At 42.6% G+C, this 144,179-nt stretch overlaps 7 protein-coding genes across 8 annotated transcripts in view; 3 read left to right on the forward strand and 4 right to left on the reverse strand.

Moving 5' to 3' along the window:
- Positions 1-763: 763 nt before the first annotated feature.
- Positions 764-12,310, forward strand: mrpl20 (mitochondrial ribosomal protein L20). Its single transcript, XM_084316045.1, has 4 exons — positions 764-956; positions 7,596-7,706; positions 10,020-10,097; positions 11,168-12,310. The coding sequence occupies exons 1-4, from the start codon at positions 870-872 to the stop codon at positions 11,336-11,338; spliced, it is 447 nt and encodes a 148-aa protein (XP_084172171.1). The 5' UTR covers positions 764-869; the 3' UTR covers positions 11,339-12,310.
- Positions 12,311-15,893: 3,583 nt separating this feature from the next.
- On the forward strand, positions 15,894-38,204 carry atad3 (ATPase family AAA domain containing 3). The gene is made up of 16 exons (XM_084316361.1): positions 15,894-16,200; positions 17,869-17,945; positions 20,249-20,350; positions 24,022-24,081; positions 24,178-24,247; positions 25,214-25,379; positions 26,098-26,167; positions 28,325-28,480; positions 29,769-29,825; positions 29,984-30,109; positions 30,247-30,371; positions 31,389-31,440; positions 31,880-31,950; positions 33,748-33,915; positions 36,635-36,743; positions 36,950-38,204. Exons 1-16 carry the CDS (start codon positions 16,002-16,004, stop codon positions 37,319-37,321), a joined length of 1,980 nt encoding a protein of 659 aa, XP_084172487.1. The 5' UTR covers positions 15,894-16,001; the 3' UTR covers positions 37,322-38,204.
- A 3,214-nt stretch (positions 38,205-41,418) lies between these two features.
- ssu72 (SSU72 homolog, RNA polymerase II CTD phosphatase) lies at positions 41,419-48,408 on the reverse strand. Its single transcript, XM_084316398.1, has 5 exons — positions 48,124-48,408; positions 46,434-46,577; positions 44,377-44,516; positions 43,963-44,081; positions 41,419-42,751 (listed from the first exon to the last, which is right to left on the reverse strand). Exons 1-5 carry the CDS (start codon positions 48,201-48,203, stop codon positions 42,650-42,652), a joined length of 585 nt encoding a protein of 194 aa, XP_084172524.1. The 5' UTR covers positions 48,204-48,408; the 3' UTR covers positions 41,419-42,649.
- Positions 48,409-62,469: 14,061 nt separating this feature from the next.
- Positions 62,470-63,321, reverse strand: fndc10 (fibronectin type III domain containing 10; the record flags this gene model as incomplete). The annotated part of the gene is made up of 1 exon (XM_084315826.1): positions 62,470-63,321. One exon carries the CDS (start codon positions 63,319-63,321, stop codon positions 62,470-62,472), a length of 852 nt encoding a protein of 283 aa, XP_084171952.1.
- A 4,848-nt stretch (positions 63,322-68,169) lies between these two features.
- slc2a10 (solute carrier family 2 member 10) lies at positions 68,170-88,588 on the reverse strand. 2 transcript variants are annotated; one of them, XM_084316657.1, is made up of 6 exons: positions 88,510-88,588; positions 82,675-82,754; positions 79,691-81,022; positions 76,509-76,631; positions 72,702-72,837; positions 68,170-69,719 (listed from the first exon to the last, which is right to left on the reverse strand). In XM_084316657.1, the coding sequence occupies exons 2-6, from the start codon at positions 82,679-82,681 to the stop codon at positions 69,617-69,619; spliced, it is 1,701 nt and encodes a 566-aa protein (XP_084172783.1). In that variant the 5' UTR covers positions 82,682-82,754; positions 88,510-88,588; the 3' UTR covers positions 68,170-69,616. The 2 variants fall into 2 exon arrangements, 1 of the variants encoding a protein (XP_084172783.1); XR_014619802.1 differs by lacking the exon at positions 68,170-69,719 and having other exon boundaries at positions 72,715-72,837; positions 79,663-81,022.
- An 869-nt stretch (positions 88,589-89,457) lies between these two features.
- Positions 89,458-92,009, forward strand: tp53rk (TP53 regulating kinase). Its single transcript, XM_084316651.1, has 2 exons — positions 89,458-89,729; positions 90,441-92,009. Exons 1-2 carry the CDS (start codon positions 89,498-89,500, stop codon positions 90,947-90,949), a joined length of 741 nt encoding a protein of 246 aa, XP_084172777.1. The 5' UTR covers positions 89,458-89,497; the 3' UTR covers positions 90,950-92,009.
- Positions 92,010-98,118: 6,109 nt separating this feature from the next.
- Positions 98,119-144,179, reverse strand: part of serinc3 (serine incorporator 3) — a 60,401-nt gene continuing 14,340 nt past the window's right edge. Inside the window, exons 2-10 of the mRNA XM_084316112.1 lie at positions 130,982-131,143; positions 126,453-126,646; positions 106,692-106,771; positions 106,163-106,300; positions 104,785-104,954; positions 103,811-103,901; positions 102,536-102,737; positions 101,277-101,507; positions 98,119-100,162 (exon numbers count right to left, since the gene is read on the reverse strand). Of these exons, the coding sequence (XP_084172238.1) occupies positions 100,024-100,162; positions 101,277-101,507; positions 102,536-102,737; positions 103,811-103,901; positions 104,785-104,954; positions 106,163-106,300; positions 106,692-106,771; positions 126,453-126,646; positions 130,982-131,143 (1,407 nt within the window). The 3' untranslated portion in view covers positions 98,119-100,023. The remainder of the gene's footprint in view (positions 100,163-101,276; positions 101,508-102,535; positions 102,738-103,810; positions 103,902-104,784; positions 104,955-106,162; positions 106,301-106,691; positions 106,772-126,452; positions 126,647-130,981; positions 131,144-144,179) is intronic.

Here is a 144,179-nt window from a genome sequence, read left to right on the forward strand (position 1 = left end):
ACCCAAAGCTGTAAAGGAATGTAAATCACTACCCACCTTCAAAAACACCCTCAAAGAACACCTACGGGAGACTGCAATTCAAAACTGGCCCCTACAAATGTCCTAACCCAGTTGTACAATAAAGACCAAGCATGGCTATTCCAATGTACAGCCCCACCCAACCCCACCCCACCTACCCAACCTCCTCCAATGTACAGTTTCCATGTCAAATGTATGTCAGTATTCCAATGTACAGTGTCCCCCCCCCTACCCAACCCCCCCCCCCCCCCCCCCCCCCACCCCCCCACCTCCAATGTACAGCCCCACCCCACCTACCCAACCTCCCCCAATGCACAGTTTCTATGTCAAATGTATATACTCTTCTTCTGAATTTTTTTAGTATCACAAACAGTACTGTATTTGAAAATCTGGTATGTCATAAATGTATAGATGTAGCAGTACTGTCTATCTGTATGTCATGTGTGTCATATGATGAATTGAAAATGGGGGACCCTGATGGAAACAAGACGAAAGTCTTTCTCAGGTCTGCATCCTCTTAACAATTGTATGTATTGAGCTGTACTGTACTGTACCCATTCTGCAATCTGTTAATAAACTTTTCAATCAATCAATCAATGGCCGTTCACAGAAAGCCCACTTTCCCCTTCACGTTGAAAAAAATAACACCGTTGTGCAGTACTCAAGTCTACCAGCGAGGGGCAGTGCTACGGTCCAACAGTACGACTAGCTGCCGAAAACCAAACGAAGAAACGTCAAAACTAGCTCGACGCTGGTGATGGACACATGTTAGTTACAGGTGCTGTTGGATTAAGGTCACGTAAACCGCAGTGGTTTTATAAAAGCCTACAGTAAACTGGCCGAAGATTAAAATGGTTTTCCTTACGTTGGCATGTTGGATCCGAAATCGCGGACCTGATAGATATTGGAAGGTTCAAGAAGTCCTTAAACATGCACGGGTAAGGCCCATACAATTTATGTGTTATATTATATCTATTGTCTATGACAGTTATGACAGCTAGGTTTCGTTAACGTAAATGTAACTAGCTAAATTTGTGAAGGGTTAGAAATCACCATTACATTTCAAAGTCTCAGTTAAATTGTAGGATACTGTTGTTAATGTTTGTGTGATAACGTTGGCTAACTTTTAATAATTAACGTTCAATGGATTGCTGTTTAGAGCAACTATCCTAGCTGGTGATGACCCACTGAACATAAAGGGATAGCTGTGTTTTTTTGGAACCCTAGTACACATATTTATTACTAGATTAACATCTAGATGTTTTTTCGGCACAGTCCATGCTGTTCCTCATACTAGCTCTGACTAGTTAGCTACAAACCAATGCAAAGTCAATGGGGTCGAGAGTTCGAGACCCCCACCTACCCAACCTCCTCCAATGTACAGTTTCTTCCCACTCAAATGTATACTTTCTTTTTAGACAATTTTTTGTACTCATAAACAGTACTGTATATTTGTAGATCTGGTATGTCATAAATGTCTGGATGTAACAGTGCTGTCTATCTGTATGTCATGTATGTCTCATATGTTATGATGAATTGAAAATGATGTAAACAAGACTAAAGTCTTTCTCTGGTCTGCATCCCCTTAACAATTGTGTGTATTTAGCTGTACTGTATTGTACCCATTCTGCAATCTGTTAATAAAGTTTTCAATCAATCTACGAATTCCAATCTGGCTTCAGAACATCCCACTCCACTGACACATGCCTTCTCTATTTGAACGACCACATCAAACAAGAGGTGGACGTGGGCAAATACTGCGGCATGGTCATGCTGGACCTACAAAAGGCCTTCGACACTGTCAATCACACCATTCTGATTGACAAGCTAAAAGCAATTGGTTTTGATAGTCTATCAGTGAGCTGGATACAATCCTACCTGGAGGGGAGAGAACAGATGGTGGAGGTAAACGGTACCCTATCCCCCCCCCCCCCCTCACAGTGAGCTGTGGTGTTCCACAAGGAAGCATACTAGGACCGCTACTATTCCTAATTTATGCAAATGACATGTCATCAGCTTGTGACTGCAACTTGTTCCTGTTTGCGGACGACTCAGCCCTGCTGGTCTCTGACAAGAACAAGTTACAGGTTGAAAAAGCCCTCAGCTCAGAACTAGGCAAAATCTGCATATGGCTCGCCGACAACAAACTATCATTGTCATGGGCAAAACGGGAGTCCATTCTCTTCGGTTCAAATAACAAACTCAGCAAGACCGACGGCTTCTCGGTTACAGTGGGTGACAATATTGTCACAAGGAAAGATGAAATTACCTACCTGGGTTCCATCCTAGAGGCTAATCTTTCCTGTGACAAAATGGCATCCAATGTAATAAAAAAAAAGTCAACCAACAAACTCGATTTTTGTACCGGATCTCCTCTCTGGTAAACAAGAATACCCTGAAGACTCTAGCAGGAGCACTCATTCAAGGGTACTACGACTATGCTTGCACCTCATGGTACCAAAGCACCTCAAAGGCACTAAAAAACAAATTACAAACATCTCAAAACAAGCTAGGCAGACTACTGCTTGACCTGACTCCTAGAACCCACCTCACCCCTGCCCACTTTGACAACCTAGGATGGCTTAGACTAGACGACAGACAGAGTACAGCAACTTGCAATGGGCCTGGTCTACAAGATACACTACGCGACCAAGGTACCCATGTACATGTCAAAATACTTCCCAAAGGTCAGTGAATACCACGATCACAACACCAGAGGGAGCTCCACAAATCATGTTAAACCCAGATTCGGCTCAAACAAGGGACTAAACACGTTTCGCAATTATGCCACATCAATGTGGAACGCCCTACCCAAAGCTGTAAAGGAATGTGAATTACCCACTTTCAAAAACACTCTCAAAAAACTCCTACGGGAGACTGCAATTCGAAACTGGCCCCTACAAATGTCCTAACCCAGTTGCACAGTAAATTACCAAGTATGGCTTTGTCAGTATTCCAATGTACAGTGTGTCCCCCCCTACCCAACCCCCCCCCCCCCCCCCCCCCCCCCCACCTCCAATGTACAGCCCCCACCCACCCACCCAACCCCACCCCACCCACCCAACTTCCTCCAATGTACAGTTTCTACGTCAAATGTATATACACTCTTTTTCTGGCCACTTTTGTATCACAAACAGTACTGTATTTGCAAATCTGATATGTCATAAATGTATAGATGTAGTAGCAGTACTGTCTATCTGTATGTCATGTATGTCATATATGTTATGATGAATTGAAAATGGGGGACCCTGGTGGAAACAAGACGAAAGTCTTTCTCTGGTCTGCATCCCCTTAACAATTGTATGTATTGAGCTGTACTGTAGTCTGTACCCATTCTGCAATCTGTTAATAAACTTTTCAATCAATCAATCAATGTCTGTTCAAGCTGAAATGTACTACAGTCACTGTGTCCCACAAAGTCACTTTCAGTGAGCACGCACGAAACCCACCAGGGGCGGACTTGACGGCGCAAACACACCAGCCACGCACGAAGGCGGGCGGGCGCTTCACTTTCGCTTCCATGTTAACGGACATAGCTGTGCCCACCGGCCGTGCGGGCTGGAAGCGATCGTTTTCGCTTTGGTTGGATTCAGAGGTGTGCGCCATGTGCATTTTCACAGAAATACACTCAATATCTGCATTATTACCACACATATAGATGTTGTTCAACCAGCTAATGTGTCTGTATCTTTCCCAATACAAATAAACCATACTATACTTTTGCAGGAGTACAGTCACACTGATTTAATCATTCTAAAATTTAAAGTGTGCTGGTGTGCGTGGGCCGTGAGGCGGGTGGGCTTCACTTTCGCTCCCATGTACTCCTGAAAAAGTATAGTATGGTTTATTTGTATTGGGAAAGATACAGACACATTAGCTGGTTGAACAACATCTGACTATATTTTATGTGTGGTAATAATGCAGATATTGAGTGTATTTATGTACAAATGCGCGTGGCGCATGCCTCTGAATCCAACCAAAGCGATTAAATTAGCTTCCCGCCTGTCTCACGCCTTGCGCCCGCGCCTGGTGGTGGGTTTCGTGCGTCACACTGATTTCATCATTCTAAGATAAATTCTAACATTCGAATTAATTAGATCATAACTGGTTATACATGCAAAATGGACAATAGAACTCACTGGAACTGGAAATCTTTAAAAAATCTTCAAACGGGGACTGACTTCGCATATAGACTAGGCATTTACAGCTGTGTAAGTCATACTCTGTGTCAGCGATGCAGTGGTGGTAGGACGCGGTTAGACGCCGTTGTAGTAGATCACAGAGGCAGAAGTGCACGCGCGCGCACAAAAATGCGTTCACAATTGTCACTGGACTCATTGCGCCGTGCGGCAAGTACCCGGCCGGCACTTATCACCTAGACTTTGCATAATAATAGGATACCGATAGCATAACAACGAGAAGAGCCAAACCAAAATACAAGCCCTGTACCAATTGGTGGGGGGTTGCTTGATCTGTGGTCCCGACTGGAAGGATGAGACATTAAGTTGTGCTTCAGTCTGAAGGAAACTGTCCTTCTGTAAACTAACTCTAAGTTACATTGTTAATTTAGTTTGTATTTACTTTTCTAGTTTAAGTTAATTCAATTAAAGAAATTGTAACTACTATTACATTTAAAACATTGTTATGCATAATAATCATCTGTTCTGTGCGCAACTGTGGGAACATGTATGTGCACGTGGCGTTTGGGCAATTCCCATATTACGACTGCACCACTGCGAGTCGGTGTGGATGGCCACGTGCGCTGAGTGCTTGCGCCCGCGCCTGGTGGGTTTCAAGCGCAGTCAGCTTGTACAGACATGAGATCGACCCCATTGACTTTGCATTGGTTTGTGCTAACTAGCCAGAGCTTGTATGAGGAACAGCATGGATTCATTGTGATTAGATCATAAGTAGGAAATGGGGCTGCGTGTATGCCTTCTATCTCGTTTTAATAGTTGACCATTGATTGAAAACTTTATTAACAGATTGTAAAATGGGTACGATACAGTACTGCTCAATACACACAATTGTTAACACATTGGGTGCCACGCCCCTTCCGGGATACGGCTACTATGCGGTGCCAAGCATTAACCTAATAAGAGTCCGTCACCTTGTTTGTAGAGCTATAACTATATTTTATATTATAGCTATGGATACAGTAATATGGTCGTTTGACACTGAGTTTCTTCCGGTCAAGATGCAAAAAAGAAATAATTTTGTTCATCCATACATTCCCGTTTTATACCGTGGTGAATATAAGTATAGTTATAGCGTGGTCTAGGGTAATTCCCAAAAGGCTATGTAATACGCCTTTAGCGTGTATTCTACTAAAAGCGGTCTGGTTTCTTCCCTGGACTAGCTACTGTTCTCAAATCAAGTCTAGATTATTGGTATTATGTTTCATCATGAATGCATGAAAGGGGGGGGGGGGGGTCGTTTTTTGATTCTCTGATCGTCACCAACGTTACACACACATTACACACACACGCTCCGATCGCAATGAAGGAATTTTTGGATCAACGCAAGATTGATACTATATCCATTACATTGACTAGGATCTGCCACAAAAAGAATATTCCAATTATCTGATTGCCATTCCAAGTATTGATGTCGATCGTGTTGCCAACATAATCCACCAAAGAACATGAACCGGGAGCGCTTGATTCTCCTCGATGCATGCGTTATATAACCGCTTGTCCTGCCCGACAAGGAAGACTCCGCCCGGAGACTTTAGATCGACACGCCAAGCCACAGTTTCAAAGGAACTGCAATACCGGCCGCAAGGCAGCAGGCGGCGGTATTGGACTTTTGCGATTCCAGACCCATTCCCAATGATAACGCAGGGCTCCCTGGATGGATTATGAATGAAAATATCGAATAAAAGCAATAACGATCCAGAAACGTGTTAACACATGAATGGCACTCAACCGTTGGCCGTCAGAAACGTGTAAATCAGTGATTGGCAACCATGTGTTATGGGGATGCAGACCAGAGAAAGACTTTCGTCTTGTTTACATCAGGGTTCCCCATTTTCAATTCATACAGTACTGTTACATCCAGACATTTATGACATACAAGATATACAAATATACAGTACTGTTTAAGAGAGAGATTCTAAAAGAGAATATATACATTTGAGGGGGAAGAAACTACATTGGAGGGGGTTGGGTGGGGGGGGGGGGGGGGGGGGGTTTGGACATTTACCGGGGCCAGTTTCGAATTGCAGCCTCCCGTAGGTGCTCTTTGAGAGCGGTTTTGAAGGTGGGTAGGGATTCACATTATTTTACGGCTGTGGGGTAGGGCGTTCCACATTGTTGTGGCATAATTGCGAAACCTGTTTAGTCCCTTGTTTGAGCGAATCTGGGTTGATTATGATTTGTGGAACTCCCTCTGGTGTTGTGGTTAGAGCTGCCGCGGTATTGATGTTTTCCTTACCGCACAAATTTGCGAAATATTTCCTACCGCTGCGGTTATTACCGCACACACACAGTCACACACACACAAAAAAAGTTTGAATGCATTTTTTTTTGTAGTCTACTCTTTATAGCATATAGCCTGCCTCTAGTCTAAATGTCTATCTTTAGAGGATTACTTTGCAGCATGAATATTGTTTGGGATTCGGCAAGCACGCATTCGTTGAAAGTGAAACACGGATTCGAAGTGTGTCGCGACCCTTTCTTCTTATTATTATTATTATAACGTTACTACTTATGATTACAAAGGCATTCGTTTTGTGGCATTACGTTATATAGTTACACGTTCGTATTTACCGGACCATAGCAAGGCAAGCGTTACTCAATTCATATCTCGGTTCCTTTCTTTGCTCAGAGCGTGCAGAGTTGTACCCATTCTGCGGTCTGTTAATAAAGTTTTCAATCAGACAAGTGTATAGAACGAAGGGCTTTTATTATAACATTTCGTTGCAGTAAAATCATTATGCCTCGTTCTCGGTCTCCGGTGGGAGCTAACGTATATTAGCCGTGTTGTGACTGAGCTCTGATCAATGGCTGAGATTCAGGAAGTAAAAGCACTGCAAGACGATCCATCGTGTGACGCGTCTCTCTTCTGACCAATCAGTGGTCTGCAATGTTTCACATGACTTTTCTGGTACCCAATAGGGTCGCTTGGAACCTCGATAGAGGAGTAGGGTATATCTGCAGAGCCGCAAGCCCAACGAGAGAAGGGTGCTTTATTATTATAAAAAAAAAAAACAGCGGTGACGCGGTATTCAGCCTACTCTTGCGGTGGGCGTGATGTAACAGCGATACCGCGGTAATGCGGTAATCGCGGCAGCTCTAGTTGTGGTCGTGGAATTCACTGACCTTTTGGGAAGTATTTCGACATGTACATGGGTATCTTAGTGGTGTATAGTGGTGTAGTGTATCTTGTAGACCAGGCCCATTGCAAGTTGCTGTACTCTGTCGTCTACTCTAAGCCATCCTAGGCAGGGGTGAGGTGGGTTTTAGGAGTAAGGTCAAGCAGTAGTCTGACCAGTTTGTTTTGTGATGTTTGTAGTCTTGTTTTGAACCATGAGGTCATTGTGTGATGTAATTTGGTTTCTTTTTTTGTTCCACCAGCATTTCAGAGGCAGAAAGAACCGGTGCTACAGTCTGGCTATGCGTGCCGTGCGAAGGGCGTTCGTCTACGCCACCAAGGCAAGGAAGATAAAGAAACGTAACATGCGAACGGTAAGCAATTAAATGGTTCAACACTAAGTACACTTCACAAATTAATCATATCAGTAGAATTAACTGATCACAGAATAGATAGTTGTCCTGATAAAAGCCAGGATAAGAGAGATGAGCCAGTATCAAAAGTACACCTCTTATAATATAATATATATTATTATAATTAGGCTGGGACTTTATTGCATTCATTTCGATTAATTAACTACAGAAAGAATTAAAAGTTAAAGAAAATGTATGCGTTTAATCGCATGATGATTTTTCTTTATTGTGTAAGAATGTTACCTTTCAAAGGAGACCAGACTCATGCATGTGCTATAAGTATAAAGTATAATAAATCGCAAATTACTTTTTTTCTTAGTCTGGTTTGTTCATAAAAAAAATAATAATAAGAGAAATTGAGATCAATCAAGAGTTTTTATTTATTTTTTATATATATATATATATATACATACATACAATTGTCAACTGTTCTGGAATGTACTTTAAAGTACTGCGTTTAACTTTTACCTCGAAAGTGCTTGAGTTTACAAAAGGTCCTTTGCGCTATATATATTATTCCTAAAATTGCTGCACTTTGTTAAAAATTGCATTGATCTGTTGGTCTGTGTAGTAGCTAATACAGGATTTTGCTGCTTAAACGTATGTATAATGTATATTCATTGATTCACTCGAAATTAATTTGAATTGAAAATGTTTGCTTTTTGCATCAAATATTGATATGCGATTCAAATGTGATTAATTTAGATGAATTAACTATAAAGTCTCGAATTAATTCGATAAACATTTGTAATCGAGTCCCACCACTAATTATAATACTATTATAGTACTAGGGCTGAACAATTAATCGTAATTGTATTGAAATTGCAGTATGACCTACTAGTGCAATATCCAAATCGCAGGAGGTGCAATATTTGTTAAAGATCGATAGGCTATATAAAGAATGACATCATCATATTATTTATTGAAAAATAGGCTACTTTTGTTCATGCATTATATTCCAAATAAAATAAAAGTCCTGTCAATAGACTTGTCGGGCTAGCTTAGCCATACAAATATTGTTGATGGATGACTCGGACTGTTGCCTGTGTTGTTATGTCAAGTTAAATAATTGGAGAGACCATCTGAAGATATAGATCTGTCACAGTCTTTGATTTTGTATAAGTGAGTGAGAGAGGAATGAGACTTTTCATTTGCCTCTCCGGTGTCCAGTTCAGCACCGCTGTGTACTGAAACTCTGGAATTATTTTCACTGGACATTATGACCGGAGAGATTTAAATGTGTCAGATTTCAACAGATTTTCTCGGTTAGAAAAAAAACGGTAGAAACCCTGTCTCCAAAGCCACGGTAGGGGCTACCTACCGGCGGCAATGCCAGTAATGCTGAAGTGCCCCTGAGCAAGAGCTTCTAACCCCCACGTATGTAGAGTATTGTATAGTATAGTATATTGAGTATTGAGTATTGAGTATTGTGTATTGTATATTATATGGTAACTCAGAACATTGTACATATGTCTATACCGAACAACTGTGACCTCATTTTCTTCTTCTAAATTCATGCTATATTATGTTATTATGTTATTTGATACTATCTTGTCTAGCACAGTCTCTGGAGCGTAACAGTAAGAAGCATTTTGTATGAAAGTATTCTGTACTTCTGTATGACAACTATTAAAGAACTTGAACTTGAAAACTTGAAATATGTTAAATTAGATTCAAATTTATTTTCGCCATACAGCACAAGTACAGTACAACGAAAAGAAGTTTGGCATCCAACCAGAGTGCAAATGTAACAGTAATATTTGTCTTAATAAACCTGCATAATATAATCCTGTTGCACTTTACTCACTGTTACATTTGCACTCTGGTTGGATGCCAAACCTCTTTGTACTGTACTTGTGCTGTATGATGACAATAAACCAAGCATGGCTTTTCTGCCTAAAGGTTTCTGTTTGGCGGCATTACCGATTCAGACCTTAGTAACCACACCCATGTGGGTCCAATGCTCTTAAAGAAATCTGTGCAAAATGTATGTATGACCGACTACCCTGATGAAGACGGTTTGCATCCAACAGAATGGAGCTACATTGAATGGGCTGTATTTCCTCCTATTTGAATCTTGCTGCCAATAACGGCACCTCAAAAACACTTTGGTGTACGTTTACCTATCCTCTTATCGGCACTACAGATTCTACCCTTTTAAAGGGTCCGATAATTAATCTTCACTCCCATCAGAAATGTCAATCTCTAGAACACATTTAAACGTTCACACCCTTTGGCTCGTGAGCTATATTTGTTGTGCTTGTATTCCTTCAGCTGTGGATCTCGCGCGTGGCAGCAGCGTCCAGGGAGCATGGCATGAAGTACCCGGCCCTCATACACAACCTGATAAAGGTCAGTAAGTCCTCCTCCACCAGATGGCTCCCTTCTGGCTCACAGTGCTGAATATTTCAGCGTTGTGTCGCATAGTTTGGGCATGATTTACTCACCAACACTGGTTTGTAGGGTAGAGGCCATGCAACACCATATTGTCATGATACTAGAGTCACCATATTGTAATATTATCATGATACTAGAGTCACCATATTGTAATATTATCATGATACTAGAGGCACCATATTGTAATATCACAATACTATTCACCATATTGTAATATTATCACATTACTAGATTCACGATATTGTAATATTATCACGATACTAGAGTCACCATATTGTAATATAATGATTCTAGAGGCACCATATTGTAATATCACGATACTATTCACCATATTGTAATATTATAACGATACTAGTCACCATTGTAATATTATCACGATGCTAGAGTCACTATATTGTAATATTATCACAATACTAGATTCACCATATTGTAATAATGCGATATGTTTTCTTTTTTCAACTGCTAATTATGTTCTTTTTATGTTTTTTTTTTATTTTTATTATAAACCTTGTCAACATCTGCAAAAAAGATATATATACGTCATCTGTTTTATTTGATAAGAACGTTTTCAGTCTGTTCACCTCATTCCAATAAATTTTATTGCAGCAAAATGGGATGGTCAAACAAAACAATTTAAATACTTGGCGTCACTATATGGATATAATATCGGCACGCAATATATTGCGATATATTGCTGTATCGATTCCCCCCCCACCCCTACTGTTTGATTAGCTTTCCCCTCACTAAGGGTTTAATGATGCAAACCTTTTCAGATTCAATACCAATTTTGGATTTTGAGGCCATGATTCAATTATCTATTATTTATGCATTACAATGTATTGATGCTACAGAGCTCAAATTTACTACACAGCTTGGTTTGGCTCAGAAAAATATAATTTGTATGTGCGTCATCGACACACTTTAGAATTTTTATAAACTGTATTTAAAATTCTAACTGGCTGCATTTATTTAATTAATTACTTTTATATATCTTTTTTGATTTACTTTTCTCTCTCCCCATACAGAGTAGCGTTCAAGTCAATCGTCCTGTCCTCAGCGAACTTGCCATCACGGAACCACGTTCATTCCTGGCTCTTGCCAAGCTGGCACAGGCACGGCAGCAGGAAGGGTTCCGTGTGGCAATGGGCGACGGCAAGGAGCCCACGGGCGTCTTCTCACGAGTTGTTCTACAGTAACGGACCTGCTCTTAAGTTCTGCCACAACCCTCATCTACTGTAGTCTAATGGGGCTGGGAGGTAGACCCTGCCTAGTGTAAAGGGGAACTACGACCAATTTAAGAATTCAGACATGTTATTCCTCTGGTCTAAGACAGTGAATTCATACATGTTATTCCTCTGGTCTAAGACAGTGAATTCATACATGTTATTTCTCTGGTCTAAGACAGTGAATTCATACATGTTATTCCCCTGGTCTAAGACAGTGAATTCATACATGTTATTCCTCTGGTCTTAGACAGTGAATTCATACATGTTATTCCTCTGGTCTAAGACAGTCCAAAATATTAGCGAACATGAACTAGTGCTAAAACTCAAACTTGTGATGTCATCAGGTATAAAGTCCGGAGCTGCTTCATAGACGATGAATTGGGAAAGATGGTAAAGGTGACGCAGAGAGTCACCCAGGAGAATGTTCTGAGTATATGATGGTAAAGATGACACTGAGAGACACCCAGGAGAATGTTCTGAGTATATGATGGTAAAGATGACAATGAGAGCACCCAGGGGAATGTTCTGAGTATATGGGTACATCATGTTCCGTATCTGAGAACACTAGAAGTAAATTTGGGTATATAAACTCAAACAAAAGATCTGTCTCATACATTGTCTATGGAGCAGCTCCAGACTTTATACCTGATGATGTGACAAATACCTGACAACATGTGAGTCTTACTTCTCTGGTTTCTGGCTTTGGGAGAGAGTAGGTAATGTTAACAAATCTTGATTGAACTTTCCTAGGTCATGGAAATAAGAATAACATTGGAATTCTTAATTCAGATTTATGGTATACTGTCATTGAGTTCATCCATTTTTCCAATACTGTTGTCAAAAATACACATACATTTATTTATTTTATAACTGATTTGGATGAGAAAATAAAATGTTCAATAAAGAAGCAAATTCTTGCCAAGTGCAGTTAAACTGTCAAAATTAGGATATTGTGATATATTTTGTCCTTGCTGCCCTGCCCTACTCTCTACATGTCTTGGGTTATGGTGGTGTGCATGAAAATATTTGGTTCCAACTCATTTCTAAAGATCACCGGAGTTAATAGACGCTGGGCTTGCCTGTTCGAGCCCAGCGCTCCACATTTGCTTTCAGTTTAGCTGGTCGTCCGTACTAATACACATTGGCCGTATTAGGGGGTGGGAAACTGATGGGTGGGGATCGGGCGTTGTGGACAGCGACTCCTACAGGTCGGTTGGTGCGCCTGCGCAGTAGAATCAGGAAGTGTCGGGGGCAGCGTGAGCCTCCCACGCGTTACTCCTCGCCACTGAGAGATCGAGCTGCGCAGGTGAAAAGATGCGACTGCTGTTACCTCAAGTACCGGAGGGGACTTGTGCTATGTATGACTTAGTCCACATTGCAGCCGGCTTGTGGGAGGCAAGAAACAGCGTTCGTGACAGGGGAGGGTTGAATTGGATGATACGAAATTGGGATGGGAGAAAATATAGAAAAAATGGGAGAAAAAGTGGATAAAAAAAAAAAAGATCACCGGAGTTAAATATTTATATACCAGATATTTGTTGGGCTGCTGTCTATTTATATATATATATATATGAGTGAGTGAGAGTGTTTGAGTTTGAGTTTGACTCCATTAATGTCCATGAGCCCATTAACCCTTTCACTGCCACACGACAGAAGGTTAACCCTTTACTATCACACAACCGACGGGTTAACCGGCTGTCGTGTGGCAGTGAAAGGGTTAACCTGTGTGTTGTCGCGGTGAAAGGGTTAACTGTTTTGGTAGCGCGGCAGTGAAAGGGTTAAGGTTTGGTTTTGAGATCACATGATCTGGTGTGCTTAGCCCATTGTGGCTTTCTTCACCAAACCTTACCAATGTAGCACTTTGGTAACCTTTTTGGAATTGATTTAGAACCAACTGCTATGTTGTTAGGATTGTAGTTACACAGTCAAACGTTATTCCAGGTGTATGCTATTACCCACAGGAAGAGTAGAAGCTACTGTACACACTATAGCCATTGGGTGACCGTAGCTCCCATCCCCGCTTCACCCCGCTCAGAAACGGAACATGTGTCTCGTCGGTACCACAGAGATTCCTTGCTGCAGTCATACCAGAAACCATCATTGTCTCTTCCCAAATCATTTACACCCATAATCCTACCTCTGTGTGAATTGATGGAATTGTGTTGTGAGGGGTGACTGGTGGTAGGGAGCGAGAATTCATTACTTGACTCCTAATGCCTTTTGTCTTTATGTAAATAAAGGTTTTGTGTTTTACCTGTTCTGGTAAAAAAAATATTCATGAAATGTTTTAGTTAATTAAAACGTTTTGTTATATTTACATTCCTTTGTCTGTTGATGATTCATCAATATCTTGATATTTGGGCTATAGTATTATGACATTACACTATGCATTCAGTTTATTGAGCCGTACTGTATTGTACCCATTCTGCAATTTGTTAAATACAGTTTTCATTCATTCATCCATACCTCTGTCTGAAGAGATACAGAATATAAGTGCTTAATTTGGGGTCTGCTTGTCAGAAACTGCTCTGAGATACAGAACAGGCATTACATTGTATTTATTGATTGATTGAACAGACTCTCCAAAGCAAGAGGTGCATTCATCAAACTCAAAAAGATCTGGCACTCTTAACAGCATCTCAAGAAGAACAATGCTGAGATTGTACAAAACACTGGTTGTGCCAGTCCTACTGTATGGATGTGAAACATGGAAGATGAACAAGGGAGACAACAAGTCAGTCGACGTGTTCCATAACAGATGCCTCAGAAGAATCCTCAGAATCCAGTGGCAAGACCGCATCAGCACCGTAGTAGAGCTACTAGAAAGAGCCAACATGAAGCCGTTGAGCAAGGAAGTGAAGTGGCGAAGATGGAAGATGATAGGACACATACTGAGGCAAGACCACAACGACTGCAACATATCAATGACTTGGGCACCAGAAGGGAAAAGAAGAAAAGGAAGACCAAAGACTACCTGGAGACGCACAGTAGAGAAAGAAAGAAAAGAGGCAGGGTGGAGCTCATGGCCTGAAGCAAGAACAATGGCAGCTGACCGGGAGAAGTGGAAACGCTCTGTGAAGGCCTTATGTGCCACTAGGCACGAAGTGGATAGGTAACAACAGGTATTGATTGATTGAACATTTTACACACAATTGATAAGGGGATGCAGACCAGAGAAAGACTTTCGTCTTGTTTACGTCAGGGTCCCCCATTTTCAATTCATAACATATATGACATACAGGTAGACAGTACTGCTGCATCTATACATTTATGACATACCAGATCTACAAATACAGTACTGTTTGTGATACAAAAAAAAAAAAAAATATATACATTTGATGAAGAAACTACATTGTGGGGGGGAGGGGAACTGTACAATACAACTTGATTGATACAACTGTATCAATATGAATTACAAAACCATAATTCAGCATGACAACACCAGTATATATCACTACATAAAACTGATGTGTAATAGCCTTCAATCGTTGCTAGTTTTTCCTCCGCGGCCACCGTTTCCTTTTTCTGACAACCTAGGATGGCTTAGAGTAGACGACAGAGTACAGCAACTTGCAATGGGCCTGGTCTTCAAGATACACTATCCGACTAAGGTACCCATGTACATGTCAAAATACTTCCCAAAGGTCAGTGAATACCACGACCACAACACCAGAGGAAGCTCAACAAATCATGTTAAACCCAGATTCGGCTCAAACAAGGGACTAAACACGTTTCGTAATTATGCCACATCAATGTGGAACGCCCTACCCAAAGCTGTAAAGGAATGTGAATCCCTACCCAGTACCCACATTCAAAACCGCTCTTAAAGAGCACCTACGGGAGGCTGCAATTCAAAACTGGCCACCGTTGATTGATTGATTGATTGAAAACTTTATTAACAGATTGCAGAATGTGTACAATACAGTACAGCTCAATACACACAATTCTTAAGGGGATGCAGACCAGAGAAAGACTTTCGTCTTGTTTACATCAGGGTCCCCCATTTTCAATTCATCAGGACATATGACATACAGATAGACAGTACTGCTACATCTATACATTTATGACATACCAGATTTGCAAATACAGTACTGTTTGTGATACAAAAAGTCCAGAAAAGAGTATATACATTTGACGTAAAAACTGTACATTGGGGGAGGTTGGGTAGGTGGGGGCTGTACATTGGAGGTGGTTTGTGGGGGGGGGGGGGGGGGGTAGGAGGGGGGGGGTGGGGAACACTGTACAACTGTACAAGCAAAACTGTACTTGGTAATTTACTGTTCATTGGAGGGGGTTGGGTTAGGACATTTACATGGGCCGTACTGTATTGTACCCATTCTGCAATCTGTTAAATAAAGTTTTCATTCATTCATTCAATGACCTCTGTTGAGTGAGGACAGCGCGAGCCACTAGGCCAACCAATCAGAAGATCAGCCATTGTTACCAACCAATCGCAGGTGCTGTTGTTGGTGAGAACTACAACACGTCTCGCGCGCTTGCGCAGATGGGTTGAGCGTGAGCAGCGTGGAGGAAGTGGTGACCGGTGACAGTTAGCTGGGCAGGCAGCCGGCCTGCAGAGACACACTACCAGTCACTCTCTGAGCATCTCTTCACAAACTGTGCAGCAGCAATAATGTCTTGGCTGTTTGGCCTGAACAGGGTTCAACCCGCAGCGCCTCCCGACCTCCCGGTTCCTCCGCAGCCGCCTCCACCGGCCGGTGGCTCGTCAGGCAGCGGTGGAGATAGTAACAACCCCAAGGACAAATGGAGTAACTTTGATCCAACCGGGCTGGAGCGAGCCGCCCGGGCAGCCAAGGAGCTCGACGCGTCTCGTGAGTGTTCTTCCACTGTGAATTGAAAATGGGGGACCCTGATGTAAACGAGACGAAAGTCTTTCTCTGGTCTGCATCCCCTTAACAATTGTTTGTATTGAGCCGTTCTGTATTGTACCCATTCTGCAATCTGTTAAATAAAGTTTTCATTCATTCATTCATTCATTCATTCATTCATTCATTCATTCATTCATTCATTCTGTGGTGTAGTAAGAAGAAGAGATGCTGATCATATGACTCAGTCAGTGATGCTGATGCAATATGACGCCACACAACAAGTCTGTATCAAGAAAGAGGTGACCTAAACTAACACAGAGCAACATACCATTCCAGGTTGGTTAGGGAAGCCACCTAGTAATCGAAGGGCTTGTGGTTTGATCCCCCCGAGGTGGCCCTGCCTGAGCAAGGGCACCTAATACCCTGTGTGTTGTACCAACCTGCTCCAAGGACGGGCATCGAGAAGTAGCCGACATTTACTAAATACTGTGATGCAACACAACTTCCAGTCGCTTGCTATATAAGTCATGTATATAATTATTAGCGCTTCTTCCTTTTTTGAGTATATAATGTCATAGACCTCATTCAGGGATGTAACATTACCACTTTTCTGTGACAAGCTATAAATCCTTTGGCTGGCTATGAGAGTGATGCTATGTCTCCTACTAAAGATTCTCACTGGCCCCCGGTAAATGTCCAAACCCCCAAACCCAACCCCCCTCGAATGTATATATTATTTTTTTTACGATCTCTTTCTCTCAAACAGTACTGTATATCTGTATATCATGTATGTCATAACATAAATGTCATGATGAATTGAAAATGGGGGACCCTGATGTAAACAAGACGAAAGTCTTTCTCTGGTCTGCATCCCCTTAACAATTGTGTGTGTATTGAGCCGTTCTGTATTGTACCCATTCTGCAATCTGTTAATAAAGTTTTCAATCAATCACTCTTTGATGGAGGGAATGGCTCAAAGGTAATTGGTTTGCCATCCAGCTTGCATCACTCACCTTTCACACGTTCAATTAAATGCATAGTTCATCTATATATTCCATATGTTTATTCAGCTAGCTAATATATGACATAACGTATGACTGCTCGATTATGGCAAAAATCATACTCAGGGTTATTTTGATTGCTATTGAAATCCTGATTATTATACACAATTATTTGAGAACATCATATGAAAACGACTGAATTAGTTTTACCTTTCTTCTCGACCAAAGGCTTGACATCTTCTACAAGTTACCAAAGACATTTCAAACTAACTGGAGAAACGTGCCGTGGCTCCCTCCTCCCCCCCCCCCCCCCCCCCCCCCCCCCCCCCCCCCAGGAGACTAGAGGCTCTTTCATGAGTCTCTAATGGGGATCCTTTAATAAACATAAACATGAACTGAAACGACTGTTTGGGCTTGAGGCGAGGGGCGGAGCGCACCGCTGTGAAGGAAGGGTGCACTGCATTGACAACACGAGACTCGATTAGAGCAATGCGGCACAATAATAGTTATATCTCGATTATCTTGTTTTCATGATCGTGGGAAGCCAAAATTGTAATTGAAACTGGATTAATTGCAGGTATAGAGAGATATGCTTTATTTGTGTGGATATTTAATAGATTTATAATAAAGTTTGACTCTATTATTAACCTGTTCCTCTCTCTCTCTTCAGGCCATGCCAAAGAGGCCCTGGACCTGGCTCTCATGCAGGAGCAGAGCACCCACATGGAGCACCAGAGCAAGATCAAGGTACTGCTGCCCAAATCTGTCTGAGGAGAAGTCGCTTCACTCTGCCGCCATCACGATAACGGGGACTAACAAGACCAGACCCCTGTCTCTTAGAACGGGGAGTCAACCGTGTCTTAAGCATCTGTGAAACATGTCGTCGTTTTTCTTTCGTATTTGAAGTCACTAGTAAAATGACTGACGACACAGAATGGTCAATTTGGTCAAAAAGGACAACTTTATGAAAAATTGCTAAAACCTTTTCTAAGACTTATTGGAAGTATGGGAAGTGGCCTTTAATTTGTAGCCAGGTTAGCTGCACCTGACTTGAAAATGTTGGTAATCTGAGCTGTTTTCCAGTGATCAGGGTGTCTTTCTGTTGCTATAGACACGTTTATGAGTTTGGTTAGCGGTTCTGCATGACTGGATGAGTGCCTCTTCAATCATGCCGTGTCTGAACGAAAGACATGTTTAGCATGTGAAGTAGACACACCGGAAGAGCGGGGGCTCTAGAGTGATCTCTGTTTAGAGGAAGACCCCTGGCCCTAATGCTTAACACATTGTTGGGCTCTTGGTACGAAGAGTTCTGCATGAGAATCTCTGCATTACCATACCCATACTGACCATACCCATACTGACCATACTAGGGCTGACCTTCGAATTTCTTTTTGGAATTCGAAGCTTCGGGGGCCGAGATTCGATTTTAATTCGAGAAAAAAAAATTTAAAACTTTGTTGTGTTGTGGGACTTGTACAGCACTTTGTTCAACTTTGTCAGTGCTGTAAAGTTTAAACCTTTTTAAATCTTAGACAAACGAAACACTTTGCTTTCATGAAATATTGTAAGCCGTGACCGTCATTTGAGGCTTTATAAAAGCAGCACAATGAACACAAATCTGTCAGTGCCGAGTCCAACCTCATCTTAAATAACAAACAGCATTGCTTGTTGTAATTAACAAAGAGAGGCAGAATTGATTTTGCAAAAAAAAATCATATATATTTTTTATATATAATCGAATTTTATTTTCATATTCGAATCCCATGCCCATCGAACGAAGCTTCGAAGTATTTAAGACAGCCCTAGACCATACCCATACTGACCATAACCATACTGACCATAACCATACTGACCATAACCATACTGACTATACCCATACTGACCATACCCATACTGTACGACTCTGAACTCGGTTGCCTTTACTCAATTTATACCTACCTACTGCTTTCACTGTCTACAAAGCCCTACACTGTAATCATATTAATTATAATAATCTTAACTACCCACCTCATACTATAGTAAGTCTACCCATATACTCAGTATGATAGCATGTACAACAGTGCTGTATACCGTAAATCCTCAAATATAAGACGGGTCTTCTATTTACCTCAGCTGCAAAGAGCACCAGGCCTTTTTTAGAGAGAGGCTTATATAAGAGGCAGGCCTTAATTTCTAAAACTGACACTCATGGACATAATCCCTTCATTTTCAGACTTTTATTGCATTATTATTATTATTTTTATTTTTTAATACATACATTGTCTATCTACATTTATTTAGACTAGCATTGGTATTTAAATATTGAGTGCAGTTGAGTAATTGTGGGATTAACGTAATTCACACACTGAAATTGGAACTGTATACTAGGTTGTGGGGTCCGGGGAGGGTTTAGCGTGTGGTACCTTCTCGACTTCCTCAGTTGAATCGAGTTGTTTACATGCAGTAGCTTTAGTGTGCTGAATTTAAATCTGTATTACATAACTTCCTACAAGAAGAATGTCGCTGCTTTCTGTAGTCGGGTCCCAACTGCAAAACTACTGTATTACCCTGTATTTTACTGTCGTACACTTTTACTATTATGTAGACTATTCTGTTTTGTGTTTTTGTGTTTACATGTGATGTATTGTATATTGTATACATGCACTTTTATTGTGTTCTTGTGTGATGTACCGCACATTTTATTGCTGTCATGATATATTGCAAATGTTATTGCTGTCATCTTGGCCAGGTCTCTCTTGCAAAAGAGATCTTGTATCTCAATGGGACTTCCTGGTTAAATAAAGGTTAAAAAAATATATATATTACACTACAATTCTGTACATACATCTGATTAGCACTATTACTCAGTAGTACTAATTTATATATTTTATATCCAGTTTAATCACCTGTACACTGTATATTGCTGTTGCACTTTACTGTCACATTTTCACTCTGGTTGGATGCCTAACTTCTTTTCGTTGTGCTGTATGATGACAATACATTTGATTCTAATCTAATGACGACCCGAGGCTTTGATGGAAGTTGCTGATGTGTCGCCTTGCATCCAACAGGAATACGAGGCTGCAGTGGAACAGCTGAAGGGAGATCAGATCCGAATCCACGGGGAGGAGAGGAGGAAAACTGTGAACGAGGAGACCAGGCAGCATCAGGGGGTGAGAGGAGGATGCTCTGGTTATAACACTTATAGAGGGGGCGGTTTCGATTCCAGCTCCTCCCGGGCACCGTGTCGATGTGTCCTTGAGCAAGACACTTAACCCCTAACTGCTCCCGATGAGCAAGTCGGCACCTTGCATGGTCGGCATTGGTCGCCTCCGCCGTCGGTGTGTGAATGTGTGAGTGAATGGGTAAAAATGTGAGGAACCAATTGTAAAGCGCATTAGATAAAATCCTCAATAAGAAATCTATTACAATCTCTTTTTTTTGTATAGATTGTAATGACACACATCTATTGTAATAATTTTTTTTAATCCACCTTTTCTCCTGTTTTTCTGTGTTTTTCTCCCATCTCAATTTAGTCGTTATGCCAATTCCCCCCTCCCCTTCCTGGTTGTTGCTCACATGTGCCCCCCACTGGTCGGTCTAGGGAGCCCTGAAGTCTATCGGATGCTTCCTCTGAGACATAGGAGACAGCCAGCAGCATCTTTTCACCTGCCAGCGCGGACTCTCATTGGTGAGGTGTAACGTGTGGGAGGTCACAGTACCCTCATCATCTCCCTCCCTCGCTGTGCAGGCGCCCTGACCGACCTGTAGGAGTCGCTGTTTACAACGACCAGAATACCACCCCACCGGCTTTCCTCCCGCTGACTCTGCCAATTGAGCCAGTATGATGGCCGGCCAAGCCGGAGGCAACGCTGACAGCTGGATTCGATACCAGTGTCTCTCGCGTTGGTGACGAGCGCTTAGTCCGCTGCACCACCCAGCCGCCTCATCTATCGGACGTTGTGGACACTGGACAGAGACTCCTACAGGTCGGTTGGTGCGCCTGCACAGTAGAATCAGGAAGCGACGAGGGCGGCGTGTCCCTCCCACGCAGACCCTCGCCGCTGAGAGACCGCGCTGTGCAGGTGAAAAGATGCGACGGCTGCCTCCTCGAGTACCGGAGGGGACACGTGATGCAAGGCTTCGTCCACATTGTAGCCGGCCTGTGGGAGGCATCGCCTAACAGCGTTCGAGACAGGGGAGGGTAGAATTGGACAATACGAAATTGGGGACGGGAGAAAAATAGAAAGAAATGGGGAGAAAAAGTAGATAAAAAAAGGCTGTCAAAGTTAACGCGTTGACGCACAATTCTGTTAACGCCACTATTTTTTTTAAAGCAACGATTAATGTTTTGGGGGGGGGGGGGGGATATATATATTTTTTAAACCTTTTTATTTATAATTTATATAGTTACTAGACTTCACTCTGGTGTATTATTGATACTCATTGATACTATGTTTGTTTCTGACTCAAAGTGTGTGTGTGTGTGTGTGTGTGTGTGTGTGTGTGTGTGTGTGTGTGTGTGTGTGTGTGTGTGTGTGTGTGTGTGTGTGTGTGTGTGTGTGTGTGTGTGTGTGTGTGTGTGTGTGTGTGTGTGTGTGTGTGTGTGTGTGTGTGTGTGTGTGTGTGTGTGTGTGTGTGTGTGTGTGTGTGTGTGTGTGTGTGTGTGTGTGTGTGTGTGTGTGTATGAATGAATGAATGAATGAATGAATGAATGAATGAATGAATGAAAACTTTATTTAACAGATTGCAGAATGGGTACAATACAGTACGGCTCAATACATACAATTGTTAAGGGGATGCAGACCTGAGAAAGACGTTTGTCTTGTTTCCATCAGGGTCCCCCATTTTCAATTCATATAGACATATATGACATACATGACATACAGATAGTCAGTACTGCTACATCTATACATTTATGACATACCAGATTTGCAAATACAGTACTGTTTGTGATACAGAAGGAGTCAAGAAAAGGGAGTATATACATTTGACGTAGAAACTGTACATTGGAGGTTGGGTGGGGGGGGTTGGGTACATTGGGATATTGACAACCATACTGGGTAATTTACATTGGAGGTGGTTGGGGGGGGGGGGGGGGCGGGGGGCATACTGTATAAACAAGTAACACTGTACATTGAGGGGGGGGGGGAGGAGACACTGTACAAACAAACACAATTGTACATTGAACTATTGCCAAAACCATACTAGGTAAATGACTGTACATTGGAGGGGGTTGGAATGATTGGGTTAGGATATTTACAGGGGCCAGTGTTGAATTGCAGTCTCCCGTAGGTGTCCCTTGAGAGAGGTTTTGAAAGTGGGTAGTGATCCACATTCCTTTACAGCTTTGGGTAGGGCGTTCCACATTGATGTGGCATAATTGCGAAACGTGTTTAGTCCCTTATTTGAGCCGAATCTGGGTTTGACATGATTTGTGGAGCTCCCTCTGGTGTTGTGATCGTGGTATTCACTGACCTTTGGGAAGTATTTTGACATGTACATGGGTACCTTGGTCGTGTAGTGTATCTTGTAGACCAGGCCCATTGCAAGTTGTTGTACTCTGTCGTCTACTCTAAGCCATCCTAGGTTGTCGAAGTGGGCAGGGGTGAGGTGGGTTCTAGGAGTAAGGTCAAGCAGTAGTCTGACCAGTTTGTTTTGAGATGTTTGTAATTTTGTTTTTAGCGCCTTTGAGGTGCTTTGGTACCATGAGGTGCAAGCATAGTCGTAGTACCCCTGAATGAGTGCTCCTGCCAGAGTCTTCAGGGTGTTCTTGTTTACCAGAGAGGAGATCCGGTACAAGAATCGAGTTCGTTGGTTGACTTTTTTTATTACATTGGATGCCATTTTGTCACAGGAGAGATTAGCCTCTAGGATGGACCCCAGGTAGGTAATTTCATCTTTCCTTGTGACAATATTGTCACCCACTGTAACAGTGTGTGTGTGTGTGTGTGTGTGTGTGTGAGAGAGAGTGAGATAGAGGGGGCAAGAGAGCTGGGAGAGTTTGTGTGTGAGAGAGAGAGAGAGAGAGAGGGGGGGGGGTGAGTCCTGACTCCTCAGCCATTGTGTGGGTGAATGTAACAAGTTCCTAACGTTTTCTTTCCCCTATTATTTCATGCACACTTTATTCATTGTTTTCAATTATTATTTTCCTTTAAGTTATTTTGTGCATCACTCTGTTTTGAATTCGATGCAAATTTGCAATGCATGAGGGTCATCCTTTTGTGTTAAATGGCTGCATAAAGCAAGCATTTGTTGACTCATGTTGATAAGAGTATTAAAACTTGAAAAAGATCCGTAGATTTAGAAAAAAAAGAAAATGCGATTAATCGCGAGTTAACTATGGACAATCATGCAATTAATCAGATTAAATATTTTAATCGATTGACCACTAATATTTTTCTCTTAGATTTTAATGGCAAATCTATTGGTTTTAATATCAATAATTATGCTAATTCTATGCTCATTTTATGCCAATGTCTATTTTGTGTCTACATCACTGCTGTGAAGCACTTTGGGCTGCAATTCTTGTATGAAAGGTGCTATACAAATAAAGGTTATTATTATTAACATTTGTCAACTGTTGATATTAGCGAACACTGCAACAGGAAATCAACTGCAGTCCAAGTTGTTCCCTAGAAACTGACCTGTCTATGTTGAGACAGGAAACTGTCCTCCTGTCTACTCTACTACTACTCTGTCTATCTACTTTGATAAACTCATTGTAGTAGAGACCATAGTAGAGACCATGGGCAAAACACTTCCTAGATCCAGGCAGGTCTTAGGACTAATCACGTGGCTCTCCAGGTGTATGACCACTGTCTCTGTTCTGTCTCCTCCACAGAGAGCACAGTTTCAAGACAAGCTAGCCAGACAGAGGTATGAGGACCAACTGAGGCAACAGGTGAGCTTATCTGTGCTGTCATTAAAAAAACTCCCATTGACTTCTAGTTCTTTGTAGTACAAATCTTGAGGTTGTGGCTCTTGCTTTTCGCTCCAGCAAGTCCTGAATGAGGAGAACCTTCGCAAACAGGAGCAGTCCGTGCTGAAACAGGAGGCCATGAGGAAAGGTACGGTGTCCTGCTGCACTGTAGCTCAGATATTATGAGTTATATGGTGTTTATGTTTATTTAGGATCCCCGTTAGCTTTTGCACTTGACAAAAGCTATTCTTCCTGGGGTCCGGCACTTACAACAATATTCAATACATTACATCATTATCAATATCAACATCAATTACATCATTAACAATCTCATCCTCAGTTAGGATGATATTGTACAAGATATTTTAGTCAAAAGTATTAAAATCAAATAATTAAAATCAAATAAATAGTGCTTCCTGAGCAGCACTCACTGCCATCAACATAAACAGTCAATTGGTTTTCACCGCTATGCCATAAGGATTCAGTGCATGCTCGTTAGTAGATTTTTTTTTCTTATACACTTTCTTCTCCTCATTTTCTATTTTTCTCCCATCCCAATTTTGTATTGCCAATTCTCCCCTCTCCTGTCTTGAACGTTGCTAGACTATGCCCCCCACTGGTTGGTTGTAGTGAGGATAGAAGCCTTGCATCACGTGTCCCCTCCGGTACACGAGGAGGCAGCCTGTCGCATCTTTTCACCAGACAGCACAGACTCTCAGTGGCGAGGAGTAACGCGTGGGAGGCTCACGCTGCCCCCGATACTTCCTGTCTCTGCTATGCAGGCGTCACCCAACCGACCTGTAGGAGTCGCTGTCCACAACGTCCAATCCTCACCCATCGACTTCCCTCCCGCTGACTCTGCCAAATGAGCCAGTACGACGGCCGGCCCAAGTCGAAGGCAATGCTGAGACTGGGATTCGATACCGGAGTCTCTTGCATTGGTGACGAGCGCAATCTCCACTACGCCACCCAGCCGCCAGTATTTAATTTTTTTTTTTTTTTTTTTAATTTAAACCTAAATACACTTAACTAAAGTATAGTTTAATTTCTGTGCAAATGAAAGTAATGTGATTCTGAGCTTTAATCTGGTGTATTTTGTGTTTGACGTCTTTAGCCACGATAGAGCATGAGATGGATCTGAGGCATAAGAACGAGATGATGCGCGTGGAGGCGGAGGCCAAGGCGCGCGGCCGTGTGGAGCGGGAGAACGCAGACATCATCCGTGAGCAGATCCGCCTCAAGGCAGCAGAACACAGACAGACCGTCCTGGAGTCTATCAGGTGAGATCAGGGCTGTGGGGCCACATTCGGCCTTCCATAACATTCATGTTGGCCCTTTCACTTCACTCCGCCGCCATCTTGATAATGGGGACTAACGAGACCTGACCCCTAATTTTACTCGACATGTAATAATTTAAAGGGGAACTATCTTATAAATGGCCGTTTTCAGTGTTTAGCATTGTTTCATAGCTATGTGGACTTATATTAATATGATCTATGTCTCTAATTCTCATATTGGCGCATTCTTCCAATTCTCCTCTCACAATATTCACCCTCACTGAACTGAGTCATCTGAAAATGTGCTGATCTGTGATGTCAGAGAGACTCGGCTGCATAATAATGTGGCTGGGTAGGTTCAGGCCCTGCAGTGGTTTAGGTGCCCAGCCTCAAAACGGCTTAAGATCTTGAGGTAGAAAAATGCTGTTTTTGAGTACTTCATTAGAAATACAAAACAATGAATTAAAAAGAAATTGCAGAGGTGTTCCATAGACTCACAGGAATTGTGTAAAAGTGCCCAAATAGTGAAAGAAATAGTAAAATAGTTCCCCTTTAATTATTTTCTCTGAATGTGTTTGTTTTGAAGCAGTTTTTGAAGTAGTTCCGTTGTTGCTGCCATCTTTAGTGTTACAGAATTCTCCATTCAAAACTACCACAGTGCTCCAGTGTGTCTGGCCTACATTTAAGCACAAGTCAAGCTTGTGTGTGTTTGTGTTTTCAGAACTGCCGGCGCTGTGTTTGGAGAAGGATTCCGGGCCTTCGTGTCCGACTGGGACAAAATCACAGCTACGGTGAGCCTCTTTCTCAAAGTAAAAAAGAAAAGTATACATAAGTATATTTTCTGAAAGTACACTTTTTATATATTCAGAGAGTATAAAGTTGTGTACAACCACTTAAGTTGTACTAAGTGTGTTAAAAGTTGTACATACAGATGTATGTACTTAAATGTAGTTTGGTTACTTTTGCTTAAAAATAGGACACTTGTAATGTGTCTACATTCTTCATTTGAGTGCCTTAATCCATAGTTAACATTTGTATTGCACTAGTTCAAGTTCAAGTTCAAGTTCTTTAATAGTTGTCATACAGAAGTACAGAATACTTTCATACAAAATGCTTCTTACTGTTACGCTCCAGAGACTGTGCTAGACAAGATAGTATCAAATAACATAATAACATAATATAGCATGAATTTAGAAGAAGAAAAATGAGGTCACAGTGTTCGGTATAGACATATGTACAATGTTCTGAGTTACCATATAATATACAATACACAATACTATGCAGTGTACTAATGTACAGTACTATCTAGTGCAAAGCAGAAATGGGATGAGGTACAATTTTAGGTACAATTTACAGTAAGGTGTACGAGTTGTAGTGCAATCCTTCATCCATAAATATAAAGTGTGGGGAGTGGGTGCTACAGTGTGTTTGTTTAAAGTGGGTGTGTGCTATAAAGTGTGTGGAGTGGGTGCTACAGTGTGTTTGTTTAAAGTGAGTGTGTGCGTGTGGATGTGTGTGCTATGTGCGTTTGGTGGTTGTTGTTGTGTAGTGTTCATTCATTGTTTGTTTAGCAGCCTGATGGCCTGGGGATAGAAGCTTCTTCTGAGTCTTTCTGTGCTCGCCTTGAGACTCCGGTATCGCTTGCCTGACCGCAGCAGTTCAAAGAGGCAGTTGTTCGGGTGACTGGAGTCTTTAATGATTCTCTTAGCCTTGCCCTTGCAACGCTTGTAGTAAATGTTCTGGAGGGTGGGGAGCCCCCCTCCAATTGTGCGTTCGGCTGAACGTGTCACTCTTTGTAGTCTGCTTCGGTCTTGTGCAGTGCTATTCCCAAACCAGGAGGTGATGTTGCCGGTCAAGATGCTCTCTATTGTACATGAGTAGAAGTTCTTAAGGATCTTCTGGCTGACTTGGAACTTCCTTAGGCGCCTGAGGAAGTAGAGGCGTTGTCGTGCCTTCTTCACAACACTGTCAATGTGTGTGGTCCATGTCAAGTCCTCGGATATGTAGGCTCCAAGGTACTTAAAGCTGTTGACTCTCTCAACCGGTGCCCCGTCGATGCTGAGGGGGCTGTAGTCCTTGACCCCCGACCTCCTGAAGTCCACAATCATCTCCTTTGTTTTGCTGACGTTCAGGGAGAGGCTGTTTTCCTGGCACCATCCCGCCAGGACCTTGACCTCTTCCAGGTAGGCCCTCTCGTCGTTGGCAGAGATCAGGCCCACCACCACTGTGTCATCAGCAAATTTGATGATTGTATTGCTACTCCGCTGAGCCACACAGTCGTGTGTGTACAGGGAGTAGAGGAGGGGACTCAGAACACAGCCCTGGGGGGCCCCTATGTTGAGGGTGATGGATGAGGAGGTGCAGTTGCCTGCTCTCACCACCTGGGGTCTGCCAGTCAGGAAGTCCAAGACCCACTGGCAGAGGTCATAGCCCAAGCCCAGGTCCCTGAGCTTGGCTATGAGTATGGAGGGGACTATGGTATTGAATGCCGAGCTGTAGTCGATGAATAGCATTCTCACATAGTTCCCCTGCCTCTTGTCCAGGTGTGATGCTGCTGTGTGCAGCACATGGGATATGGCGTCCTCCGTGGACCTGTTGGGGCGGTATGCAAATTGCAGGGGGTCACTATCTCAGGACTTTAGCATGTCTATTTTATCATGCCTATTTTATGTCTATTTTATTACCTGTTTATTATGTCTATTTTATTATTTAGTATTATTGCACAATCAAAGCGGGCATGGCCACCCGCATTTCACTGTATGCCCTGGTATGTATGTGACAAATAAACCTCTTGAATCTTGAATCTTGAACCACAGATTAAATAAACACTGCTGGATTTCAGTACTTGTTATGTAGGGCTGGGGCGATATGTTTTCCAGGTATATCTGGAGTGTATAAATGATTTTAAATGCTGATCTGTTGGTGATTATCCTGGCTGTGACCAACAGGTGGCAGGACTGACCCTTCTAGCCGCAGGAGTGTACACGGCCAGAAACGCCACGGGGGTGGCGGGGCGCTACATCGAGGCCCGGCTCGGGAAGCCGTCCCTGGTCAGGGAGACCTCCCGCATCACCGTAGCAGAGGCCATCAAACACCCCATCAAGGTAGAGAGCTAGTCACATACTGCTGTTATCTCTACATCACTGTAGGAGAGGCCATCAAACACCCCATCAAGGTAGAGAGCTAGTCACATACTGCTGTTATCTCTACATCACTGTAGGAGAGGCCATCAAACACCCCATCAAGGTAGAGCTAGCCAGTCACATACTGCTGTTATCTCTACATCACTGTAGCAGAGGCCATCAAACACCCCATCAAGGTAGAGCTAGCCAGTCACATACTGCTGTTATCTCTACATCACTGTAGCAGAGGCCATCAAACACCCCATCAAGGTAGAGCTAGCCAGTCACATACTGCTGTTATCTCTACATCACTGTAGCAGAGGCCATCAAACACCCCATCAAGGTAGAGCTAGCCAGTCACATACTGCTGTTATCTCTACATCACTGTAGCAGAGGCCATCAAACACCCCATCAAGGTAGAGCTAGCCAGTCAGGCCCAGTCCACACGATCACGGGTATACAAGAGCGGAGACTTTAGTCTCACAAAAAGATTGCAGATTTTGTTAGCTTACGTGCTAACGTGATTGGGATTTGCCATTATAATAGTTAGCATTGCGGCTAGCGTACATTACCGTAGTAACGTTACACATGGGAGACTATCTTGCTGGACACAAACATTGTTGATATAGCAGTCTGGTTAATGTCGTTATATCGCTCGCTATTGGTTGTACTAGTAATGTTACCGCTAGTAGAATGAATGGATGAAAACTTTATTTAACAGATTGCAGAATGGGTACAATACGGCTCAATACAAACAATTGTTAAGGGGATGACCAGAAAAAGACGGCTCTGCCGTAAACACTGGAAATAATCTCGGTTACTATGTCCACACGCAACCACTGCAACCGGGATGCGCTCAAAACTCCACCCTGGACTCCGGTTATAAATGAGCGTGTTGCAGTGTTCCAAAAACCCGGATGCGTGTGGACGACTGTGCAACTGCGCACATTAAATCACGGTTACATAACACCCCACGTTCATGTGGCCAGGGCCTCAGATACTGCTGTTATCTCTACATCAGTGCACGTCTGTTTTTCAGTAGGGATGGTCATGGTTATTTGAATGACATTAGTATAATTGCACTATAGCTGAACTGCACTGATTCAGCTACTGATTTCAATGTGATTTTTCTCTTCTGCTATGGTCAATAGATTGAACACATTGGATTCTGTTTCCTTATTTATTTGACTAATAAATGGAAAACAGAATTTATTTTGATCAAATATATGTGATTTGATTAACTCCCACTCCTTCCTCCTCGTCCTCTTAGGTGACCAGGCGCCTGAGGAGCAAACCCGAGGACGCTCTGGAAGGAGTGATCCTCAGTGTGAGTACCAGGCCAGCCCTGTGGAGCAACTCTGTCCGTCTAGTGTGATGCATGCAAATGCAAACATTATGTTTCATATTACAACACGCAAACAAGTTTGTTTGTTTGTTTCTTTATGTATTTATTTATTTGTATTTACTTATCTATTCATTTTTCAGCCTACCCTGGAAGAGCGTGTGCGTGACATCGCCATAGCAACTAGAAATACAAGGCAGAACCGTGGCCTCTATAGAAACATTCTCATGTACGGACCTCCGGGCACTGGGAAAACTCTCTTTGCCAAGGTACAGGACCAATAACAGCAGTGTGTTATAACAAGTATACCAGTGAATATATACCTGTATGTGATTATTTATATATATATATATATGAAGTGAGGCTTTGCCTAATTGTGAGGTTACCTTCTCCTTGTGTCGAGTAGAAGCTGGCAATGCATTCTGGGATGGACTACGCCATCATGACGGGCGGCGACGTGGCGCCCATGGGCCGTGACGGTGTGACGGCGATGCACAAGGTTTTTGACTGGGCCAACACGAGTCGCCGCGGGTACGACACAGAAGACACGACGTTATTAAACCTTATGTCTTGTTAAACTTATCCAATGGAGTTTCTCACCACTAGTTGATGTAATTGGCGCTAGAGAGCACAGTAGGAGAAAAGAGGTCCCCGGACATTGTGTGTTACGTGTTCTTCTACAAGCACGAGTACGCCACGAGGATGGGGTGATGTAGAACAGAGAAGGAGTGTACTGGAGGCGTGTAAACATGCCCTGGTGCTTCAAAGCTATTGGTCTATACGATCTTCCTTGAAATCTAACAGGCTAACTGCCTGTCAATCAAAGGAGGTCGGACTCATTACAACTTTGCCCAAACCAAAAGTGAAACACAGTAAACACAGATGGAAGATGAATATTACGAGAGCAATGAAATTGTATTCAGTTTGTAGACTATAGAACAACAATAGAGATATAAACAAATATATAGAGATATAAATAAAATAGAGAATATAAACAAAAAACTTGGATACCTTTTTTAATATAGCTTCATATCACTACCTTTAACATAACTTCATATCACTACCTTTAACATAGCTTCATATCACTACCTTTAACATAACTTCATATCACTACCTTTAACGTAGCTTCATATTACTACCTTTAACATAACTTCATATCACTACCTTTAACATAGCTTCATATCACTACCTTTAACATAACTTCATATCACTACCTTTAAAATAGCTTCATATCCCTACATTTAACCCTTACACTACCAAATGGTTAACCCTTTCACTGTGACAATATAGAAGGTTAACCCTTTCACTGCCACACAACAAAGTGTTAACCCTTTCACAACCACACTACAGAAGGTTAACCCTTTCACTACCACACTACAGACGTTTAACCTTCTGTAGTGTGCTAGTGAAAGGGTTAACATAGCTTCATATCCCTACCTTTAACATAGCTTCATATCACTGTGTTTAGGAACAGGAGCAGTTACACCATGGGTTACAAGTTGATAAGGTCACCAGTACTGAAGTGCTTATGTCTCTGTATTGTCACAGACTGCTGCTGTTTGTTGATGAAGCTGATGCATTCCTTCGCAAGAGATCCACTGTAAGTCTTTGTCTGTTTCATTATCCATTAAAGGTAGAATCTGTAATGCCGTTAAACGGCGACCTCTGGGCAAAAGAGCCTCACATGATATTGCACTTTGTTTAAATGTGTTTGTTTTGTTCTGATGTGTGGGTTGGACTTTAGTGGGGATAGGTGAAGGGTTGCTAGGAGACATTCATAATATAATAAGTTACTAAACTTCAACCCACATGTCGGACCAAAACAAAAAATTTAAACAAAGTGCAGTACCAAGTGGGGCTCTGTTGCCTAGAGGTCACTGTTTGACGGCATTGCAGATTGTACCTTTAACATTGAGAAAGTATCTTCAATCTTCAATCTCCACATTCCTGTTCTCACTTTTCTCAAAAGCTGCAAGCAGAATCCCGCTGGACTTTGGAGACGTGCCTCGTTTGTATTCTTCTGATCTCTCTGTCCACAGGAGAAGATCAGTGAAGACCTCAGAGCCACGCTGAACGCATTCCTCTATCGCACTGGAGAACAGAGCAACAAGTAAATAATGTCTTAACATTCCTCTATCACACTGGAGAACAGAGCAACAAGTAAATGTCTTTTTTTTTTTTTTTTTTTTTTTTTTTTCCTCCATTTTCCTCCGATTTTCTCCCATCCCAATGTTAGTCGTATGCCAATTCCCAGTCCCTTCCTGATCGCTGCACACTTACCCCCCACAGTCAGATCATCTGGGAGAGTGGAGGCTACCACGTGCTTCCTCCGACACACGTCCAGCCAATCACCGCTTCTTTTCACCTGGCAGCGCGGATTCTCATTGAGAGGGCGTAGCGTGTGGGAGGACCACACTATCCCCCTCACGTCCAATCCGCGCTTAGCAGGCGCCCCGACCGAACTGTAGGAGTCGCTGTTTACAACGACCCGGACCCACCCCGCCAGCTTCTCCCACCCTCTGATACAGCCAATTGTATCAGTGCAGACGGCCAGCCAAGCTGGTGACAACCCCGGAGCTGTGAGCTGGATTCGAACAGGCAAATCCAGCTCAGCTCCGGGGCTGGTGACGAACGCAATCTCCGCTCGGCCACCTAACCGCCAAGTAAATAATGTCTTAACATTCTCTCATCCTTCAGGATATTGCAATGCTTGAAGTGAAACAATGTACCTTTTACATAAAAGCGACTAACTTTTCTCTTAATTAATGACCGTTCTGGAGCATGTACAGAGGTGAGATCGCTGAGCGAGACAAAAGTGTCATGCAGGTCCCCAATGGTCCTCAATTTCCTTTTTCATGTCAAGGAAAATATATTGTTCCATTTTTATCACACCTTGCTTGGACGCGCTGTGTATGAATGTCAGTTCTATATGCCGTAAACGTTCATTAATTTGAACTCGTTCCGAGAGACAGTCCGTTCTTAATCTAGCACCAATTCTAGCACAGTCAGATCAGTTCTAAGCCTCTGGTCTCTGTCATGCTGCTGGTCAGTAACCAGTGAAGGAATCTTATGTTTTTCAATGTGTATATAATGTAAATATCTGGTGGATGACAGCATCTACTCATAGCCATCTCAGAGGAGGAGGACAACAGAGAGAGAGAGTGTGTGTTAGCAGCAGACTAAGCAGAGGTCCTCGGCAGGTTGTTAACAAAAACACTGATATGCACTGGTGGGGGAGGTTTGGTCAGAGCTACGGGGAGGGTTTGACATCGATAGAAACGGATGTTTAGTGCGTTAAAGGTGACCAGCCGTTGCCATGGTAGCGTGTCACATAGTAACGAGAAGAGGGGGCGGGCCCGTTGCTAGGGGGAGAACGTTATGAGAGTTGAGGTCCTTCCGGGGTAAATTAGATTAAGACACGACGTGGAATCGAGCAGACGTGCTGATCAGAGACTTTGAAATCCCCCTCACCCTTGCCGGGTGCGGGAGGGGAAGTGCCACATCATCGCTAGCTTCGGCTAACAGGGAATGGTTGTTGGCTACGACGAGGCCTCAGAACCATTGGACTAATGAGAGAAGAGACGGTGGAGAATAATTAATTTAGTTTTTCTTCAAAGACTGTTCAAGGACATTACAGAATGGGTTACATCTCGTATGAAGCTATGTTTATGAAAATAAACATCAGGAAAGGGATCACGTTGCAGTGTCGTTTCTTCTGACTACGGATGTACTAACAGGGGTTGATACAGTGTGAGACAGCTAATGAGATATCCAAGTAAAATGACACAACGCGGAGGCCAGTCACGGAGCAGCAGGTGATGAGTGGATTGAATGATTAAAGGCTAGAAACACTGTTATCTTACACCAGGCAGATCAGTTCTAACCCTCTGGTCTCCGCTCCCTGCAGGTTCATGATGGTTCTAGCCAGTAACCAGCCGGAGCAGTTCGACTGGGCCATCAACGACCGCATCGATGAAATAATCAACTTTGCTCTGCCGGGTCCAGAGGAGAGAGAGAGGCTGGTGCGACTGTACTTCGACAGATACGTGCTTGAGCCGGCCACCGGGGGGAGGCAGTGAGTATTATTGCTCTAACACTAATACCGTTACTTGTGTTTTTAAAAGTGAACACCATCCATTTAAAGGGGACATGCATTGCTATTCCTAGCATTATTTGGGCAACTTTACACAATTCCTGTGAGTCTATGGAACACCTCTGTAAGGTTTTATTAAAAAAAAAATCATTGTTTTATATTTCTAATCAGGTACTCAAAAGCCAAATTTTTCTCAGTTTGGATTTCAGGCTATGTTGGCCTGGCTCTGCCCATAAGCACTTTGAGTGACAGTCATCCACACAGTCTGCGAGTGGCAGAGAGAGAGAGAGAGAGACACGGAGCACTGTGTAAACAAACCCGACACTTCATCAAACAGGGCTTGACAGAGAGCGAGCGAGAGAGAGAGGGAGAAACGGATACACCCTCGCGACAGAGCACACATACACACACGCGCGTCGCGCTGTCATCTCTCTGTCTGTCTCTCTCTCCCCCTCTCCCGTTTGAGGAAGTGATAGAGGGGGAGAGAGAGAGAGAGAGACAGACAGAGAGACGACAGCGTGACGCGCGTGTGTGTGTCGCGAGGGTGTATCTGTTTTTCCCTCTCTCTCTCGCTCACTCTCTGTCAAACCCTGTTTGATGAAGTGTCGGGTTACACGAGAGAGGGGAGAGAGAGAGAGAGAGAGAACTGTGTAAACAAAGCTGCGTGTGTGAGATAAGCAGGTCCCCTTCTATGCGCTACAACCACAGAGCCAATCGGATTACTATCCGCTCCATCCTCGCCTCGTTACGTCACGATGTGAGTCAAATCAGAATGACCTAATTAAATCGAGCAGGAAATGGTCTGAGCTGAATGAGAGCAATCCGCCAATATGGTATTTAGAGACACAGACACATTGATACTAACTACTATTACTATAATACAATGCTAGACACTGGAAAAAAGCCATTTATAATGCATGTCACCTTTAAAGAATTCATACATGTTACTCCTTTGGTTCAAGACAGTCCAAAAATATTAGTGAACATGAACAACTGTCTCCCAAATCCCAAAACTAGGGTGCTAAAACTCAAATGTGTGGTTACAGATGACACTGAGGCTGCGGTTACACTAGGGCCAGTTTTCGTTTCAATTTCAGTTTCGCTTTTCAGAACGCTACGTAATGGCAGGCAAGTTAGACATCGTTTTGTCTCCTGAGCACAGTGATGTATATACATGTAGTACGATGCCAAAGCAGTAGGTGGCGATGTAGTTCAAACATGAAGGCCATTTTCAACCAATCAGAAAAGTTGAACGTGCCAATACACTTTCTGCTAAAAAAATAACAATCCACCATCTTTAAATACCTCACATGAGCCATTTAGCCAATGTAGCATTTATTTTTCAGCAAAGAAAGTGCAATAAAAGTGCAATAAACAAAACGGATACATTCACTGTGTGTTCTGCCTCTCATTTGTTGATGAAACAAAACCAACATCAACACAATTTACCACCAAGAGCGGATAGTTTAGTTTCACAAAAAGATCTCCGATGTTGTTAGCTACATGCTAATGTGAATGGCATTCTCCATGTATATAGTTAGCATCGAGGCTATTAACGTAGTAACGTTAACGCTATTAGAAATGGATGAAAACTTTATTTAACAGATTGCAGAATGGGTAAAATACAATACGGCTCAATACACACAATTGTTAAGGGTATGCAGACTCTTGTAGTTTTGGACTGGGCTCCTTATAACAATAACTTGACAACACGTTGGTAGCCGCAGCTACTTGGGACAGCTCTGCTGTAAACACTGGATAACCGTGCGGGTCTCTACTGCGCATGGGCATTGGGCAGAACGGCTCCGTATCCGGCTCGCGCAAATTACATGGCACCATTGTTGGCGAGTTTCCAAAACGAAAACACCTTTTCAGCGTTCCCGCTAGGGAAATGCGTTTTCCTGCCAAAAACGGTGTTTCTTTTTAACTTTGACATGCAAACATAATCATTCAGCAACAAAACTTTGCTGTTTTACACCAGTGTAACCATGGCCCGAGAGACACCCAGGAGAATGTTCTGAGTATATGATGGTAAAGATGACAACCACCCAGGAGAATGTTCTGAGTATATGGGTACATTTTCTGTTTCAGAACACTACTCATTTGGGTGTGAAAACTAAAAAACAAACGTTCTGTGGGTCCACACAATTAATCTGCCATTTAATGTCTATGGAGCAGCTTCAGACTTAATACCTGATGACATCACATGTTTCTGTCTTACTCCTCTGGTTTCTTTCTGCTTTGGAGAGAGTGGCTCACGTTCACAAATAATCATTGATCCTGTGCCAAGCAAATAACATATCGGAATTCTTAATTTTTGTGGCGTTCCCCTTTAATAAGTTACGTTTAATAGGTTTCTCTCTGCAGGAGGATGAAGTTGGCCCAGTTTGACTGTGTGTCTGTTTCTCTCTGCAGGAGGATGAAGTTGGCTCAGTTTGACTGTGTGTCTGTTTCTCTCTGCAGGAGGATGAAGTTGGCTCAGTTTGACTGTGTGTCTGTTTCTCTCTGCAGGAGGATGAAGTTGGCCCAGTTTGACTGTGTGTCTGTTTCTCTCTGCAGGAGGATGAAGTTGGCTCAGTTTGACTGTGTGTCTGTTTCTCTCTGCAGGAGGATGAAGTTGGCTCAGTTTGACTGTGTGTCTGTTTCTCTCTGCAGGAGGATGAAGTTGGCTCAGTTTGACTGTGTCTGTTTCTCTCTGCAGGAGGATGAAGTTGGCTCAGTTTGACTATGGCCAGAAGTGCTCAGAGATTGCGAAGCGCGCAGAGGGCATGTCGGGTCGAGAGATCTCCAAACTGGGTGTGGCCTGGCAGGTTTGTGTTCTCTATACATCCTGATGTTATTGAGATGCTTTAAAATTCAAGATAAAAGATATAAATAATAATAATAAGCAGAAAGACCTAGCATAGTTGCATCTTTTCCTCCCAGTAAAGCTTAATAAAGTGCTAACCGTATTAAACGTGATTCTGTACAAGCGGCATAATAAAGTGCTGACCGTGTTAAACGTGATTCTGTACAGGCGGCGGCGTACTCCTCTGAACACGGGGTCCTCACAGAGGCCATGGTCGACGCTCGGGTGGACGACGCCATCAAGCAGCACCTTCAGAAGATGGACTGGCTGCACGGGGAGGTGGTCGAGCAGCCGCCACGCCGCGCCCCCGGGGAGGCGGACGGAGAGGCCAAACTGGGGTTCGTCCTGCCGCTCAGCGAGACGCCGAAGGCCCAGGAGGCGACGGCTCCCGTCCCGGAGGAGGAGGAGGAGAGCGCTCAGCGGGACGGCCAACGGTCACAAGAGGAGGCAGCGGCGCCTCCCACAGGCCCCGGGGAGGCCGAGGCCGAGAAGGAGAGTAAGACTCCGACTGCTCCCCCGAAGGACGGAACCCCGGTTTGAGGTTTTTAGGAGGTTTAAGGGGCTGAACGGGTTATTAAGACGATTAGCACTGACGGTATCCAGTGGAGTTCCACCCACTAGATGATGAAATTGGCGCTATAGAGCACAGTAGGAGGAAAGAGGTCCCCCTGAAATCGTGTTATCGCATGATCTTCCAGCACAAGCCATGAGCACAGCGATGGCGAACACATAAAAGAGTGCCCTGGAGGCCTGTAAACATGCCTTTGTGCTTCAAATTGATTGGTCTATACCAGTGGTTCTCAACACGGGGCCCGGGTACCCCCCCGGGCGTCCTTGTGGAGGCGTCAGGGGATCCCCCAAAATACGGAGAATACTTTTAATTTCTTTTAATTTCATTTACTAGAAGTTAGAGGCTACTGTAACTGAGTGACCTTTTGTGATTTGGTTTCACTCTCTCTGTTCTCTCCTCGACTACAGTATGAACAGGTGTGGCTGTTCTGGATGGAGGTCTTGTAAAACGGGGTCGGCGGCCTGATGTGTATCAGTTTACAGCCTCATGAGAAACACTGAGAAACACTGTCTAATCTATATGATCTTACTCCAAATCCAACAAGCTAATCAAAGTCAATCAAAGGAGGTCAGACTCATTACAACTTCGACCAAAACTGAAACTTAACACTGATGAGATATAAACATTGTGAGAGCAAAGAAAATGGGGACAATGTACGTACAGTAGCGGGTGTTATATGAGGACATTTATTCAGCTTGTACTGTGTAGACCATAGACTCTATGCCATAGACTGGCATAGAGCAACAACACAAAACTCTGTCTTGGTGGAAATGTGAATATAAACAAAAGCGAGCTGTTTACAAGAAGACTGTTGGGACACTTTAAAACTCCCTGTTCCTTTGCTCTCTGCACGGTGGGGGGGGGGGGGGGGGGCACGCTATCATTTCATGACATAACATTCTAATAGATTGTTATGTAAAGACTGTAAAAGACTCTGTAATTTAAACCTGAAGCCTTGTCTCTGTAATTACTATTTAAATGTTGTGTACTGTGAGAGAAAGATGCCGTGATATGAATGGACAATAAAACATCCCATGTTTCTTACAAAAGCAAAACGTTTACGGAGTATTTTCTTTTGTGATGCATCATGTTGGTTACATAATAATAATCGTCTGTCTCACAAGCATGGCATCCTGTACATCAGTGTTTCTTTTTCCATACAGCAGACATTAAACATCTGAATTGTTGAACCTTGTGTTTCCATATCTGGAGTATTTTCTTTTGTGATGCATCATGTTGGTTACAGTATAATAATAATAATAATAATAATATAATAATAATCGTCTGTCTCACAAGCATGGCATCCTGTACAGCAGTGTTTCTTTTTCCATACAGCAGACATTAAACATCTGAATTGATGAACCTTGTGTTTCCATATCTTTCCATACAGCAGACATTAAACATCTAAATTGATTAACCTTGTGTTTCCATATATTTCCATACAGCAGACATTAAACATCTGAATTGATGAACCTTGTGTTTCCATATCTTTCCATACAGCAGACATTAAACATCTAAATTGAAGAACCTTGTGTTTCCATATCTTTCCATACAGCAGACATTAAACATCTGAATTGATGAACCTTGTGTTTCCATATCTTTCCATACAGCAGACATTAAACATCTAAATTGAAGAATCTTGTGTTTCCATATCTTTCCATACAGTAGACATTAAACATCTGAATTGATGAACCTTGTGTTTCCATATCTTTCCATACAGCAGACATTAAACATCTGAATTGATGAACCTTGTGTTTCCATACAGCAGACATTAAACATCTAAATTGAAGAACCTTGTGTTTCCATATCTTTCCATACAGCAGACATTAAACATCTAAATTGAAGAACCTTGTGTTTCCATACAGCAGACATTAAACATCTGAATTGATGAACCTTGTGTTTCCATATCTTTCCATACAGCAGACATTAAACATCTGAATTGAAGAACCTTGTGTTTCCATATCTTTCCATACAGCAGACATTAAACATCTGAATTGATGAACCTTGTGTTTCCATACAGCAGACATTAAACATCTAAATTGATGAATCAACTTCATCTGGCTCTTCGTCTTTATCAACTTCATCTGACCCTTCGTCTTCATCAACTTCATCTGGCTCTTCGTCTTTATCAACTTCATCTGACCCTTCGTCTTTATCAACTTCATCTGGCCCTTCATCTTTATCAACTTCATCTGGCTCTTCGTCTTTATCAACTTCATCTGGCTCTTCGTCTTTATCAACTTCATCTGACCCTTCGTCTTTATCAACTTCATCTGGCCCTTCATCTTTCGTCTCACACTCTGACATAGAGCTGTCTACTAGATAAATATGAAACAAACATACAGTAAGTCCTGATGTGCACTACAGTGTACATTAATCAAAGAATAAATGTTTAACTCTGACAACTCTCTTAAAATGTTCCTTTGATGTTTACTTACTAAAAACAATAAAAATATAACATTTAAAAAAAAGTTATATGAATATCATGCGTATCTTTATTTCTTTCACACAATGTGGCTTTTGAGTTGGCAGCCATTTTGAAAAGACAAAAAAGCAAGTTTGCATGGTCACACCCCAACACATGATATGTCATTGGAAAGCTACGGTTGTCCTCTGTAAGGAACGTCGGGACTCAATAGAGTGACATGTATAGTATTAGAGGAATTAAGCTAAAACCAATGGGCACTAGTGTACAAAAATGTATTGCTGGGTCTCAGGAGGATATGGCAGAGGTATCGTACACTACGATCGACAGAACCTTGTGTTAGTGTGTTGTCGGCCACTGTTCAGAATCTTGTTGATGGTGTCGGCCAGACTGTTCAGAACCTTGTCGATGGTGTCGGCCAGACTGTTCAAAACCTTGTCGATGGTGTCGGCCAGACTGTTCAGAACCTTGTCGATGGTGTCGGCCAGACTGTTCAGAACCTTGTCGATGGTGTCGGCCAGACTGTTCAGAACCTTGTCGATGGTGTCGGCCAGACTGTTCAGAACCTTGTCGATGGTGTCGGCCAGACTGTTCAGAACCTTGTCGAGTGTCGGCCAGATTTTTCAGAACCATGTCAATATTGTCGGCCAGACTGTTCAGAACCTTGTTGATGAGTTTGTCTTTGAAAGCTACATTTGAATGACTGATGTGTATAATGGCTATTTAACAGACATACACAAAGAAGAACGCATGCAGTAGGGCTGGTATATTTATATCCCAGTGTCTGGATATTCTGGATTTACCCTTCAATGCGATAGCGCTTTCCATAAAATTTGCTGTGCACATTTGACCCCAAGACCTTTCCACTAGCGCAACAATCAGGCCAAACCTTCAATTTATCTAAAACCTTTCGTTGGAGTCTTTTCAGATTTGCGGTGCACATTAATGACCCAAGAAGCCTATTGGTTATAGTGATCCCATGACTTTTCCACCATCAGGCATTTTTTTACTTTGGGATCCACTTCCTAGACAATTTCATCAGGGAACGCACTTTGGAATATGCCTAGTTATATATACATATAGTTAGTATATTTTCAAAACAATTCCAATAACTTTCCTAAAACCTGCTACATGTGGAGGCTACTGTAAGGGGTCCTTGAGGGGGTTCCAAGTTACATTTCGCCATTTAATTGATTAGAGGTTTCACTTTCTCCACTGGGATCTCAGCTACAGAATTTGACAGAATCATAGTAACAAGATATTTCTATCAGATGGGGGTCCCTGAAACTAGATCTTATCAAATGCGTATCCGTGGCCTAATGATTAACGTTTTGTGGGTCCTTGACCAAAAGGTTGAGAACCTCTGGTCTGGACTGGAGCTCTTCCAATATCTAAGTTTAGCTGCACTGCTGTTCAAACTGAAGCTCACTGAAATGGACTTTGTGTGACACTGCAGTAGATTTCAATGAGCTTCAGTCAGCTTGTACAGACAGGAGCTTGACCCCATTGACTTTGCATTAGTTTGTGGCCAACTAGCCGGAGCTAGTATGAGGAACAACATGGATTGTGCTGAAAAAGGACTGAAATCAACACCATCATTGGTAAAGCACACATACAAAAGAAAAAGTCATGAAACATTCCTCAAGAGATGTTCGTTCCTTTACTAGATCATTATGTACATACAGAAATTCAGGCACTCTGGACTGAGCTTGCATTTTGTAAATAATTACAATGTTTCAATTCATTGACATTTACAAAAGAAAAAAAATACTATGCCCTGAAAAGGTAGGAAATCTTGAGTTTAAATATGAATGAACACAATGGAAATAAGGTGAGGGGCCATAAAAGAAAGAAAAAAAAGACCCATATGGCCTCAGTTTGATTATTAATCATTAACCTCCTCCCACCACATGACATCATTCTGACTCAACAGTCACACCAAAACACGCATTCACTTCAAATCACTTCTGATCCCAAATAAACACATTTAAATATCCCTGTTCGGGAATAGAATGTGACATAATCACATCTAAATAATTAACTTTATAATCGATTTCTTTTTTCCCGAAGAAAAACGCATTCAGCATCAATGTGCAATACTTAAAATAAAAAAACTCTTCCTTTCAGAGAGACTCTGTGAACCCTCTTCTTTCAGAGGGACTCAGTGAACCCTCAGAGACGAAGGACTAGATGAACCCTCTTCTTTCAGAGGGACTAGATGAACCCTCCGTGACGAGGGACTAGATGAACCCTCTGAGAGACGAGGGACTAGATGAACCCTCTGACGAGGGACTAGATGAGGGGTCATTTGTTTGCTCGAGGGGGAATTGTTCACCTTGAGTGGTTTCACTGTAGAGCGTGAGAGTGGGGGTCTGAGGTGGAAAGGCAGAGCGAGAGGAATGCTCCTCCTCATGCATTGTGCAGGTGCAGAAGTCAGGTTGTTGTGTGTGTGTTTGTGTATCAATGCGCCAGTGAAGAAGAGTTGCACTGCCTGAAGCCTAGTGAGCCAACATGAATGAATGAATGAGGGGGCAGATGGGGGGGGCGGGGCCTCTGGCCAACCAGTAGAGGTTTGGCTTCCCAGAATCCTGGGTTCAAATCCAGCACCTGTATTTAGTACTGATCTGAGACCAGATTGGCTCATAAGTCATAGTGCGGCGGTATATGTTCATGTGATCCTTTTAGAGGTGTGATAAACACGGCCTCCCACGTTCCAACATCTACCCTAACATATGTCTCTTAGGTGGGCCTAAGCCCTGGCCAAGTGAGATCAGTAGGCACACAAGGCTTCAGGCAACTCTGCTCCACCAGCATGTTGGCCTGTGATCTGGAGAGGATGCTTTTATTGCGCACATTATGGTCGGAGACTGCGTCAGTAGAAGCAGACGGTGTGGAGAAAGGGCCTGTTGCTCTTATCCTCAAACTCCTGGAGCAGCTCTTCAATGTCGTCCTCCATGTCGTCCGTGTGCTGGATCTGAGAAGAGGGGAAGAAGAAACCACGTCAAACACCGGTCAACCTTTCCTCCACAGCACCAGTCCCATCTAACACCATTCAACCAGTCATAGGGATGTAGGTTTATGCTGATACAGCCATTTTGCTTCCATGATTCCTCTCATTTGTTGCACTATTATTGGAGAAAATCTACCTCCTAGGACACAGACCTTGAGCTCACCTGTTGTGCTCATATGTTCAATTTAACAGTAACGGCTTACATTGATGCCTGTAAACCATGTATGAGCAAATCCATGTTCATGAATAGGTGATTTATATATATGCAATTCTATTCACACCAATTCTTTCTGCATGTCATCTTACACTTTTCAGAATTTAACCAATTCCACTTGTTCGACCATTAGCCCATTTAGACCTAAGACACCTGCTAATAATGCATTATATAGCCTGCATATACACTAGGGATGCACCGATCCGATATTGGTATCGGCCGCCGATATCAGTAAAATAGCTGGATCGGATATCGGTAAAAAGAATATACAGGATTTTTTTTATAAATAAGATAACCATTCAGTACATTTATATCCATGTGTTAATTCATTACATTTAGTTTCACCAAGTTAGGAAAGTAATGTTTTAAGTCAAGCCTGATGTTGCCTTGCACAAAAGAATGATCCCAGTCTCTTCCACACAGTGAGGCATACAGTTTATTAATTGAATGAAGTTTATTTTCTGTCTTTGTTTACAACAAATCAAAAACACACTTGTGATCCTTTACAATTCTTAAAAACTAAATATATTTTAATATATATATATAAAAAAAATATATTTTTTTACTTTTTTGGAGAAAAGAAATTAGACAATGGGTATCGGATCGGTATCGGCCGATACCCAAACCCAGGTATCGGTATCGGGACTGAAAAAGTCAGATCGGTGCATCCCTAATATACACACAAATGTGTTTCCCGGTTTCAATGGGTTAGAGCCGTCGTCCCCGAGTACAGAAATTCTTTGTCAACACAAATCTGTAAAGTTTTTAGTTTCCCACGTGCAGTAATGCAGAATGACCTCTTTAAAACTCATACTTACCAGACGTGTGCCGATAATTTCTCAGCATGGAAAACTAATCGAGCCTTTGTTGACTACGACCAACCCCGACCAGTTAATTAAATAAATAGACTATAAGGGGGTTACCATATTGTGCCACAGAGCTACATACACGAGACACTCACACACTGACACAGCTCACAGACCAGGAAGGCCCCCAGTGTGGCCTCCTCATGGTTATCCTGAATGTCTACGTTGATGACGTGAACCGGCTGGAAGGTCTCCTGCTCCCTGGAGCTCAGATCTGTAGGGCAGAGAGGAAAACACCAAGACTTCACCCGGTTATTATTACCACACATCTTCACCAGCATCTTAGGTTCCAAGGCTCACTGAGAATGACTCCTCAGTGCACACAAAGTGGATGTGAATGAGCTTCAGTCAAGCTTGCAAAAACAGGAGCTTGACCGCATTGTCTCGGCATTGATCCGTTGCCAACTATCCGGAGCTAGTACGAGGAACAGGACTGCCACCGATCAACACCATCATTGGTCCGAAAATCCTAAACTATCCATTTTAAAGAGTTTATAAAGAAGCCTCACCCTCCAGAACTTGGTCGTAAACCCTCTCCTCACACGTGACGACCAGGTCAAACTGATCCTTACAGCTCTGGAAGCGCTCCGGTCTCAATTTGATGCGCTTGTTGCGGTCCAGCATGTGCAGGATTCCATTCTGTGTGTATCTGGGGGAGCGGGCGGGTTAAGGAACACAGCAGGGGGGCAATAACAAAACTAAAACCTCCCAAAAACTATTCTACATGCTACCCTCTTCATCCCACCCATCGCTGTGTAGACAGATGCAGCACAGTAGAAAAGCAACAGGAACTCTGACGCAAGATGAGTAAAAATAATAATAATAAACGGAACACTGAATGTTGAGTCAGTTGCATGCATCTGTATTATAGCAACCAGTGCCATCTAGTGGACTTTCTAAAGACCCACCATTCATGCAAGTTAATTATAGGAGGGGGCATTTTTAGTACCACTTGTGATGGCTGACGTACTGCCGCTTTGCGGTTTAAAAAATACTAAAAACCCAAACACAGCAATCTCCTTTGTTTTCATAGTCTAGTCTGTAAAATTAAGCAGCTGGATTCTGTATGCCCCCATTATTTCATAGTATTCCATCACAGCCATCTTAGGAGGCACAGAACAGCCACGTCACCGTTTATGACAATGCACAATCTTAGAATACTAGGATTAGTGTGTTTCATGGAGGGCATTAAAGGGCCACACCAACATTGTGGGAAATGCGCTTAGTGTACTCCAGAGTCAGACAAGAAGATGGATACCAATTTCCTCTCTGTGCGTTCAGTAGAATGCCATACATCTGCAAGCTAGCCTAGCACAGCACAAATTAATGAAAGTGGATACGAACCAGCTAGTGTTGCTGCTGGCCAAAAACACCTCTCCTGGAGTTTTAGGCTAGTGGTTTGTATCCGCTTCCATTAATTAGTGCTAAGCTAGGCTAATTTGCAGCATTCTACTGAACGCAGAGGAAATTGGTATCCATATTCTTGTCCGACTCTGGAGAAGACTGTAAGCACATTTCCCATGTTAGCCTCTTCCTTTAGGTACCAGACATTAACCCCTTAGGTACCAGGCATCAACCCCTTAGGTACAAGGCATTAACCCCAGTTGACCTTCCAATTTGAGTGAATTACTACTCAAATGGTGCTATAAATCAAACCGTTCAGCTGTTACTTATACTGTTATACAAACTATTGCTGTAACAGACTTTAGCCTCATCATTTTCTTACCTTTTCATTTGAGACTTTGCACTTTAGTTTTGCTTTCATGTTCATAGAACCTAGCAAGTAAGCACAAGTCAACACATGTGAATATTTGTTACAATCTTTAGGTTTTCTCCATTCTAGGTGAAAAATTGCCGTTGACCAACATGGAGGTTGCATGTAGGCTACTCACACAAAGAAGAGGAACAGTTTTCCAAGCGGGGTACGTTTCCTTAAAAGTATTGTGGTATTTTCAGTACCGGCTGTTATACAAATAATCTACCGACGTGGTACAGCCACAGAAAAAGGTCACGGATCACCAGGGTAACACTTTTATAATTAAAAGGGCCACGTCGCTAATTTTCAACCTTTGTCGTTCTGTTGTGAGGAGGATATGTGATGTTCCGTCTCAACACCGTGGGCACCCCCCCCCCCCCCCCCCTGGACCCCATAAGCTGGTGGAAAGCAGACCTCCAGTGAACTACAGAGAGTATCTCCTCAATTATTTTCTACTGCAGGCGGCCTACCTTGAGGAAAGAGTTTAGGAACTACTGCAGTTCACTAGATGCCTGCTCTCGGCTGGAGTATTTTGTGTGTGTGTGCGTGTGTGGGGGGGGGGGCACCGAGTTTTATGTCCATCACATGTTTCCCCTCACAACAGAACGATAAGCACAAATAAATGCCCCTTTAAATTAAATAACACTATTTAAACCATGAAGCCTGTGCTACACTGCATTCCTTTCTGGTCATAACCATGAAGATGTGACCAAATACAAATAATGACAGAACAATACTACTTTTTTTCTTTTTATATGGAAAACCTGGCTACATGAGTCTGTATATACGTGCAACACGTGTGGGGGATACAGATCCTTGTCCTTGCGGACCAAGTCGTTGTACATCTGTTCATATGTGGTTTTGAAGTCATACACATTGGGCTTATCTGGAGCTGGACCGGGAAGCTTGACGTGGGACCCGGTCCCAAATGAACGCACATCAAATCCACGTTTGCTGTAGAGACAGGAGGAGACAAGAGAGTGACATTAATGAAAGTTAACATTCCATTCGTGATATGTTGTAGCGGAAATGATTTGCCTTTCATCCCATCACCGACATCTTGTCTGTCCTTTTGCCTGCAATATTATTATTATAACATATCCCCTTTACCCAGATGTGTTAAAAAGCAACATGCCAACATTATGAGAAATGCACTTAATCCTTCCCCAGAGTGCGACAAGAAGATGGATACGAATTTCCTCATTCGTGCGTAGAGTAGAAAGCCATTCTGCTGCAAGCTAGCACAAATTAATGGAAGCTGTTGGCCAAAAGCACCTCCCTGCGTTTTAAGCTAGGCTAGTGGTCCGTATCCATTTCCATTAATTTGTGCTAAGCTAGCAGATGATAGAATAAATAAGTATCTATCTTAGTCTGACTCTGGAGAAGACGGCAAGTGAATTTCCAAGTATGTGAAAGGAAAGCCAACACTGAAGCCCTACCAATTTACTAATCAGGTTTAGTCAATAGAGGTTGGCTAATGAATATGGTTGAAGTGTAGAAAGTGCCACAGCAAGTCAGTCAGGCGGGCGATGGTGAAATCCATCAACAGCCTTCACCTACACGAAAGATGGGTCTCAAGAACCAATTCCAGCTCAAAACCGATTCCAACTGGGTCAGGCTTGGAAGAATTGTTTCAAGTCTTAAGATACCTTGCAATTAACACTAGATTCACATGTAAGCTGAGCGTTTTGCAACCCCCCCCCCCCCCCCCAAAATAAATTTGCCAAAGGAACTGATAAAGATGAAAAAACAGAATCAATAAATATTGTAAATACAATTATATTACATTTAAATTAAACACAAGAATATTCTTTCTCCTGGGCAATTGTCTTGGTCAGTGAAACAAGTTGTTTTTCTCATTTCCACCTTGGAACAAAGCGACTAAATCAGGGCATGCCGATTTGTTCCCAGTCCTGCCTCCCTCCCCCAAAAAAAACTCCCAATACCGGCATTACATATTGGAAACCTGCTAGGGCTTTGTGATGAGTCTGTGCTAAAGCACCTATCCCTACACACGCATGAACATGAACGTTATTCTGTGTGGTTTGTCTGAAACTGTCACTCAGCTGAAAGCCCCGCCCTCCCTTCCGGAACACAGTTGGGGAGAAGGTGGCGCACGCGCTTTAGTTACACAAGCCTGTCAACAAACTACACTGATATTCTTTGAGGATGGCGTCATGTAGACGGTCTTTGTTTGGAGGAAAAATCCGTGTGTGACAGTTTGGATGAATATAATAAAAAAAAAACACAAGTTGCCGTCCAAAGAAAAGTGCGCCACGGCGCTGGCATGACATTTAAAGAGCTGCGGTTCAACTGTGGAGCCCATTGTTGAAGCAGTATGGAGGCCAGACAGATCAACTGTCACCAAGCTCTCTCTCTCTCGGTGTTATTTTTGAGGGGCTGAAGAACGACGGTAAAAAGGCTTCAACACATAATCGTTGACTTCGTGGAAAAAAGACATTTGTAGTCGTTTTCTCCTCTTCGACGTGGCTAGTTTTACCTGAGGATGTTGTGCGCTTCCATACTGCGGTTCTGGTTGCTCGAGCACACTACCGCTACGCGAAGCGGGTGGCTCGGCATCGCGACGTTCCTGAACGCAATAATCGAATAGAATAGTGTCGGGGGTTTAGAAAATAGGTTGTTCGTTTGATCTCCGAGACAATACGGGAAATACGAGAAAAGACCTCTAGGTCAAATTAAACAAAAACGCAAATAGTAACGAGAGAGCGACTGAACGGACAGCTTTCTTTTCGTTAAGAAGACTGTTAAAATGGCGGAATCCGAGGAGTGCAGCCGAAGAAGTACGGCTTTAAAAGTCCATGTCATATGGGGGCGTGGTTTGCGCGCGCGCACACCAAAGCATTTTCCTACGCAGAGAGTTGGACGACGTTGGAGTAGGGTCGAGCTGCAGACTCGGAGCCTCGAGGTCCAGGTCGAGCTGCAGACTCGGAGCCTCGAGGTCCAGATTGGTACTTCCGACCGCCACAGGACTTCCGACCGCCACAGGACTAATGCGGAAGTATCTCGAAGTACGTCTGACGTATCTCGAATTACGTCTGACGTTTCTCTTCATAAAATAATATAAAATCAGCAGCATGGGGAGGGGAGGTACAGGTAGTAGAAGACATAGAGGTACAGGTCACATAATTATAGTACAGTGGAGAAGTAAAAATGGAATAAAAAGGCAGTGTAAACAATATACAATATTATTAACTCTAATAATAACACGCCTCGCGGGCTCATTATAATACGAGTCACATAATTATAGTACAGTGGAGAAGTAAAAATGGAATAAAAAGGCAGTGTAAACAATATACAATATTATTAACTCTAATAATAACACGCCTCGCGGGCTCATTATAATACGAGAGCCGTGGGTCTGCATTGTATAGAGCGGATCCCCCGGCCGTATTCAAGCGCTGGAGCGCTTTGCGATGGATCAAACTGTATTAATATAGTAGTAATAATAGTAGTTGGCTAGTTGCGCGCTTCTGGCCACCTCCCGCAGTGCGCGCATACACACATACTGTCTGTAGCTATACAGTACGTGCAAAATTAATTGTCAAGAGCCTCATCTCATCTGGCTCTGCAAATAGATCTAGAGTCTGAATATCATATAATAGCCTGCTGATGATCTCTCTCTCGAGTCAAATCCATTCTGAGAACGGAATGCAGTGCCCGCGACGAGGGTCTTGATTGATTGATTGATTGATTGATTGATTGATTGATTGATTGATTGATTGATTGAAAATTGTATTAACAGATCATGCTGGACCTACAAAAGGCCTTTGACACTGTCAATCACTCCATTCTTGATTGAACATTTTATTAACAGATTGCAGAATGGGTACAGTACAGTACAGCTCAATACACACAATTGTTAAGGGATGCAGACCAGAGAAAGACTTTCGCCTTGGGGGGGGGTCGGGTAGGAGGGGTGGGGGACACTGTACAACTGTACAAGCAAAACTGTACATTGGAATATTGACAAAACCATACTTGGTCATTTACTGTACATTGGAGGGGGTTGGGTTACAACACAGGAGCAGAGTATAAACAACAGTACAGGAATGAGAAACAGTACTGTACTGTTGTTTATACTCTGCTCCTGTGTTGTAACCCAACCCCCTCCAATGTACAGTAAATGACCAAGTATGGTTGTCAATATTCCAATGTACAGTTTTGCTTGTACAGTTGTACAGTGTGTCCCCCCCCCCCCACCCCTCCTACCCGACCCCCCCCCCCCCCCCCCCCCCCCAACCACCTCCAATGTACAGTCCCCCCCCCCCCCACCTACCCAACCTCCTCCAATGTACAGTTTCTACGTCAAATGTATATACTCTCTTTTCTGGACTCTTTTTGTATCACAAACAATACTGTATTTGCAAATCTGGTATGTCATAAATGTATAGATGAATTGAAAATGGGGGACCCTGATGTAAACAAGACGAAAGTCTTTCTCTGGTCTGCATCCCCTTAACAATTGTGTGTATTGAGCTGTACTGTACTGTACCCATTCTGCAATCTGTTAATAAAATGTTCAATCAAGAATGGAGTGATTGACAGTGTCAAAGGCCTTTTGTAGGTCCAGCATGATCTGTTAATACAATTTTCAATCAATCAATCAATCAATCAATCAATCAATCAATCAAGACCCTCGTCGCGGGCACTGCATTCCGTTCTCAGAATGGATTTGACTCGAGAGAGAGATCATCAGCAGGCTATTATATGATATTCAGACTCTAGATCTATTTGCAGAGCCAGATGAGATGAGGCTCTTGACAATTAATTTTGCACGTACTGTATAGCTACAGACAGTATGTGTGTATGCGCGCACTGCGGGAGGTGGCCAGAAGCGCGCAACTAGCCAACTACTATTATTACTACTATATTAATACAGTTTGATCCATCGCAAAGCGCTCCAGCGCTTGAATACGGCCGGGGGATCCGCTCTATACAATGCAGACCCACGGCTCTCGTATTATAATGAGCCCGCGAGGCGTGTTATTATTAGAGTTAATAATATTGTATATTGTTTACACTGCCTTTTTATTCCATTTTTACTTCTCCACTGTACTATAATTATGTGACTCGTATTATAATGAGCCCGCGAGGCGTGTTATTATTAGAGTTAATAATATTGTATATTGTTTACACTGCCTTTTTATTCCATTTTTACTTCTCCACTGTACTATAATTATGTGACCTGTACCTCTATGTCTTCTACTACCTGTACCTCCCCTCCCCATGCTGCTGATTTTATATTATTTTATGAAGAGAAACGTCAGACGTAATTCGAGATACGTCAGACGTACTTCGAGATACTTCCGCATTAGTCCTGTGGCGGTCGGAAGTCCTGTGGCGGTCGGAAGTACCAATCTGGACCTCGAGGCTCCGAGTCTGCAGCTGGACCCTATTGGAGTGTTGCGGCGTCTCTACAGCGCGTCTCTACATTTCGTAGCTCCAGTTCTGAAGACCCCTCTCTGATTGGTTGAGCTCCATTTCTGCAGACCCCTCTGATTGGTTGAGCGCGCGCATGCGCATGAGCCGCGACAAGCTCCTCGAGCCAGGAATCGAAACTCCGTTAAGCTCCAGAGAGAGTGAAATGAATGAATGAATGAAAACTTTATTTAACAGATTGCAGAATGGGTACAATACAGTACGGCTCAATACATACAATTGTTAAGGGGATGCAGACCTGAGAAAGACGTTTGTCTTGTTTCCATCAGGGTCCCCCATTTTCAATTCATATAGACATATATGACATACATGACATACAGATAGTCAGTACTGCTACATCTATACATTTATGACATACCAGATTTGCAAATACAGTACTGTTTGTGATACAGAAGGAGTCAAGAAAAGGGAGTATATACATTTGACGTAGAAACTGTACATTGGAGGTTGGGTGGGGGGGGTTGGGTACATTGGGATATTGACAACCATACTGGGTAATTTACATTGGAGGTGGTTGGGGGGGGGGGGGGGGGGCGGGGGGCACACTGTATAAACAAGTAACACTGTACATTGAGGGGGGGGGGGAGGAGACACTGTACAAACAAACACAATTGTACATTGAACTATTGACAAAACCATACTAGGTAAATGACTGTACATTGGAGGGGGTTGGAATGATTGGGTTAGGATATTTACAGGGGCCAGTGTTGAATTGCAGTCTCCCGTAGGTGTCCCTTGAGAGAGGTTTTGAAAGTGGGTAGTGATCCACATTCCTTTACAGCTTTGGGTAGGGCGTTCCACATTGATGTGGCATAATTGCTAAACGTGTTTAGTCCCTTATTTGAGCCGAATCTGGGTTTGACATGATTTGTGGAGCTCCCTCTGGTGTTGTGATCGTGGTATTCACTGACCTTTGGGAAGTATTTTGACATGTACATGGGTACCTTGGTCGTGTAGTGTATCTTGTAGACCAGGCCCATTGCAAGTTGTTGTACTCTGTCGTCTACTCTAAGCCATCCTAGGTTGTCGAAGTGGGCAGGGGTGAGGTGGGTTCTAGGAGTAAGGTCAAGCAGTAGTCTGACCAGTTTGTTTTGAGATGTTTGTAATTTTGTTTTTAGCGCCTTTGAGGTGCTTTGGTACCATGAGGTGCAAGCATAGTCGTAGTACCCCTGAATGAGTGCTCCTGCCAGAGTCTTCAGGGTGTTCTTGTTTACCAGAGAGGAGATCCGGTACAAGAATCGAGTTCGTTGGTTGACTTTTTTTATTACATTGGATGCCATTTTGTCACAGGAGAGATTAGCCTCTAGGATGGACCCCAGGTAGGTAATTTCATCTTTCCTTGTGACAATATTGTCACCCACTGTAACTGAGAAGCCGTCGGTCTTGCTGAGTTTGTTATTTGAACCGAAGAGAATGGACTCTGTTTTGCCCATGTGTAATGATAGTTTGTTATCAGCGAGCCATATGCAGATTCTGCCTAGTTCCGAGCTGAGGGTTTTTTCAACCTGTAACTTGTTCTTGTCAGAGACCAGCAGGGCTGAGTCGTCCGCAAACAGGAACAAGTTGCAGTCACAAGCTGACGACATGTCATTTGCATAAATTAGGAACAGTAGCGGTCCTAGTATGCTTCCTTGTGGAACACCACAGCTCACTGTGAGGGGGGGGGATAGGGTACCGTTTACCTCCACCATCTGTTCCCTCCCCTCAAGGTAGGATTGCATCCAGCTCACTGATAGACTATCAAAACCAATTGCTTTTAGCTTGTCAATCAGAATGGAGTGATTGACCGTGTCAAAGGCCTTTTGTAGGTCCAGCATGACCATGCCGCAGTATTTGCCTGCGTCCACCTCTTGTTTGATGTGGTCATTCAAATAGAGAAGGCATGTGTCAGTGGAGTGGGATGTTCTGAAGCCAGATTGGAATTCGTAGATTAGATTTTTTTCCGCTAGGTACTTTTCGACCTGTTCGTAGACTATTTTTTCCATGACTTTCGAGATGGAGGTGAGAATAGAAACAGGGCGGTAGTTGCCTGGGTCTAATTTGCTGCCCTTTTTGTGCAGAGGGGTCACCCTCGCAATTTTGAAGTCCTTGGGGACGTGTCCCTGTTTTATGGAGAGGTTTATTATGTGTGTGATGATTGGTGTGATGGCGGCTGCTGAGTCTCTGAGGAATTTGGAGGGGATGTTGTCATGGCCAGTGGCCTTGTTAGGTTGGAGGGCGCTCAGTTTATTGAGTACCTCATCTGTTGTTACCATTTCCAGCTTGAAGTCGTCCTTGCGGACCCCTAGGTTTTTGTAGAAAGCTACTATGTGTTCTACCCCATAAAGCCCTGAGTGGGAGGGTAGTTTGTTTACCAGTGTTGTGGCTATGTTTGTGAAGAAAATGTTTAAGTAATTGGCTACATCCAGCTTGTCTGTGATGAGCGTGTTGTCAGTTTTTATGTTTATGTTTGAGAATCTGGTTTTAAGTTTTTTACTGCATCCTAGTTGATTATTGAGTAATTTCCAAAGTTCACGTGGTTTGTTTTTGTTTTCCTCAGTTTTGTCATTGATGAAATTCTTTTTTGCAGTTTTGATCATGGAGTTTACGTCGTTTCTTAGTCTGTTTCTTTCTAGTTTGAGTTCAGTCACGTGGGCTTGGAGTTCACTGCTCGTGCTTTTAGTAAGCTTTGACTGACTTTTACGAAACTCAGAGCATTTTTTGTCTCTGGTTTTCATAGCGGCCAGTATTTCGGAGTGCATCCACGGCTCAGCGCGATTTTTTACCCTGGTGGTTCTTAGGGGGGCCATGTCGTTTAGTATTGCTGAGAATTTGGTTTTGAAACCAAGCCATGTTTCGTCAACCAGTGTACCATTGAGTTCATCTGACCAGTCCAGACTCTCCAGTTCAAGGTTGAAGGCCTCGCTAGAGTAGGTTTTGAGGTCTCTAGATGTGACTGTTTTGTGGCAGCCAGCCTTTTGTTTTAGTTTTTTTCGGGTACAGAATATCATATAATGATCACTTAACCCACATGCTATAACCCCTTTATTTGAGATCTTGGACTTGTCGGAGGTCAGAATGAGGTCAATGGTAGTCTGAGTTGATTCACATACACGTGTGGGTTGGGTGATTAGCTGGCTGAGGCCATGCAGATCACAAAACCTACTGAAGGCCTTGAAGACGGGTGCATCTTTTCGTTGCATATCCGTGTTCCAGTCTCCACAGTTCTTGCCCGACGGATGGGAACCGAATCCCGGATCCGAGGTTTCTGATGACTACCCCCAAAACATGGAGGTCGCGAACGCAATTTATACGCATGGAAGTATTGATTACGCCATAACGAATCATTAAAAAAATACTATTGACAGGACCTAAATAACTTATGTACACCCCACCACCTCTCTCACAGTTCTTAACAGAAAGCAGCAGGCTCACCAGAACAGTGGTAAAGGGAAATGTCATCATCCCAGGTAGAAAAAGCGCATTTAGCAAATCAGCCTTCTGTAACACCATCCCATCACACATCTGCAGTACTAATACACTCAGGTCCTTCACACACACACACACACACACGCACGCACACACACACACACACACACACACACACACACACACACTCAAATCATGGCTGTTACAAAATCAGGTCTGTGACCATAACCATTAGCAAGTCACATCGCAGTCCAGCTGCCCAGCCCCAGTATGCTTGCCTACTAGCCTGACTGTCCTTATTGTGATTATGTGGTTATATGATTTATGATTATGTATATGTGTGATTATCATATGGTGTGCCTGCCATATGTGTGCCTGTCTATACAGTGTTTATACATGTATAGCTTTGATTTGTCCCTGTATTTGTCCCTGTTTATTTTTTATTCTATTTTATTAAAAAAAAATTATGCCTAGAGAGTGAATGTACATAATATGTTTTAAACTGTTTTTATATTAGCTATATTTTTTCCATTTTTTCTGTTTCTTTTCTGGCTTAAACATCTAGCCCAGGGACTACACCTGAAAACTAGCAACCCTGCTAATGTTGGCATATTTACAGTTTTTTTTTATTTGTATTAATTTATAAATGTATAAACTGTTGATTAATATGCACTGTCCCTCAAATAAACTGAGTAAACTAAACTAAAACTAAACTGTATGCGCCCCATAAGATTGTGCTTCATACATTAAAAAAGTCAAAGGAATAAAGACCAAACATTATACAAAATATACAATATACAAAACGAAAGTACAAAATGCAACAAAATGCAAAATGAGGTAGAGATAGAGACCTGTTAGAACTGTTTAAAGTTGTATGTGTGCCATTTCCAGAAACAAAGGTTCCCATAACCTCACTTGATAAGAGATCCCTTTGGCTTGTCTTATTAATAACACTGGTATGGGGGCCTTATCATCCTCTTTGTCAGCTAAAGGGCTCTAAAAATGAGTATTCCACAGCTGTTCTTTTAAGAAAGTCCCTTCCCAGGGAACATGCCCCCTGAGGAAGTTTTCCTCTGAGGCCTCTGTTCACCCCCCCCCCCCCTATCTATTCAGACGGAGGACCCCGAATTCTACCCCCTGTTTGGTGCGTCAGGGTGTGCGAATGGGTTTTAAGCAGAGCCCAATAGCTGAACACAGGAGAAGAGAGAATGGAGCGTTTCAGGATATTTAATAGTATTCCCCAAGCAGACAAGAGTTACATCCAGAAATGTACAACAGACAGGAATTGGGAATGTTCTTGGGGCGAGAGCAGGTGCACTCTGGTGCTACTGCGGACGGAAGACACAGGTCCGTGTCGAGAGAGTGAGCAGGAACTCCTTAGTATAGCTCCAGGGTTCCAGACAGGGGCTCGCTGCTAAATCAACTCTGCCTCTCTTTGTTAACTACAACAAGCAATGCTGTTTGTTATTTAAGATGAGGTCGGACTCGGCACTGACAGATTTGTGTTCATTATGCTGCTTTTATAAAGCCTCAAATGACGGCTTACAATATACAATTTTGGCTGGTAGCTCTCGGCTAGGTGGTAAATTAAAAAGTAGATCTTGGTTCAAAAAAGGTTGGGCACCCCTTAGATTTAGAGATATCCGCCGTAGAGATCACTCCAATACAACGGAGCTGAGTGGCACTCAGTTTGTGTTGCGCTCAAAGCACCAAAAATACCTTTGAAAAACTCAAAAGCAATGTCTCTTTCCAGAAATTAGCCGGTTACTCAGGATAATCCGCAGACCTTGTTGTGAGCAGTTTCATGTAGGAACTACTTTCTACCAAAGTATACCTCCATTCATTATTACGGGAGTGTACTTCGATGGATAGATTACATATTACACAGGGTAAAGGGGAAAACAGTTTTAAAGTTTGGGTGAACTGCCCCTTTAACGATAAAACACACAGTAGCAAATAGGAACTGTTCCATTTTCATTATCACTGTCTTTCTTTACTAGAGTATCTTAGCTTGACCCAACTTGAGGCATTCCTGTGGGATATGACATGATTTATTATGCATGTGCTTCAGTCCTACATGCAGTCTATTCATAGTGTCCTCATGACCTGTATAATATGGTGCAGTCCCACAGCTCTCTGGCCACGCTGGTCATCTTAACCACAATCACCTGCTACTTGATTACAATGCCTCTCAGTACTTTTGTCAAACAAAAAACATCTCATAATAGGTCCACAAGATCTACCCAGAGAGGGGACTGTACTGTGCCGTTTAATAATAATCTTCATTTATATAGCACCTTTCATACACAGAATGCAGCTCAAAGTGCTTAACAGAGACTTTTTGATTGATTGATTGAAAAGTTTATTAACAGATTGCAGAATGGGTACAGTACAGTACAGCTCAATACATACAATTGTTAAGAGGATGCAGACCTGAGAAAGACTTTCGTCTTGTTTCCATCAGGGTCCCCCATTTTCAATTCATCATATGACACACACGACATACAGATAGACAGCACTGCTACATCTATACATTTATGACATACCAGATTTGCAAATACAGTACTGTTTGTGATACTAAAAAAATCCAGAAAAAGAGTGTATATACATTTGACATAGAAACTGTGCATTGGAGGAGGTTGGGTAGGTGGGGTGGGGCTGTACATTGGAGGTGGGGGGGGGGGGGGGGGGGTTGGGTAGGGGGACACACACTGTACATTGGAATACTGACATACATTTGACATAGAAACTGTACATTGGAGGAGGTTGGGTAGGTGGGGTGGGGTTGGGTGGGGCTGTACATTGGAGGTGGGGGGGGGGGGGGGGGGTTGGGTAGGGGGGGGGGCACTGTACATTGGAATACTGACAAAGCCATGCTTGGTCTTTATTGTACAACTGGGTTAGGACATTTGTAGGGGCCAGTTTCGAATTGCAGTCTCGTCTGACACGTCTTCTTTAAACAAGTCAAGAAGAAACAACACAATAAGTCAAGAAAAAAAACAAGTATACCAGGTCCAAAAAATTCAAATAAATGAAAAATAAATGCAACACTCCCAGACATACCCCACGCGAAGGTAAGGAAAAACTCACTAAAACCTAGCAATAGGAAAAAATGCACCACAGGCAATGTGGAGGAGAGAAACCTTAGAAGGGCCATTCAAGGGGGGATCTCCCTTCTTAGTCAAGTCAAGTCAAGAGTTTTATTTGTCACGGCATACAAGTATACAATGAAATGCGGGGGGTCTTGCCCGCAACGATTGTGCATAATACAATAGTAATATATAATAAGAATCCAATAGAACGACATTGTGCAATAAAGCAAGTAAACAAAGTAGGGCATATCGGTATATACATGAGTTATTTACAGAGCATGGTAGGACATGCTAGGTCCTGTGGTAGTGCAATACACTGTTAGCTACGGATGAGGCACTGGGTCTTTATGTACACTGCTATACAATGCTATATTATACAATCTCAAGTTATACTATACTATTCTTAAAGTGACCTTTCCTTTTGTAAAGTGACCATAAGTGTGAGCGTGTGCAGCATGAGTGTGTGTGTGTGTGCTCATGTTAGAGTGGCTGCTAGTGTGTGAGTGTGTACAGTGTGTGTGTTGTGTGTGTGCTCATGTGTGCTTGTGTGTGTGTGGAGAGTTCAGTGTTCAAGGCTCTGATGGCCTGGGGGAAGAAGCTGAGCCGAAGTCTCTCTGTCCTAGTTGCTGGTGTTCGCAGGCGTTTGCCTGACTGCAGCAGCTTGAACAGGCTGTTGTTGGGGTGGTGAGGGTCTTTCATTATTCTGCAGGCTCTGGATTTGCACCTCTTGTTGTATAGGACCTGCAGGGGTGGTAGTGCAATACCCGTGGTACGCTCGGCTGAGCGCACCACTCTCTGTAGGGCCTTCTTGTCCTGTGCCGTGCTGTTTCCATACTTCTTAGATGTCGGTGATAGTAGTGTTGCATGTTGCATTAAAAAACAGGCGAACAGTTGGTAAGCATGCACCCATGCGTGTAGTGAAACACAGATGAGTGCATGCGATAGCAACTGAACATTTAAAAAAAATTAATATAGAGCTGATAGTGATAGCAACTGAACATTTTAAAAGAATAAAGATAGAACTGATAGCGGATCTATTTGAGGCATAGGGGCGCGTCCTCCCGGGACGTTCTACACTCCGGTCATTACTCCGAGACAGCCGAAGACAGGGAGACAGGAGGCGACGCAGAGAGGGTCGTATCCTCCCGGTCATCACGGGACGTCCAACACTCCGGTCATCCCTACGAGACAGCCGGAGATAGGGAGACAGGGGGACACGCAGAGAGGGTCGCATCCTGGGTGGGTGTCATCACGGGACGTCCAGCACTCCGGTCATCACTCCGGGACAGCCACTCACAGGGAGACAGGGAGGTCCAGCTCATTCAGTCAATCCTGTTTTGCAGTCAGAGCCGCTCAGTTTTGGAACATCCTACCAACTGAAATAAGATACTGTGCTACCTACCACACCTTTACAAAAAGACCTGGCTATTAACAAATCAAACATGTGACCACTTTTAATCAGTTCATTGTGTATTTTGTTATTGCTTTTACTATTATGTTGGATTGTGTTGTAAATATTGTTTTACTTTTAATGCTTCTGTTTTAGGTGTATGGTTTTATAACATATTGCCAAAAAGACTACAGTTGCGAATTAGCCAGCTGGCTAAAACTGGCACATTTACAGTAATGTTGATTAATGTGTACTATCCTTTTTAAATAAACTGAAACTGAAACAATCACCTGTTGTTAGTGACCAAGATGTCTGCGATAGAAGACTTTGGATTCCATTCAGGCAAATTCATTTAAATCTTTATTAGACATAACTGTATTTGACATGCAGTTTTATATTATCTTTGTTTATACGTTGAATAATAACGCTAATCATTTGACCTTTGTTTGTTTTGTTGTCAGTTTAACCATCTACCCAACTCATTCTGTCATTTTAGTTTAAAGGCGCGATCAGGAATCCAAATGTAAACAGACTCTCTAGCTGATTGACTGAGCTCCTGATGCAGGAACTAACACTAGATATGTATAAATATGAGTTTTCAATTGTATTTATTCATTGTATTTAGTGTCTGGGTTTGTGTACATTATGGAAAACACTGAAAAGAAGACCTATATTCGGATATACAATGGGAACGTTTCAAATAGTTTTATTAATCTACAGATTAGATTATCAAAGAGTGTATGTGAATATATCCCACACTGATAAATGGTAAAAAATAAAATAATGTAATACAACATTTTTTATAATTATAATAATAATTTAAAAAGAAAACCTGTAATCTAAATGTAAACCACATAAAATGAAAAATAAATAGGAATGGTGACATGTTTCCATTCTCTAGTAGATCGACTGGTTTTTATGATACATCATGTATGTCATGTATGTCATATATGTTATGATGAATTGAAAATGGGGGACCCTGATGTAAACAAGACGAAAGTCTTTCTCTGGTCTGCATCCCCTTAACAATTGTATGTATTGAGCTGTACTGTACTGTACCCATTCTGCAATCTGTTAATACAGTTTTCAATCAATCAATCAATCAATCAATCAATCAATACAAGGACTAATGACAGAGACAACAGGTAAACATGAATTTATGCTTCTTCAATATACAATCATACAAATCTCTTCAGCCTGTCTTTTCCTTATCGGAAATACTCCAGGAGTAAAACCGACGCCCTGGACAGCTCAGGTTAATCACCGATCTTAGTAACAATGGACGTCTGCCGAGAGTCAGGGGACAATCAGATCCCTAACCAACACACACACACACACACACCACACACACGGAGATGGAAGCGTTACATATCGTTAGCCTCATACGATAATTACATAAGTAATTTTTTTTGCCAAATTGAGATTTCTGCCTAACTGTACTCTCCTCACACTGCTGCATGGCCTATGTCTGCAGCCAATCAGAACGTGTGTTCTAGACATGTGATGTATTCTAGCCTGGGATGTGTCACAGCGTTCTGCTGGACCCAAATCCACTTCATAATTATTATGGCATGTATGCATTACCAGCATACAGACTGATGAGACTGATCACAGACATACGCTGAGTATAATAATAATAATAATGACAATAATAACAATAATAACAATAATAAAATGGATACAGTGGCCATTCTGAACCATACAGTAGGTACGTAATGAATTGTTTTGGTTCTCTAACTCAGTGCAGAGGTTTTCAAGACATGCTGTGTCCTTCAGAATCGGGCCAAAGTAAACCACAGCCACATGTTGTGGTTAAAAAGGAACACTCCACCAAAAGTAAATAAAAGCTGATTAGTTATCATCATAATCACATATCCCAAAACTATAAACCATCTTGTATACATTTATTCGGTTTGATGTTAAGATGTGTGATGTCATTATGATGTATATATTTCAGGAAGTAACAAGTACCCTCAGTTAGTGAAATAATAAAAATAAATAAATACATATATATATATGATATATATATCAAGGTATTTGCATACCAGTATGCGTTTCCAGGAGCTGTTAATATCTCACTAAGGCATAGTTTTGGGAATATGTGTGAGATTATGAGCACAATGAATCAGCTTTTAATCTGTAATGAATCTGTAACGCAGACTTCTCTTGGCAGAGCCTGAGGTGTGGCCAACAATAGCAACCCCTCCCTCCTATCCCCACTCAACTCACAGACCGCACATCAGACCAAAACAAATGTAAACAAAGTGCAATACCAATACTGGGCTCTTTTGCCTAGAGGTCGCTGTTTGACACCATTACAGATTCTACCTTTAAGTAGGGATGCCCTGGCTAAAATTGTGCTTGACTATCAAGTCATGTCTGGAGGTGTAGATTATGTGGTTATTATTATGAGTAGCGGAGATATGGTTCATCGATGAAATGTTATGTTACTGACAGATGTGTGTAGCTTGTTGTTATGAGTATTGAGCACAGCGTGTTGTGCGTGGCATGTGATGACCTCAGTGGTGATAGTGTGTGTGGTGGCAGTATGTGATGACCTCACTGGTGATAGTGTGTGTGCCTGGTGGTGGCAGTTAGTATGTGATGACCTCAGTGGTGAGAGTGTGTGTGGTGGCACTGGCAGTATGTGATGACCTCAGTGGTGAGAGTGGTGGCAGTATGTGATGACCTCAGCGGTGAGAGTGGTGGCAGTATGTGATGACCTCAGTGGTGAGAGTGTGTGTGGTGGCAGTATGTGATGACCTCAGTGGTGAGAGTGTGTGTGGTGGCAGTATGTGATGACCTCAGTGGTGAGAGTGGTGGCAGTATGTGATGACCTCAGTGGTGAGAGTGGTGGCAGTATGTGATGACCTCAGTGGTGAGAGTGTGTGTGGTGGCAGTATGTGATGACCTCAGTGGTGAGAGTGGTGGCAGTATGTGATGACCTCAGTGGTGAGAGTGTGTGTGGTGGCAGTATGTGATGACCTCAGCGGTGTGTGTGGTGGCAGTATGTGATGACCTCAGCGGTGAGAGTGTGTGGTGGCACTGGCAGTATGTGATGACCTCAGCGGTGTGTGTGGTGGCAGTATGTGATGACCTCAGCGGTGAGAGTGTGTGTGGTGGCAGTATGTGATGACCTCAGTGGTGAGAGTGTGTGTGGTGGCAGTATGTGATGACCTCAGCGGTGTGTGTGGTGGCAATATGTGATGACCTCAGCGGTGAGAGTGTGTGTGGTGGCAGTATGTGATGACCTCAGCGGTGTGTGTGGTGGCAGTATGTGATGACCTCAGCGGTGTGTGTGGTGGCAGTATGTGATGACCTCAGCGGTGAGAGTGGTGGCAGTATGTGATGACCTCAGCGGTGTGTGTGGTGGCAGTATGTGATGACCTCACTGGTGAGAGTGTGTGTGGTGGCAGTATGTGATGACCTCAGCGGTGTGTGTGGTGGCAGTATGTGATGACCTCAGCGGTGTGTGTGATGGCAGTATGTGATGACCTCAGCGGTGAGAGTGGTAGGAGTACGTGTGCTGCGTCGCGGGGCTCATGATGTTCTCGGTGATATACGCCACCAGCAGGCAGATGATGACCAGCATCACACAGATAGCTCCCCCCACCGTCGTCATGGCAACAACAATGTCCTGCATCCCGGACGCAGACACGGTGAACTCTACACAGTCCCCCGGGGCCGGGCCCGCTCTCTCATGGGCCGGTCCCGAGTGGACCGGCGAGGCCAGGGAGCGCAGGCAGACGCGGTACGGGACGTTTTCGTGCAGCTCGGTCAGCAGGAAGTCCCGGCAGCCGGAGCCAAGATGGACACCGGCGCACTCGAACTGCGTGTAGCTTCCGTTCCACCAGCAGCTCAGCTCAAAGCCGCCTCGTCTGTGATGTCTCCTACTGGAAACCCTTTCCGGAGGGGGAGTATGAAGCCAGTTCTTCTCCCCAAGGTTCCCTAGTACAGTCGTCTGTTCAGCTCCAGTCTGTCTCTCGGGGCCAGGCGTTAGCGCTTTGGTCGTTCCTTGAATCTTTTCCCCGGGACCCTGGTGGGACCACTGTAATAGCACGCTGCCATTGGTCAGCATGTTCGCGACCAGCGTCCCCCCCCGAGACACCGCGGTCCTGCAGTCTCCACGGTGACACCGAAACCCAAGCTTAGTGTGTCGAAAACACAGCTGCCCCCCGACGCCGCCCTCGAACACGCGGTAGGCACACAGCGGTGCCCCGTCGTCTTCCGTGGCGATCCAATGCGCTCCGCTTGCCCTCTCGGATGTCACGGTGGGAGCGTTGCCTCTGCTGGCGTTGAAGGGGAAACCGCTCATGCGACCTGCGCGCTCCTGGCGTTTTGGGGTCATCATCATAGGTCTACTTGTATTGCCACGATTGCCAAATGTTTCGTTGCCAAAATAGCTCAAACTGATGTTAGTCTGTTTGGGCCAGATTCGGGGCACAGCCATGTTATTATTTCTTCCACCCACCTCTGATGGGGCGCTGGTTGAGGAGCTGGTCTGGTGAACCGTGCAGAGCAGCGCCACAGAGAAGACCAGTAGTGCTGGTCTCCTTTTCATTCCCCTCCCTTCTTCAGTCGAATTATTTTCAGACATAGTGGCTCGGATCAGCAGAGACTCACGCTGGGCACGTTGGCTGCCATAACAACAGAGAGCAGCCCTACTACATCACGATGGAATCCGTCTCTAGTCGCTGCCGCGCACGAGAGCAAATCTGTGACAGGAAAAAACAACAATTAATCATCAAGCTAAATAACGGACAGTATGAGCTTCAAGTGATGACCTTGTGAGGTTACCTTTATGCAGCGATTACTAGCGGAATTCAATGTAAAACCTGACGTGGGTCACCTAACGTTCAGACACCTATAGGCTATTATGTTGTTGTTCAGATTAAAATCGATCACTTACTTTTGCTGTAACGGTATCGTGCCATCATCATCATCATCAAGCTGGGTCTCTCTTCCCTCCCTCCCGTCTGTCTGTGCACGGGGCTCTGGCGCGCGCGCATGCAAGAGAGTGTGTGCGCGCGCTAAATGTTATGGTGCGTTCGGTTGGTCATCAATCATCATCATCATCATCGTCGTCAAGTCTGAAATGTATCATACAAGATACAAGAGTTTTATTTGTCACGGCATACAAGTATACAATGAAATGCGGGGGGTCTTGCCCGCAACGATGTGCATAATTACAATAGTAATATATAATAAGAATCCAATAGAACGACATTGTGCAATAATACAAAGTAGGGCATATCGGTATCTGTATCATGAGACTAAATAAAATAAAATAAGGTGATGGCACGCGGGTCGCTAGTTAGGTCGTAAAGTCAGGACCAGGAAGGCAGCAGATTCAGACAGATTATTCAACCTTTCTTTCTTGATGCAGGTGCTTTGAGCAGATTTTTAGGAATCCCATCATGTCAACATCATATTTCTGATGATGCCTCGTGATACTTACTCTATGTTGTTCAAAATAAATCATGTTTGCACCACAAAAGGTGAAGGGTCAGTGTAACCTCACAACGTCACACAATGCAGTCAATTTACAACTATAGTAAACGTGTTACGTATATCGTGGAACCTACCCGCGTTTACAACTGGTGTTTACCACTTGGTCGGCCGTTCGAGTCTAACATCCGACTTTACGAGTTGACGAGGAACGCACACGTGGTCAACTACTCATTAAGAAGTCAATTAGATGCATTTACATTACATTTACATTTAGTTAGCTGGCGCTTTTATTGATTGATTGAATTTGATTGATTGAAAACTTTATTAACAGATTGCAGAATGGGTACAATACAGGAGCTCAATACACACAATTGTTAAGGGGATGCAGACCAGAGAAAGACTTGTGTCTTGTTTACATCAGGGTCCTCCATTTTCAATTCATCATTCGTTATCCAAAGCGACTTACAAGTTCTGTACGACAAGTCATCAGGAAGGGCACAACTCTATCAGCTGAGTAACAATGTTCATCAAAGTGTTGCGTGCTACAGTGTAGGTTAGTTTATTAGGACAAGTGCATGACAGTAAGGTTAGTTAGGGACCGGGTTAGACCTTTTTTTTTATTTTATTATTATTTCAGATAATGGTTGAAGAAGTGCGTCTTTAGTCGACGGCGAGCGTCATCAGAGCTCCCGCTCCAGTCTGCAGCTCTGTGGGTTGATGAGGGAGAATTTTGTCGAGCATGGACACATGTCGAGATACAGCTTCCAGCTTCCCACCCGCTTCTCTCGACCCACTCACCGATCGATCTTTTAGCGTCAAAATAGCTCCACCCATGCAAATACAGAGGCGGTAAAATGAAAGGCGGTAGATGATAAATTGCCACATCACACAAAATGCCCTTCCTTTTCTAACCCATTGAGTTGTACCAGGTTATACAGGGCCTCGTGTCGGAGTGCTAACGGACTACTATTATAGCAACGTGTGTTGCTGAGTGTTAACTGAGTGTTAACGAAATGATATATGATCAAAGAGACATAGGTCCAAATTATATATTATTTTAGCCTGTTGGAATGTCTAAAATTGAAGGGTGGGTGGCCTACAGCGACCTCAAGCGGTGGACCTTGTCTATTGTCACCACACCATACATACCCCAATAATCAAAACGAGCATTTTCACTAAAGTCACATTATTTATTGATATAGCTCTTAAAGGGGACATATTATGGAAAATGGGTTTTGCCTAGTCTTTGTATTGATTTGGCAGTCTGAACTGTTGTTTAGGCACTGGGGAACATTTATATATAGCCTGAACAAAACTAATTAACATTTACATTTACATTTAGTCATTTAGCTGACGCTTTTATCCAAAGCGACTTACAAGTTTGATTGATTTATTGATTGAATTAATTTGACAATCAAAATTACATACAATACCGGTACACAACATGTACAGCCATCACATATAATCTAAAATCGTCGAGGATTAAAACACAATAAAACCTTACGGTTTATTTCCATTGTGGTCCTCACAATGGACAATGGACAAGATGTCTAGTATGCACCATGCACAAATAAGACAAATACAATACAATAAAAAAAAAAATGCAATAACACAAATAAAACACAAAGTCTACAGCACACCCCCATATATCATCATCCTACGTGACTAAGCCATTTCTTCATATCTTTTTAAAAATGTCTTTCTGAGACAAACACTTTTATGGACACTGGCAGTTTGTTCCACTCATAGGCTGCAGAGTACCGAAAGGTATTTTCCCCCATTGAGCTACTAAAAATGCAGTTTGATATCAGTTAAACTGCCCCTCGTTGCATAGGAGTGGGTGTCCCTAAAGCACATAAAATAATTTGAGAGATATGAGGGGACCCTATTATACATTATTTTATGGGTAAGGCCCAACTTTATTTGAATAACCCGTTTTTCCACTGGGATCCAGTTAAGTTGTTTAAATATGGCTACATCCAGGTGAGTGCGGGTAGGAAGCTTCACCACTACTCTAATCATTTTGTTTTGGGCAGTTTGAAATGTATTTTTTATTTTCTGGGGTGCACTACTGTACCAGAAGTAGGCAGCGTAGTCAAAATGACTCTGGATCAGGGCACCTGACAACATCAAACACAAGTGTTTTTTTATCCAACATCTCAGACTTACGTGTAGGAATTTGGTCCTTTGGCTTATCCTAGCCAGGGCTTTCAAGGCCATAGCCTCCCCTGTGAGACATTCGTCCAAGGTGCATCCTAAATATACTACAGAATCATTACCAGCAATGACCGACTCTCCTGCCTGGATCTTCAGCCCTGGGGACCTTCGCAGCTTTACTTTGGATCCAAAAAGTATGGCCTCAGTTCTGTACGACAAGTCATCAGGAAGGGTACAACTCCATCAGCTGAGTAACAATGTTCATCAAAGTGTTGCGTGCTACAGTGTAGGTTAGTTTATTAGGACAAGTGCATGACAGTAAGGTTAGTTAGGGTTAGATTTTTTTTTTTTTATTATTATTTTTTTCAGATAATGGTTGAAGAAGTGCATCTTTAGTCGACGGCGAAAGATTGGACGGGTTTCGGCTGTCCTAACTGGGGTGGGTAGTTCATTCCACCATTCTAGGTCGAGGGCCTTGAAGCGGAATCGTGCAGCAATGGGGAGCCAGTGCAGGTCCCTAAGAAGTGGGGTGACATGGGCAGACTTTGGGAGGTTTGAGATCAGGCGGGCCGCTGCGTTCTGGATAAGTTGAAGAGGCTTGGTGGCAGTGGCCGGGAGGCGTCTATATTAAAGGCAGCCCAAGAGTGCTTCCGCATTGGCGTTTTGCGCTCTGATTGACCGAGCGCGCGCATGCGCATGAGCCGCGACGCGCAACTCTAGGCAGGAGTCGAAACTCCGTTTAAGCTCCAGAGAACGAGGCTGAAAATCCACAGTTCTTGCCCCACTGATGGAGCCGAATCCCGGATCCGAGTTGTCTGATGAATACCCCCAAAATATGGAGGTCCCGAACGCAATTAAGTATTGATTACGCCGCAACGAATCATTAAAAAAATATACCGTTAACTGGAGTATGTTGTTTCTTTATATATATGTTGGATTAGAGAATTGGTTTGTCATGACAATCCAATAAAAAATCGCACACAGTAACAGCACACAGTAACTAGTAACTACATGCATCAACAACTACATGTTGAGACAACATTGATCAACAGCGAACGGTGGGGCTGGGCTGGGCTGGGGCGCGCGGTGCTCCGGTGGCGGCGGCGGTTGACCGATGGCGATGCCGAGGACGAGCGCGCGTCCGTGGGGTAGACGGCCGGTGAGAGAGCGTCGCCATCGGTCAACCGCCGCCGCCGCCACCGGAGCACCGCGCGCCCCAGCCCAGCCCCACCGTTCGCTGTTGATCAATGTTGTCTCACTTACACGCTTGATAACATGTTTAGTGTTTTAATAATTAGCATTTTTCTATTTATTTATATCTGTAGCTAATGTTTGTATACATGAAGGTGACAGAGGACAGATTGGCAGAGCAAAGAAACAGTCAATAATTTGGTGTCTTGTTCACTATCAAGAACACAGGAATGTCTCCCTTGCGCCCCCTACCTCTAGAATTTATAACAGCTATCAAAGCATGACACCATTTGTAAAATCACATGCTTTATTAACAATGTTCAGTGACAAAAAAAAAGCCTACATATAAAAATACACAATCCTCAGTGCAATACACATACAATACACATTCACTCATACCTGACTGATACATACAGTAGGAGCTTGACGAAGCACTTAAAGGAACACGCCAATATTTTGGGAAATTAGCTTACCGTCTTCTCCACAGAGAGACAAGAAGATAGCTAGCTTTAGGAAACTGGTATCCATCTCCTTGTTTCTCTCTGGAGAAGACGATAAGTTAATTTCCCCAAATATTGGCGTGTTCCTTTAAGTTTTGATGCCGATGTTTAGCAGCAAAGTTAAACTAAAGTTTGTGCTGATAGCTACTGTAGTACCGAATCAATACATTGCTTTTACCCAACAGTACAAACTTAGACCATTCGTTTGGAGTCATTGGATGAAAATGATTTAATCAAAATGTTCTCCTTTTAGAGAAATCTACCATGTTTAGAAAGTAAAGTACTAGTCTGCATCCCAGGACTGAGACTGTGGGTATAAGCATGCCATTGGAGAGAGGTATGGCTACGTGAGACTACCTATGTACCAATAAATGCAGAGAATCATTTGTTTCGCTTTGGTTTCTGACGTGTTACAAATGGAACTGTAGTGTTAGAAACTCTCCTACCCCGTATCAGCCCGATGTCGGCTCTTTATTATTCATTTGAAAATAACATTTTGGTTTGAAATCACACTTTACATTATTTACCACATAGTGCATTAATACTCTGTAGCTTTGTCATATATACTCCATATATTCACACTAGTGTCGCCACGATACCAAAATTCTGACTTCGATACAGACACCAGCCTAAGTATCACGATACCGATTCTAAAATGATACCACGGCAAAAACCTGAAACACAAGGACAAGTATTGGAATATAATATTAGAACAGAACATGGAACATTCCTTATAAAATATTTGTTATTAACTTATATGTGAGTGACACTCAGTGTGGAGTTTGGCTTTTAGGCAAAATCACAAACCGACAATGTGGGGAAAACTGCTTTGGTGACTGTTCAGCTGATACTGTTGACACGCCCACTACACAAGGCGTGCACTCTCGCACAAACACACACACTCTCTCTCTCTCTCTCTCTCTCTCTCTCTCTCTCTCTCTCTCTCTCTCTCTCTCTCTCTCTCACACACACACACACACACAGCTCCGTTCACGCATCCACTAATCTCGTAGGAAATACGGCATCAGGCTATTATTCTAAAAGTATCGATACTGATAAAGAGTATTGGACAGTTTTAAACAGCTGGGTATTGTGATACTTTCTAGTATCGTGCAACAACCCTAATCCACACTGTTCCTTTGCACTCTTGTTAGATGCCAACTTAATTTCATTGTACTTGCAATGACAATCAATCTAATCTAATCTAATCTAATAGCAGTAACTCCCTAAATGATAATGACTATAATGCTCTCGTGATGTGCTTAGAATTCCCTATGAGCAACGCCTCCAGTCGAAAAATAAAATCCTTTCAAACAAAAGAATGAAAACAGTATTGCTAGCAGCTCATCCCTGGGATGCTGAGTTGACTATATGCACTCTCTGGTACCCTGGGGGGACCCCTCTTCTCCTGCTGAAGGTGCTGCAGCAGTCCTCGCTGCCTCCTCCCCTGTTACAAGAGAGGGAGACACACAACCATAGCATGTAAAGGGGCATTCAGCAGATTTTTAACCATAACCTTTCACTACCACACTACAGACGGTTAACCTTCTGTAGTGGTAGTGAAAACGTTTACCCTTTGTAGTGTGGTAGTGAACGAGTTAACCTTCTGTAGTGTGGTAGTGAAAGCGTTAACCTTCTGTAGTGTGGTAGTGAAAGGTTAACCTTCTGTAGTGTGGTAGTGAAAGGTTAACCTTCTGTAGTGTGGTAGTGAAAGGTTAACCGTCTGTAGTGTGGTAGTGAAAGGGTTAACCTTATGTAGTGAAAGGTTAACCGTCTGTAGTATGGTAGTGAAAGGGTTAACCTGTAGTGTGGTAGTGAAAGGGTCAACCTTCTGTAGTGAAAGGTTAACCTTCTATAGTGTGGTAGTGAAAGGGTCAACCTTCTGTAGTGAAAGGTTAACCTTCTGTAGTGTGGTAGTGACAGGTTAACCTTCTGTAGTGTGGTAGTGAAAGTGTTAACCTTCTGTAGTGTGGTAGTGAAAGGGTTAACCCTTTGTAGTGTTGTAGTGAAAGTGTTAACCTTCTGTAGTGGTAATGAAAGGGTTAACCTGTAGTGTGGTAGTGAAAGGTTAACCTTCTGTAGTGTGGTAGTGAAAGGTTAACCGTCTGTAGTGTGGTAGTGAAAGGGTCAACCTTCTGTAGTGAAAGGTTAACCTTCTATAGTGTGGTAGTGAAAGGGTCAACCTTCTGTAGTGAAAGGTTAACCTTCTGTAGTGTGGTAGTGACAGGTTAACCTTCTGTAGTGTGGTAGTGAAAGTGTTAACATTCTGTAGTGTGGTAGTGAAAGGGTTAACCATTTGTAGTGTTGTAGTGAAAGTGTTAACCTTCTGTAGTGGTAATGAAAGGGTTAACCTTCTGTAGTAGGGATGCCCCGATCGATCGGCCACCGATCGTTATCGGCCGATAATCAGTATAAATATGCGATCGGTGATCGGTGATAATGCTTTATTTTCGCCGATCGTCAAAACCGATCGAAAAACATGATCCAATTCTTAGCGGAGATCTCACAGTCACTGCTGACTTCTCTCTCAGACACAGAGCTGCTTGCAGCGTACGGCGCCGCCTCCTCCTCCCCAGCCCCTCCCGCACTCATGTAAACAAGAGCGCAGTCTGCTATAGTCTGGTGCATGATGCGACGTGAGCTAACGTTGGCTACCAGTACCTACCGAGCTAACGTTACTAAATGACCCAGTGACTACATGAGGCATTGTCTAACGTTATCTAGCTGGCTAGCTACTGATAGCTGCTGATATCAACAAATGCTCCAGCAATAGTCTACTCTAGTGCATGATAAGTTACCTCCGTTGCCTCGGTAGCTCACGTTAGCTCACGTTAGCTCTAAACTAAATAGTTCACTGAGGCGTTGTCTTAACGTTATCTAGCCGGCTAGCAGTAGCTACAGATAGCTCCTGATATCAATGTCTTATAACATTGACTCGATGCGTATTCGAGCTGAGGGCTTGCTGAATGTGATTTATACCAATACTAGGGTCCAGCTGCAGTGCCGGAGAATCCTGGCCGTAGCTGGAGGCTACTCGAGTACACACAGACAGTGGAGCTATTTGCAGATAGCGAGCATTTTCACTTGTGTGGTGGCGATGTCTCGCAGATAATACAAGTACAAGTCTAATTATATAATATATATATTTTATATATAAAAAAAATTATATAAAATAATTTTTAAATTTTTTTTAATCAAAAACGATCGGTATCGGATCGGTATCGGCCGATATGGCTCAAGACGATCGGTGATCGGTATTGGTGGCAAAAAACGTGATCGGGGCATCCCTATTCTGTAGTGTGTTAGTGAAAAGGTTAACCCTTTGTAGTGCGGTAGTGAAAAGGTTAACCCTTTGTAACCCGCTGTGAATGATGTCACCCAGTGGAGAGCGGACCTCTAGTGAACTGCAGACACAATTATTTTGACGCGGCCGAGCTCTCGACACGGAACACGTTGGTCAGTTTTGCGTCCACAGAATGATAGGATTAAGGTTGAAAAATGTTTTTGGGAAAATACATTCCTGTTATAGTGGATAGAAACAGGTGAGAGGTGGTACCTGTTATAGTGGATAGAAACAGGTGGGAGGAGGTACCTGTTATAGTGGATAGAAACAGGTGGGAGGTGATACCTGTTATAGTGGAGGATAGAAACAGGTGAGAGGTGGTACCTGTTATAGTGGAGGATAGAAACAGGTGAGAGGTGTTATAGTGGAGGATATAAACAGGTGAGAGGTGGTACCTGTTATAGTGGAGGATAGAAACAGGTGAGAGGTGGTACCTGTTATAGTGGAGGATAGAAACAGGTGGGAGGAGGTACCTGTTATAGTGGATAGAAACAGGTGGGAAGAGGTACCTGTTATAGTGGAGGATATAAACAGGTGGGAGGAGGTACCTGTTATAGTGGAGGATAGAAACAGGTGAGAGGTGGTACCTGTTATAGTGGATAGAAACAGGTGAGAGGTGGTACCTGTTATAGTGGAGGATAGAAACAGGTGAGAGGTGGTACCTGTTATAGTGGATAGAAACAGGTGAGAGGTGGTACCTGTTATAGTGTAGGATAGAAACAGGTGGGAGGTGGTACCTGTTATAGTGGATAGAAACAGGTGGGAGGTGGTACCTGTTATAGTGGAGGATAGAAACAGGTGGGAGGTGGTACCTGTTATAGTGGATAGAAACAGGTGGGAGGTGGTACCTGTTATAGTGGATAGAAACAGGTGGGAGGTGATACCTGTTATAGTGGATAGAAACAGGTGGGAGGTGGTACCTGTTATAGTGGAGGATAGAAACAGGTGGGAGGTGGTACCTGTTATAGTGGAGGATAGAAACAGGTGGGAAGAGGTACCTGTTATAGTGGAGGATAGAAACAGGTGGGAAGAGGTGGTACCTGTTTGTTTATATAGTGGATAGAAACAGGTGGGAGGTGGTGGTACCTGTTTCTGCAGAGCTCCCTGTTGATTTCCTCCAGAGATTTGCCTTTGGTCTCCGGGAGCATAAAGTAGAGGAAGATGACAGCTGTCACTCCGATCAGCCCATACAGGAGGAATGTCCCAGACAGACCAATCATATCTGTCGATAAAACACACGATCAGCCCATACCGGCTAGTTAGCCACAAACCAATGCAAAGTCAATGGGGTCGAGCTCCTGTCTGTACAAGCTGACTGAGGCTCACTTTGAAGACTCAAGGACACTGTACAAGGAGAAAGAAGCTATATAAAAGAAAGGATACAAAATATATGTGTATAGTAACAACAGGAAAAAAAACAAATAAGATAAAGAAAAAAGGAAGCAAGGTGCTGTCCAATTGGATGAAGTGGTTGAAATTAACAAAAACAACAGGATCTGTGGCTTAAAAGAAAAGAGTCAGGGGGTGGGCTACTTGGGAGCAGGGCCGTGTTGCGTGAAGGCAAGTGTGAACAGGTGTGTTTTTAGGTGGGTTTTGAAGAGGTTGATGGTGTCAGAGCCTCGGATGGAGGGGGAGAGGGAGTTCCACAGCCTGGGGGCAGCTACAGCGAAAGCTCGGTCTCCCAGTGTGGAACGCCTGGTGCGGGGGATGGTGAGGAGGTCGGAGTTGGAGGATCGGAGGCCTCGTGCTGGAGTGTAGGGGTGGAGTAGGTTGGTCAAGTAGGAAGGGGCCAACCCGTGCAGGGATTTGTAGGTGAGGAGGAGGATCTTGTAGGGGATTCGGTAGTTGATGGGAAGCCAGTGGAGTTTTTGCAGGGTGGGGGTGATGTGCTGCCAGGGTTTGGTGCGCGTGAGGACCCTCGCAGCAGAGTTTTGGACGTACTGTAAGCGATCCAGAACCTTCTTGGAGGCACCAAGAAGGATTCCGTTACAGTAGTCGAGGCGGGAAGTGATGAAGGCGTGAATGAGTGTTTCCGCTGAGGTGTCGGAGAGTGAGGGGCGGAGAACAACACGTCAACAAGTACGGCAAGAGTCAAAGTGAGTCAGGGAAGGCGATATAGGTGGGTTTTGAGTTTTGATTTAAAAGACTCGATGGAGGGGGCAGATTTAATGGACATGGGGATGCTGTTCCAGAGGTCAGGGGCTGCGACCGCAAAAGCACTTCCCCCCCTAGACTTGAAGTTAGACCTACGGGTGGTTAGGAGACCCTTATCAGCCGATCTGAGGGCCCTGGCGTTGGTATAGGGGGTGAGGAGGTCTGCTAGGTAAGCAGGGGCCTTACCATTTAGGGCTTTATAAACCAATAAAAAGACCTTGAAGTCTATTCTAAAGTGCACCGGGAGCCAGTGGAGGGAGGCAAGTACAGGGGTGATGTGAGCTCTCTTCCTGTGAGCAGTCTAGCGGCAGCGTTTTGGGGGAGTTGTAGACGTGCTATGGTGGATTTATTTAGCCCCAGGTACAGGGAGTTACAGTAGTCTAAGCGTGAGGATATGAAGGCGTGAATTACTCTTTCCAGGTCTGAGGGGGAGAGAATGGTTAGGTTGGTTAGGTTCTAATTTAAAAAATAAACTACCTACAGTAATATCACTTTTCCATCTGTTCATTGACGGACCAGTGTAGCTGCAGCCTTATTTAGCGCATTGCGCAAACATACTGTTGCTGGTCTGGACTGGTCCTCTGAGCTCCTCTCCAGTCAAACATACTGTTGCTGGTCTGGACTGGTCCTCTGAGCTCCTCTCCAGTCAAACATACTGTTGCTGGTGTGGGCTGGTCCTCTGAGCTACTCTCCAGTCAAACATACTGTTGCTGGTCTGGTCTGGTCCTCTGAGCTACTCTCCAGTCAAACATACTGTTGCTGGTCTGGTCTGGTCCTCTGAGCTACTCTCCAGTCAAACATACTGTTGCTGGTCTGGACTGGTCCTCTGAGCTCCTCTCCAGTCAAACATACTGTTGCTGGTCTGGACTGGTCCTCTGAGCTACTCTCCAGTCAAACATACTGTTGCTGGTCTGGTCTGGTCCTCTGAGCTACTCTCCAGTCAAACATACTGTTGCTGGTCTGGACTGGTCCTCTGAGCTCCTCTCCAGTTAAACATACTGTTGCTGGTCTGGACTGGTCCTCTGAGCTCCTCTCCAGTCAAACATACTGTTGCTGGTTTGGACTGGTCCTCTGAGCTCCTCTCCAGTCAAACATACTGTTGCTGGTCTGGACTGGTCCTCTGAGCTCCTCTCCAGTCAAACATACTGTTGCTGGTCTGGAATGGTCCTCTGAGCTCCTTTCCAGTCAAACATACTGTTGCTGGTCTGGACGCGTGAATACTTTACCCAAGGCAGTTGTCCTTCCCCGTTCGGTTTGCGCGCCCTGATTGGCCTCTCAGCGCCCAATCGCGTTGCGCCTAGCTTTCAGTTCCACAACGCAAGTCCTCGCCCATTTCCTCGTATTGTTTTCATATCAATCGACATCACATCAATATACATAACGTATTGTAACGCGCTATTCATATCAATCGGCATCACATCAATATAAATAACGTAGAGTTGGGCGCTGAGAGGCCAATCAGGGTGCGCAAACCGAACGCGGAAGGACAACTGCCTTGGGTAAAGTATTCACGCGGACTGGACTGGTCCTCTGAGCTCCTCTCCAGTCGAGCTTTCGCTGCTGCAGGGTTTAATCCGAATCCTCCGCTATCGCTATCGTTGTGTAACATGTTGTGTCGCCTCTAGACTCAGAGCCTTCTTTCTCTCCTTCACATGAAGTTAACACTAAGATGAAAGTGAAACCTAAAAATAGCTGCTGTCTGCACGTTCACTTTATAATTCTTTCAGTTTATAAGTCTGATTTACATGCTTGATCACACGTTCAGCACCCCTGATCACACGTTCAGCACCCCTGATCACACGTTCAGCACCCCTGATCACACGTTCAGCACCCCACACGTTCAGCACCCCTGATCACACTGCTGAAACAGTAAAGGAAACATACTTAGAAAAGAAGGGAGCGGGGGGATGTTGCGTGTGCGCTGCCTGCACTCCGTGTTGGAATGTGTGTGTGTGTGCGCTGCCTGCACTCCGTGTTGGACTGTGTGTATGCGTGTGCGCTGCCTGCACTCCGTGTTGGACTGTGTGTGTGTGTGTGCGCTGCCTGCACTCAGTGTCGGACTGTGTGTATGTGTGTGTGCTGCATGCACTCAGTGTCGGACTGTGTGTGTGTGTGTGTGTGCTGCCTGCACTCCGTGTCGGACTGTGTGTATGTGTGTGTGCTGCCTGCACTCAGTGTCGGACTGTGTGTATGTGTGTGTGCTGCCTGCACTCAGTGTCGGACTGTGTGTATGTGTGTGTGCTGCCTGCACTCAGTGTCGGACTGTGTGTATGTGTGTGTGCTGCCTGCACTCAGTGTCGGACTGTGTGTATGTGTGTGTGCTGCCTGCACTCAGTGTCGGACTGTGTGTATGTGTGTGTGCTGCCTGCACTCCGTGTCGGACTGTGTGTATGTGTGTGCGCTGCCGCAGTCAGTGACAGAGCCACTCCGTCAGAGTATTTGACAAATTAGCGTTTTTTTATTTGAATGTGGGCACTGATATGAGAACTAAATGGGTTTTATTCCTATATATATACATTTTTTTTTTTTTTTAAAGCATACAGAGGTGGGCCAGCAATGTACTCGATGGAGTCTGAACACAGAGTAACACCGGTATCACAGACTACCTTCTAGAAATGATTAGTGATATTGGCTATTGTTCTGGGGACCCCCTCGAGGACCCCCGGGCCCCCCACCCTGTGAGAACCACTGCTTCATGGAAGGGACTCCCATAGGCCAAAAGGGGCGAAGCCGACTCACCAATGACGTTCAAGAAAGAGAAGGTGACGACCAGGTGAGCCGCCCAGTTGAAGCAGTTGGCGAAGGCGAAGGCCCTCCCCCGGACCCCCGGTGGAAAGATCTCACTCAGCACCAGCCACGTCACTGCAGGAGAAGAGCAGTGTCTCAAGTCTAGTTATTAAAGAAAAACGTACGTGAAGTCTATATGATATTAGTGTAGAATAAAAACCGCTAGGTGCATCTGAAAGCTCATAATACTATTCAGCAAATAAGATGTACTGTAAGACACATACGTTTCGTATACATATACCTAGGGGTGGACGGTATGGTCTAAAATTTATATCACAGTATAATTTGAAGCATAGACGGTAACGGTATATATCACGGTATCAGTGTTTCCGTTCGAATAATTTTTTATATAAAGAATGACATCCTCAAGGCATGTAGATTTATAATATTTTAACTTAAAACTAGGCTACTTTTGCGTATAAAGTCATTATATTCCAAATAAAATAAGTCCCGAGTTGAGACTCCGTGCTGCTCCCATTGCAAACAGCGGGGCTGGATGCTGGATTTTGCTAGAAGCATATGTAGCTGCAGAGCCGCAGAGCCAGGGGCGCTTTCAGGTCTGGTCACAGGCCCGCTCAACAGCGCCCCCCCCCCCCCCCCCCCACCCAACGGCTGAATTGCCAATGGCTGAATTGGAGTATTGCACTGTGCAATACTCCAATTCAGCCATTGGCAATTCAGCCGTTGGGTGGGGGGGCGCTGTTGAGCGGGCCTGTGACCAGACCTGAAAGCGCCCCTGGCTCTGCGGCTCTGCAGCTGCATGCTATTCGCAAATCCACTGCTGCAGCCGTCCTCCCGCTGCAGCCGTCGCGCCGCGGTGATATGTGTTTATTATGATATGACAATTGCGTGTTGACACGCCCACTGCGCGAAGCCTCCTAAATAACTTTTTCCAGTTTGCACATATCTATTATCTATGACTAATTCTATCTATTTTTAGGGGCAAATGCGATTGAAATAGTCGCGCTGTGGTTACATGACGTCATTGCTATTTTAGAGCTGCTCTACCGGTTACACGGTATAGTCAAAATCCATACCGTAGAGCAAATTCATACCGTTTATACCGTCCACCCCTACATATACCTATACATATATACATGTATACATCGCGGGGCTATGTGACACAAGGTAACATTATTTGGATTGTGTGTTTCTGAATATCCCTCTTTTATATATAATATACACACACACACACACAGCTCATAACACATACTACACATATATACAGGTCAGAGTACCGGGTTGCCCACAGCACAACTGTGCTAACTGGAGAAGTTAGGGATTCAGTGCCTTGCCCAAGGGCACTTTTGGCAGAGATGGTGGGCACCAGCCACCCTCCAGTCAGCAGCTGTGAGCTGGAATACATCCTCCTATCAGGGCTAAGGATGTCCTCTCTAGGCCAACCTGCCAAACGCAGGTGACATCTTGAGTGGGGTTTGAGTTGACTTTTTAAAGGTGCACTACGCAGTTTGGGGAGAGAGATTTGTTTACATTTGCAAAGCCTCCGGTTAAGTTACTATACACATATTGGCTAATTATTCTATAGAATTCTTTTATAGCATATAAATCAAAGCTAGATCAATTGGAGGCACTGTGAACCAAATTTAAGTCTAGAAGATACTTCTTGGATTAGTAAATGTGGGCCAAATTTGTGGGCCCTGCCATTGTAAACAACAACAAAAGGGTAGGTTTTCCGGTAGTTCTCTAGCTTCAAACAGTGTTCTATTGACTCCATTCTCCTGAGAGAAGTTTGTTTATTCAGTAGAATTTGTTCACTTCAGAGTTTCAAGTGTCTCTGCCCGACTGCATAGTGCACCATTAACACATTCACGGCCAGGGGTCGCTGTTTACCTTCTGTATAGAACGCCAGTGCTGTAAGTAACATGGGGCGCTTTGTTCACTTGCGAGTGCAAAAAAAACATCTTATATTATAGCTATGGGTCTAATACACCCGTCGATTGTCAGTGAGTTTCTTCCAGTCAACATGCATGAAACAAATTGTTTTTTCATCCGAACATTTCCGTTTTATACCGTTTTGAATATGAGTATAGTTTTGGTGATTCTTCGTAATCCCAGGAAAAGACGCGATAATAGCGTTTTAGTGGAATCCACTAAACACTAGGGATGTCCAATATTATCGGCCTACCGATATTATCGGCCGATATTGGCATAAAAATGTGATATAGGAAAATATCGGTATCGGTTTTCAAAAAAAATAAAAAAAAGTTTATTCTTTTTTTTACATTTATTTTTAACCTTTATTTACCCAGGCAAGCAAGTAAGAACAAATTATTCTTTTATTTATTGTCAAAGTTAGGCATAACGGAGTATTTAAACCCCGCCCACACGTCTCAGCTCGGCCCAGATAACAAACCACAGTGTTTCTAATGTAGTGCAGTTGCTGCCACAATGCGTTAGGGGGCGGTATTGACTCAATCGCAGACACACTCAGAACAGTATGCACAAGGTGTCTCAATGAATTATGAATGGCAATAGCCAATAAAAGAAATAGCGAGTTAAACACGTATATATACGTGGTTGGCCGTCAAGCGTCTGCTCCCAATCACGTGGTTGGCCAGGAATGTGTTAACACCAGCAAAACTATCTAACGAGTTGCTTAACTTAAAAGGGGCCAAAAAAACCAATGCTGATTTATTTTGCACATATTCTCTCTCACTCACTCACACACATCCAAAGACAAAACTAAACACTTTTGCATGTTTGACAGATGGCCACCAGTGATGTCATCATTGACATTGAATCCTCCGTGTTGTGTTAATTACAGCTCAGTGAAATGATAATGTAGCAGACACCATAAGACAAGGTAGTGCTATTTCTTATCATTTCATGGAGTTATAATTAACACAACACAAGGATCCAATGTCCCCGATGGCATCACTGGTGGCCATATTCAAACTCAATAACTGTGTGCAGAACTGTTTAGAGTTTTTGGATGTGTGTGAGATTATGTGCAAAATAAATTAACATTGTTTTTTTGGTAAAGTGTCCCTTTAACCGCACATGTTAATGCAGCATGATTGACTGAGATCAATTTATTGATAATGTATTGCCACAGGAAGTAAGCAATATGAGCTCTCAGACATACCCCCCACGGTTCAACTGAAAATACAAACTTGGTCCAAATCCCACAGAGTACGCGCCGACGACGCCCATCATGCAAATGAGAACGATCCAGTTCCCTACTCCGCCGTGTTCGCCTGGAGGCGGGGCCAGAGTGGTGGGCGGGGCCATTGCTGTGGGCGTGGCTAGCGGTGTGGGGGGCGGGGCCAGCACTGCAGGCCTGGAGGTTCCAAACTGGAGCTCCCCGACAACAGTCTCATCTAGGAGTCTGTGACTTTCACCCAGAGACAGTTCAAAGAGCGACCCGTTGCCAAGGGTTACATGAGACAAGGATGTCGTGTTGCCGAACAAGTGCTCAGAACCGCACGGCTTCTTGGCGTCGAGCGCCAAATGTCCGCCGAGAAGGCCGATGGTCGCCGAGCACACCGCCATCACGGAGCATCCGCTGATGAGGAGAGGCCTCCTGCCCACCCTGTCGGCAAACACCATGGAGACCAAGGTGGCGATGACCTTCACCGCCCCCAGGCCCACGGACGCCAACACAGCCGTGGCGTTGCTCCGGAACCCCACCGAGTGGAAGATGGTGGAGGCGTAGAACAGAACGTTGGGTTGACCCGTGAACTGCTGGAAGATCACCAAGCCGAGCCCGATGGCGGTTCTGGTCCTCATGTTGTCTTTGCGCTGAAAGAGGTGCGTGATGTTGTACTGTGTGTTCTTCTCGAGCCTCTGGGAGCTGCGTTCGGGCTCCACGTCTACTTCTTGGTTTTCGATTAAGCTCAAGAGGCCTCTTCCGGTCCGAACGCATTCCATTCGGCTCGACGACTCTCCCGAGTTGGACGGAAGAAACCAAATAGAAATCAACTGGACCAATGTAGGTACTATGGCTAATCCAAACATGTATTTCCACCCTCCGTCGACGTCGGACAGGACGTAGTTCACGGCGTAGGCCGCCAGGATGCCCACGGTGATGCCGGCTTCATACAGCGTCACCAGAAAGCCCCTGCGCTTGGGGGCGACCATCTCGGACACCAGGATGCAGCAGGACATGGAGGAGATGCACATGGCGAAGCCCACGGTCATCCTGCCCACCACCACCAGCGCCAGGTAGGAGCCGCAGAGGAGCACCAGGCTGCCGGCCAGGATCAGGACGTTGCCGAGGAGGATGGCGTTTCTGCGGCCGTGCCGGTCGATCAGGCAGCCGCCCACCAGGGAGGCCAGCAGGGCTCCCACCAGCAGGGCGCTGACCACGGCCTCCTGCTCGGCGCAGGAGAGGCTGAACTCAGCCTGGAGCTGCAGCAGGGCCCCGGAGATGATCCCCAGCTCGTAGCCGAAGACCAGGCCACCGAGCGTGGACACCACACTGGACAGCAGCAGGATGGAGCAGCCTAGGAGAAGAGGCAGCAGTCGGATATGAGCAGAGGCTTAAACGGTACACAGTTTACCTTTTGAGCGACAGCCAACAGGTTATTGAAGAAGTAGAAAGAATACCACAGTAAATACTAGGGATGCTCGATATTGGCTTTTTTACCGATACCGATATTCCGATATTGTCCAACTCTTAATTTCGATACCGATACCGATACCGATATCAACCGATACCGATATATGCAGGGTTTCCCCCCAAAAAAACTGAATAATTTCAGGTAACTAATAATTTCACTGGATGCATTCAAAAGGCTTTCTAAATGTAAGCATTATCTGTGCAAAATATAATTAAAAAAGTAAAAATTAACATTACATATCTCTTGTTGTTGAATTAAACCAACATGCATACTTTTGACAATAAATAAAATAAGAATTGGTTCTTACTTGCTTGCCTGGGTAAATAAAGGTTAAATAAATGTTAAAAAAAAAAAAAAAAAAAAAAAAAATGTTATTGTTTTATTTATTTTTTTTACCGATACCGATATTTTCCGATATCACATTTTACTGCCGATATCGGCCGATAATATCGGTCGGCCGATAATATCGGACATCCCTAGTAAATACCATGGTACTACAGTACACTGGCAACGTTTTGGGCAAATTTTGGCAGTAATTACAGCCAGAGGAGGTTTAGAGCATCATAATAGCTTAAATTAAACCCCATCTACATTGCCAGGGGAACACCTCCCAAATTAAGGATTCCAATATGTTATTTCCATGACCCAGGAACGATCAGTCAATATTATATTTGTGAACATGAGCTACTCTCTCCCAAAGCAGGAAACCACAGAAGACTCAAACTTGTGATGTCATCAGGTATATTGAATAGGAGACTGAGTTGTTATACCCAAATGGGCTTTATTCTGTAGTAGTGTCTTAGTTCTGAAACAGAAAATTTACCCATATACTCAGAACTCAGAACTCCTGGGTGCTCTCAGTATAATTTATAACATCTCTCCATATTCATCGTCTATGAAGCAGACTATAAATGATGACGTTATAGATTTGAATTTTAGCACTCTCGTTTTTGGATTTTGGAGAGTTGTTCATGTTCACTAATGTTTTTGGACTGTCTTAGACCAGAGGAATAACATATATCAATTCTTAAACTGGGAATAGTTCCCCTTTGCACCTTTGTCCATGAATCATCAGTGTATATGCGTCAGTCAGAGGCATACTGTTAAATAGAGGTTCAGTGGAAAACAGTATTCAAAATATATGAAACGGAACGATACAGATTTATTTCCAGCGGTCTGCAGCAAGCTGTGCCTGGTGTGGGTCTTTGATGTGCAGAATCCACTGACATAAAATGCTAATGAACCAGCAAAACTCTAAATTAATCCTCCTAAATCTCAGCATCACTGCCAATGGTTCCTGTGATAGCAGTTCCCTTTTATAGCTGGCAAAACTATACAATTCACATTATGGGTATTTTAGCTTGACTGATACGTGAAAACGTTTTGTTATTTGCAGATGCAAATAATGTTTCATGCACAAAATACATTGCATCACAGTAAAGCAATTTGTACTTACAGTTACATTGATTAGTATGACACAGATGTAGAATTTTAACCTCATTTCATTTAATTAATTCATTTGAAAAATAACTTACCCATCATCTATTTTCCATATCCACCACCTGTGCACACTTCAGTTGGGGTACAAAGGAGCAGCTTGAGCACCAAACACCCCCTGCGGAACACAAGTATAAAATAACATTTTACAACAACTGTTGAGGCACAATTACAATTCCCTCGCCTCGCGAAGACCCAAGAGGAGCCTTGTGTCCTGCTGTGTCTCGCGGACAAGAGCCCCTCGCAGACCTGTAGCCATGACAACGCTCTTGTTGATTGCCATGATTTCATTAGGAAGACCTCTTGAGATCGACATGACAAAAAGCAGCGCTCTGTATAGCAACAGACGTCTTTATCAGCTGTATTTTATTACCTCATGGGTAAAAGTGTTCCATCATGAGAGAACCATTTCTACCTTGTGAGAGAAGGTTTTCCTTTTTTGTTTTTTTTATAAACCTCATGGTGTTCCATGATCATGAGAGAACCTTTTATACCTCATGGGTAATAGTGTTCCATGATCATGAGAGAACCTTTTATACCTCATGGGTAATAGTGTTCCATGATCATGAGAGAACCTTTTATACCTCATGGGTAATAGTGTTCCATGATCATGAGAGAACCTTTTATACCTCATGCTCATGGGTAATAGTGTTCCATGATCATGAGAGAACCTTTTATACCTCATGGGTAATAGTGTTCCATGATCATGAGAGAACCTTTTATACCTCATGGGTAATAGTGTTCCTGTCATAATCACAGCACGGGCATACTTCACTCCCCCTCCTTTTCCCCTCACGTTCTCCACACGCTCCTCTTCATCCCCCTCTCCATCCACTACACACTCCTCCTCATCCTCTCCTTCTCCATCCACCCCTCCCTTTACCCTTATACGTCCAGCATCACTTAACTTCACGCCACCTAGCCCAACTGCACTCCATCCCCCTAATTCACACGTGGTCAGGCACCTCACTCTTCACAGCTGCACTCAAACCTCCCCTGATGGAATGCCTACTTCTACTCCTCGACGCTGACCAGAAGCCGTCGTGGTATTAATTACCACTACCCAGGTACGACGTCTCTGCCTAAAGCTCTGCTGGATTCCATCCTTGTATTGCCTACTCTAACCTGTTCTCTCCTGTGCCCCAAAGGACCGCCGTCCCTGCCTGGACGTTTCCTGTCCCCGAAGAGGAACACTTGCTCACCCGCTGCAGCCCAGCAGCTCCCAAGACAAGAACAAGGACCACTTGCTCGCTCGCTGCCGCCACGGCAGCCACAAGACAGAACATACATAACCCCGTTCTATTCCCCCCAATTCCTGTGTTGCTCATTTCATTAAACACCCTTGAAACCGCTCCTATCTCCTCTCCTGTGTATTCAGCAATTGGGCTGTGTTCCAGACCACAATCTCACAGTTCCATGATCATGAGAGAACCTTTTATACCTCATGGGTAATAGTGTTCCATGATCATGAGAGAACATTTTATACCTCATGGGTAATAGTGTTCCATGATCATGAGAGAACCTTTTATACCTCATGGGTAATAGTGTTCCATGATCATGAGAGAACCTTTTATACCTCATGGGTAATAGTGTTCCATCATGAGAGAACCTTTTATACCTCATGGGTCCCGTTTTAGCTGAATGAATCTACTATAATCGTAACCTGCTGGCTCTCATATTAGATTTTATTGATAAAGCACACAGAGCGCCGCCAGCACCCAGGGGGACTTTTTTTGATGACAGGATAGATTTTCTGGTTCACTGTTTATAGAAAAAGAAATTGCTAATTTTAGATGGTAAGTATGTGAAGCCAACCCTTATGGTTGACGGATCAATATATGGATTAGAAGGGGGGAGCATGGTTGATATGGGGGGGGGGGGGGGGGGGGGGTAGATGACAGAATAGTGAGGGAGGGGTCTGGGTATATTTTGTATTTGGTTATCTGTATTTTTTTATTTTTATTATTACTCTGGTTTTGGGTCTGTGTTTGTTGTTTTTGTTGTCTTGTCATTATTGTTGTTATTGTTGGTGTCAATGTAGTGTTTGTTGTTGATTTTTTTTTATTGAAAATAAAAAATTTAAAAGAAAAGAAGAAAAAAAAACTATTTTGAAGATAATAAATTAAACTCAAAATACTAATTGGAGCTTCCCATAAAATATGATAATGTGTGCATCAACAGAATGGGTCCACTCCAGATGGAGCAACTCCAGACTTGACACCTTGATAGAATCTTTGTTCTCTTGTCTATTGTGTCCTTCTGAAGTATCAAATCAAATCAAAATTTGTAAAGCCCGAAATCACATGGAATTGCCCCTGTGGGCTTTACAAATCAAGAAGAAACATCACAATAGAACCAGAACAAAAACCACCATAAAATCCACATATGCGACAACGCTCCCAGACTTTCCTCAATGAAGATGAGGAAGGACTCACTAAAACCAAGCAATAGGAAAAAAAGCACCACAGGCGGCGTGGAGGAGAGAAACCTCCTGTTCCTCGGCACCATAGGCAGCAGGTGCGGCTGATGATGGGGACGGCATCTCAATAGCAACCAACCACGTGTAAGGTAAACAAAGTCAACAACAAGGAGAAGTGCTCGTCTTCATTCCTAAATCCCAATTCATAATATCTCAAGACAAATCCAGTAAATCGGCTATGTTACAAACCACAAAAAGTGAAACCCGGGAAAATCAACAACAACGTTAGCCACATCCTAGCCACAATCACATTACCCAAGGGGTCGCACAAGCTGCTGTAACGTTATTTAATAACATTAGTGTTACATGTTGTTCACCACATCTAGCTAACGTTAACCGAAAATGAACTGCCTTGATTGTTCCTGTAAGGATTCATCATATTAACATCACTTGTTGTCATCTTACCTCATGCCTTCACCTGATTTTACTTTCAGTGAAGCAAATAAAAAAATAATCCATGTTTTTATCAGTCATCTAGACAGACAGGAGATTTGTACTTCAGTTAAACTGCAACTTGTCTCGCAGTGTTTTGTGACCCGACATGAGCCTATCCGTGGATCCTGGATGATTAAACTCCACTGATTAAATTATAAATGTTTGTGTGACCTCTTATACCCAAATTAGATTTATATTCTAGAATCAACCATTTGATGGCCTCATAAAGCCAGAACCTCATTCATTGTCTATGGAGCAGCTCCAAATTCTACATCCCAGTTACATCACTGATTGGAAGGTTCTTGCTAATTTCTAGCTTTAGGGGAGAGTGGTGCGTGTTCACAAATACTGACTGAACTGTCCTGGGGCACAGGAAGAACATACTGACTGAACTGTCCTTGAGCACAGGAAGAACACACTGACTGAACTGTCCTGGGGCACAGGAAGAACACACTGACTGAACTGTCCTGGGGCACAGGAAGAACACACTGACTGAACTGTCCTGGGGCACAGGAAGAACACACTGACTGAACTGTCCTGGGGCACAGGAAGAACACACTGACTGAACTGTCCTGGGGCACAGGAAGAACACACTGACTGAACTGTCCTGGGGCACAGGAAGAACATACTGACTGAACTGTCCTGGGGCACAGGAAGAACATACTGACTGAACTGTCCTGGGGCACAGGAAGAACATACTGACTGAACTGTCCTGGGGCACAGGAAGAACATACTGACTGAACTGTCCTGGGGCACAGGAAGAACATACTGACTGAACTGTCCTGGGGCACAGGAAGAACATACTGACTGAACTGTCCTGGGGCACAGGAAGAACATACTGACTGAACTGTCCTGGGGCACAGGAAGAACACACTGACTGAACTGTCCTGGGGCACAGGAAGAACATACTGACTGAACTGTCCTGGGGCACAGGAAGAACATACTGACTGAACTGTCCTGGGGCACAGGAAGAACATACTGACTGAACTGTCCTGGGGCACAGGAAGAACATACTGACTGAACTGTCCTGGGGCACAGGAAGAACATACTGACTGAACTGTCCTGGGGCACAGGAAGAACACACTGACTGAACTGTCCTGGGGCACAGGAAGAACATACTGACTGAACTGTCCTGGGGCACAGGAAGAACATACTGACTGAACTGTCCTGGAGCACAGGAAGAACATACTGACTGAACTGTCCTGGAGCACAGGAAGAACACACTGACTGAACTGTCCTGGGGCACTGTAAGAACATACTGACTGAACTGTCCTGGGGCACAGGAAGAACATACTGACTGAACTGTCCTGGGGCACAGGAAGAACATACTGACTGAACTGTCCTGGAGCACAGGAAGAACACACTGACTGAACTGTCCTGGGGCACTGTAAGAACATACTGACTGAACTGTCCTGGGGCACAGGAAGAACATACTGACTGAACTGTCCTGGGGCACAGGAAGAACATACTGACTGAACTGTCCTGGAGCACAGGAAGAACATACTGACTGAACTGTCCTGGGGCACAGGAAGAACATACTGACTGAACTGTCCTGGGGCACAGGAAGAACATACTGACTGAACTGTCCTGGGGCACAGGAAGAACATACTGACTGAACTGTCCTGGGGCACAGGAAGAACACACTGACTGAACTGTCCTGGGGCACAGGAAGAACATACTGACTGAACTGTCCTGGGGCACAGGAAGAACATACTGACTGAACCCAGATTCGGCTCAAACAAGGGACTAAACACGTTTCGCAATTATGCCACATCAATGTGGAACGCACTACCCAAAGCTGTAAAGGAATGTGAATCACTACCCACTTTCAAAAACACTCTCAAAAAACACCTACGGGAGACTGCAATTCGAAACTGGCCCATGTAAATGTCCTAACACAACCCCCTCCAATGTACAGTAAAAATGACCAAGTATGGTCTTGTCAATATTCCAATGTACAGTGTTGCTTGTACAGTTGTACAGTGTCCCCCACCCACCCAAGCCCCCCCCCCCTCCCCCCACCTACCCAACCTCCTCCAATGTACAGTTTCTACGTCAAATGTATATACTTCTTTTCTGGACTCTTTTCGTATCACAAACAGTACTGTATTTGCAAATCTGGTATGTCATAAATGTATCTGTAGCAGTACTGTCTGTATGTCATGTTACGATGAATTGAAAATGGGGGACCCTGGGGGGGGGGGGGGCACAGGAAGAACATACTGACTGAACTGTCCTGGGGCACAGGAAGAACATACTGACTGAACTGTCCTGGGGCACAGGAAGAACATACTGACTGAACTGTCCTGGGGCACAGCTAGAACATACTGACTGAACTGTCCTGGGGCACAGGAAGAACATACTGACTGAACTGTCCTGGGGCACAGGAAGAACATACTGACTGAACTGTCCTGGGGCACAGCTAGAACATACTGACTGAACTGTCCTGGGGCACAGGAAGAACACACTGACTGAACTGTCCTGGAGCACAGGAAGAACATACTGACTGAACTGTCCTGGGGCACAGGAAGAACATACTGACTGAACTGTCCTGGGGCACAGGAAGAACATACTGACTGAACTGTCCTGGGGCACAGGTAGAACACACTGACTGAACTGTCCTGGGGCACAGGAAGAACATATAATTCTTAAAATGGTGGCATCCCTTTTTAAATGGGCTTTCTCTTTTATCTGCCGCAAACTGATGCATATTTAAAAGTAGTTCAATGAAAACCTTTGAATGTATACTCTACCTGTAGACTATACCTTTTTTGGTGTTAATTATTGATCGCCTATTCTCATTATCCATGCACAGGTCACATCATCTTGGACAAAGAAAATCGTTAAACATAACGGGTCCAATTGAAGACAACCGTTATGTTATTAACGTCAATAACAACGTTATTGCTATTGCTCAGACTCGGACTTTGAGTCGTAAAAACAACGTCAATCAACGTACCATGTTCTTGAAGCAATTTGATGCTGCAGATCCTTTTGCCATCGGGAAGTTGACGCTACGTGGCAGCGGCGTCTCAAATTGCAAACGAAGGAAAACTTATTTGGGTAGATTGACGCCAGAGGCCGACAACTATCCCAGCAACATTCCGGAGGAAGATCCCACGTTTAGTTATGTCCATTTTCCCTTTTTAAGTATCTAATAGTAAATATAAAACTAGGCATAGTAGGTAAATAAGCTACATTACATTACAAACACTGATGGGGAGAATTATTTTTATTTGTATTATTCTCTTTTTCTTTCTTTCTCTCTCTCCCGTTCTCTCTTTCATACTATAAAAAACATACTTCGTGTCCACGTAAATTACATACGAAAACAACAACGTATGTGTCAATGTCCATTTGATTAATTTACACATAGTAACCAGCAGCAGCTGCAGGATCTCAAGTGACTTTTCATTCTCTTCTGTTTTTGATGACGACGACGACGACGACAATATTGTTGTGATATTTTGTTTGGACACTAGGGGACACTGTTTGCAAACAGACGAGAGGGGTAAAATATGCGTGATTTTCTTTCCGTAGCCTATGTTTGCGAAGACGCTCTCTGATTGGCTAGCCGCGTACAGCGAAGACCCTCTCTGATTGGTTTAGCGCCGAAGGGTCTTTTCCGCCTTGTACAACATAGGCTACGGAAAATAATCACGCGTAAAATACATCAGAGGAACAGGAAGAACGGAAACCGAATTAGTGAGTAGGATTTAGTGTATTTAATTTATTATTATTATTAGTATTTTATCATTATATATTTTAATTCGTTATTTTATTGTATTTATTTGGGAAGAAAACGCAGAAGCACACTCCAACATAGTAGGTGGCGGTAATGCAACGTATTGGATGCAGACCGCCATAAAACAAAACGGAAGAAGAAGAAGAGGGGAGGAAGGAGGAAGCGACTGTAAACATCATAGATATATATAGAACACATATCTATGGTAAACATGGCCCTCGAGGAGAGCACGGCACGCTCGCAGTTCCTCACTAAAGCAGATCTGTTAAAACAAGGAGCCGAAGCTCGAGTGTACCGGGGCGTATTTCTGGGAAAGCCTACTATTATGAAAGAAAGGTTCCCTAAACTGTACAGACACCCTGTTTTAGACGAGAAACTCACTCATCGCAGGACTGTGCAGGAGGTGCGCTCGATACTCCGCTGCAGAAAAGCAGGTGACGTTAAACTGAGCCTGGGCTGGGTGGTGATATATATCACAATACTGTTCTTATTTTGATGGTATAACGGTATGAGATGTTATTTGGTGTTTCTTCAGTACAAATTATAGTATGATTTGACATCTTTTGATGTATTTCTTGTTTTCGTAATGCAAATGGTATATTTTACTGTTTTTATCACATAATGTTTAATTAATACTGCTGCAAGGAACAATTTAGTTATTTAGTTAAGTTTCTAACTGAAACAGCATAACTTAGCTTCTTACAATTACGCCTGTCGGGATTTCATACGTGTACGTGTGACTGAATATCACAACTATGCACTATTAATTGAAAATGGGGGACCCTGATGTAAACAAGACAAACGTCTTTCTCTGGTCTGCATCCCCTTAACAATTGTGTGTATTGAACCGTACTGTATTGTACCCATTCTGCAATCTGTAAGTTTTCATTCATTCATTCACAACTTTGCACCATCGGTAGTAACAAAGCCAACAAAGTAATTTCACGTCTTTACAGTTCAGTTGCGGTCGCATTTGTTGTTTTCTGGCTTATGGTATTTTCACCCCGATGAGGTTGGGTCTACCAGCTAGGCAAGGACAGCTCCGGTAGGGTACACTACACACACACACACACCCTCCAGCCGGGCCACATGGTGACCTCAAATCTAACACCGTTCCCTTATGTTCTCATTTCCGTTCCCTTCAGGCATCCCTGCCCCCGCGGTCTACTTTGTGGACTACACCTCCCACTCCATCTTCCTGGAGGAAATAGTGGGCTCGGTCACCGTCCGGGACCACATCGCCTCCGCCCAGCTCTCACGCCCTGGCGCAGCGGAGCTACGCCTGGAGTGGCTGGCGGAGGGGACGGGCCGGCTTCTGGCTCGGATGCACGACGAGGACGTGGTCCACGGAGACCTCACCACCTCCAACATGCTCCTGAGGGAGGGCGCGGGGGACCAGGGCGCGGGGGACCAGGGCGCCAGGGACCTGGTGCTCATAGACTTCGGCCTGAGCTACATCTCTGCCCTGCCGGAGGACAAGGGGGTGGACCTGTACGTGCTGGAGAAGGCCTTCCTGAGCACGCACCCCAACACAGAGGAGCTGTTCCAGAGGCTGCTGCGGAGCTACGCGGCCGCGTCCAAGAAGTCCCCGGCCGTCATCCAGAAGCTGGACGAGGTGCGCCTGCGAGGGAGGAAGAGGTCCATGGTGGGCTGACGTCTGGACGCGGTCTATGGTGGGGGGCTGAAGTCTGGACGAGGTCTATGGTGGGCTTAAGTCTGGACTGGAAATGTACTTCCCCCCCCCCAAGTCAAAATTGTTTATGAAAGTATATTTTTTTGTATATTGAGGGAACACACCAACATTATGGGAAATTCACTTACAGTCTTCTTCACCAATTTCCTCTGTGCGTTCAGTAGGAAGCTATCCGGCTTAGCACAAATGAATGGAAGTGGATATGGAAAGTAGATTTATTCCCATATGTACTTTTCTGAGAGTATACTTCCAATGTGTTTTTGGTACTTCATTAATATGCTGTACAAGTACAACCAAATACATCAAAAATATAATTTCTATATATTTATGTACATCTGAAGTACAACTTTTAACACACTGAATATAACTTAAGTGGTTTAAATTCAACACACGTTCTGAATACATAAAAAGTATACTTTCAGAAAATGTACTTATATATATTTATTTACTTGGGCTATACAAGGACGAGGTGTTCTGGACATGCATCACAAATTAAATCTGAACCTCCAGAAAAGTTATGAAAAATAAATGCTATGGTATATTAAAGTTATAATCTTGAACATTTTAATTTGAATAAATGTCTATTTTGCCACTCTATTGCCAATTTATATATAACACAATGGGGATTCTACCTATATCCAGCTCATGAATGTTTTTACTTTAGCTCTTCTTGGTTGATCTAAACAGTGGTGTCTGGTAGGACATGCCAGAGAAAGTCAAAAGGCACACAGGAAGTGGCAGCAAAAGCAGTTTGTTTGGAATAAATGGAAGACCCCGTAGAATGAACTGAACATGAACTTTCAAGATGGAAAGCAAGTCAATACAGTGACAAAATGCAACAGCAATGGTCATTTATCCAAAACAAATTGGATATTGGATTAGCACAATAAACTGTGGGTTGTTGAGGGAGTTATTTACATGATCCAGGGACTGAACCGGCCGCTTCTCTAACCTCAAGGCCACCACTCTGCTCTCCAATGTGGGTGAGGTATATACAGAGAAGTATCAGCCAGGCTTACCTTCAAAGGTCTAAGTTTAGTATTTGTCACACATTATAGATGTTGTACAATGGTTCCTCTGCAGGGAACAAGTGTCATAAAATATAAATGTCTAATAACCTAATTACCTTTGGCACGATTGCATCAGTCTTTAAAGAGACATTCCGCTCCAACATTAAACTCATTCAACAGTTGAAGATGTTAATTTGGTAGAGCTATACTTATAATGACGCATAGCTCTACCCTCACTCAACTTTTAACAATGGGGTGGGTCGTTTGTATTTCCTGATATCTTGATCGTCTCTCAATCAGCTTCCCACTCTCCTCCTTCTGTTTGGTATGAGTAACAACCTCTGACTGGCATTGTCTGACACCCGACCTTAGGGAGCTTTCATCACACTAGTCAGATTATTATTTCTTATTATACCAGTAACTATAGCACTAGATCTACTAGTCAGATTATTATTATTATACCAGTAACTATCGCACTAGATCTACTAGTCTGATTATAATTTCTTATTATACCAGTAACTATATCACTAGATCTACTAGTCAGATTGTTGTAAATGTCTCAAGCTCATGTATGGAATGAGCTGCAAAATATTACCGTAGAAGCACTCTGCCCTAAAGCAAACATGTTGCTGTTTTACATAACGTTGACTTGGTTTGGACTTGAGGTAAACTGTGTTAGGACAAACTAAGTCAGTAGCAACAACCATCGACATCACTGTCCTGCTACCAGGTCAAAGTCAGTAGCAACAACATCGACATCACTGTCCTGCTGCTACCAGGTCAAAGTCAGTAGCAACAACCATCTACATCACTGTCCTGCTACCAGGTCAAAGTCAGTAGCAGAGAGAGTAGAAACAACCATCTACTTCAATGGGCAAAATAGAGTAGACCTGTGAGTATCTTGCCTGTGTTAAAAGTCAACTTTGAGAAAATTGTATGTAAGCAAATTCAGGGATACTTTGAGGAAAACAGCAAGAACACCAGCATGCATATAAAGTTGGCTACTCCACAGGCACAGCATTAACATCGCTTACTGATAACCTGTTGAAACACAGACAGAAAGTCAATTGTGGGTGCTGTGCTTCTGGGTTTTAGCACAGCATTTGATATCTTAATATGTATTTGTAAGGCCCGACAACACACGTTAATGTCCCCATGGGCCGGACACATCTTCTTTAAACAAGTCAAGAAGAAACATCACAATAAATCAAGAACAAAACAAAAAACACCATGAAATCCAAAATAAAATGTAAAATAAATGAATGCAACACTCCCAGACATACCCCATGCGAAGGTAAGGAAAAACTCACAAAAAACCTAGCAATAGGAAAAAAGCACCACAGGCAATGGGGAGGAGAGAAACCTTAGAAGGGCCGTTCAAGGGGGGATCACCCTTAGATGTCAGTGATAGTGTTGCTATAAAACAGGCGAAACAGTTGGTAAGTATATACATATATACGTGTAATGAAACACAAATATGTACATGCAATAGCAACTGGGGTACATAAGAACATTTTGAAAGATTGAAAATAGAATAGAGCTGATGACGGATCCATTTGAGGTACCTAGAGAGGATGGCATCATCACGGGACGTCCACCACTCCAGTCATCACCACGAGACATCCACTCACAGGGAGACGGCAGACGGGGACAGGCGTTTTAGATAGTTTGCGTGTTTGTGATGGGCGGACATAGCAATAGATACATGTAATAACTAAGCATATTATGTGAATAGAATAGATACATGTAGTAAGCATAGAATCAGTAAGAGAATCGCGAAATCAAGTAATAAATAGAACTAAGAACAACTGCACTGCAAGCGTATGTATACAGGATGGGATACAAGATGATGGCTCAGGGCCATATGCCCCGGGGGGCAGGAGAAACCACTCAGAATAGGTCAAGGCAGAGCAGGTATGGTTTGACGGCCGCTGCAGGTCAGACAGAAGACGGTATGAAGCTGATCCATGATCACAGTGCACATAGCCAATGTGGGGGTAGAACAGTCACTGCAATCTTGGCCATCACCCCGAGACATCCACCACCTTGGCCAACACTACGAGACAACCACTCAGAGAGATGGGGACAGGGCTTAGAGAGTTCCCATGTTTTGTAGTGGGCGGAGTTGGAGCAATAAATACATGTAGTTGTATACATGGTGACAATAGAATCAAAGTATATAAGAGAATTGTGAAAAACTATGTGGTTCGCCACTGGGGCGCCCCTGCTTCATGTCTAAATGGTAAATGGCTGCATTTATATAGTGCTTTTATCCAAAGTGCTTTACAATTTGTTCCTCACATTTGACCCATTCACTCACACATTCACACACCGATGGCGGAGGCAACCATGTAAGGTGCCAACCTGCTCATCGGGAGCAATTAGGGGATAAGTGTCTTGCTCAAGGACACTTCGACACGCTGCCCCGGGAGGTGCGGGAATCGAACCGGGAACCTCCGGATTACCAGACGACTCTACCTCCTGAGCCACTGCTGCCCCTGTCTAGAGCCTTGGAAAAGTTAATTATGAGTGGATGACATCATTCGTCCTGTACTCTGTTTATTGGGACAGTGTTGTAATACATGAATGATGATAAGTATGCTCTGCATTGTAGTGATGTTCTTTTTTGTGTAGTCAGGTGGGACTGTAATGGACAGTGTTGGTTGTAGGCATTAGGGGTACTGTGTGGGTGTGGCATGACCCCCCCCCCCCACCATGTGCGCCTGATGAATAAACCCATCCCCCCCTTTTCTATTCTAGCTGAGCTGATGACTCCAGTACAGAGTGTGAGTTATTTGTTCCACCGTCACATGTAATTAGTTAGTGGGTCTAGCACTGGGTTCACACGCTAGGATCGCTGTTCCATTCTGCTCCGTCAACGCAGACATGTGAGGGGTGCAAAAACATGCCTGTCCGACAGAATGAGAACCATTGAATACAGTGCAAGGCAACGTGGGGTAGTTAACCCTTTCACTGACACACTACCAAACGGTTAACCCTTTCACTGCGACAATTCACAGAAGGTTAACCCTTTCACTGCTACACAACAGCCAGTTTACCGTCGGTAGTGTGATAGTAACCTGTCGTGTGGCAGTGAAAGGGTTAATGCATGAGCCATGCCGTCCACAAACAGATCAGAGTCCCCCGTAAATAAGATATTGGAATAATTTGATTGTGTAATTTTTGTAATAAAGAAAATATTGTATGCAGCATAGACTATATAATAGTTTCATCAGGTGTAGTGGATGTGTTTCACTGCAGATATCTAAAGGAAATAGTGGGCAGCCCTGACGTTGCAGGGTATGCCCCAGCTGACTGGTGCTTCTACTGCTTGTGTGTTCACTTTATTTACACTTTTGTTTTTTACACATTCCCCATATAAAATAAATATTGAAGGAATCATTATGAATATCCGGTTAATTTAAAATAAGTGATCAGCTGGCAAACCGGTATCTGTGCTCACAGGGCAGTAATAGTTTTGTGTAGTGGGCGTGTCAACGCGCAATTGTAATTGATTGAAAACGTTCTTTTATATATACGTTTTTGGCCGTTAACCGTTGGCGCCCAATAACGTGTATATATACGTGAATGGCCCCGAAAGTGTTAAAGTTAAATGTTTAAAAAACAAAGACTATCATGCTGGCCTCTAGAAATAAATTAAGAATGGCTCAGGCACTAAATATTGTGTTGAACGGTGCTGCTATTGAGCAGGTTAGAGAGGCCAAGTTGTTGGGCGTGATTATTGATGAAAAGCTTGCTTGGTCAAGGCAGATTAATAACATAGTGGCTAAAATGAGTAGGAGTATTTCAATGATCAGAAGGTGTGCTCATCTATTGAGTGAGAAGACAGTTAAACTAATGTTACAAGCTTTAGTCCTATCCCACTTGGACTACTGCCCAACAATTTGGTCGAGCGCTTCAAAGCGGAATCTGGTGAAACTTCAGCTCGCTCAGAACAGAGCGGCACGTCTCGCCCTCCGCTGCTCTGTGAGGAGCAGTGTTGAGGGAACGCATGCCGCTGTCTTGGCTTAGAGTGGATCAGAGGCTGGCATGCAGCCTTGTAACATTTTTGTTTAATATTTATAAAATTGGTAAACCTAAGTCTTTGTGGTCAAGACCCACCAATACTAGACATGGCTATGTCACCAGACATGCCGTGGGTCTTCATTTTACTCTACCTCTAGCAAGAACAAATGCCCTTAAGAGAACCGTAATGAGCTGCTGCAAACTGGAATTATATACCTGTGAAGATAATGATGATCAGCAACAAATTTACTTTTAACACATTGGCGCCCAACCACGAGTTTATACGTGTTTCGAATCCATGCGCTGTGGACAGAATCACGGATAAAGCCGTGGCAAGTTGTTATTGCTTTTATTCCATTTTAATAACCTGTTCAAGGTCGCCGACTGGCACTGCAGATCTACCCTACTCTGTGAATTCGAGAAGGTGCAATACCGGCCAGATCCTCTTAGGGGCGCCATCGCGCCACTGCAGTGTGCCCTGTGGCTGAAGGAATCAGTTTCTTTTTTTTTCTTTCAATGGATATTCCAGTAGAATGATTCTGGATCTACAGCCTGTATCTTGGATTACGTTTCGGATCGCAGATTTCACCATGCAATAAGGGGATTTATCATCAGCCAATGGACATTATCGATCTACCAGATGGCGATCGATAACGGGGAAATGCTCAGGGGGATCAGCCCAGACCACGGTAAGATCCCCTTCACGTAAATTACAGCCCGATCGGACACCGTTCTGATAGCCATCCAGGCGAACGGCCTATGTGGCTAGTTAGACGAACAGTTATTGGTAATCAATAATAATAAACGACGTCCCCCGCCCCCCCCTTTCATGCATACATGCTTTGGGACAGTCCCGATCATATGCAGTTTTTCTTTTTTTTTATCCACTTTTTCTCCCATTTTCTATTTTTCTCCCATCCCAATTTCGTATCATCCAATTCAACCCTCCCCTGTCTCGAACACTGTTTCTTGCCTCCCACAAGCCAGCTGCAATGTGGACTAAGTCATACATAGCACGAGTCCCCTCCGATACTCGAGGTAACAGCAGTCGCATCTTTTCACCTGCGCGGCACGATCTTTCAGCGTCAGGGGTCTGCGCTTTGGAGGGGCGCCGCCCCCATCGCTTCCTGATTCTACTGCGCAGGTGCACCAACCGACCTGTAGGAGTCGCTGTCCACAACGCCCAATCCCCACCCATCAGTTTCCCACCCCCTAATACTGCCAATGTGTATTAGTACGGATGACCAGCTAAACTGAAAGCAATGTGGAGCACTGGGCTCGAACAGGCGAACCCAGCGTCTCCAGTATTCGTGGTGAGCGCCTTGCCCACTGCACCATGTAGCCGCACCGATCATATGCAGTTTTAGTTATTTCTGTAGCATCTGTAAAACGGAAATGCCATTGGATATAACGTTAGCAGCTATTAGCCATTTATCTAGCTTTCCAGAAAATATACTAGCCCAAATCCGCTATAAAGCTTATATTCACGGCACTATAAAATGACAACCTATTGATGCATTTTTTTTCCCTTTAAGCCATTTTGAAGGGACGGTTTATGAACTCAATTGACAATGAGAATGGACAGATAGCAATACTATAAAGTGTAGATTTAGCTCTACAAAAAGCCACAGGTTTGTTTACAAAAGCTGATCCTCAACCATTATATTAGACGGGCCCCAGTGGTCGCGAAAGTGTTAAGAAAAAGTTTAAAAATGATGTTATGAATAATGAAATACAGTTGAGTTACTGATTTATTTAGTTAGTATTGTTAGTTTAGTTAGTATTGTATTTGTGGCTAGAGCCTTTGTGTTTTTTTTTGTGAGATTTTAAAGATATTGAGAATGTACTTAGGCTAAAGTGTTTCTTATGTTTTTATTGTTTTTTTATTACTGTAATGTAATGTACTGTAATGTTGTAAGTTATGGGTTCGGACCCCAGGAATAATAGTCTTTCACCCATGGGTGTATAGTAGACTAATGGGGATCCATAAAATAAACAAATAGGCACACACACAAAATCATGCTGAAATTATGACAAACTTCAAACTCCGTCAATTGGTATCAAAACATATTCTTTATTATTTCATATCAATGCTTAAACAGTTGGTGTTGGGTGAAAACTGGAGAACCTCTTTACAGATGGCTAATACAACACTGTGTATCAGCTACTGTGTCTCTACATGGCTTACAAGGCATCTGGATAATGTTGGTGTCACCTAATAGAATTCCAATTAGGTGCATATATATACTTGGTTATATAAGGATAACTGGTATTTATTACATGTTTTTGTATATGTATTTTCAATTTGTAGGAGTTAGTATTGACATTTTTCATATCGAGTATTTTGGTTTTAGTATTTGATTGTACTGTAGCTAGCATGTGCTTCTGTTCCATCACAATGAATGAATTTATTCTACATCCAATCAATGACATTATAACGTCTCTAAGACACACATATTATATAACATGGGTACACAAATATATTATATAACGTGTGTACACAAATATATTATATAACATGGGTACACAAATATATTATATAACGTGGGTACACAAATATATTATATAACGTGGGTACACAAATATATTATATAACATGGGTACACAAATATATTATATAACATGGGTACACAAATATATTATATAACGTGGGTACACAAATATATTATATAACATGGGTACACAAATATATTATATAACGTGGGTACACAAATATATTATATAACGTGGGTACACAAATATATTATATAACATTGGTACACAAATATATTATATAACGTGGGTACACAAATATATTATATAACATGGGTACACAAATATATTATATAACATGGGTACACAAGTATATATATATTTTTTTAAACTTTGACCAGTCAGCTGGTTCTTTTAGCGTTTATCGCTTTTTCTGGTCAAGCATGACCGACAGAAACAGGTTGAATGGGGTATAGATCGGGGGAAAGACACTCTGAGAAAATACGGCGAGTCCGGGAGTCGAACTTGTGTACCCCAGATCCGTGACGCGCACGGTTGTCCCCGACGCCGAAATAGCGTCCGAGGTACGCGGTGAGCTACTGGAGCTCCCCGGGTACACAAGTATATTATATAACATGGGTACACAAGTATATTATATAACATGGGTACACAAATGTATTATATAACATGGGTACACAAATATATTATATAACAAGGGTACACAAATATTTGGCAGAAGCTTAAGTCGACTGTGAGTCATTTTCAATGGATTATACACTCTATACGCTCTCAATTCATCAAACCCCAAACATTTACACAATCATAAGGCAGTCAAAGGTATAGCAGCACATTTATACATCAGCTTATTGACAGCTTAGTCTGTCAAATAACAGACTATAGAAACTAGCTCTGAAGGGGAATGCTATGATCAAATAATTATTCATAATACTGAAATTTCAAAAGAAAAGTGCAAGAACATTTCACAGAACATCACTGTGGACCTTTTTACAGTGCAAACTACAAAGCATGCCATTTTCTGCAGTGTGCTCAAACTGAAACATAAAACTGTGAATTAAATAAGTGATTTTATATATATAACATGATTAACATGTTTAATAATAATTCATATGTTTAATAAGTGCTTTTTCTGTACAACGTGACTGACATGTTTTCAAGATCATGGTCCACAGTAATCAACTTTAACACACTGAGAGCATGTGATTTAGGAATGCAACAGCATTAGGTTGGACTTTTCATTCTTGGCATACAAAGATTATTACAGTATGCTTGGAATGTTTTTCTTTTGTGCTTCGTGTCAAATACGTGATTTTCCTTGGGCTTCCAGTCACTGGACCCTCACTGCTATCACACTACGTGCAGTTACAGATAGAACATGCTCCATCTGAAACAGTCCAACACGGTCCATTCAAACAGTGACATGTAGGCAATATGGTCATGGTTTAGGTAGAAAAACAAACAAAACGACAGTAGTAGACATGTGTTGGACGGCTCGGCTCACTGTGCTGCTCAGCTGAAGTCCCGGTTGGTGAGGATCATGGGAGCCACCAGGGTCCAGATGTAGAGGGTCAGACACGCCCAGCTGGACGTGATCTTCACCCACACCGCCGGCCACTTGCTGGTCAGGGCGCTGTAGTCTGCCTCAGGGCTGCCAGAAAAACAACATGGTTATTTATCACTTTGTTTCCAAAAACCTCCAAAGACTATGAGAAATTCCTTGTGTCAATGCATGTGTCTTGCTCTAACATTTATCTATCATTGTTGACCTCCAGATACAGTTTGAGTTCCTATGCTGTTGGAAAGAGGAGCATGGCAGCTTTCTAACAATACCTTCTATTATTTTCTACTCCTAATATCAAATGCCTTTTTATTATTTTCTACTGCTAATATCAAATGCCTTTTATTATTTTCTACTCCTAATATCAAATGCCTTTTTATTATGTTCTACTCCTAATATCAAATGCCATTTATTATTAACAGGAAATAAGCTTGGCACAGGACCATAATTATGGTCTTTGTCAAGTACATCCATTGACCTATTCACACGGTGGCCATTTTGCTCTCATGTCATGCTCAGGGTGGGAAGGATTATGGTCAATAAGTTCATGTTTCATGTTTTGTTTTATTTGTCACATATGTACACATTTATTGGACACATTGAAATGCTTGGTTCTATATGACCCTCCTGAGATTGTGCATCATAAAACAGCAAAAGACCAAACAATATACAAAATATACAATATACAAAACTAAAATGTACACAATGCAAAAATGAAGTAGAAGAGATATTTACAATAAAGTAATTAAAATACTATAGATGTAATGTCGAATGTGTACGAATAAAAACTACGGTGCAATGAAATATCAATGCAATGTAGAGTGTCCGATTCTCAGTGTGTGTGTGTGTCCATGGGGATGTGTAATAATAATTATGCTTATGTAACGGGGAAGCCCGTGAGTATATCCACAGTCACAGAAACAGGGGTGTTGACAAGTGACTGTGGCATTACGGGCTGGTAAATTAAACTCACTTCCTCATAACAGGGTTAATAGACGCATAGGTACGGTACATAGGAGTGGATTCACTTCTTAGTGCAGCGGCCTATGTCGTCGCCCGCGGCGCGGGAGCTCCCCTGTTCGACTCCCCCTCGGGACATAAGCATTTAACAACAACACAACGCAGACCAATACGATCCGTCACACTTAGGTCGGTCTCTCACCCTATTGGACTACTGTTGGCCGGAGGGGAGGGGCTTACTGACCTGTACCAGTTGGTGAGGGTCATCATGATGTAGAGGGAGGCCAGGAACAGCATGAAGTGAAAGAAGGAGTAGCTGTACTGGACCAAGTCCGTCTCGTTGTCCTCCACCCTCCTGGTCCCCCGCACCTCCTCGTCTCCGTCAGGGGAGCTGCCGTCGCTCTCCGCCAGGATCTCAGAGTCTTTGGAGGCCATCGTCAACTTGTTCACCTGGCTGGTGTTGGACGAACGGATGCTGCAGGCAGAGCAGGGGAAACGGACGTGTCAACAAGTCACTGATTGGTTTATAGTACTGTCGTCAATCATGTCATAGTGTTGTAATAGTAGAGGTGTAATGATCTCCATACAGAATCCAACATTCTAAAGGGAATGTATGTTCAATACATTGTATCAAAAGTTTAAACTTTCATTCATTGATTCTTCTTCTCTTCCCAAGGTTTCTTTACCGTACCAATATATGTTTAGCAGGGGTGTAAAGTACTTGAGTAATTGTACTTTGTTACAATACTTAAGTACTGTTTTTGGGGATTTGTACTTTACTCAAGTATTATTAGGTTTGTATACATGTACTTTTACTCAATTACATTTCAGAGAAAAAAAACATACTTTTTACTCCTTACATTTAAAATGCAGACCTACAAAGTACAAAGTACAAATATGGCAGGTCCAACTATTTTAACTAGTATATTTGTTTCTCTGGCCGAACTAACGTTAACGTTATTAATCCTGCGGCCGCACTTTATTTAAAAACAGCCAATCAAATCCCCATCAATGGAAAATTAACCCGCCCATACCCATGCTGATTGGTCCTTGTGCAAGACTAGAAAGCGGGGATCTTTGATTAAACACCTGCTATCAGAAGAATAGACAGTCAGAAAAAAAGTTTTTACTTTAACTTTTTAGTACTTAAGTACATTTAAAAGTAGAAACTTTTAGACTTTTACTCAAGTGTGTTTTTAGCCAGATACTCTGACTTTTACTTGAGTACGATTTTGAGACGGTACCCATAAGTATAATTTCTGGGTACTTTTTACACCCCTGATGTTTAGTAAAGGGGAAGTTCACCCAAAATAAAACAACAACATATTTCCCCCCTTTACCCGGAGTGCTATCTATCCACCCAGATCATTTAGTGAAATCATGAAATAAACAATAAACAATGACCTGGTTACTCAAGATAATCCACAGACCTTGTTGTGAGCAGTTTCATGTAGGAACTATTTTCTACTAATGGAAGTGGATAGGTAATATATATATTATTACCTGGAGTAGAGGATGCAGAGGACGAAGATGGCCAGTCCTACGATGCTCTGGGCGTCCCACCACTGCAGGTAGGGCGCCGTGAGGACGGGATCCTCCGTGTCGATGATCACCACGGCCGTCTGGTTCTCGATCTCCAAGGGGGCCAGCGTGGGAGCAGCCATCTTGTGGAGGATGCTCAGCAGGCTGGGGTTGCACACCTCGTCTGGGGGGGCGGGGGGGGGGGGGGGGGGGGGGGGGGGGGTTGTTGAAGGTAAAAAAGACTAAATTAAATACATGAGGACTGTTGTATTCTGTTATGATGGTTAAATACATGAGGACTGTTGTATTCTGTTATGATGGTTAAATACATGAGGACTGTTGTATTCAGTTATGGATGGTTAAATACATGAGGACTGTTGTATTCTGTTATGATGGTTAAATACATGAGGACTGTTGCGTTCTGTTATGATGGTTAAATACATATGAGGACTGTTGCGTTCTGTTATGATGGTTAAATACATGAGGACTGTTGTATTCTGTTATGGATGGTTAAATACATGAGGACTGTTGAAGTCAGCTTTTCACAGAATGTTTAGAATCTTTCTAAATGTGACGGATCGTATTGGTTTACTCTGCGCTGATGTTAAATGCTGATGTCCCGAGGGGGAGTCTAACAGGGGAGCTCCTGCTCCGCGGGCGACGACATAGACCGCTGCACTAAGAAGTGAATCCACTCCTAAGTACCGTACCTATGCGTCTATTAACCCTGTTATGGGGAAGTGAGTTTAACTCGCAGCCCGCTTACTGCCACAGTCACTTGTCAACACCCCTGTTTCTGTGACTGTGGATATACTCACGGACCTCCCGTTACATAAACAACAAACTGACCAGATCTGTTTTTTTCAAATGCAATAAATCCTTAAACACACATCAAATGCCAAGACAAAATCAAAGCACAGAATTGTCTGTTTCATAATAAAATCTATAAAGCAGTAGTTTGTTTATACTTCAAAAGTATCATATTTACACTAGGTCCTCGAAATGAATGGAAGTGAATGAGGAGCCTGACACCTGCGAGGAATTGTTGACAGTGGATGACAGGGACAGCAATGGTCGCTAGTTTTCTTGTAGATACATTTAGATAGAGGTAAGACTGCTAAAAAATGACAAGTTCTACTACGGTGAAATCTCTTTAAGGTCAAATCTTTGGTTATGTATTCTCATGTGTGGCCTGTTGATTTCCTGCATTCAAAGTGTTAAATAGACCACAGCATCACGTGATTAAAAGGTTCTCACCAGGCTCATTGGTCATGGCAGACCAGGTCAGATACGTGGTGTACAGGGTGATGATGGAGGACTGCAGGAGACCTGATCGTGGTTGGGATTCCTGGGAAAACACATGCAGGTTAGAACGGTAATGACCCAAGTAAAAACTAGACCCAATGTTGTCGGATGACTTAGTTGCGTCCTTTATGCGTCCCTCTCCCCTTATTTTGCTTTTGAAAATGTACACAGCTTACTTTTGGCACCTGATTGGTTGAATGGGTTGAGTAGGCGGGGACTAGGCAAAGTTACCAGTAGCCTACTCCAGTGGAACGTTATTATAGGCTGTAGTTAAACATGCCTCACATGCTCAACTAACAGAAAGAGAGGCAATACCAGTGGTAGTGTCAAAATATAATCTTACAATAAAGTAGATTACATGACAACTTTGTTTAAATGAACCATGTGATTTCTCCTTCCCTTACTCCCCCACCAGCGCCACCAAGTCAAATGATGAACTATGTATATAATGTGCTTCCTAAAGAAAAAGGTTGGATATGCGACCATTTTACTCACAAGATTTGCAACTCTGTTTTTTCTCTCAAGAAAAGTATGTTTTCACTGCCGCTAATTCAAAAGTAATTTTGGGGGAAATGGTCGGGGGTTTATGTAAACTATGTGTCAGATTTTGACAAGGTAGTAACACTGCTATGGTCCTTTAAAGGTGCTATAGATAACATTCAGCCGCTAGATGTCACACTAGAGCACCAGCTTGTCATTTATCCAATCAGGTGCATTCCACGTGGGGGAAATGGGAAGTAGGGAGGGGATACATGCACGCAACATGTAAACAACAACATTCATTTTGGACCCGCCAAAATATTTAAATCAATAATTGTTTTGGGGGGAAAAGCAATACTTTTTTTTACCTTTTAAAATGTATTCTTTTTGTAATGATTACTCTACATACAGATTGTATCTATACTTTTGTTACTAAAGCTCTTCACCTGGACTTTGGGCAGAACGGAGAGCACAGAGCCCACCGTACAGAGCAGCAGGTTGAAGCTGATGAAGAACTTGTTGATGGAGCAGCCGCCAGGCTGTGTGTAGAACACGAACAGCAGCACGATGGTGACGAACGACATGATGTAGTTGAAGATGGTTACGGCCAGCAGGGCTGAAACACAAGGACAGAACCAGGTAAACACTGTCTCTACTGTGGAAATAAAACGCATGACAGGTTCACAGCCAGTGTTAATTTAGTCAACGAAAATGATGACTAAATATGGTCCTCAACGAAGCTTTTTCCCCTGACGATAACGAGACGAGATCACGTGACACTAACGTGACTAAATAATTTATGCAATGTCGTTGACTACAAACAACGACACAAAATGTAGTTTACTAAATAAAATCTTGCCGAAATCTCTCTTCATTTTAAGACGAGACAAATAATTATAACTTTTAGAATAATTCATGTTATTATTAGTGCATCATTTCCGTTTCCTGTGTGCAGCGCAAGCGCTTTGATTCATTTCCTCACTCACGTTATGTTCTTAGCCAGCATTGTAGATATAGCAGTAACTGCACACAGTTGGGTTTAATGGAACAATGGCGGGGCAACAGGGGCTCGGTGGTGTTGTATGCAGTGGGCTTGGACTTGGCAGCATGTATTGTTGAAAATGAAAGACGAGGAGGAGACTATTTTGAAACGAACTGCTACGTTACTGTTAGCATTAGCAACTAGATGGCTGTCAAATCATCTCTAACTCATTCTCGCATTCCCTTTACTTCTAACGCTGGACACTAATGTAGGAAACAATCCCACCGCTGCCACCAATGTAACCGAGGAATAGTCCGCCTATACTTTCAAACTATAGTAACATAAGTTACTATACATACTATACTAGCTTACATAAGTCTAACCAGCTAGCACTAACATTAGCTGGTTTTTGTTTAGAAAAAGCTCACACGGCTTTATGAGGCTGTAACTGAGTGGCGAGACTAAACAAAAAAGAGTAAATCGAGACTAAAACGAAAAAGACTAAGACTAAAATGCTCAGAGCTGTAGTTGACTAAAACTTGACTAAACGAAAAATAGATGAAGGTGACTAAATATGATGAAAACGAAAAAGAGCATTTGACACATGACTGAGACTAAAACTAAAATTCAAAATAGCTGATGAAATGAACACTGTTCATAGCTATGGATCTGCATGCACATCAATAGATGTGCAGTAGATGTTGCACATCTATAATAAGTATATAATAACTATAATAAGGGCAATGTTTCATCTTCTCAGTGCATTTTCTTTGATCACATGCCTGCTTCTCTGCTTCTACCTGCATACCAGCCCTTCTCCACCCTGTCCACTGCTGACCTACCTGCATACCAGCCCTTGGCGTGGCCCTTCTCCATCTTGTCCACCCAGGACTCGTTCCAGGAGTGGGCAAAGTCGACCAGCAGCACCAGCTGGATCAGGATGAAGCAGAACGCTCCAGAGGTCCCAACGACGAACCATGCTGCACGCACACACGCACACACACATGCACGCACACACACGCACACACACACACACACACACACACGCACGCACGCACGCACACACACACACACACACACGCACGCACGCACGCACACACACACACACACAAAATCAACAACAGTATTTTTCCGTATTGTAAGTATATTTTTTGTATATAAAGTGTGATAAAAGTAAATTTCTACCCATATGTACTTTTCTGAAAGTATACTTATATATATTTTCAGTACTACTTATGTGCTTTCATGTACTACTTCAAAGCACATGTTTAGTATTATAGTCATTCATATGATGTGTAACCTAACTACACTTAAATAAATAAAAATAAATATATGCATTTTGCTACGTATTAGTTATTATACAGATCTTACTGTGAGTGAAAGGCCCCTCAGGAATGTAAAAGGCACCAACTGTCACTGCAACCATGGCAGCAATCTTAAAAAACCAAAACCTGCAGACAGAAGGAATCACTAATCATTGATGATGTCTAGACGTCAGCTAAACTATTACGCTTATTTTTATTTAAAGGAATACGCTAACATTACTGTCTTCTCCAGGGTCAGACAAGAAGATGGATAACAATTTCCTCTCTGAGCGTTCAGTAGAAAGCTAACCGGCTACAAGGCTAATGGTATCCACTTCCATTCATTTGTGCTAAGCTAGCTTGCAGCCAGATAGCTTTCTACTGAACACACAGAGAGGAAATTGGTATCTATCTTCTTGCCTGACTATGGACAAGATGGTAAGCGCATTTCCCATAATGTTGTTGTGTTCCTTTAAGGGTTTTTATCTGTATAAATGGACACAGCTTATAAACTTGAGTTCAGGAAATGTGTTTTTGACTAGCTAAGCAGAAAGCTTCATACAGACACAACTCTCAGGTCAAGCCTGAAATAAGAAATAAAACTATTCCAGATAATTCTACGAATCTGTCATAATAGTCAATAAGAAAAACAACAACAACAACAACAACAACAACAACAACAACAACAACAACAACAACAACAACAACAACAACAACAAGAAACATACAGCGTCCACACTACTTTCAAAAGAGAAAACTATTAGCAAAGAGGCTGGATACAGGTAGAGGGAAGACAGGTGGGGAAATGAATAGGAGGCGATGTCCTCACTGAGAACTCAACACACGTCATTCACGTCATTAGAGAAACTGACTTATTCAATAGCAATCAACTGCTTAATATCAGGAATGTAAATTTCAATATTGTAAATAAAATATTTTCTTAATTTAGCCAAATCGTTAGCCTAGTGTACCCTAGTTTTTTGTAAATCGTCAAAAAAGGTGAAATATGTCATCAGTATGCAGTATGCATCCCTTTAAAAAAAAGATCCACTAAATCACATTCTATTAATATCTTAGAGTCCCTTCTCTGCTTATTTTCCCAGAGCTGGTGAGGGAGTTCCACGTCACGATTCCTCCCTGTCTCTGGTATTAGGTCTATGATATAAAAGCAGGCTACAGGTAACAAAGGAACTATTTACTGGAACTGGGTCATGAGTTAATCTCGGTTGAAACCATGACCATCCTCTGATAATATCTGATGTTATCTGTTGTTGTCGTTAGGGTCGCCTCAGTGATTTCCCCACGATTAATGAACTCATGACAACACCGGTATAACCGGACATTTTGGAAAATTACACTCAATAGAGTGTCTGTAGAGCGCTTACTTTGATCTTTAATATTATGCGGTTACATTGATCCGCTGTGTCCGTCTACGTCTGTATCCATGTGTTGGACAGACAGAGTTGATGTTAGGTTCTAATTTTAAAAGAAACCAACGGACAGTAATAATTTCCGTCAATTTTCTATCCATTCATATGTGACGGATCAATGTAGCTGCAGCCGTTAGCACATTGTGTAAACATTATGTGTTGCTGGTCTAGGCTGGTCCTCTGAGCTCCTCTCCAGTTGAGCTTTCGCTGCTGTAGGGTTTAAATCCTGAAACATTGCCAAATTATCGTGTTGCCTCTAGTCTAGACTCTACTCTTCTTCACGTGAAGTTAAATCTCTTCTAGAAGTGAAAGTGAAACTTAAGCTACTCTGTTCTGCACAGACACTCAGTTTATAATGTTGTCTGAGTATTGACAACACGCCTAGTATTTTACAACAGAAATCCCTTTTAAAAAAGATCCACTGAATCACATTCTGAATAAAAAATGTCAATATGTTTATGGTATTAGGTATGCTATAAAAGCAGGCTACATATAACAAATGAACTATTTACAACTGGGTCATGAGTTAATCTCGGTTCAAACCATGACAACCTCTGATATTATCTGATGTTATCTACTAAGAAGCTTCTCTGGAACAAATGCTGTGACCTGGTTCTCTTGGTTCAAAATTAAAAGAGGAGGATTCTTTAAGGCGAGACAGCACCCCCAAAATTGCCTTTTTTCGACGATATTGAGATTTTGTTATATTTTGCTTCCTAAACATGTCTTCTATGAAACTAGTGACAATAAAATGTCAATAACACACATTTAGTTGTTTATTTGACTTCATTTTGCCTGATTGCATCCATAAATGTGCACATATTTAATGGGGAAGTGCCTCATTTGCATATATAAACATAAAATTCAGAAAACGTGCAATATATTTTTTCTTAGTTTATATGTACATAACAAACTGGGAAAGTCTCATAGTGATATCTATTAAAATAATTGTTTTGCCTATTAGAGGGTACTACACTTACTACACTGTTTGTAGCCTGTGTGTAGTTCTGTTCAGTTCATTAACATCATTATTATTATTATTATTATTATTATTCAGTTATCAGGCATGTGTTTAGGTTGTCTATTACTAATGGTTTGATTGGGTGTTGTGTTTGTAAATAGCAAAAATGGCATTTTACAATACAAAACGTTGAGGTCATTTTCTGAAAAACTAGTTTTATGCATTTTACTTACACATAAAGAGTTGGAACTCCATTTCCCTAGTACCTACACACACCAAACTTTCCACATTTCTTCCCATCCATATTATGCTTCTTTCTATAGAAAGGTTTGTTGATATATATCATTCATAGCCGGGTTTATAGTAAATTTTATACAAAAACTAGGTGAAAAATCGTTTTTTTATGACAGTAGACAGTATTTCCTGATGTAGTTTCAAGTTTCAAGTTTCTTTAATAGTTGTCATACAGAAGTACAGAATACTTTCATACAAAATGCTTCTTACTGTTACGCTCCAGAGACTGTGCTAGACAAGATAGTATCAAATAACATAGTATAGCATGTAATTTAGAAGAAGAAAATGAGGTCACAGTGTTCGGTATAGACATACACAGGAAAAACTGGGGAGTCATTTTCCCAGAGTAATTATTACGGAGTTATTATTTTCCTCTCAAGTAGTCATATTTACTCCATTTGGGGCATAATCATTGCCTGTGGCCAATAGAGTGAGAGTAAAGTTCCAGAAGAGTTTCTATTGGAGTAATACAGCATTGGTCACGCCTACTATCCATATAATTCCCAAAGGTGCCGACGCCATCTTTCTCTCTCGCTTCAAGCTCAGGTATACCAGCAAGAGCGCAATACAGCGATATTTTCCTTCTCTTGGATGCCAAATACCAGGTAAGATTATTATTATTATTTGTTAATTTATTAAACAGCAATGTGTGTAACTAATTTGCAACATTACAGCTAAGCCACAGAGCCATCTATCACGATGTTCGCATGTTAGCTGCTATACGTTTGCACGCACGCTATTAAATAAACGTTTTACAGTTGTATGGACAAGTATTCAATTATCAACAGTATTGCTATCAGGGACAGTGCACATTAATCAACATGTCGGTTTTCATGTAAAATGTATATGAGCTAGTGTATAGCCAGAAGCTAATTTCCACCTGTATAGGCCTGAGACCATACCTGTAGACCATGCCTGTAGGCTGTTGTTAAAAGTAGTGATATAACTATATCCATACAAAAACTGACTTATTAAGAACATACAAGACAAGTAGACATAGTACAGGAGATGGAACAATTATATGTTACATGTTGGCGGTTTTTGCTGAAACGGTGGCAGAGACAACGTGTGTTTTACTCTAAATAGAGTCACCGTACATTACAGCTAAGCCACAGAGCCATCTATCACGATGTTAGCATGTTAGCTGCTAGCACGCACGCTATTAAATAAACGTTTTACAGTTTTATGGACAATAACTTAAGAACAGGTACGTCGGTGCAACACGAGTATTCAATTATCAACAGTATTGCTATCAGGGACAGTGCACATTAATCAACATGTCGGTTTTCATGTAAAATGTATATGAGCTAATGTTAGCCAGAAGCTAATTTTCACCTGCATGCGGCTATACCTGTATAGGCCTGAGACCATACCTGTAGACCATGCCTGTAGGCTGTTGTTAAAAGTAGTGATATAACTATATCCATACAAAAACTGACGTATTAAGAACATACAAGACAAGTAGACATAGTACAGGAGATGGAACAATTATATGTTACATGTTGGCGGATTTTGCTGAAGAGACAACGTGTGTTTTACTCTAAATAGAGTCACGTAAATTTGCCGCAATGTGCTGTAGGTTGACTGTTTTACTAGTGGTAAATGGACATAACAAGTTAATTTGACGCACTGTTCGGTTCAACAAGTGTTTATTTGAACCATTGTACTGGGTTGACTAATTTGTGTGTTCTGCCTCCATGTATAATATAATGGAAACTTGTGGAACTATCCTCACAGTAAATTTCACAGAGTAAATTTTACTCAAACTGAGTCAATTTGAGCCCAAGACGTGAGTAAAGTTTTACTCAGTTTGAGTAAAATGTACTCAGCGAAATTTACTGTATGGTGCTTTTGTAATATTTTCTAATTGTAACACTCCTCATAATGCATGAGTTGTTGTGCCCTATATGTATCATCTTAGTAACTGTTATTATTTATTTGCCATCAGATGCAGGCTGTACGTGTTAAACACGTTGACCGGCAGAAATTCATCTGTTTTGAGGGCCAATTGACCTTCACAACTTTTTTGGAGTGTGGTGAGTGAAACATTTTGCACAGCGTGCCGTTGGTTCTCAAAATGGCGTCCGCCTTGATAGTTAGGAACCAAATGGACCCTTATTGGTCTGTAACTCTGACTGTGAACACATGGACCCCAACGTCCATTGTACACCGTCAAGAGTTAAATTAACATTGATTTTACAATATAAATTGGGGTCCCAAAGATACAAATGCCATTAAATGGGTGCCCTTGGAATTAAAATGGTTGAGAATCACTGCTAGAGCCGTACAAATATTGTCTTATGGGGGTCCATGGCACATCTTTTCAAATGGGGGGTCTGTGGGCTAATTGTCAATTTGGGGGGTCCTTGACATGAAATGTTTGAGAACCACTGCCCTATGCAACAACATACTGGGTATCAGTTTAGGCTTTCCCTGCATGTTAATTTAAGCTGTAGGCCTACAGTACAAAGCACAATCCATTTTATTTAGGATAGAGTGAACCAATCAATGTCTTACACCCCTTCCTGACAGGCAGTGACGCGAGCGAGCGTGATTGCGAAAATGATTAAAATGTATTCGTTTCAATCAGACTATCCTGACCTGCCGCGAGCGACAGCAAACTGAGCGGCGATGTCGTTCCCCCCTCAAATATTCGCTCGCTGTGTCTCTAGTTGAGCGATTACGCGGCCGAGTCACGCCCCTAAACACTTTTTATTGGTCAAGAATCGCAGGCTGCTTTGCCCCTGTGTGCTTCCAGGTAACACACACACAGACACACCCGGACACGCGCCGCCTCATATCAGGACAGTGTCGCGCACGATTTCGTCTCCAGTTCGCACGCTCGCTGCCTGTCAGGAACCGGTGTTAAGTATGTCAATTAAGGCTGTCAATCTTCCTCATATGATCACATTTTCAGTGGCTATTTTAATATCCCATTTTATGACATTTTAATTAATACAAATTAAATAAATTGCACAACAGATTTATCAATAAGCTTGTGCAATCTTGTTTTGTCTATAGTTGCCAAGAAATTTGAAATTCCTAGTACCTTGGACTTAAAGGTCTATGATGACTCAAACACTGAAGTCGACGACGAGGCGTTTCAATTTCTTCTAAAAAAACCAGACCTGGGTGTGTTGGAGATTTGTTCACCCCAAGACTCAAATCCTGAAGGTGAGTTGCTAACATGGAGCCTTATAGCCTCATCCATACAGTCCTGGCTGCTTGAAGCCTTTTTACAACATTTCCGGGTTCCCGTTTTTTTCGCTCTGATTGGCCAGGTCATGTGACATGAGCAGCAATCGTGGGACGGCAAGTTTCTACACTGGTTAAGGGCACTCTTCGAAGTTGGTTAAGGTTAGAGTTTGTCTTAGAGCATGGCGATAGAACGCCAGGTAGTTTGCAGGCTGTTCGACGCGGAAATGGGCAAACACGCTATTGGGCGCACATGTCACATGACCTGGCCAATCAGAGCGCCGGAAACGCGGATGCGTTGTAAAAAGGCTACACGTGTCCTGGCTAACCTAAAATGTCACACAGGTACTGTGTATTTTTGTACTTTGAAATGATCTTTGTATATATGCCCAATGTAACGTGTGGATCCTTCCTAATCTAATGTGGTCTTTTTACATTACACTTGTCACAAACATTCCTATCTAATCACACTTATATGTCTACATGATTGTTAGATTCAGTGAGGACCTCTGCAAGCAACTCCAGCAGCCAAAGCTCCGTTCTCAGCTCTGGTGCAGACAATGAGGGGGAGTCTGATGACACCATCATTTTGCAGTCTAGTCCTGCTCCAAGAAACGGTGCTGACCTGACTCGTATCACTCTGGTAAGCTTTGCATATGACTGTTTGAAATGGAGATGGTGACTCTGATAAAGGGGTAGCATGGGCATTGGGGATGGCCAAGTACAATTGGGGAGAAAATGGGGGGGGGGGGGGGGTCATGGTTTACATTTGTCACCTTAACCCTTTCACTGCCGCACAACAGCAGGTTAACCCTTTCACTGCCGCACTACAGAAGGTTAACCCTTTCACTGCCGCACTACAGAAGGTTAACCCTTTACTATCACATACTGTACCACATACTGTATACCACATACTGTACCACATACTGTACCACATACTGTACCACATACTGTATACAACATACTGTATACCACATACTGTACCACATACTGTACCACATACTGTACCACATACTGTACCACATACTGTATACCACATACTGTACCACATACTGTATACCACATACTGTACCACATACTGTACCACATACTGTACCACATACTGTATACCACATACTGTACCACATACTGTATACCACATACTGTACCACATACTGTACCACATACTGTACCACATAATGTACCACATACTGTACCACATACTGTATACCACATACTGTACCACATACTGTACCACATACTGTACCACATACTGTACCACATATTGTATACCACATACTGTACCACATACTGTACCACATACTGCACCACATACTGTATACCACATACTGTACCACATACTGTATACCACATACTGTACCACATACTGTACCACATACTGTATACCACATACTGTACCACATACTGTATACCACATACTGTACCACATACTGTACCACATACTGTACCACATACTGTACCACATACTGTATACCACATACTGTACCACATACTGTATACCACATACTGTACCACATACTGTATACCACATACTGGTACTAGTGTGGCAGTGAAAGGGTTAAATATACTTGGCCACCAAATGACTGTCTATCCATGTGTGTCCTCCCCCCCCCCCCCTTTTTACTCCCGCTTAGATGACTGAAAAGATTCTGAGGGACACAGCTGGAGGAGAGAGGATCATTGCCGATTATGCTCGGACGAAAACCCTAACGGATACCAGAAGACGCGACATGGTGAAGATATTGGTTGCGCACATGGCAAAAGAGCATGGGTAATTATGTTATCTAAACATTACGCACCCAATACACATTTTTGGTTTTTACTAAGATCCTCCTTTTTGCAGAATTGGTAAATGATAAATGGTTATCCAAAGCGCTTTACATAGATTGTGCAGAAGGCATTGGCACAGCAATACTTTTGTTTGGATCTCATACTTGTGTATGTGTGCACTGTAGGACGAGTCCTTCAAGGCGTGTTAAAGAAGACTACGCAAAGGGCATCACTGCCTTATTCCCATACCTGGCCGATCCCCAGGGCAATTTGGGATATGTAAGTACATCAGGGAAAAGTGCAGAGAGACATTTCATCGGCGACTCAGTGCATGTGTGTTCCTGTGGGTCGCCCATCTTGCGTGTGTGTTAAAACTGCATGACAAATAAAGACTTCTAGTCTAACAATTATTATGTTTATAGGTCATTCTTGTTATATAATTTCTAGGGATGTTCGATATTGGCTTTTTTTTACCGATATCCGATATACCGATATTGTCCAACTCTTTAATTTCCAATACCGATATCAACCGATACCGATATATGCAGGGTTTCTCCCCCCCCCCCCCCAAAAGGAATAATTTCAGGTAATTAACATTAGGCTACATATCTCTTGTCGTGGAATTAACACAACATTATGCATAACATTATCCAATCACATGCATGGTACATAAAACACCAACCCCATTACTCCTCACTTCTCTGGAATTGCTTAAAAGGGCTGTGCGGAGTACGATTTCAACTAAATATTTGTTAACATTTCTGTATGCTGACCATTTCTCCTAATCTCAACAATTTAAGAACCACAGATGTCCTACCTGTTGACCTTGATTTTAGCAATTCTTCAGAGAAGGGCATGTGTTAAGTTTTAAGGAGAGAAATAAACACATTTACACATGCCCATTTAAACCAAATAACTTTTTTTTTTTCTCTTTACTTCTTGTGTTTTAGGAGCAGTATTACAATCCAGTAGATGGGAGTGGGTTTCTGGCATGGAGGGTGAAATCACTTCAAAAGATAGCATCAGAGGGACAAAAGAAGAGCCGTAATGTTCAGCCACTGATCGGTATGGAATTTTGATTGTCCCAGTCCACTGTTTATCTAGCAACTGTGAAGATGGATCATTATAGTAAATGCATATCACTGGAAAGTATTGCAGCAGTATGTGTGGTTTCTACACTGTTACAGGTGGTCCAAGTTCTGGCGACAGAGCCCCCTTCTCTGAGGAAAACCAGCTAACCACAGACACCCAGTTTCGTGAGGCCAGTGCACTGATGAAGCATACAACTGATGAAGCAATCATCAAGGAGAAGATGAAACAGACCTTCACCCATCGCCAAGAAATGATGCATGACCCAATCAAGTCCTCTGAAATATTCACCACCTTTCCACGATTCCTAGACATCACAGGAATGGTATGTGGCTTGCATTAAAGTCTAACTGAAATAAAAAATGACCTTTTTAAACAATTTAGATCACATCCCTGGTCATAGGGTGAACCTATTTAATAGGGCTGTCCCTGACTAAGGATTTGGATGGTCGACTAGGATTGTTAAAAAAAAAAAAAAAACGTATTTTTTTATTTTTTTTTATCATTCCATTTGGGCTGTGGGGGGTGCTTAATGTCTGAAGGAGTCAACTGAAGGCTTCTTGTCCTCTGCAAAAGCATACAATTGGTCCACTGATGAAATCCTCTTTCAGTGCCTCTGTGCCTGTTTTCGTAGGCAGTTAGCCTCTGGTATGCCTGCCATTAGCGTTAGCCACGCTTCTATGCCTCTTTTCTTTTGAAAAAAATTATAATATATATATATATATTTTTTTTTTTTTTTTTTATAATATTATATTCGACTAAGAGGTTGGCCAGTCGACTACGGCCCCTTTCGACCGATTAGTCGACTAATCGATTAATAGGGGTCAGCCCTACTATTTAACAATGTATGACAAAAAAATTTCAACCATGTTTTATTCCATCTTGTCTGCAGATTGAGCAGGATTTCAGTCTGATGTTTGGTGATGACATCTCTGCAAAGTTCCTGGAGAAGTGGCCTACTTTCTGCAGGCAGAAAGTCCTTGAACAAAGCCGTGGCCTCACCCAGACCGGCGACCTTCAAGACCTGCTTCAGAATGCTGAATCCACAACAGACACAATAGAACTGAACAATGGTATGCTTGAATTAAAGGAATATAATAATGGAAGGGTGAATTGTTTTTTAAACAAATGGAAACACAGCTTTTAGTCAAATGTATTTCTGATTTTTTTTATTTAATTTTTTTTATTTTTAGCATGGGACAGTGAAATGTCCTCCCTCTTGCTTCTTGTCCACCTCCTGCCACCATCACCTCAGGGACGCAACAAGAGACCGGGAAAGCTCTCAGCCAGAGAAGCCATTGACTCCCTTGTGAAGTTCATAAAGGTAAGGTTACAGTTGCCTATATTATCGGCCGATATTGGCATTCAAATGTGATATAGGAAAATATCGGTAAAAAAAAAATTAATTATTCTTTTTACATTTCTATAACCAACTTTTATTTACCCAGGCAAGTAAGAACAAATTCTGATTTTATTTATTGTCAAAAGTATGCATAATGTTATGTTAATTCCACAACAAGACATATGTAATGTTAATTACCTGAAATTATTCAGTTTTTTGGGGGGGAAACCCTGCATATATCGGTATCGGTTGATATTGGTATTGGAAATTAAGAGTTGGACAATATCGGTATATCGGTAAAAAAGCCAATATCGAGCATCCCTAGTTACAGTTGAATTAAAGTATAAGAAGGATCACTGTTCTGTCTAGGGGTGCACGATATTGATTTGTTGACCCCGATATCGATACCAATAACTTTCTGCTCCTCAAGGTCGATACCGATAACCGATATATATTTATTGTACTATAATTATACATTTTTTTATGTATATTCCTGTAGTTTTGACCTAACCAGATTTATCATGACATGAGCGTTACTATATGAACAAAACAAAGCCAAGAGAACAGTTTTGACTCTTCAAATAAAGTGACTATTTATTTTTCCAAATAAATATAATTTGAGTCGATCACAAAATTCACAATCCGTCAATGTCATTAACAATGTGTTTCCCTGAACAACTAAAAACCAACAGGTATTGTGCTTTGTCAGTAGGGATGCTGTTCACATTTGAACCGATACGGTACCGGTACCTGTGAATCGATACCGGTACCCAACGGTACCTTTTTCGGTACTTTAGTCTCTAAAAATGTAATCTACCTACCTCAGTTGTGAGAAGAAAAAAATCCAAACTTCAAATAACCACATTTTCGACCGTTTTTGGCTTGCCTTTGCCCCGACTGCTTTGTTGTTGAATCAAGTCAAATCCTAAATAAGCATATATAGTGCGTGTGAATGTTGACATGAAAAGAAAAAAGTAAAAAAAATATATATATTTTTTTTATTATCAGAGCTATCAATACTTTTATCGGGATGACGTCATAATTGCTGATATCGGCCTGATAATTATCGTGCATCCCTGATATTGACCTGCATGATTGAAATCATGCAAAGACCACGGTTTGCAAACCGTGACTAATTTTAATAGCAAGACTAATGAAGTTCTCTTGTCACAGACTGGGACCAGTATCCAGGGGCATTTGGACAGCATCACGGAGAGCCTTCAACCCTATCTGCTTGCTGTGGGGACCCAGAGGAGTGTGATTCACAAGTACTTCATTGTGATTGACAAACATGCAATCCCTTGTAAGTCACCAGACTCTCTTGCCTCTTTTGATGAGCTTTTCAAAGCTCATTTTGTCTTTGGTACCTCATACAACCGGGATCTGGCCAATATGTACAACTTCTTGCAAACCGCCATTTACAAGATCGATGCTGCTACCACTAATGTCAACCCCAGGGTTAAAGAGATGAGGGCTCGGATGCTGCACTGATTTCTTTTTTATACTGAGAGGATATTTTATCTCGGGCCTCTGATGCTGCACAGACTTTTGATACTGAGAAGATATTTTATCTTGAGGCCTCTGATGCTGCACAGACTTTTGATACTGAGAAGATATTTTATCTTGAGGCCTCTGATGCTCCAGTGTTTTTTGATAAGATGTTGTGTTTCATTTGCAAAAACTCTCAGGCAAATGCCAATTCACTGATGAGGCACTTAAGGTTGATCCACTGACTTTGTTCAGGAAGGACACTTCGTCTTAAATGTGGTCAGCCTGGTTGTTTACATGTCTTTTGCACTTTTTCTGGGTTTCGAAAGCATCTTAAAGCACGTCATCAACCATGTGATGATCCTGGTGAAGGCCGCTCTACAGCTGAACATTTAGCTGAAAGTTATGTTGATGAATTTCCATCAGGCAGTGCCCCTTCTGACCCAGTCCTTCCAGTCCTTCTTAATAATAGTCTTGTAGACAGCTGTGCTGCAACAGTAGCTGAACTTAAAGTGGCAGGTGTAGGTGAAACAATAATCAACTCTTTGGTAACTTCAATGGAAGTGATTGTTGATGATATCCATAATCAAGCAAAACAATATGTGAAGCAGTGTCTATCTTTACAGGAACCTATCAAAAGTGAGGTTGAGTGTAAAATTGATCAGTGTTATGAAGAAATTGAAAATCCCTTTTGTATCTTAAATTCTGAAACTAAGAGAAGGCAATATTTTACAGAGAAGTGGGGAAGGGTAGACCCAGTTGAATATGTCCTTGGTACAAGATTTGATACCCTGCGCAATCGGACTACTGGAACTTATGATCAGGCTGTTGTTACTGATAAATGTGTTTATATCCCAATTTTGAAAACATTAGACTTTATTTACAAACACCCTAATATAAAAGAGATGATGCAGAGTGATTCCAGTTTAAGAGAAGATCTTCTTAATGACTTGTGTGATGGAGAGTATTTCAAGAGTCATCCTCTATTTTCAAAACAGAAGCATGCAATTCAGGTGCAGCTTTTCTATGATGATTTTGAATGCGTGAATCCGTTGGGGAGTAAAAAGGGAATACATAAATTAGGAGCAATCTATTTCACCTTGCGTAATTTTTCTCCAAAGTACAACTCAATTCTGCTTAATATTCATTTGGTCGCTTTATTCCATGCCCAAGACATTAAAACACATGGCTTTTCTAAAATACTTGCTCCACTTGTGGAAGATATTAAAATACTGGAGAAGGATGGAATTAAGGTCCCATTGTATGATCAGCCAGTGTATGGAACTATTGTCCAAGTTACAGGTGACAACCTTGGTATTCACGGTTTGTTTGGTTTCGTAGAATCATTCAGTGCCAGATATTGTTGCCGCTTTTGTCTTGCTGAGAAAGAGGACTTTCAGACGGAATTCAAAGAAGATTCACCCAAGATAGTTATGCGAACTCGAGCACTTCATGCAGAACACTGCCACACAATGGAGACTACTATTGGTCTTCCCTATGTGATTAAGCATTACATCACACGCAGGAGTGGTTTGTGACCAATAAACCATGCCTAGGGGTGGTTGTTAGGCCCGAGGCGCAGCCGAGGGTCGTTAGACCCCCCTAGGCATGGTTTATTGGTCACAAATCACGACTGCACGTGGTGTAAAGCTTTTATACAACTGCCAGATTCATCCAACCTTATTTCTATACAATAAACACACATTAATCGAAGATTTATTGAAAAAACCATCCGCCAGAAAAAGTAGTTCCCACAACTCCATGTGGAAGCAGCTTGAAGTGCATCCAACCAAACTAACACATCCAACTGTGTATTATTGGAATGATTGAGAGAAGTTGCCTCATGTGGAAGCAGCTTGAAGTGCATCCAACCAACTAACACATCCAACTGTGTATTATTGGAATGATTGATTGAAAATGTATTAAAACGTTTTCTTTGCCCTATAGGAAAAAAACGTTTTCTTCGCCCTATTTTTTTATTTATTTCTTTTAGCCTAAACTTAACCAGTTGGAAACCAGGGGTACAGTAATAAAATTAGCAATCAACCAATCAATCAATTCAATAGACCATGCTCACTTAAAACAGCGCTGCTTCTCTCTCAGTCTGACTCCCCCGCTGTTGCAGACAGGAGTGTGTGTGTGTGTGTGTGTGTGCGTGTGTGTGTGTGTGTGTGTGTGTGTGTGTCACAGTGTGTGTGTGCGTGTGTGTGTGTATGTGTGTGTGTGTGTGTGTGTGTGTGTATGTGTGTGTTTGTGGGTACGCCAGCGTCGGACAGTGTGAGAGAGAACGCTGCAGTCGGAAAGTAGGAAGGAAGAAATTTAAATCAATCAATTAATCTATCAATCAATCCGCGATTTTTCTTTTGTTCTAGATTGAGTCAAGACCCATCAATTACATCATCCAACATTGTTTAAAATACTAACACATTCCCCTTGACAGAATCGCTTCATATTTAGTCGTTATGGTGCTTTCAACATAACCATTTGTTGTCCGCGATCCTGTTTTCTCCCGGAGTGAGCCGGGGAGGGTTATGTGATTTGGTTGTGGGCGGGTCCTGAGCCCAGGACCGTGGATTGTTGCCAATAAAGACGTGTGAATGGCCAATCAGAATCGAGAAATTTGCATGCCGTTGTATAATGGGAGTTAAACGTTCTTGCATTCTAAATTCCTTGCAGTACTTCAATACATGTGACAATTTCTCTGTCGATATTATGCATGATATCTTGGAGGGCGTGGCACAATATGAAATGAAACTGCTAATACTACACTTGATTAAAAACTACACAACATCAAAGGAAATAGACTTGAGAATTAAGAGCTTTAACTATGGTTACCTGGAACAAAACAACAAGCCACCTGCATTGAAGTTAGTAGAGACCTCAAATGACTTGGGGTTAAATGCAATCCAATCTTGGTGTTTACTTCGCAATCTACCACTTATCTTTGGAGACTTGGTTTGTCCAAATGATCAACACTGGTATTTGCTTCTGCTGTTGCTTCAAATAGCAGATATTGTATTTTCTCCCAGGTTATCAACTGGCATTACTATTTATTTAAAACACTTGATTGCAGAGCACCACGGGTTATTCAAGCATTTGTTTCCCAACAGGAGGCTACTACCAAAGCATCATTTTATGGTGCACTATCCTACATGTATTCGTAAAATTGGACCACTTTTGCATGTCTGGTGCATGCGCTATGAAGCGAAGCATAATTTCTTTAAAAAACAACTAAAAAGCTTCAAAAATATAACTAAAACGTTGGCAAAGAAACACCAAAGTCAAGTAGCATACAATTGGCAGACATTTGATCCCAACAGACTGGTGCTTGGTCCAAGTAAAATGGTAGCATTAAATGTGATGGACAGAGGCTGTGAGATAGCGGAGACTTTTCAGGTACCAAGTGACACCAAGGTGTTAAATGTTAGATGGGCCAAACACCATGGAAATATGTATCGTCCAGGTTTAGTTGTTTGCCTTAAAGTTCTTAGTGAGGTTCCAGTTTTTCACAAAATCCACCGTGTTGTTCTTAAAGATGAGAGGTTACTGTTGTTTACATTTGCACTACAAACCGTGTCTCTGGATGACCATTTTTATGCATTTAAAGTTGTGTGTACTACAGATGGACCTCATGTAGTTGATGTCAAAGAGCTTTTGTTTTACAAAGCATTCGATATACAGATGTCATACAGTGATGACGATTCAAGCTCATTTATTGTTCCATACTGTTTCCTGTGATTTAAAAAAGGAAAAGAGAAAATCACTAAGCTCTTGAACTATTGCACTGGGGATGAACACTATTAGTTTTCTTTTATTTCTTTGGGGTGAACAGATGCTGCTGTCACTTTATATAGAGGCCAAAATGTAATTGATCGATTACTCTCCCCATGAAGCCTTAATTGAAGTCATGGTGATTTCTTTTTGTTGCATTCCTGAGCCAATAATTTGATGACTGGCTTGAATTATTGGCTCAGGAATGCGACAAACAAACAAATCTCCATGAATTCAAGGATTCATGGGGTGTGTAATTGGTAGATTTCTTTTTTTGGGTGAGCTATCCCTTTTTAAAAGGGTGTACAGATGCTGCTGTCACTTTACAGAGGCCAAAATGTAATTGATCGATTACTCTCCCCATGAAGCCTTAATTGAAGTCATGGTGATTTCTTTTTGTTGCATTCCTGAGCCAATAATTTGATGACTGGCTTGAATTATTGGCTCAGGAATGCGACAAACAAACAAATCTCCATGAATTCAAGGATTCATGGGGTGTGTAATTGGTAGATTTCTTTTTTTGGGTGAGCTATCCCTTTTTAAAAGGGTGTACAGATGCTGCTGTCACTTTACAGAGGCCAAAATGTAATTGATCGATTACTCTCCCCATGAAGCCTTAATTTAAGTCATGGTGATTTCTTTTTGTTGCATTCCTGAGCCAATAATTTGATGACTGGCTTGAATTATTGGCTCAGGAATGCGACAAACAAACAAATCTCCATGAATTCAAGGATTCATGGGGTGTGTAATTGGTAGATTTCTTTTTTTGGGTGAGCTATCCCTTTTTAAAAGGGTGTACAGATGCTGCTGTCACTTTACAGAGGCCAAAATGTAATTGATCGATTACTCTCCCCATGAAGCCTTAATTGAAGTCATGGTGATTTCTTTTTGTTGCATTCCTGAGCCAATAATTTGATGACTGGCTTGAATTATTGGCTCAGGAATGCGACAAACAAACAAATCTCCATGAATTCAAGGATTCATGGGGTGTGTAATTGGTAGATTTCTTTTTTTGGGTGAGCTATCCCTTTTTAAAAGGGTGCAGATGCTGCTGTCACTTTACAGAGGCCAAAATGTAATTGTCTTTTATTTATGACCTTTTTTCTATCGATTACTCTCCCCATGAAGCCTTGAAGTCATGGTGATTTTTGTATATAATGGAGTTGTTTGCAGAGGGGCTCACTGAATCTAACAATCACGTAGACATATACCAAGTGTGATTAGCAAGAGAGGAATGTTTGTGACAAGTGTAATGTAAAAAGATTAGGAAGGATCCACACCAAGCAAGTTCTTCCTCAGACGTGTTTTTTTTTTTTTTTTACTATGTTACATTACATTGGGCGTATAGAAACAAAGATCATTTCAAAGTACAAACATATACAGTACCTGTGTGACATTTTGGATGAGGCTAGGCTCCATGTTAATAAGCAACTTGGGGTGAACAAATCTCCAACACACCCATGTCTGGTTTCTTTAACTGAAACGCCTCCTTGTCGACTTCAGTGTTTTAAGTCATCATAGACCTTTAAGTCCAAGGTACTAGGAATTTCAAATTTCTTGGCAACTGAAAACAAAGATTGCACAAGCTTATTGATGAATCTTATTTTATTAATGACCTTTTTTTCTTTCTATCGATTGCCCCTTGAAGTCATGATTCTCACACGCTGTTGTAAAACTGTTTGCATCCCAACTGAAACGCCTCCTTGTCGACTTCAGTGTTTTAAGTCATCATAGACCTTTAAGTCCAAGGTACTAGGAATTTCAAATTTCTTGGCAACTGAAAACAAAGATTGCACAAGCTTATATTGATGAATCTTATTTTATTAATTTTTTTTTCTATCGATTGCCCCTTGAAGTCATGATTCTCACACGCTGTTGTAAAACTGTTTGCATCCCAAAGGATATGCCTGCATGTTGCAAATAAAAGTGCATTGTTAAATACTGATTTCTGCTTTGCCCCCGTTTATTTTAAATGTATTATTCCAGAGTAAATTATTATTTAATTCTATATTGAGTGAAATATGATATTCTATATTGAGTGAAATCTATTCTATATTGAGTGAACTACAACTCCATATTGAGGGAATTACAACTCTATATTGATTAAAATACCACTCTATATTGAGTGAAATATGATATTCTATATCGAGTGAAATCTATTCTATATTGAGTGAACTACAACTCCATATTGAGGGAATTACAACTCTATATTGATTAAAATACCACTCTATATTGAGTGAAATATGATATTCTATATCGAGTGAAATCTATTCTATATTGAGTGAACTACAACTCCATATTGAGGGAATTACAACTCTATATTGATTAAAATACCACTCTATATTGAGTGAAATATAACTTTAAGTATCTCTATATTGAGTGAAATATAACTTAAAATATCTCTATATTGAGTGAAATATAACTCTATTGAGTGAAAATATAACTCTATATTGATTAAAATACCACTCTATATTGAGTGAAATATAACTTAAAATATCTCTATATTGAGTGAAAAATAACTCTATAGATGTTAGAGTTGTTTTTACTTTATGCTAAATGGAGTAAGTTGGTATTTTGTAGAGTTAAATGTTAACACTAAATGGAGTAGAAATAACTCTGAAGATTTAACTCTGTGACAAGAGTCATTTTCACTCTATCTGGAGTCGGAGCCAATACTATCTTTTTGGGAGTAAAATTTTACTCAATTTGAGTAAATTTGACTCTGCGAATTTTCCTGTGTATGTACAATGTTCTGAGTTACCATATAATATACAATACTATGCAGTGTACTAATGTACAGTACTATCTAGTGCAAAGCAGAAATGGGATGAGGTACAATTTAGGTACAATTTACAGTAAGGTGTACGAGTTGTAGTGCAATCCTTCATCAATAAATATAAAGTGTGGGGAGTGGGTGCTACAGTGTGTTTGTTTAAAGTGGGTGTGTGCTATAAAGTGTGTGGAGTGGGTGCTACAGTGTGTTTGTTTAAAGTGAGTGTGTGCGTGTGGATGTGTGTGCTATGTGCGTTTGGTGGTTGTTGTTGTGTAGTGTTCATTCATTGTTCGTTTAGCAGCCTGATGGCCTGGGGATAGAAGCTTCTTCTGAGTCTTTCTGTGCTCGCCTTGAGACTCCGGTATCGCTTGCCTGACCGCAGCAGTTCAAAGAGGCAGTTGTTCGGGTGACTGGAGTCTTTAATGATTCTCTTAGCCTTGCCCTTGCAACGCTTGTTGTAAATGTTCTGGAGGGTGGGGAGCCCCCCTCCAATTGTGCGTTCGGCTGAACGTGTCACTCTTTGTAGTCTGCTTCGGTCTTGTATGGGCTGATAAGAGGACATAGCCACAAAGTCTTTCTATACAAAGTTTAGTTTTGAATGTATCAACAAAATGAAACCAAGTTTTTTAATCTAGCATTATCCATTTTGGTGATGCGAGTCTTGGCAATACATGCAAATATGTGCATATTTAATGGAGAAGTGCCTCATTTGCATATATAAACATAGAATTCAGAAAACTTGTAATATATTTTTTCTTAGTTTATATGTACATAACAAACTGGGAAAGTTTCATAGTGATATCTATTCAAGTACTTTTTTTCCCTATTAGGGGGTGCCGACGTCTCACCTTAAAGGAACACACCAACATTATGGGAAATGTGTTTACCATCTTCTCCAGAGTCAGACAAGAAGATACAGTAGATACCAATTTCCTCTCTGTGCCTTCAGTAGAAAGCTATCCAGCTGCAAGCTTGCCTAGCTAAGCACAAATGAATGGAAGTGGATACGGACCACTAGCCTAGCTTACAACTCCGGGAGAGCTGTTTTTGGCCAACAGCTAGGCTAGCTGGTCCGTATCCGCTTCCATTCATTTGCGCTAAACTAGGCTAGCTTGCAGCCGGCTAACTGGCCCATCTGACTCTTGTCTGACTGTGCCGGTGTGTTCCTTTAACTCTTTCAGAACACAGAACTTGTAAGTCGCTTTGGATAAAAGCGTCAGCTAAATGACTAAATGTAAATGTAACTAACATCACATGTGTTTTATGATACTATTTGAAGAACTATGTTCTTATAGGACACACTTCCAATAGAATAGAAGTGTCAAGTTAGGTTCACAAAGTTTGTTTTTGAGGGGTTTAAATCTGAAACATTGCCAAATCCTTGTGTTGTGCCTAGAGCCTTCTTTCTCTCCTTCACATGAAGTTAAATCCCCTCTAGAAGTGAAAGTGAAACTACTAAGCTACTCTGTGCTGCGCAGACACTTTCAGTTTATAATGTTGTCTGAGTATTGATAACAGACTTAGTATTTTACAAATGAAGAGTTTTTTATTTGATGAAAGTGGGCACTGAAATGCGAAAATTAACTAAATGGGTTTTATTTTCACACCGGTGGGGGAGGTGGGCAAGTAATGTACTACTCGTGGATGCCTGAACACAGAGTAACACCAGTATCACAGACTACGACGGCAGGCCTAGTTGTCGCCATGCTGCTTACCCGTTATGGATGGCGGCACGCGGGTCTCTGCTGCTCTTGACGTTGATCATGGTGACGGCGAACGCCAGGAAGCACATGCTCATGCCAAAGCAGACCCGGTACACGGCCTTGTAGCCAACGAAGAGCTCACAGTTCACATTGACCTGCATACCCGGGATGGAGGAGCCCGCGCCGTCTTCACAAAACCCCGGAATCTACGGCAACGTCACAGACATTTCAACATGTAAACCTTACAACAAAAAGCATCAGGATTTAATGGCGCTGTAGATAACATTTAGCCACTAGATGTCGCACTAGAGCACCAGCATGCCATTTATCCAATCAGGTGCATTCCACATGGGGAAATGGGAAGTAGGGAGGGGATACATGCACAACACAACAATGTAAACAACAGCATTAATTTTGGACCCGCAAACATATTTTAAATGATTATATAATTTCTACGTTTGCTATATTGTTTCACTACGCTACATTTCAAGTATCAGCGATGTAACTTTCAGAATGAATGCTTTTGTCCGCGGAAATACACTATCTTGGTCCGCTAGCATTAGCTGTTGGCAATGACAGCAGGCGGCTAGCTCGCTTGTTGGATTATCTCACATTCTAAAAACAAAACGTTAACGTGGAAGTTCTGACATTTCAAGCATCAACGATGTAACTTTCTGAATTAATGCTTTTGTTCCTGGAAATAACGTTAGCCTGCTGCGACTTGTAAATATCTAGCTGATAGCAACGACAGCAAGTCTTTACCTGGTCTGCATCCCCTTAACAATTGTGTGTATTAGGGCGGCTACGTGGCGTAGTGGGCAAGGCGCTCGCCACAAAATCTGGAGACGCTGGGCTCGGCTGTTCGAGCCCAGCGCTCCACATTTGCTTTCAGTTTAGCTGGTCGTCCGTGCTAATACACATTGGCCGTATTAGGGGGTGGGAAACTGATGGGTGGGGATCGGGCGTTGTGGACAGCGACTCCTACAGGTCGGTTGGTGCGCCTGCGCAGTAGAATCAGGAAGTGTCGGGGGCAGCGTGAGCCTCCCACGCGTTACTCCTCGCCACTGAGAGATCGAGCTGCGCAGGTGAAAAGATGCGACTGCTGTTACCTCAAGTACCGGAGGGGACTTGTGCTATGTATGACTTAGTCCACATTGCAGCCGGCTTGTGGGAGGCAAGAAACAGCGTTCGTGACAGGGGAGGGTTGAATTGGATGATACGAAATTGGGATGGGAGAAAATATAGAAAAATGGGAGAAAAAGTGGATAAAAAAAAAACAATTGTGTGTATTGAGCCGTACTGTATTGTACCCATTCTGCAATCTGTTAATAAAGTTTTCAATCAATCAAAGACACAGAATTGATTACCTTAAAGATCCAGTAGAACGATTATTATTATTTATACATTTTTTAATAAATTGCTTATTGTGGAATTTCAGGAGTGTAATTTTTCAGCTTCAGATGTATCATTTGATTTGTTATAAGTGTTTTAGGTCACTCTCTCTGAGCACATCCAACTCTCAGTAGGCTGAGGGGGCGTGGCCTTCTGTTCACTAGACACTATCTTAACTCTCAGCAGGCTGAGGGGGCGTGGCCTTCTGTTCACTAGACACTATCTTAACTCTCAGCAGGCTGAGGGGGTGTGGCCTTCTGTTCACTAGACACTATCTTAACTCTCAGCAGGCTGAGGGGCGTGGCCTTCTGTTCACTAGACACTATCTTAACTCTCAGCAGGCTGAGGGGGCGTGGCCTTCTGTTCACTAGACACTATCTTAACTCTCAGCAGGCTGAGGGGGCGTGGCCTTCTGTTCACTAGACACTATCTTAACTCTCAGCAGGCTGAGGGGGCGTGGCCTTCTGTTCACTAGACACTATCTTAACTCTCAGCAGGCTGAGGGGGTGTGGCCTTCTGTTCACTAGACACTATCTTAACTCTCAGCAGGCTGAGGGGGCGTGGCCTTCTGTTCACTAGACACTATCTTAACTCTCAGCAGGCTGAGGGGGCGTGGCCTTCTGTTCACTAGACACTATCTTAACTCTCAGTAGGCTGAGGGGGCGTGGCCTTCTGTTCACTAGACACTATCTTAACTCTCAGCAGGCTGAGGGGGCGTGGCCTTCTGTTCACTAGACACTATCTTAACTCTCAGCAGGCTGAGGGGGCGTGGCCTTCTGTTCACTAGACACTATCTTAACTCTCGGTAGGCTGAGGGGGCGTGGCCTTCTGTTCACTAGACACTATCTTAACTCTCGGCAGGCTGAGGGGGCGTGGCCTTCTGTTCACTAGACACTATCTTAACTCTCAGCAAGCTGAGGGGGCGTGGCCTTCTGTTCACTAGACACTATCTTAACTCTCAGCAGGCTGAGGGGGCGTGGCCTTCTGTTCACTAGACACTATCTTAACTCTCAGTAGGCTGAGGGGGCGTGGCCTTCTGTTCACTAGACACTATCTTAACTCTCAGCAGGCTGAGGGGGCGTGGCCTTCTGTTCACTAGACACTATCTTAACTCTCAGCAGGCTGAGGGGGCGTGGCCTTCTGTTCACTAGACACTATCTTAACTCTCAGCAGGCTGAGTGGGGCGTGGCCTTCTGTTCACTAGACACTATCTTAACTCTCAGCAGGCTGAGGGGGCGTGGCCTTCTGTTCACTAGACACTATCTTAACTCTCAGCAGGCTGAGGGGGCGTGGCCTTCTGTTCACTAGACACTATCTTAACTCTCAGCAGGCTGAGGGGGCGTGGCCTTCTGTTCACTAGACACTATCTTAACTCTCAGCAGGCTGAGGGGGTGTGGCCTTCTGTTCACTAGACACTATCTTAACTCTCAGCAGGCTGAGGGGGCGTGGCCTTCTGTTCACTAGACACTATCTTAACTCTCAGCAGGCTGAGGGGGCGTGGCCTTCTGTTCACTAGACACTATCTTAACTCTCAGCAGGCTGAGGGGGCGTGGCCTTCTGTTCACTAGACACTATCTTAACTCTCAGCAGGCTGAGGGGGCGTGGCCTTCTGTTCACTAGACACTATCTTAACTCTCAGCAGGCTGAGGGGGTGTGGCCTTCTGTTCACTAGACACTATCTTAACTCTCAGCAGGCTGAGGGGGCGTGGCCTTCTGTTCACTAGACACTATCTTAACTCTCAGCAGGCAGAGGGGGCGTGGCCTTCTGTTCACTAGACACTATCTTAACTCTCAGCAGGCTGAGGGGGTGTGGCCTTCTGTTCACTAGACACTATCTTAACTCTCAGCAGGCTGAGGGGGCGTGGCCTTCTGTTCACTAGACACTATCTTAACTCTCAGCAGGCTGAGGGGGCGTGGCCTTCTGTTCACTAGACACTATCTTAACTCTCAGCAGGCTGAGGGGGCGTGGCCTTCTGTTCACTAGACACTATCTTAACTCTCAGCAGGCTGAGGGGGCGTGGCCTTCTGTTCACTAGACACTATCTTAACTCTCAGCAGGCTGAGGGGGTGTGGCCTTCTGTTCACTAGACACTATCTTAACTCTCAGCAGGCTGAGGGGGCGTGGCCTTCTGTTCACTAGACACTATCTTAACTCTCAGCAGGCTGAGGGGGCGTGGCCTTCTGTTCACTAGACACTATCTTAACTCTCAGCAGGCTGAGGGGGCGTGGCCTTCTGTTCACTAGACACTATCTTAACTCTCAGCAGGCTGAGGGGGCGTGGCCTTCTGTTCACTAGACACTATCTTAACTCTCAGCAGGCTGAGGGGGCGTGGCCTTCTGTTCACTAGACACTATCTTAACTCTCAGCAGGCTGAGGGGGCGTGGCCTTCTGTTCACTAGACACTATCTTAACTCTCAGCAGGCTGAGGGGGCGTGGCCTTCTGTTCACTAGACACTATCTTAACTCTCAGCAGGCTGAGGGGGCGTGGCCTTCTGTTCACTAGACACTATCTTAACTCTCAGCAGGCTGAGGGGGCGTGGCCTTCTGTTTACTATAGACACTATACAGTAGATGCTTGATTACCCTTACATCACTCAGCTAGATGTGACTGATGGGCCAATCATGGTAACCCGAGTACATCCTCAAGGAAGCAGATTGGACATCCCAAATGGCTTGATTTACTTGATGTCCAGGGGGATAGAGATCAAAGGGCTTTAGTCATCATTTCCACAACAACAGTTCTAACATTTTGGGTAATTTTACATGTGCATACTCTCTATGCAACAAGACGGAGTTAGTTGAATATTGCAGTATTCTTCCCCTTCACAGTATCTGTGAACTAATCATGTGATGTCATGTGATGTCATGTGATGTCAGCTGTGCTCTGACTCCGCCTGGCCTGATGCTTGCTGGACACTGTTAGCAGCTCCCACTGAAGCGGTTGGGGAGTTTCAGTGCCTTGCTCAAGGGCAACTCGACTAACCGTCAGGCTACAGCAGGTGGTAATAAATGCAGACATTTCACAAAGCTCTGCTCTCTGTTCAACAGACCAAACTTAATACAAGTGAGTCATCGTTATGAAGTGACTCATTCCTATTCACTCCTCCACTGTCAGTCAGTCAGTCGGTCTGGTCTAGACGTCCCGTACCCTTTTGAGTTGCTTGTCCACCCCCGGAGACAGCATGATGCAGGCTATAATGGTCCCTAGCAACAGAATGGAGGCGTAGATGACGCGTGTCACCGTGGAGTTCCTGCTGTTGGGACAACACCTGCAGATCAAGCATGTGGCGCCGCTGCACAGACACGGCACCTGGAGGGGAGGAGGGAGAGAGAGATTTAAAAACCAGATCCATCCGCCGTTTGACAAATATGACACCTCTGATCTCACAATATACATTTACATTTAGTCATTTAGCTGACGCTTTTATCCAAAGCGACTTACAAGTTCTGTACGACAAGTCATCAGGGAGGGCACAACTCTATCAGCTGAGTAACAATGTTCATCAAAGTGCTACAGATATAGTAGCAGACATCAAGTATCTTGCACATTTCAGAATCTTTACAAAAAAAGGTTCCTGGTTCCTTTCCCCCCCCCTCAAAATAATTTGTTTTCCTTTCTTATTTAAGAGTAATGTTGTCCTTTTTATGTCAGTGATGTTGTCCTTTATATGTCAGTGATGTTGTCCTTTATATGTCAGTAATGTTGTCCTTTATGTCAGTAATGTTGTCCTTTATATGCCAGTAATGTTGTCCTTTATATGCCAGTAATGTTGTCCTTTATACATCAGTAATGTTGTCCTTTATATGCCAGTAATGTTGTCCTTTATATGCCAGTAATGTTGTCCTTTATATGCCAGTAATGTTGTCCTTTATATGTCAGTAATGTTGTCCTTTATATGTCAGTAATGTTGTCCTTTATATGCCAGTAATGCTGTCCTTTATATGCTAGTAATGTTGTCCTTTATATGTCAGTAATGTTGTCCTTTATATGACAGTAATGTTGTCCTTTATGTCAGTAATGTTGTCCTTTATATGCCAGTAATGCTGTCCTTTATATGCTAGTAATGTTGTCCTTTATATGCCAGTAATGCTGTCCTTTATATGTCAGTAATGTTGTCCTTTATATGTCAGTAATGTTGTCCTTTATATGCCAGTAATGATGTCCTTTATATGCTAGTAATGTTGTCCTTTATATGTCAGTAATGTTGTCCTTTATATGTCAGTAATGTTGTCCTTTATATGACAGTAATGTTGTCCTATATATGTCAGTAATGTTGTTCTTTATATGCCAGTAATGTTGTCCTTTATATGTCAGTAATGTTGTCCTTTATATGCCAGTAATGTTGTCCTTCATATGCCAGTGATGTTGTCCTTTATATGCCCTTATTTGTGAAGAAAAATGGCACGCATGAGAGGTCTATTAGGAGATGTAAAAATGAAGCAATGCATTGTGGGTAGGGATGAGTACCATGGTTAACAAGGGAACTAGGTTTTTGTATTTTTTATTTTAATGATTAATTATTATTATTATTATTTTTACATTTAACACGTGAACTGCATTGAGCATAAAATTCCACTCAACTTCCAGGACCTGTTGCTCAGACAACGTTACATCACTGGTCACATGGTTGCATCGGCATGTGAGCAGAGGCATTTTGTTTACTGGACCACGGCAGCAAACACTCAAACACAATACCTGCAGCAATGTCATTTCGTGAAAAAAGACTTGCGCACATCCCTAACTGTGGTGTGTTGAAATGTAGGCTGACAAAAAAGTCACAACAATTGTTGGCCTTCGGGGCGGCTGGGTAGCGCAGCGGACTAAGCGTCTGCCTACCACCGCAGAGACACTGGTATCGAATCCAGCTGTCAGCAGTACCTCCGGCTTGGTCGGTCGTCCATACTAACACAATTGGCAGTGTTAGAGGGTGGGAAGCCGGTGGAGTGGGTATCCTGGTCGTTGTAAACAGCCACTCCTACAGGTCGGTCGGGGCGCCTGCTCAGCGAGGGAGGGAACTGGGGGAAGTAGTGTGATCCTCCCACACGTTACACTCCCCCAATGAGAGTCCTCGCTGTCAGGTGAAAAGAAGCGGCTGGCTGACTCCGCGTGTATCGGAGGAGACATGTGTGATAGTCTTCACCCCTCCCTAGACCGGCAAGTGGGGGGCAAATGCGCGCAACGACCAGGAAGGGGGGGGGGGATTGGCATAATGACTAAATTGGGATGGGAGAAAAATACAGAAAAAGGGGGAGAAAAAGTAGATCAAAAAATCAATTGTTGGCCTTCGATTCGAAGCTTCAGTGGTTATTGTCGGCGAATAATCAAAGCCTCTTCCTGCGCACAAAGTTTCAATGTGGCGGGTTTTCTCTCTCTGATAAGGCAGGGGATTTAGAATAGTAAGCATCAGTTTAAAATAAATTGGATTTGCAATTTGGCTTTTGAAACTTGAAAAATGTACAAAACATTAAATCTTTCAGTGAAATGCAATTTTCCCATTAACTCCACCTGCATCATCAAGGAGAAGATTATGGTAAACGGTAAAGACTCTGTTGCAAACCCTTCTGATAGAAGTTTAACAAAAGATCTACAATTTAGTTAAAGTAATAATCTTTTTCATATAAATAAATGTCTATTTTTTTTTATCACCAAATGATACAGTGTTCTAAACACTGGTGTCTGGTAGGACACTCCTGGTCTAAACACTGGTGTCTGGTAGGACATTCCTGGTCTAAACACTGGTGTCTGGTAGGACATTCCTGGTCTAAACACTGGTGTCTGGTAGGACATTCCTGGTCTAAACACTGGTGTCTGGTAGGACATTCCTGTAAACACTGGTGTCTGGTAGTGGTAGGACATTCCTCTAAACACTGGTGTCTGGTAGGACATTCCTCTAAACACTGGTGTCTGGTAGGACATTCCTCTAAACACTGGTGTCTGGTAGGACATTCCTGGTCTAAACACTGGTGTCTGGTAGGATATTCCTGTTCTAAACACTGGTGTCTGGTAGGACATTCCTCTAAACACTGGTGTCTGGTAGGACATTCCTCTAAACACTGGTGTCTGGTAGGACATTCCTCTAAACACTGGTGTCTGGTAGTGGTAGGACATTCCTCTAAACACTGGTGTCTGGTAGGACATTCCCAGGTAAATCAAAAGGCACACAGGAAAACTACAAAACTACAACAGCAATGACCACTTATCACCAATAGATACAAATTGGATCTTGTGGGTTACCACTTTAACTTTAATGAAATGAAGTGACATTGTATTGGAGTACTCTACTGTAAATGGACTGCCATTTCTATCCAACGTACTTTTCAACTCATGCCTCACATTCACACACTGACGGTGGAGGCAACCATGCAAGGTGTCAACCTGCTCATCAGGAGCAGTTAGGGGTTAAGTGTCTTGCTCAAGGACACGTTGACAGGCTGCAAGGAGGAGCCAGAATCGAACCTACAGATTATTACCAGAAGATTCTCTACGGCCTGCTGAGCATGATGGTAGAAGGCAGAGGGTTGTATCTACTGAAGTAAGTGTGTCTAAAGTCTAAAGGTTCAGTCTGCCACCATCTTGATAACAGGGACTAGTGACCACTTGCATGAAGCAAGTTTCAAGTTTCAAGTTTCTTTAATAGTTGTCATACAGAAGTACAGAATACTTTCATACAAAATGCTTCTTACTGTTACGCTCCAGAGACTGTGCTAGACAAGATAATTATCAATAACATAGTATAGCATGTAAATTAGAAGTAGAAAATGAGGTCACAGTGTTCAGTATAGACATATGTACAATGTTCGATGCAGAATAGACGTAACTGAGTTACCATATAATATACAATACTATGCAGTGTACTAATATACAATACTATACAATACTATATATAAATTAAGTTTTTCCTCAGAACTTCACTTATGATTTTCTCATAATCACAAATTCACCTCAAGTCCTGTCCTTATGATTTATCCATAATACGTGTTTTCTTCCTTAGATCCTTTTTTCTTTTTTAAAATCGTTAAGGCATTGCACAATCACCCTTAGTAACACAAACTTAGAAGAAACTCAAGGGACCCAAAACAACCACTTAACAGGTTTTATTTAGTTGTTGATGTTATGTTGTCATATTTTCCTATACAACTTATATATATATACAGTATTTCATCATTTGTTCTTTTCATAGCCAGATCTCTTATGTTTAGTGTATGTGTTATCTCTTGCCACATTCCTAGTTTCACACAGGATGTAACCTTTGGATCATATTTTCTCTGGAGAATCTGTTCCTTTCTTAGCATATTATAGTACAATAAGCATCTTCTTCCTCTGTCTTTTCCTTTGAAAAGACATTATAGGCTACTGCTGTTTGCTTAGTGTAACTTAATATTATGGCTACAGTAACAAAACGCTATAGTTATTTTGCTTCAGAAATCTTTGGTCAATAATCCGTCACCTTGGCAACAGTGGAATATTCATGCCATATTTCGGTTGTGCTGTGGTAAGCAGCTTAGTATTTGTCCTTACAGTCTGAGCTGTTTGTTGCAACTGTCTTAGGCAATCTCATAAACTTTGGAAAAATAAAACCTTAAAGGGGCACTTCACCAAAATAACAGACCTTGTTGTGTTAATTACAGCTCGATAAAATGATATGGTAGCAGTCCCTATAAAACAAGGCAATTCATTTGACATCTACACCATTTAATGGTGCTGTAATAATTAACACAACACACACTGGTGGCCATTCAAACAAATTTACTGTCAATAACTGTCAAACTAAATGAACGTGTGCAAAACTGATGGAGATGGTGTGTGACATTATGTGCAAAATAAATCTGCATTGTTTTTTGGTGAAGTGCCCATTAAGTGAAATCTTAATCAGAAAGACTCAGGATATTTTGTGCAACCGCCTACTGACTGGACAGTCTCTTTTAATATGGAGTCATTTGAGAATCTGTTATACATGCCATTGCCACAGAGTCCCTGGTTACTATGGCAACCACTCACTGGTTGGTTTGGCAGATATTGTTATTAATTTGAAACATCTTTAAAACTCACATTTCACCTCAGGATGGAGCAGATTATAATTTTACTCAACATTCCTTATTCACATCCGCTACAGAATAAGTGAATAAGGAATAATAATACTAACTACTACTACTACTACTACTACTACTACTACTACTACTACTACTACTACTACTACTACTACTACTACTACTACTACTACTACTACTACTACTACTACTAATAATAATAATAATATTAATAATAATGAATAAGTGCAGTTCTAAAGACAGAGCTTTAACAGTAACAGTTGAGAAGCTGGTACATTGTATATCTTTTTCCAAAATGTTAACAGAAATATTATTCATAAATCAAATGTTCCAAATACCATCTGTAATCAAACTCTTCACAAATGTATGTGAATATGGGATTGGGGCTTTAAGTGTTTCCCATACAAAGAGATATGTGTGGCAGCCCACCACAAGACAGACAGACATCCCACTCTATTACCACCTCTAATGACCTGCTCACTCTATTATGACCTCTAATGACCTGCTCACTACTGTTATAACCTCTAACCACATATCTCAGAAGAAGCTTCTATCCCCAGGCCATCAGGCTGCTAAACGAACAATAAACACTATGCAACAACCATCAAATGCACACAGCACACACACCCACACACACACACTCACTTAAACAAACAACACACTGCAGCACCCACTCTCCACACTTTAGATCACACAAACACACTTTATATTTATTGATAAAGGATTTGCACTACAACTCGTACACCTACTGTAAATTGTACCTAAATTGCACCTCATCCCATTTCTGCCTTGCACTATATAGTATTGTATATTAGTACACTACACAGTATTGTATATTATATGGTAACTCAGTTATGTCTATTCTGCATCGAACATTGTACATATGTCTATACTGAACACTGTGACCTCTTTTTTTTTACTTCTAATTTACATGCTATACTATGTTATTTTATTTCATACTTATCTTGTCTTGCACAGTCTCTGGAGCGTAACAGTAAGAAGCATTTTGTATAAAAGTATTCTGTACTTCTGTATGACAACTATTAAAGAAACTTGAAACTTTAAACTTGAAACTTGAAACTAATAACCTGCTCACTCTGTTATAACCCCTAATAACCTGCTCACTCTGTTATAAACCCTAATAACCTGCTCACTCTGTTATAAACCCTAATAACCTGCTCACTCTGTTATAACCACTAATGACCTGCTCACTCTGTTATAACCTCTAATAACCTGCTCACTCTGTTATAACCTCTAATAACCTGCTCACTCTGTTATAACCTCTAATAACCTGCTCACTCTGTTATAACCTCTAATAACCTGCTCACTCTGTTATAACCCATAATAACCTGCTCACTCTGTTATAACCCATAATAACCTGCTCACTCTGTTATAACCTCTAATAACCTGCTCACTCTGTTATAACCCATAATAACCTGCTCACTCTGTTATAACCCATAATAACCTGCTCACTCTGTTACCACCTCTAATGACCTGCTCACGCCGTACTGTTACCACTATTATCTGTTAAAATATACACATTATTATATATTACCATATGTATATATTATTTTCTATTACCATATATATACATTATTATCTATTACCTTACCATATATATTCATTATTATCTATTACTATACACATTATTAATGATCTATTACCATATATATACATACATTATAATCTATTACCATATATATACATATTATCTACACACAGCCCTGCACCTTTAATATATAATATAATAACTGGACTTTGGAGAAGTCTTTATTCGGCATGCAGGCAGACACACACATGCGATGGGCCGCACACACACAGGAACACACACACACATGCAGTTAGTTGGGTCGCCGATGCGATTGAGTATCTGCACTTGACCCATCCCGTCGTCCTTCCCCCCAAGGGCAACCGGGAGCACTGGGTGCCCTCCATTGGGTTTCTCTTACCCTTGCGAGCACGGGGAGAACATGCAAACTCCACACAGAAAGGCCTGGGAGATACCCCACCTGTATATTTTCCCCAACGGAGTTTCACTTCCACGTTCGGCTTGCGCGATCTGATTGGCCACTGACGTTTCTCTCAGCGCCAATCGCGTTACTCCTAACAAACGGGTTAAGCTTGGCGACTCTTTCGAAGTCGCTCTCTTTCGAAGTTGGTTATGGTTAGGGTTAAGGTTAGGGTTAGGGTTAGTTGGTTATGGTTAGGATTAAGGTTAGGGTTAGGGTTAAGGTTAGGGTTAGTTGGTTAAGGTTAGGGTAACAGCCTGCTGGCGCGATTGTTAGGAGTAACGCGATTGACGCTGAAAAAAACTTCAGTGGCCAATCAGATCGCGCAAACCGAACACGGAAGTGAAACTCCGTTGGGGAAAATATACACGCTACCTGGCAACGCGGAAACCTGGTCCCCAAGCAGGAATCGAACCTTCTAGCTGTGAGGTGACAGTGTTAACCACTACACCACCATGCCGCTTTAAGACACCTGACGTGAGACCAGAGCAGAGTGGGAAGCTTGGGAGATTGTAAACAGGTTAATTCCCTAGACAGACAGGTACGGTCAGCTTAGAGCAGAGCATTGAGACATGTTACTAGCCCTGACTAGCGTGGGTTGTAGCTGGATCAAGTGGCTGCTGGAGATCAGGGCCCTCATTTATCAACAATTCTTAGAAAGTGTTCTATCTTTGTTCTTAAGCACATCATTTAGAATGTGTGTACGCACAAAAGAAACGGGATTTATCACACGTGCGTACACAGGTCGTACACACACCTGTCTTGATAAATATCACTTTGATCCTACGCTGCAGCTCGTGCATGGTTTTACGTATTTGCATATAGCACCGCCCGTAATTAACCATATACGGTAATGGGACACCCCCATGAAATGTGGAAAAGTGGACTAAGCCGAGGGAAGCGTGTTATGGAGAAATACGCAGGCTGACAGACATGTACACGTACGGTGATGTCGGATATGATATCTATTAACTTAAAGACCATATTAACTAATAAAGACCGTGCTGGAATATGACTGCCTTTTTCCGTTTTGTTCGATTAATACCCAGGGATTAAAGTTCATCAATTTTATTCCAAATCGCGACGGATTTTTCGTAAATTTTCTACCTGCTGCATATGATTTGTAGATGCATACAATCTATTTTGATGTCGGTATTGGGTAGCCTATATAAACAATAATACGAGAGCATATACAAGAACAATGAATCTCACTGCCATGTATGATGTAGCCTATACGCAATGTGTAGCCTGCCTATATGTGATCAATACAAACTTGCACTTGAATTCCATCATGTCTGTGTGCGGGAGCTCACAAGGATGTTGTCACAATGTAAATAAGAACGTGCACTGAAAAGTTACAGTATGTAGTTGGTTGATTATTTGTATGACAGTCAGTAAACCCTTGCAAAAAGTATCCGTTTTATTTAATGAATTGAAAACATGCAGCATGCCTTTCCTCCCGGCAGCGACGACATTAAATTAATTCATTTTATCAGGCAAATGCGCATCACTGAGTGGAATCCCTTTCTATTCACATAACTGCATTTGTGATGGAGCTTTGACAGCTACATGGGTGGTACAGTAACAGTCTATTGCTCGATACATCTACAATATCACAATGGACCGTGCCATGTATAGCCTGCCTATGTGATCAATAAAAACGTGAACTTGAATCCCATCATCATATTTATATGTTGTGTCTGTCCACTATGTTTATTACTTTGTTATTTCCCCCCCTATCTATATAAAGCGACATTGGGTCTCTTGAAAAGCGCTATATAAAATGAAGCTATTATTATTATTGTTATTATTATTATTATCACATCTGTGCGCGGAGCTCACAGAAAAGAAATACTGTCTTTTACTTTTAGTCTCAGTGAAGTTTCAACGGAGGTATCTATTCTAACCAACAAATTGAAGTAGAAAGCATTTCGTTGTGGCCAATCTTATTTGGAAACATGACACAAAATAATAGTATGTCGCTTTTTATTTGAAACAATATTTAATCGCGTTTGGAGGTGGGTGTTCTGCATCTGCCCCCCCATGCCAAACAAGCAGGCCAACCTCTTGTTCGCGCGTGAGCCCGTTATAATTACACTACTGTCGCTATTTTACAATGAACTATAATGAATTACGGGTCATACATATATGTAGAGATCATGTGAAAATAAGCCTGTTCAGAGCCTATTGTACTTCGCTTTATACAGCCCACCTCTGGTGTAATTATAGCACAGCTAAAATGAAAAAACCTGCAGGTAGCATATAATGATGCATTTAGGATCCTCCTTAAGCTCCCAAGATGGACTAGTGCAAGCTATATGTTTGTGACAAAAACTTTCCCCAGCTTCCATGCTCTGCTGAGGAACTTGATGTTTAAATTTATGTGTTGACTATTAAGAGTAAAAAAAAACAGGATAATAGGTGCCATTACTGATGTCAAACAAAGCGATACAAGGTACTCCTCTGGTCTGTGGAAACATTGGAATCGATGCCTTTATGTATTTTAATCTACGTTCTAACCAGTGTAGTATTGAGGAACAGATGAGGAAACAAAATAAATGGCTTGGTTTTCAAAGAAGTCAGATAAATAATAATAGGTTTAGCTTATCAAATCATCTCAGGCCTGGGCTAGCTCTGTCTGCTGCTTCAGAGCAGATCGGCCAGGCGGCGGTCCATACCATAATAGTTTTATTTTTATAATTGGTTGGTCAGGTGACAAAACAAATCCTGGTTTTCTAACAAAACAAAGAGTTCCTGGGCTGTTCATGATAAGTATGTTTCTGTCTCTCGTGCTAAGAGATGGTGGAGAATTCAACTAACTCCCTTGTGCCACTTCCGCTTTCCACATCTTGGTGCGTCCCACGGTGCCACCCTCTTCGCCCTCACTCTCATCCAAGCTACTGCGTCTCACTGCGTTCATCTGCTTTCCAGGGTTTCCACTGCTTTTCACATTCACATTTCGGCCAGTAACCGAAAGGTCGCCGGTTCAATCCCTGCCACTGACAGGAGGGTGCATTCCAGCTGTGAGCTGGTGACTGAAGGATGGCTGCTATTACATCTACAGTGCCCACCATCTCTGTATAAGTGCCCTTGAGCAAGGTACTGAACCCCAAAACTGCTCCCTGCACTCTGACCTCTCTGATGAAATGAGTGGGGAACTGTGTGTATGTGTAACTATTAGGGATGGGTACCGAATTCTGTACTTTTAAAGGTACTTACCAAAACACGTCGGTACTACCGAGTAAAAAGTAGTAGTACTACTACTACACCAAAAGTTTTACCTTTTTTCTTTTCATGTCACACAATATACGCTTACCTAGGATTTTACTTGATTCAACAACAAAGCAGTCGGGGCAATGGCAAGCCGAAAACGGTCAAAAGTGTAGTTATTTGAAGTTTGGATTTTTTCTTTTACGACTGAGGTAGGTAGATTACATTTTTAGAGACTAAAGTACCCAAAAAAGGTACCGTTGGGTACCGGTACCGTATCGGTTCAAATGTGAAAGGTACCCATCCCTAGTAACTATGAGGGATATGCAGACTGTGTGTATGTGTAACTAGGAGGGATATGAGGACTGTGTGTATGTGTAACTAGGAGGGATATGAGGACTGTGTGTATGTGTAACAAGGAGGGATATGAGGACTGTGTGTATGTGTAACTAGGAGGGATATGAGTACTGTGTGTATGTGTAACTAGGAGGGATATGAGTACTGTGTGTATGTGCATAGGAGGGATATGAGTACTGTGTGTATGTGTAACTAGGAGGGATATGAGGACTGTGTGTATGTGTAACAAGGAGGGATATGAGGACTGTGTGTATGTGTAACTAGGAGGGATATGAGGACTGTGTGTATGTGTAACTAGGAGGGATATGAGGACTGTGTGTATGTGTAACAAGGAGGGATATGAGGACTGTGTGTATGTGTAACTAGGAGGGATATGAGGACTGTGTGTATGTGTAACTAGGAGGGATATGAGGACTGTGTGTATGTGTAACAAGGAGGGATATGAGGACTGTGTGTATGTGTAACTAGGAGGGATATGAGGACTGTGTGTATGTGTAACTAGGAGGGATATGAGGACTGTGTGTATGTGCATAGGAGGGATATGAGTACTGTGTGTATGTGTAACTAGGAGGGATATGAGGACTGTGTGTATGTGTAACAAGGAGGGATATGAGGACTGTGTGTATGTGTATTTAGGAGGGATATGAGGACTGTGTGTAACTAGGGGGGGTATGAGGACTGTGTGTACGTGTAACTAGGAGGGATATGTGAAAAGACACATTTCAATTGCCTCGTGTACATTGACAATAAAGTAATCTTCTTCTTCTTCTAGAAAGGGAGATTTCCATTTATATTTTTTATTATAAAGCAGGTCTAGGTGCTACTTTATAAATACTGTGATGCTCTCAAATGCTCAGTCCACAGAGCACACAGTCTACATTCAACTGCAACTATATTCAATACAAAATATGCCTTTAAAACGAGCCGTTTGGACTTCCGTAACATTGTGATGTCACAACGATGCGCTCATTGCATGGGTGGTCCCTTGACATGTGTGTCTCCGTTTTCCTTTTTTTTTATCTACTTTTTTCTCCCATTTTCAATTTTTCTCCCATCCCAATTTCGTATCGTCCAATTCTACCCTCCCCTGTCTCGAACGCTGTTAGGCCATGCCTCCCACAAGCCGGCTGCAATGTGGACAAAGCCTTACATCACGTGTCCCCTCCGGTACTCGAGGAAGCAGCCGTCGCATCTTTTCACCTGCACAGCGCGATCTCTCAGCGGCGAGGGTCTGCGTGGGAGGGACACGCCGCCCCCGTCGCTTCCTGATTCTGCTGCGCAGGCGCACCAACCGACCTGTAGGAGTCGCTGTCCACAACGTCCGATCCCCACCCACCAGCTTCCCACCCCCTAATACTGCCAATTGTATTAGTATGAACGACCAGCCAAGCTGGTAGCAATGCGGAGAGCTGGGCTCGAACCGTGTGTCTCCGTTTTCCAAGATGGTGCCTTGCTTGTAAACATTCTAATTTTCCACATAAACGGTGCACTAAAATATGTTTCTGACAACATTTTAGTATAAATTGCTGGATCTTAATTCATATTTGATCTACAATGCCTAGTTTGACAGTTTGATTTTGTGAGCCAGGTGCGGCATCAAAGTCATAGGTGCGCGTGACGCAGCAGCTCATTTGCATTTAAATCCACAACACAGTAACAGTTCAAGAACAGGACTGGAACAGAGGGATATAGAGGCTACTAGAATGCATAATCTGCATGAGTATTTTCAGCAAAAAACGTCAAAATACATGTTTTCGGGACCTCAGTTAACTAGTTGAAAAGGAGTACAATATATAACTTTTAAATATTATATAGACTGAATTTTCTACCATAGATGAGAGGTATATTCACATACAGTACATTCTTGAAGAGAATACAGGTCTACATTTAAAGGGGCATTCTGCAGAACAGGTGGTAACCAGACATAAAGCACCAACATGTGTCTCCAGAGCTCGGTCACATCGCAAGTTCACAACACAGAGAATCTCCTCCGTATGACATCACCCAGAAGAGAGCAGACGACTTGTGAACTGCGGACACTATTTCCTCAACAATTTATTCAACTTGGGTTGGGCCTACAGCTTACAGTACTACAGTTAAAATAGTTGAGTTGGTCCTACAGTATTACTAGTTAAATAGTTGAGTTGGGCCAACAGTATTACAGATAAAATAGTTGAGTTGGGCCTACAGTATTACTACAGTTAAATAGTTGAGTTGGGCCAACAGTACTACAGATTAAATAGTTGAGTTGAGCCAACAGTACTACAGTTAAAATAGTTGAGTTGGGCCAACAGTACTACAGTTAAAATAGTTGAGTTGGGCCTACAGTACTAGTTAAAATAGTTGAGTTGGGCCTACAGTACTACAGTTAAATAGTTGAGTTGGGCCAACAGTACTAGTTAAAATAGTTGAGTTGGGCCTACAGTACTACAGTTAAATAGTTGAGTTGGGCCAACAGTACTACAGTTAAAATAGTCGAGTTGGGCCTACAGTACTAGTTAAAATAGTTGAGTTGGGCCAACAGTATTACAGTTAAATAGTTGAGTTGGGCCTACAGTACTACAGTTAAAATAGTTGAGTTGGGCCAACAGTACTACAGTTAAATAGTTGAGTTGAGCCAACAGTACTACAGTTAAAATAGTTGAGTTGGGCCAACAGTACTAGTTAAAATAGTTGAGTTGGGCCTACAGTACTACAGTTAAAATAGTTGAGTTGGGCCAA

Source organism: Notolepis coatsorum, assembly GCF_963971535.1.
Source record: "Notolepis coatsorum genome assembly, chromosome: 6".
Taxonomy (NCBI): Eukaryota; Metazoa; Chordata; class Actinopteri; order Aulopiformes; family Paralepididae; genus Notolepis; species Notolepis coatsorum.

Excerpts from the sequence above, each read along its gene's own strand:
- mrpl20 (XM_084316045.1), top strand. The coding sequence starts at position 870 with ATGGTTTTCCTTACGTTGGCATGTTGGATCCGAAATCGCGGACCTGAT. Across the intron at positions 957-7,595 it reads AAGTCCTTAAACATGCACGG|CATTTCAGAGGCAGAAAGAA; the intron begins GTAAGGCCCATA and ends TTGTTCCACCAG. Across the intron at positions 7,707-10,019 it reads AGAAACGTAACATGCGAACG|CTGTGGATCTCGCGCGTGGC; the intron begins GTAAGCAATTAA and ends GTATTCCTTCAG.
- atad3 (XM_084316361.1), top strand. The coding sequence starts at position 16,002 with ATGTCTTGGCTGTTTGGCCTGAACAGGGTTCAACCCGCAGCGCCTCCC. Across the intron at positions 28,481-29,768 it reads CCATCAAACACCCCATCAAG|GTGACCAGGCGCCTGAGGAG; the intron begins GTAGAGAGCTAG and ends TCGTCCTCTTAG. Across the intron at positions 29,826-29,983 it reads TGGAAGGAGTGATCCTCAGT|CCTACCCTGGAAGAGCGTGT; the intron begins GTGAGTACCAGG and ends TTCATTTTTCAG.
- ssu72 (XM_084316398.1), bottom strand. The coding sequence starts at position 48,203 with ATGCCGAGCCACCCGCTTCGCGTAGCGGTAGTGTGCTCGAGCAACCAG. Across the intron at positions 46,578-48,123 it reads GAAGCGCACAACATCCTCAG|CAAACGTGGATTTGATGTGC; the intron begins GTAAAACTAGCC and ends CTGTCTCTACAG. Across the intron at positions 44,082-44,376 it reads TTACGACCAAGTTCTGGAGG|ATCTGAGCTCCAGGGAGCAG; the intron begins GTGAGGCTTCTT and ends TCTGCCCTACAG.
- slc2a10 (XM_084316657.1), bottom strand. Across the intron at positions 72,838-76,508 it reads CTCTTTCTTGAACGTCATTG|ATATGATTGGTCTGTCTGGG; the intron begins GTGAGTCGGCTT and ends TTTTATCGACAG. Across the intron at positions 69,720-72,701 it reads AGGGAGCTCTGCAGAAACAG|GGGAGGAGGCAGCGAGGACT; the intron begins GTACCACCACCT and ends CTCTTGTAACAG.
- tp53rk (XM_084316651.1), top strand. The coding sequence starts at position 89,498 with ATGGTAAACATGGCCCTCGAGGAGAGCACGGCACGCTCGCAGTTCCTC. Across the intron at positions 89,730-90,440 it reads ACTCCGCTGCAGAAAAGCAG|GCATCCCTGCCCCCGCGGTC; the intron begins GTGACGTTAAAC and ends CGTTCCCTTCAG.